This window comes from Canis aureus, chromosome 4 (assembly GCF_053574225.1).
Source record: "Canis aureus isolate CA01 chromosome 4, VMU_Caureus_v.1.0, whole genome shotgun sequence".
Taxonomy (NCBI): Eukaryota; Metazoa; Chordata; class Mammalia; order Carnivora; family Canidae; genus Canis; species Canis aureus.
In genome coordinates this window covers 67,354,866-67,499,044 of record NC_135614.1, presented here as the reverse complement: position 1 = coordinate 67,499,044, position 144,179 = coordinate 67,354,866, and the positions used below count along the sequence as shown (strand labels likewise).

The following is a 144,179-nucleotide window of genomic DNA, read 5'->3' as shown; positions in this document are numbered from 1 at the left end:
CTATTGATGACTTCTCTTTATATCTCATATTTTAAGTACTAGACATTTCTCCTTTTTATGGTTTTTAGGAAAGAAAGTAGAGAGGGTGAAACAGTGCACAGAATATGGATTTCAAAAGACAGATGTGTACCTTTTGAAAGGCAATTTATGTTTTTAAATACAAATAATCTTTCTGATCTAAATTTTTAAATTGTTTCATAGTAAAAAAAACAATTTGTGTCTTCTCTATTTATGAAATCTGAAACATTAATGTCTCACTGAGATGTAGTTTTAATGGGGTGAATTTATATGTACTCATGTTGACTGAAATTTTATACTTACTCATATTTATGAAAATGTATTTAGAAAAGGAATTAAATATACTTTGCAATTTCAAAAGGGAAGATTATTTGTAGCCCAATCAAAACCCCTTATGTAAATTATATTGAAAAGCATGCATCAACTATACATATACTGTTATTCCTAGAAGAATGCCTTGTAAAAAATATAGTTATGATTTAGAAAAATAAAAAGAGGCACGATTCACCCAATCAGAAAACTCATGGTTGTCCTTAGAGTTGGAAGATCCCCTTTTGGTTATAATCTCTGAGCATTCAACTTGAGCATTTTACACTCATGGGATATAGTGGGAGTCTTTGTGATATTGGATCTGATCACAGCCAACTCGCTGATAGTTAAACATCTTATGATGGGAATAAAATTTTATTTTTCTTCACACTCACTTTTCCCTTGTGATTGTACCTTGCATCTTTTTCTTAAAATTCTGGACATAAGAAGGGCTCCTTTATTTCACAGTTCTGTAGATCTCTCTGGCTAATTATATATGTCATTTAGCATTTCTTTTCTGAATGGCAAGAAAGCCCATGAGGAAGCAGAATCAGCCTTTTTTGTTAAATGTCTTAATAACATCAATTCCAACAACTATCCATTGCAATCTAGAAATGGATTGAATCTAGCATTGTAGTTCTAGAAGTGTACCCTTGGTAAGTATATGAACCTCTTTGAGTTTTAGTTTCCCCAGAGTAGTCACTATTAGGGCATCATAGTTACCTCATATATGCAAGTATCAACTGAGACAGAAATCTCTAATGGTAAGACCTGGCAAGTGAAAGTACTCAATAAATGCCAGATTTTCTCTTTTGATTATTTTCATACTCTCTGTCTTCCTTCTTTTATAGCCAGATGTATTTATTGTAGATATATCTATTGTATAGAGGCAAATGTAGATATACATCTACAGCTATTACCATTTTTTTGTGCTTCATATTATATATTACTATTCTCTGATTTGTGTGTACAGGTTTTCTTTATTTCTGGAAAAAAGATATTTGAAGGCAGATGCATATTTTCTTATGTTCTACCTTGTCCTGTGTTGGATGCATGGTACATGTTGAACACACCTGTTTACCAATTGGTTGACATAGGTCAAGACTTCTTAAAGACTAGTACTTTTGACATACAAATGTTCTTAGATGTGTGCTCATTACCAAAGATAATTAAGAGTTGCCTGTGGGAATCAAGTAGTAACTATTTGGGGTACATAGGATGAAAGTTGTGGGTACAGAGGAAAAAAGAAATAATTATTTGTTAAAATGTGTCCTCAGCTGTAGTAGTAAATATCCTTTAAGCACAAGTTAAAAATATTGCCATTTCCAGTAACATTGCTCCATCTGAGTAGCTAATACTATTATACTGAATTTGAGAAGCTGCCGGGGATGGTGGAATGAAATTCTCACTAGAGATTTATCTAACAGGAAATATCTAAAAAAGATTTAAAATTTTATAATTCACTGAAACAATTACATTAGTTGCACATAAATTTCTCTCGAAACATAGAACTTCAAGGAGGAAACTTCTAATCCACAAACTAAAGCATGCAATTTACAGTTGGAATATTGTATGCATGTGGAAAATATTGTATGCATCATTCCCAGTTGTATCAGGAGGATTCATTCATTATAGTAGTATTTACCACATTCTTGACAAGCTATCCATCCAGTAACTGAAGACCTATTATAAATAGCCTATAAATGTTTACCAAATAGGAAATAATATAAATATAATTTTATTTATTCACTGTAAAGTATTTTATTTTCTTCTCTCCACAGCCTAGAAATATAGCATATATGTGAATATAATTTCCATTAACAAAGACAGAAAAGGTAAATTTATAACAAAATTCAGATACTAATTATCCAAAATATAGAAGACCACTTCTATAAATTTTATGTCTGCCAACAATATTATTAAAAGTTAATGTAAACTCTAGAGTGGGATGTTAGACTTGCCTATGACAGATTGGAAAGAAGATTCTGGAACATTTCAAGGGTAAAAGAAAATAGGACTTGACAGATTAAAGAGCTCTGAGCTGTGGTCACCTTTCTCAAACTGCCCTTTATCAGATGGATTAATGCATTCTTACCATTGGAAACGACAGGCTGCTACCTATGACAGTAACCAAAGAGTTTGTTAAATGTGGCCTGGCATTAGTTGGGGAAGAACTAGAAATGTTTATTTCCCCTGTCACTATATTGAAAGAAGTAGACAGCTGTTGGCCAGTGGCTTATCTTAAACTAGCTTCATTAACACAAAGAAGCAAGTTGGAAAATAACAACATAGGACTGGAAAGTCTAAATGCCTAAAAAGCAAGACATCGTTCCAAGGAGTGTATTTAATGGGTAAATGGAAGTTACTTTGCAATTTTGCTTATTTTTAATAAGGGATATATCAGGTCAGATTCATCTCTGATTAAGAAAAATTGGAAAATGTTTGTAGATTGTTATTTTCTTAAATCATTGACTAAGCATTAAAATTTTTTTCACATTAGCTATACTAAGGTATAAAATTCATAAGATAAAATGCACCTATATCAAGTCTGCAGCTCCATGAGCTTTAAAAAATATATGCCCATATAAACACCACTCTGATAAATATATAGCACACGTCAATCATCCCCCAACTTGCCTATACATCTTCTCATTCAACCCCATCCCCTAATCCCTAGCCCTAGGTAAATAGGGAACTGCTTTGTTATGCTATAGATTAAATTTGCCTCTTCTAGATTTCATAAATCATCTAGCATGTTCTCTGTTGCGTCTTGCTCTTTTACTCATTATGTTTTTTTTTACTCATCAAAATGTTTTTGAGCTTCGTCCGTGTTGTGTGAATCTGTAGTTTGTTCCATTTGTCTTACTAAATATTAATTTCATTGTATGACTATTGCACAACTTGCTTACAGATTCACTTTTTGTTGTATGCCTGTGTTGGGTCGCTTCCAGCTATATACTATTATGAATAAGGCTGCTTGTTATATGTATACGTGGCTGTTTGAGGACATATGTTTTCATTTCTTAGGGTAAATACCTAGGAGAGGAATTGCTGGATCATATGATAAAATTTTAACAACAGAAGAAACTATCAGACTGTTTTCCAAAGTAGTTTTACTACTTTACATCCCCAACAGCCATTCGTAAGAGTTTAAATTGCTCTTACATCCTTTTCCTAACACTTGGCATTTTCAGTTTTTATAATTTTAGTCATTCTAAGAGGTGTGCCGTGGTATCACATTGTGGTTTAAATTAACGTATCCTTCATGAATAATAACATCGGGTATTTTTTCATGTATTTTACTTGTCTGTCTTCTTCGGTGTGGTGTCTATTCAAATATTTTGCCCTTTTTATTGGTTTATTATTAATAGTATTATTTAGTTAGGAATACTTTACATTGTAAAATACATGTAACATTATGAAGAATTTATTTCAGTTCATGCCTTGTTTTTTGATTTTGTAATGGAGTTTTTCAAAGACCAGACTTTTAAATTGTCATAAAATTCAATGTATTTATTTCTTAATTACTAGTGATTTTCATGTACTGTTAAAGTATTTGCCTACTCCAAGGTCACAAAGATTCTCAGCTATGCTTGCTTTCAGAAGTTCTATAGTTTTAGTTCCTACATTCAAATGTATGATGGATTTCAAGTTAATGTTTTATTTTGCTATGATATAAGATTGTGTTTCATTATTTTTTGCCCTTTTCTTTTGCCAGCTGTTTCAGTGTCATTTGTTGAAAATGCTATCTTTTAATAGAACTACCATGGCACCTTGGTCAAAAATCTATTTATTATATTTATATGTGTATTTCTGGGTTTTCTCTTCTATTCCATCAATCCATGTATCTATCCGTATGCTACTTCTACACTGTTTTGATTAGGATACCTTTATGATCTTACTTTAAATAAGACAGTGGAATGTCTCTAAAATTGTCCTTTAAAAATTATTTTGGCTATTCTAGATATTTTGCATTTCCATATAAATTTTATAACCATCTTTCAATTTCTACAGAAACAGCTTGATCATTTTTGGTGGCTCTTTGTTGAATTTAGGGAGAACTGAGCACTGAAAAATAATGAGTCTTCCAAAACATAACTGTGGTATATTATTCCTTATTCCATTTATTCCTTAATTTAACATGTTAATTACAATTGGTTATTTGTAGATACCTGCATGTTCTACATATATATATAATTACATTGTCCATAAATAAAGTCTATTTTGTTTCTTTAATTCCAATATATTTCTACATCTATTGATTTGTCAATCTTTCCATTTATCTATATTTTTATTTCTTTTTCCTACCTAATTACACTGCTTGGGACCCCTAGTTTAATGCTGAATGGGAGGTGCCTGGGTGGCCCAGTCAGTGGAGCATCTGCCTTCAGTTCAGGGTGTGGTCCCAGGATCCTGGGATTGAGCTCCACATGGAGCCCTGCATTGAGCCCCAATTCAGGGCTTCCTGCTCAGTGGGGAGTCTGCTTCCCCCTCTGCCTCTTCTCCCAACTCTGTGCTTTCTCTCTCTCAATTAAATAAGTAAAATCTTTAAAAAAAATAATGCTGAATAGGGATGGCAAAGGTAGACAGCCTTGCCTTTTTCCTAATCTTAACAGAGAAGAATTAGTTCTTTTCCTATTAATTACATATTAGCTGTAGAGTTATTTTGAGATGCCATCAATATGTTGAGAAAAATTGCTATTATTCCTCATTTGCTGGAAGGTTTTATCATGAATGGATGTTGAATCTTGTCAAATGTAGGGTTTTGTTTTGTTTTGTTTTTTTGCATATATTAAGGTAATTTCATGTGGTTATTTTGCTAATAGGGTGAATTACTTTGATTTTTGATGACAAACTATCCTTGCATTTCTGGAATAACTTCTACCTTGCTCTTTGTATATAACTTCGGGGTCATTTTGCTAATATTTTGTTAGGAGTCTTCATGATTATGTTGAAGCAGAAGCTTTGTAATTTCTTTTTCCCTGTTATGTCTTTGCTAGAATTGATATCAGGATAATGCTGGCTTCACAAAATAAATTTGGAAATATTTCAGCCTCTTATATTCTGATAGGATTTGTGTAAAATTGGGATTTTTAAAATATTTAATGTCTGAAAAAATTTCCTATGAAATCATCAGAGCCTGGAATTTTTTTGAGGGGAGACTTTTACTTGTAAATTTTATTCTTTTAATCTTAAACTATTCAAATTTTTAAAATATATTATATTCTTGTGTTAGTTTGGAAATTAGTGCCTCTCAAGGACTTTGTCCAAGTCACCTTGAATTTATTGGCATAAAGTTGTTTATTTTATTTCCTTATTTTCTTTTAAATATGTTTAAGATCTGTGATAATCAGATCTTTATTTATTGTTCTAGCTAGAGACTTAAAATTCTTGATTTTTCAAACTATCAGCTTCTAGTTTCATTGACTTTCTTTTTTGTTTGTTTATTTTTTAATTTCTTTCATTTCCGTTTTGGTATTACCTTCTTTCTAATCACTTTGGATTTAATTTTCTCTTCAACCTCTTAAGTTTGAAGTTTAAATTATTTATTCTATTATTTTTCTTTTCTAATACAAGCATTTAAATCTGTAAAATTTACTCAAAATACCACGTTAGGTATATGCCCTCAATCTTGATAACTGTTTTTCTTCTGTTACAATTCAATTAAAAATATCTTCTAATTCTTTTGTATTTCTTTTTCTGACCTATGAATTATTTGGAAGTATGCTATTTAACTTCAAAATATTTTAGTTTCTTAATTTTTAAATTGATTTATTAATAGATTCATTATAGTCAGAGATGCATTATACTCTGCATTATTTCAACTTTTAAATTAATGCTTGTTATATGTTCTACCATATAGTCTATTTGTGAATATCCCATGTGCTCTTGAAAAGAGTGTGCTTTTTAAGATTACTATGTGTAGTGTTCTACAAATTTCAATCAGGCTGATTTGTTGTTCAGTTTTCTTACCACTGTTTATGTCTCATTTTCTTGCTTCTTGAGAGAGAAGTGTTTGGATATTCAACTGAAACTTAGGTATATCTATAGCACCTTCCAATTTTTCACCTCTAGAAGTTCGTTGTGGTTTTTTAAAAATAAATATCTTCCATTAATCTCTTTATTATGTTCAAATTTTCCTTCAAATACTTAGACTTATGTAAAATAGCTCTTTGAAAGTCCTTGTGTGCTAATTCTATTATCTCTAATATTTCTGAATCTGTTTTGATTGATGGATAGTTCCACTATTTATAGGAAACATTTTCCTACTTTTACACATGTGTAGTCATACTTTATGAGATCCTAACATTATGACTGCTACGTTGTTGAGTTTCTGGATTTTATAGTTTTCCCTTAAAGAGCATTACAGTTTGTTTTGACAGGCAATTAAGTGAGTTGTAGATAAGCTTGAGCCTTTTGAAGCTTGCTTGTAAACTTTGTTGGGGCAGAGATGTCTAGAATAGCCTTTACTCTAAGTTAGTTTAGCTGCACCATTAAAGCTAGACGCTACTAGGGCAGCTATTATGTTCCCTGTATGTTTAACAAGTTTGTTTCACTTTGGCTGGTCAGAACTCAAGCATCTCCTAGCAATGTTAATTGCAAAAAGTGATCAGCCTACAGCTCCCAAGCAATATTTCTTTCTCTGGTAGTTACCTTTTGCCTGGCCTCATGGAGTTTCACCCTATACAACCCAGTTCAGTATTTGGCTGTAGACTTGAAGAAGCTCTGCAGAGTTCTGGAACTCTATCTCTGCATAGCACTGTCCTTTCTGGTCTTCTTCAGTGAGACTAGTTTGCTCTGCTTGGGTTCTTTATGGTTTCCAACAGTCCAGAAAGCACCTACAGGCAGGTCTCTGAGTAATTTATAGGGCTTATTTCATTTGCACCCCTTTTTGTAGGGATCTTAGTCCTATACGATCTGATATAAAATGCCTGGAGTTAGTTATTTCATATATTTTGTGTCATTTTCTAATTGTCGATCATGGGAGAGCAAGTCCAGTACCAGTTACTCCATTATATCCCAGAATGGAGATCTACAGGTAAACATTTAGCTTATAGAATGTTATAAAGAAAAATGGAATATACAGAGTGTGGTTTTATTTTTTAAAGTTCAAAACCAATCCAAACTAAACTATCATATAAAAGATCTATGTATAGGTAGTAAAAATTGAAAGAAAAAAGGAAATTAAGAATAATGGTTAATTCAGGGTAAAAGATGGAAATGTGGGCAGAGAAAGACACACAGTGAAGCTAAGGGCTAGAATTGTTCTGTATCTTAATATGGGTAGTGACTACATGCATGTATGGTTTATGTTTATTCTTTGAAATATACATTTAAGCTTTGTACATTATGGCATTTGTCACAATGTAAAAATATTTTACACACATATGCATACATGCTTATAATGTTGAAACCACTGGAAAAAGATCCTGTCTTTGATTTTGTCTCCTACACCTGAGTGATTACACTCAGGAGGGAATACCTGGTCTTCACAGTCCGTGCAAATTTTGATGTTGCGGTGACATGGAGTTTATTAAAAGCTTCAGAGTTTAGAAGCATTTGCTTTTTTTCAGATTCCAATGCAGTATTATCCTGGAAAAGATCTACCCTGGAACAAAGAAATGCCCTGTAAAAGAAGTAATAGAAAAATTTTGGTGAGCTAGGTGACACCCTTAATCTTCTAATTTTAGCATTTCAGAATTTCCCAGCAAAAGACCAAACCACGTGTTTTTGCTCAGCCCTGAGAAGCCTACTCATACTTGTCTATATTAACTAATGGATATCACTTTGCCTTACCTCATGTGTATCATTTTGCCTTATTTGGTATTCAGTGTGACTTGTTAGAAGGCAAATCTGAAAGCCAGAAAGGGGTTGGTTGAGAGCCCAAGTCACTGTCAAAAGCATTGGAGGGAAAAATGTACAATATCATAATTACCTAGAAAGAGTCTCTTACAATTTAGAAAATGTCCTTTATTTAGTATTCAAGGCTTTCATTGTTAATAAACATCCAAGTATAAAAAGACTCTTTTTGGCTTTCTGGGAAATGTTAATAATTTTCAGAATATTTAGTCCATTTCAGTTGGCAGGTAAAACAATTTGATACCCAGCCATGAAAAAAAAAGTTTCTTCCTGATATAATTATGATGTAAAGTTATTGAAATTATTCATGCCAATATGCAGTCCCATGTGTTCAATGGAATACTTGCTCAGTTTTGGGCTCTGGGTAAGGTGAGTCCAGATGTTTTAACTGACCCAGGGAGTAGCTGTGGATCAACAGTGTGAGTTCTAGCAAGTTAATTAGAGGGAAGCAGTAGGCATTGGGAGGCTGTTTGGATTTATTTGTTTTGAAGTTTTACATCAATCAACCCAACATAATGTGGCCTGTCCAGTGTAAGTTCATAGTTGAAAGAGAGGAATGTAAGGGAAAATGATGCATTTAAACCACAGTCTTTGCTCCATTGATTCTCTACTTCTTTTTGTATCTCATAAGAATGGAAAGAAAAAGATACAGCCCCTTCTAATGTGAGAATGGCGTGTCTTGTTTCCATTGTGCAATATTTAGTGCTTAAGGATATTACTCAGAGTTATTGGGTTGTCCAAATCTTTATTAAGAAAATAATCAACAAATGCAGGAGGTCCAGATATTTCAGAAGTGAGTGTGAACACCAAAACCCAGATATATTTCTTGTGAAATTGTTCACTGTGAAGTTGTACTGTTTTATTTCATACATCTCTGAATGAAATCCTGACTAATAAGTTCAAGGAGTCAAGTCACATACTCCTTTTCAATTCTTAACATGGATCCTATGTTTGTTACTTAACACTTGAAATATATTTGACTTTTTGTTTAATAAGACTTTTACTGAATATATTTCCTTACTATAAACTATCTTGGTGACCTCCAACAAGTTCATTTCTAGCTCTTTGGGGCCTGAATTTTATAAAGAGTGAATACTATTTGCCTAACGGCAACTCTAGGATCTCTTCTGATGCCAATTACTGAGAACTGCTTATGATAATAAGCACCATTTATTAAGGGATTAAGTCATGATTATATTCTAGGAATTGTGCTAAACAGTGTACAACTCCATGAAATTGAAAGCCATAAAAAGGGAAATGGTTGAGATTAAATTATAACCAAAAGTACAAAAAGTAAGTGCCTAAGATAAAGATTGTATGCAGACTAAAAGTAAAATACTAGAACAAAATTCACATTAGAAAATAGAAGGACCATAATAAGCATTATGAAAATTTGAATCACATTGAATCTGAATACAGAGGAAAGGAAGAAAAGGATTAAGCTGTGGAAAAAGGTAATGGTACAGAAAATAGAATTATAAATGATCCTACAGAAGAATTAGAGAATTAAAGCTCAATGTGCTCATTAGTACATATTTAAAAACTGCTCTTTAAAAAATATTTTGAAGTATGAAGACAGAAAGGACTTGCTTCTTTCAGAAAAGAGAAAGTGAATACAGACCTACAGATACAAAGACTTGGAACTTGGGACTTTTCTCATTTCAAGAATAGGCAAACCTTCAGTTCAATAAACATGCAGGAAGAAAATGCGGTTGTATACAAACAAGTGACCTTCAGGCTAAGACTCAAACTCCTTTCCAACATTAAAAGCCAGAAGCTAACAAAACAAAAATCTATGAAGTTTTGAAGCAAAATCTGTAACCAGAGTTGTATCATTGGACAAATTATCATTTTGTAATAACAACAGAAAAGCTTCCTTGGTTGGATAAAGATTCCAAAGACGTACCACCCACGGTATGGGTATGTTCAATAGAAAGTTATTTTTCCTGGAGATGATCATGCCACTTGGAGTTTAAGATTAAATAGATCAAAACCTGACAACGCTATTGAAATTCACTGGTGAATTATCTATATTGAACATTATCCTTGCCATGCCAAACAAAATAAGGGTTTGACTAAATGTTAGAAATTGTCCTACAAACTCTTAGTTAGCAATTTAGCTCTCTGACAAATGACCCTTCAACAGATCTACTCATTCAGCAAATACTTATCCATGTCTCATTACAAGGGTTTACAGTCTAGGAAGAAAAGCAGACCAGTGAACAGACAATCCCATTACAGTTACTGGTGGCTCTGATAGAGGAGATGGGTGGTGCTACAAAGACACAGAGCAGTCACTGCCAATTACCTCCGGAGATGGAGGACCGCATCATGAAAGAGGTAACCTAAGCTCAACCTTTAGGACACTGAAGAGGAGCACCTGGCTGGCTCAGTAGGTTGGAGTGTGCGACTCTGAATCTCAGTGTTATAAATCTGAGCCCCACATTGGGTGTAGAGATTACTTAAAAATAAAATCTTAAAAAAATAAATAAACAAAGGATACTGAAGAACAAGTGAACCAAAGTGATGGAGATCAAGGGAAGGTTTTACAGAAACTGATGGGGGCGGGGGTGAGGGTGGAGTTTCACGCTGCTAGAATGAGATATGAGTGGAGGAGCATTAGCAGTTAGGCAGGGTCAGTGCCCACCATCAGACAGGCCTCCTGCTTGAAATTTAATTCTCTGTGGTCACTGTCTTAAATGCTTAATAATTTTGTCTTTGACTTTATGTTTTGGAATTGAATTTTGGTGAAACAACAAAGTATGCACCGGCGGCCCACAGCCTGAGCTCACAAGTGACACTACTCCCCTCTGTATCCACTTCCTTGGACCAGTTGTCAGCTGCGGGTTCCCCTGAGTCTTACCTCCGCCCCTCTCCGCCCCTGCCCTCTGCCAGCCCAGTGATTGCTGCTGGGTTTCACAGCTGGAAGTTCTAGGCTGCTGGGGGTTTGAAGTCAGGTATCTCCAGGCATTGAATCTGATAGGCTTCTGAAAAAAGTCATCTCTTTTTTGCTGCTTTCTGCATAATGATTAGGAGTAAAGAAATAGAGGGCTATAGAGACCTGTTCTGAAAAATTAGAATCCACCCTTCCCCCCCCCTCCCCCGGTATGCTGTTTTTTCCTTTCCCCTAATAGCAACCCTAGTCACAAGTTTAGTTGGAATACTATTCCGATGGCAGCTCACTCAAAAGGGGGCCAAGGCATTTCCGATTTAAATCTAGTTCAGCAGCTGGATTCTTTTGCTGGATTGTCCTGGTCCTAGATCATAAGGGCATGACTACTTGGTTGACTTCATTTCTCATTAGGTCCCTCTGCATGAGCCTAAGTGGAAGACATAATGAATCCTTGTAAGTTCATAAAAAATGCCCTTGTTCCTTTTGCACCTGACCTTTCTGGATAAACACTCTGATGCGAGAAGAGATATTTGGGGGAAAAGGAAGTAGAATGGGACACTCTAATTTCTTGGTGGTAGACTGAGAACAATAGCCCTCACATCTACAGAAAGAATAAGTGATACCCCAGGAGGTATAGGGAGGGATGGTAAGAATGACCTGTGTCTTTCATCTCCTACCAGATGATTTTGACCATAATCTGGTCACCATTCCTCTTGACCTTACCGAGTGGTCTATCAGAGAAAGCTGGGATGGCTCTAGCTCATACATGTCCCATGCTAAGCCCCTGCCACCTCCAGACATCTTTCCTACAACTATTCCTATAGCTATTGTTCAGTCATTTTGTGGTATGGGTGAATGACCCCTGGCTGGTGGTTTGGACACACAGGACATTTTGGACCTGCTGCCCTCAGGCAGTCCCTTTAAGAATAAAAACTAGGGGGCAGCCCGGGTGGCTCAGCAGTTTAGCGCCGCCGTTAGCCCAGGGCGTGATCCTGGAGCCCTGGGATCTACTCCCACATCGGGCTCCCTGCATGGAGCCTACTTCTCCCTCTGCCTGTGTCTCTGCCTCTCTCTCTCTCTCTGTGTCTCCCATGATTAAATAAAATCTTAAAAAAAAATAAAATAAAAAAACTAGGAGCACCTGGATCAGTTGAGCATCCAACTCTTGATTTGGCTCAGGTTATGTTCTCAGGGTTGTGAGATCAAGCCACATTCTAAGTGTGGAGCCTATTTAAGATTCTCTCCCTCTGACCCTTCCCACCTCCCCCCTAACAAACAAACAAACAACTGGACTTGATTTTTCAAATTGAATTGAGAACCCAAAGCCTACCAGCCAGCCAGAGGGCTATGTTGGGGGCACTATTGTGTTGTGCCTCTAACTAATGGAGTTCTCACTCAAGGATCCCAACAATTATTAACATTTTCTTTCTGAGAGTACTATGTATGACTTGGGACAATACTTCCTGAGTGGAGGCTAGGCACTAAGTTGTTACTAGGGCAGTGACCGGAGCCTTAATCACCCCAAGAACCACAAAGAAAGTGAAGAAGTCCATGACCTTAGCCAAACTATAAGAATAAAACTTTCATCTAAAGCTCTGAGGGGCACCTGGGTGACTCAGTCAGTTAGGCATCTGATTCTTGATCTTAGCCCAGGTCTTGATCTCAATGAATTCAAGCATCGTGTTGGGCTTGTTGCCCAGCATGGAGCCTACTTCAAAAAAAAAAAAAAAAGAGAGAGAGAGAGAGAGAGAGAGAGAAAGAAAACCAAAGAAATGCTCTGAAAGCTGTGCTTTTATCCTTTTAATCTGTTTTTATGAAATTGTTTTCTTTGTTTTCTTCCTTTCTTTGTTTTCCTGGCATATTTGTGTTCTGGTTATCCTTTTCTCATCACATAAGCCATTCCATTCCTTCATAATGGATCAGATCAGGCAAAGTAAAATCGCTCAGTGAACACATATTCCCAGCCATTTAGAGCTACCTACTTGACACCTGTGACCATTTAAGTTTTGGTTAGTTAAGATGAAATAATATTTGAAATTTAGTTACCCAGTTACACTAGCTGTATTTCCAGTGCTTGATGACTACTGCATGGGACAGTGCAGATATAAAACTTTGCCATTATTACAGAAAGTTCTATTAGTGATGATTAGAGTAACAACTATCCCTGTCAACTCAAATTATTTAATAATAGATAATTATAGAATATTAAATGTAACACTAGCTTCCAAACCTAGACCATGCTACAGGATAGTAAATAACTTCCAGGAAATTAAAATGTTATAATATTCTACTGATGTGATATTTATTTTAAGGCACATTGTTATTTTTAAGCATCATATGGAAATATTTCTATAGTCCTGATTTAATTTAGGTTTGAAACTTAAATATAATAATTTATGCTGTTTTACTGGTAGAAATACCATTTACAATTTGTTTATGTAGGGATCCCTGGGTGGCGCAGCGGTTTGGCGCCTGCCTTTGGCCCAGGGCGCGATCCTGGAGACCCGGGATCGAATCCCACGTCGGGCTCCTGGTGCATGGAGCCTGCTTCTCCCTCTGCCTATGTCTCTGCCTCTCTCTCTCTCTCTCTCTCTCTGTGACTACCATAAATAAATAAAAAATATTAAAAAAAAAGTTTAAAAAAAATTTGTTTATGTCATATTTTGTTTGAAAGAAGGACATTTGACATGTATGTATATCCCTTCACATGCCCTCCTTTGCTAACATACATAATAGGCTCACAAACAGGTTTCCAGCCTTGAACAGACTGGAACAGAGTTGTCTCTATGCACTCAGAGTACTTTTCCATCCCAATAATACAGTATTATTACACGCATAAATATTCAGGTTACATCCAGTGTCCTCCGAAGGAAGACTATTTGGGCAACATTTATGATTACTTATTTTTCTGTCTCACCCACTAACTATGACTCGCTTGAGGACAAACTACAACAAAAACAAATATTTTCTGGACACTCACAGAATGCCATGTACTCTTTATTCTTTGAAGATAAAACAATGAACAAATAAACATACAAGTACATATTTTCTGGACACCCTCAGTCTAGTGGTAACTGGTTTTTTGATTTACTTGTTTATCTAACACTATTTCTGTCAGTGGAGGGTGGCTTTTACCAAATGTTTATGTAAACTGAATTGAGGGCAAGGATCAACCCTCTATATAGACAAATGGTTCGCAAATGGAGTGATTTTGCCCCCTAGGGGATTTCTGGCAATGTCTGCAGATATTATTGATTGTCACAAATGGGAGATGCTGCTAGCATCTAGTGGCTAGAGGCCGGGGATGCTGTTAAATCTCCTACAATGCACAGAACAACCTCTCACAACAGAGACTTAACCTGGTCCAAAATTTCAACTGTAGCAAGACTGAGAAACCCTGATATAGTCCAAAGATTCTTAATCTGGGTTTAGTGGACCCCTAGGGAACTCAACAAGACTTTAAGAGGTGATCTAGTAATTTTCAGAGCTTGTATTCAAAATGGTGCGTGTTTCCATGTGCATTTATATTCTAGAGAAAGAATATCCTTAGCTTTTAGTAAACTCTCCAAGAGGTTAAGAACAAGTAGGTAATATAGATCCTCTCTGTCTCCTCCACTTGGCATGGAGCCTCAATACCCTTTAGGGACAGTTGGTATTTTGCATTTTCCATGTTTGAGGAAACAGTTTCATTCCATATTCATATATTTTTGACCTAATGGTCTAATCTGTGATCCCTGGAGGGGGGAAGCCCTGGCCACTAGACAATGAAAAGAAGCTGTGTGAAGAATAGAATGCAAAGAGGACTACATGAGCAAGTGCAGCCACCTACGAGGAGTGTTTCAGAGGGAGGTGGTAGGGGTTGAGTTGTGTTTCTCCCAAATTTATATGTTGAGCTTTTAACCCCCAATACCTCAGAACATGACCTTGTTTGGAAATAGAATCTTTGCAGATGTGATTAGTTACGGTGAGGCCATTCTGGAGCACGGTGGGCCCCTAATCTCATTGGTGTCTTTACAAAAAGGAACACAGACATGCACACAGGGAGCACAGAAGCACATTTGAACACAGACATGCTCACAGGGAGCACAGAAGCAGGGGTCAGGGTGAAGATGCCACAAGAAAACCACAAAGGTGGCCAGCAAACCACCAGAAGTTTGGCAGAGGCATGGAGAAATTCAGCCTTATAGTTTTCAGAAGGAACCAAGCCTGCTGACACGTTGATCTCAGGCTTCTAGTCTCTAGAATTATGAAACAATAAGTTCCTGTTGTTTAAGCCACCTGGTTTGTGCTACTTTGTTAAGGCAGCTCTAATGAATACAGGAGGATTATTTTTCTTCATCTGCATAGGAATAGACTTTATCCCTTCTCACTTTGATACTACCCTCTTAGATTATGTAATAATAATAATAACAACAACAACAACAACAACAACAACAACAACAATAACAGAGCTCTAGGGCAACTGGGTGGCTCCATCAGTTATGTGTTGATTTCAGCACAGGTCATGGTCTCAGGGTTTTCACATTGAGCCCCATGTCAGGCCCTGTGTTGACTGTGGAGCCTGTTTGAGATTCCCTCCCTCTCCCTCTTTTGCTGTCCCTTCTCCCTCTAAAAAAATACAGCTCTAATATGTACTGAGAATTGACATGCCATTTACCACAAAGTACACTTTACTGGATTGTTTTATTTATTCCTCGCATTTTACTTAAAATTTAGGTATTGTTATTATCTCGTTTACACTTATAAGAATAGAGGGGCTTGAGGGCTAAGTAACCTTCTCCTGACCATGGAGCCAGTCAGGAGTTAGGTAGGGTGAGAGTTGGCTATCAGGCCGGGAGCCCTGTAGCTGGTACATTGGCTTTCCACTGTGCTCTCTTGTGACCTTAGGGCATTCAGGTTGTGGGAAAAGGTGAACACGGAACTGCACTAGCTTTCATTCTGGCTTCATGTCATAAACTCAGATCTCTTTCGCTAGTTTAGTTAGTGCGAAACTGGGCTTCTTACCCTCACCTGTCACATACCTTCTCACACCCGCAGCCTTCAAAATGTCTGTCCTTCTATCTCAGTGTCCTACTGATTCTTTGATCTTGTGCTTCTGCTTTCTCAGCTATGCTGGAGCTCAGAAATACAATATTTCCCAAAATTATTTTAAGGCCATGTTAGTGTGCCAGTTATTCACAGAAAAAAAGAAGAGAAAGTTGAGAATTTCCATATATTTTTTTCCAATATAATTTTAAATAAATGTTTTATTCACATTTTACCAGAAGAAGACTGCAACTGTTCAAATATACCTACTCAACTCTAAAAAAGTATTCACTATCTGAAAATGAAATTTAGGGCTTATGTACTTTAAAATGTTAGAATCACTAGGTTTTGTTTTTTTTTTTTAACTTGGAAACTTTGGTTTATCTTTTTTTAAGATTTTATTTATTTATTCATGAGAGACACACACAGAGAGAGAGAAGCAGAGATGCAGGCAGAGGGAGAAGCAGGCTCCATGCAGGGAGCCCGACGTGGGACTAGATCCTGGGACTCCAGGATCACACCCTGGGCTGAAGGCAGTGCTAAACTGCTGAGCCACCTGGGCTGCCCACTAGGTTTTTTATATTAAAAAAGAAATCTGAGGGCAGTGCCTGGGTGGTTCAGTGGTTGAGCATCTGCCTTTGGCTCGAGTCATGGGTCCAGGATCCCGGGATCGAGTCCTGCATCAGGCTCCCTGCAGGGAGCCTGCTCCTCCCTCTGCCTGTGTCTCTGCCTCTCTCTGTGTGTCTCTCATGAATAAATAAAATGAAATATTTTTTTTAAAATTTGGATAAAAAGAAAGCAAATATGAAGGTGTTTGATGGACTTTAAGTGGCACCCTAAAATACACGTCTGTGATACTAAGTTGGGACATTCACCTTGTGGTAGAAAACCAATGCAGAAATTTTCCAAACTTGTGAAAATCAGAAGTATGAAATATTGGGAATTTGTTTTTTTTGTTGTTGTTGTTTTTTAAAAAAAATATTTTATTTATTTATTCATGAGAGACACAGAGAGAGGCAGAGACATAGGCTGAAGGAGAAGCAGGCTTCCTGTTCAGAGCCCAATGTGGGACTCCATCCCTGGATCCCAGGACCATGACCTGAGCCAAAGGCAGACGCTCAACCACCGAGCCACCCAGGCGCCCCAAAATATTGGGAATTTGATTTGTAAATCTGTTCTTATTTCATTGCCCAGTATCTCAAATAATGGCCTATGTCAATTCAACTAGAGGAATTTTACTAAAATAGAGGGTTGAAAACTAGCTTGATTAATAATGCATATGTAGTTAATAATGTGTGTGTTGCACACGTGTGTGCACGTGCTTGTGTGTGGATGCACATGTGTGGACTGACTACTCAACTCTGTAAAACCAGTTGCATATACTATAGAGATCTATCCAGCTCAGATCCTTACCTTTACACTTAGAGATTAAATCCAAGAAGTATTAGTACAAATTCCCAAAAGCTAAAAAAAGAGGCACAAGGTGGTCTTCCTTATTTATTATTTATTTATTTATTTATTTATTTATTTATTTATTTATTTATTTATTTTGTTTTGTTTTTTGTTTCCTTTATTTCCATAAAGAGATTAATGCTAAATCAAGGAGCCATCATGCGAGTTAAGGCGACTCTGTTTATGCCCTCATTCTTAACGAGTTTTGCCATTCTAATCCAATCAACTTGTCAATATAATCAAACAACGAGCTACTTTTTTAAAAAGTCAACCCAGTTGATGTGATAAACTTGACATATGGAAATTTATCTTTTTGTGTGGTGACTCCTGCCTCCAGCTGTCTTTGCTCTTTCTCAGAACGTACACACACACCCCTCACTATGGCCACTTACACTTTTCAGTTCATTCCTGAATATGTCATTTTTTTTTCAAGCACCCTTAAGTCTTCTGACACTGAGTCAACCTTCCCTTATATTTTCAGAGCTCCTTAATGTTTTAAGACTCAGTTCAAGTAATCACCACCTGCATGGCTTGATGTGAGTTTCTATTTGCTGCTGACTCCAAAGAAGAGACATAGTGAAGGGACATATCACTCTATAGTCAAATAAACGAAAGACCGATTTCTGACTGAAGATAGGTAATTTTCCTGAGTTCACTTGAGCCAACCATTTGTCATAAAATCCCCCACTGCCTTCAAGTCACAGCCTCAATGAAATTGGTTTTTCCCTATGTTCTGTGCACAAGTGGGAAGCCGTACAGTTCATTGAGGTAGGATGTCTGAGTAAAAAGATATCTGCATTAGAGGGAAAAACGAGCCTGTGCTCTGACTAGAACATTTGATGAACTCCTGGATTATTGACCGTGCAATTCTTCCTAGTGCCATCAGTTGCTGTTCAGAGATATAAATTTCCTGAGAGGAATCAATAGTCTTTGGACAGCGTCACTGATGAAATTGTAGATACCCAACTCCAAACCTACATGACTGGCATGGCATCAGTGTATTAAATCACCTCTCAGGGTGACTCAATAAAAGAAGAGAAATGAGAATATCGTTTTTCCATTAGAATTCTTGAGAAGTATGTTATAGGTAGTTTCATTTGGAAAGTAAAAACAAATGGAGATAAAAATATAAACCAGAGTCAGAGCCCTGACTCAATTTAAGAACCTCCTCTATTCTATAATAGAAAGGGAAGGGCTTAACATTTTTCACCTATGGAAGAAAATTAATCTGCTTCCTGCTGATAGGCTTGATTTAATTTTGCAATATGTAATACGAAATTGTTTAATTTCCATTGTTTAATTTTGCAATATGTAATACGAAATTGATATGGACTAAGGTCCTTAGGATCTCCAAAACTGCAAGAGGCGACAGTGACAGGTTACCTCTTAGTTTTCTCTGTGGCAGCATGAGAATCCCGAGCCTTGTCGGGTGTGTGCTGGCTTACCTTTTCTTGGTCCAATGCTGCCATTGTCATCCTTGAATCTCCGCATCCCATCCTCCAGTCCTCCATCCCTTTCAGACCCTTTTCCTATGCTCCCTGAAACACCCTGTCTTTGATCAACAGGATTTCCTATATCTTTGTTCTCTTCCAAATTTTTATTTCTCCTTTTTGCTTTGGCTAAAACCAGATTAAGCTGCTTCCCCTGAGGACCTCTCAGATGGAGGCTATTTGTTCCATTTCCCCAAGATCGGGCATTATGTTATGTGACCCCTTGCTGCCCATTGCTGCTTTGAAGCCATTTCATTTCCTTTCATCCTCCTTCCAAAACCCTAGGTCTTTTAACCTTCATTTTGTCCAACTCTCCCTCTCATATAGCTGCTTTCTAGAATCACGGTCACTCTCTCCCACTGACTGAAGGCTCCCAACCCTTTTCTACCTCAAGCCCGCCATATTCCTGATGACTCTAGCATCCAAGGGAGTGATACATATCACACTATTCAATCATTTCCTTATCTGCCTTGCATGCTGCAATCTTTTGAGTCTCCTTAACCACTCACTCCCAAATCCATGCCCTGGTTTACTTAATCACTAGTAATGGCACCACATTTGAAATCCTCATTTTCAAGTATTCCCCAATCTGATCATTATCCTCTTTATTTTCAGCTTTCTGCAACAATTCTGCTGCCATAGTAGGACCTCTAATCCACTCACTTCAGCACTTTTTCAATAACTATCATTCCATCCTGTGTTCACTTTCGTCCAATTCCATGATTCGTTATTGTAGTATTCACTTGTGAACACACTTAGTTCCCTTACCTGGAGCACTCTAATCCTCTTTGGATCCAAGTTTCCTCCTTCTATATCCTTGTGAATATTATGAAATAAAATGATATAAATGATTTGGCTGGTTTTATTTGAAGTTACCATTTATAAATGCTCCTGTCAAATGAAATCCCCTGTGTTGGTGCTATGGATCTCTCAAGGATTTTGCCTTTATAATCATCTTATCTTTTTATGCAGCATCAATATTTATTTCCTTTCTACTGAATTATTTCCATCAGTATTTAAAATGTTTCAGTTTCCTCCATCCTTAAAAAAAAAATAAGCCTCGCTTTAATGGCATTTTTTCTTTTAGTTACTGGCCATTTCTCTGTTTAGCTTCACAGCAAAATCTCTTAGATAAATGGTCTACACTTATAATATCCACACCTTCACCTTCCATTCAGATTCTGACCCATTTTATTTTCACTTGTATCTCACCACCATTGAAACTCCTGTTTTCAAGTTCAACAAAACCATCTTATTACATGTAGTAAATCACTAAAGTCAACTCTTTCAAATACCCTCTTGGTCATGTTCGATACCACTGACGCCTCTTTATCTCCTTTGCAATTTGTCTACCTCCTCCTGTATCTACTTCAACCTTGACTTTTTCTGTTGGAGTTCCTCAATTTTTTTTTCCTGAGTTCTATTCTTTCTTTTTCATTTATATTTTTTCCCTAGGTGGTATCATCAAGACTCTTGACTTTAAATACAATCAAATACTGATTATTTTCCTGTTTTATGTTGATATTTCTAGGGCAGATCAGCCACTGAGCTCCATATTTGTATATACAACTGTCTATTTGATGGATGACTCAAAGTTATCATGTCCAAAATGTACTAAGCTACAAAATCTGTTTCTCATCCAATTGCCCTCATCTCAGTTAATGCCATCATCATCTACTCAAGCAACCAAGCCAGCTAGAAAACTAAAAGTCCTCCTTTTCTTTCACTATCTTTCATCAAATCCATTAGTCTTTCAGCAAGTTCTTATGTATCCAAAATATACCTACAATCCATGAATTTTTCTACTGCCACCATTCTAGTCCAAGGCACTATTATCTCTCATCTAGACAACTGGTATGCATGTCTCCATGCTTATACACATGCCCTCCCAATTTGTTTTATACATAGGAAACTTCTATTAAAATTGTAAGCCAGATCATGATGGTCTCTTGCTTAAAAGAATTATGACTTCCGTTTAGTTCGAATAAAACTAAAATTTCCAATTGTGATCATTTGGCTCCTACCTTCCTTTTTTGTATTATTTTGTACATTCTCACTCACTTTGCTGCCAAATATGCTGAAAAATGTATACATATATACAAAACTTCCTACTCTTTTTCTTAACATCCTTAGTTATGCAGATGTAGCATTGCTATAAAAGCATCTGCTCCCAGTTTCCTCAGTTGATGCTCCAATTTTATATCCTGGACTTGGTCTAGGTATTTCTGTAGGACATAATTTATCTGGGCATGATTTGACATGTAAGTTCACTTCTACCTCCATAATCATGGACTTGCTATCATTTCTACCTCCCATAAGCATAGATATCAGAGTCACATAATCTATCCTGATCTGTGAACTGCCTGGTTGCACCTCTCTCTAGCCTGCTTTTGGTGGGAATTAGATTTAATCATTACAGACAAGACTGAAATCTCATTAATTAATAATAATGGTGGGTACAAATTAGTTTAACCCAAATGATTTGCTTAAGTAAAGGTACATGGCAGAATTTCAATTAAGAATTTGTCTTTGTGGAGGATCACTGGGTGGCTCAGTGGTTGAGCTCCTGCCTTCGGCCCAGGGCATGATCCTGGAGTCCCGGGATCGAGTCCTCCCTGCATGGAGCCTGCTTCTCCCTCTACCTGTGTCTCTGCCTCTCTCTCTCTCTCTCTCTGTGTGTGTGTCTCTCATGAATAAATAAATAAAATCTTAAAAAAAAAGAATTTGTCTTTGTTACAGAGTAAGGTGTAGCAAATCTAAAAAGGATAGTCAGTCATCTTTCATGGGATGCTGAAGCTGAAGCTTGGTGGAAAGATGAAAAATTGGTTTTATCCTAATTTTGAATATGCTATCAATTTTAGTCTCAAGGACTTATAAGACCTTGAATTCATACTGGATAAAATATTTAGAAACTCACTATTGATAAATTCCATATGTTTAATCTTTGCTAGTTGTATATTAGAAACTCAGTTTGCATACTATATCTAAGTGCTTTTGGAAGTAATAAAGCCTGAAATTATCTGCAAAAGCTGGTTTTGTTTTTTTTTCCATAGAGAATTACCATATATTCTAATAGGCAGGTTCTTAAAAAGAGGTTCAGAGGATAGGAGAATGTGATCACTTAAGGAAAACAAGTATCCAACCCTATAAGCTCTAGTAAGTCTGTCCTTTCTCCTATTGACAATGAAGTCAATAAAGTAATAATTTTTGGAAATCTTTGGTATTTCACTATTTCATGGAAAGAGGTAGAGTCTAATCAGAGCTAGAATTGGCTAGTCCAACAAGAACCCCAAAGCTGCTTTTTTGGTAGCACCAAAGAAGTCTGGGAAGTTCTCTGTCAGGTATCACAAAGGTAATTGGTGGAAAACACATGGCTTCTTTGGAAGCCATTATCAGTGTCTGAAAAGCATAGGCAGCTGGGCAGACTGACTATCAGTAGCGTGTGAGGGTGTAAGAATGGATATGGGGGGAGAGTGGCACAACTAACATTATGAGAAATCAGCATTTGCCAGAGAAATTGCTAGCATGGGAGGAGGGCAGTATTGTTAACATATTTTTTACCAATGTTCTTAAAAATTTGGGAACTTTGAAATAAAGTAATTAGTCTGTTACTTTTTAACATTAGATATCCCTGCTTGTTCACTGTTTTTACAATTGGTAAAAATTGGTATCTTGTCACTTAGATTCATGTCAATGTAGAAGCAATGAATTATTGGTGGTGGATATTTTTTAGCTGTCAAGATTTTTTTTTATTTTTTTTTTTAGATTTCCAGTGACTAAATCCTTCCATTTCAAGAGCTCCTCTGACATAAGGTTTACCTAGATGTGTGATGATTTCCAAATTAGCACGTTAGGAACTCAAGTAAATTGAATTAATGGAGTTTAACTTTTGAAACCAGTTTTAGAAAATTACATTGCAATTCATTGTCATTCAGAAAAAGAAAAAAAAATCTTCGAAAGTCTATTTGAAATCAATGATTATCTGAAAGTTGTTAAAAATAAAATAAGCTACAAAGGGGTCAGTTTATGTTAAATTTAAAGTTTTAAAAATTTCCAGGGAAGTAGAATATACACAAATTAAAAGCAGATGTTATACAATTGATGCTCTGGAAAAACCCCAGGAGGCTCGATCCTCTGCAGGGTAATATTGCTTCCCCCAAAACTTCATTTGCCAACTTTTGCAGTGTGGATTTTGACAACTGTACTATTCGCAGAACAAATGTATATTTTTATAATATCCTAATGCTTTGTTTGTTTCTGCGCCTCACAACATTGAACAGGCGGCTTACCACTGCCTCACTTATAAGTTAAACAGCATATATGTTCGTTCTTCAAAAAGAAACCAAGGCAAATTTAATACTTGGGAGCTTAACATGTAAATCTGTAGCCCAATTTATTACTAAATCCATGTTGGCTAAGGTTAATTAAAAAAATAAAATCCAATATGTTTTTGGCCCTAGTTATTTCTCTTTAAAATCATTTCAGCAAAAAAAGGGTAGAAAACAGAGCCAGGTCAATAAGTCCTTTGGATCCCAAATTCTATATTAAATTTTGAATTATGGAGATAGTAACTAATCAATTCTAACTGATTTCCTGAGACTACTGAGCCTCATTTTCTACAGTGCCTACATTATTCCTTGGTGAGACAGTCATGGAGACACATTAATTCCTTCCTGCCACAGAGATATTATTTCACCTATAACAAACATTTAAAAATCCTTAATATCTGTGCTCAAAGACATTGCTATAGGAAACCTCATTAATGTGTGGCTGCAAAGTCAAGACCAGCAGTTTTCTCTTCACTTTGCTTACGTGAAATCTGCCCTTTCCGTCCTGTGCACTGTCACTGCCTGTTTAGGACTCTGCCTTCTACTACATATGGGATTATGCTGAAGTATAAGGCCAGAATACTAGCTCTGCTTTTCTCAGCCTAGCAGATGGGCAGATGACCAGCTGTAGTCAGTTTTTAGTAGCCATATTTTCCAGGTTACTTGAGGGCATGTTTCATAGACATGCAGATTGATAGTTGACATAATTTCTTCATCTACTACATACCAGTGTTTCTCAGCCTTGGCATTATTGATATTTGGACCTGATAATTCTTTGTTGTGGGAGGATATTCTCTGCATGGTAGGATGTTTACCAGCTTCCCTGATCTCTAACCTCTGAATGCCAGTAGCATGCCCCCATCCCAGTTGTGACAGTCAGAAATGTCTCCAGATATTTCCAAGTATCTCCTAGGGTGCAAAACCATCCCCATCTGAGAAACGCTGCTGTAGACAAAGGGAAAATGAAAGAAGCTTGCAGCAGAGAAGGTTGCTGAGAAGGAATAGCTGGTGGCACTGAAGAAGAGATGGGGTGGGGGTGGGGGAAGAGCCAAGGAGGATGCTTAGAAAGAGAAGAATTCATATGAGAATGATACAGTGACCAAGTGAGTTTTCTTTGACTTCATTTCAGGAAACGTTTATTAAGCTGGTGCTATGTGCTAAGCACAGTGTTTATTGCTTGTAGATATTTAGACTAGTGATGCATTTAAATTGCTTGCAGCCTGGCAGAGGAATTAGGAAAGGAAACAATTACAGTCATGTATGAACTGCAAAAGGGAACTTAACCCAGTTAATTCAGAAAGGAAAGGGGAGATGCCAACAAGAAAGGCTTCCCTGGAAGATTGACCTATGTGATGAAGGTCAAAGAAGAGTTAATCACGTTTAGAGGGGTGTTTTGTACTTGGAAACAGCAGGTGCAGAAATGTGTGTGTGTGTGTGTGTGTGTGTGTGTGTGCATGTGTTTGGGGAAGACAGACAGACAGACAGGGTGAAAATGCAAGGGACTGGTACATTTAGAGAAATGTAAGTAAATCTCCCTTGCCAGAGAAAAGATGTTTAATGGAAGAACAACAAAGAGGTGATGCTGGAGAAGAGGTCAGGATTATGAAGGGTCTTGGAAAGTAGTTCAAGTTTCATCTGCAAGGATTGTGAGTTGAAGCATGATATGATGTAATTGGTATTTTAGAAAGGGGCTTCTGGAAGCAGTGAAGAGAAGACACTAGAGTTGTGGATAGGGTGGAGGCAAAAAAAATTGGAGGCTATCGTAAGTATCCACACAGGAAGAAGAAAGATTTAAGAGGGCCAACAGTAGAGGATATTGCAACAAGCTACCCCTGCCCCCTCCTGACTCCCCAAAAAATCTCAGTTAAGCTTTAAGTGGCAAGAAAGGAGAGGAGTGCCTGTATTAGATGGATGACAGATAGAATCTAGAGAAAAGCTCTATGGTAAGGAATGAAGAATGAAACCTATTGGAATGACCCCAAGATCTCTTGCTTATGTGGTTGGGTGTATGGTAGGCTCCTTTATCAAGTGAGGGGGAAAAGAAGAAAAGGAAAAACAATCGTGCTTATCAGGAATGGTGATAAATTTCATTTTGGACATATTAAGCTTACTTGTCTACGGGATACTTAGTGGAAACATATAATAGGTAATCAGATATATGGTGTGGAGTTCAGTAAAGGGAAGCTGGTGGGAGTTGTAGGCTTGTAAATCACTTGTGAAGACGTGGCCATTGAAACCAAGGTATTAAAGAATATTACTCTGGCACAATGAGTGACAACACAGCAAAGACGGAAAAGACCTTGCAGTGAGGAAATAGAGCAGAGCCAGATGTCGAATCGAGGTCTGTGGATCCACACTCTGGGTTCTGAGCCATTGTGTAGTTTTGGCTCTAAGTTGTTTTTTTTTTTTTTTTAAGATTTTATTTATTTATTCATGAGAGACACACAGAGAGAGAGGCAGAGACATAGGCAGGGAGCCTGATGCAGGACTCGATCCCGGGACCCCAGGATTATGCAGTGAGCCGAAGGCAGACGCTCAACCACTGAGCCACCCACGTGTCCCAATTCTAATTTTCAATACCTGTCTGTAACTCATTTTTAAAAATTACATTTCAAGAACCATGTTTGTGGGGTCTTTTTACATCTCCCTAGCAAGACCGACAGTGCTCCTGGGGGCACCACTGTCCCCTAGGTATATCTTTATTGTAGAACTCGACGTGCTAAATTGCATTTTGTTTTCAAATGGATATTGTGGAGGGAAGAGACCTTTTCATAATCAGCTTGTGTTTCCTGAACATGACAGAACTACTGAGTTTACTAGCTGCTCAATAATATTTGTTGAAGGAAATGCAAATTATGAAAATGGGCCTGTAAGAGATTACAAGTTGAATCAAGGGGAGTACATTTTTGATAAGCTCATTTGTTTGCCATGACTTACAATTTTTGTTAGCCTTAAACTATTTTATACTCATGCTATTTTACAGTATGTGACCACCCACAAGCTTACTATTCACCATATTCTCATTTTTTTTCAATTTATATATTGCTAGCATTTCTCCTATTAAAACCAAACTACAAAGTTCAGTAGAAATGTAACTTTGGAAAATAGGAATAATAACAAACAGGCTGCCTAATTGGATATCTTTATCTTTACAAATGAAACTCTAGAAGATGGCAAAAGAAAGAAGATCCAATTCCTTTTATCGTTAATGTCCATAACAAAGTCATTATCTCTTAATTTAGAATTATGAGTAATAATAATTCAATCTACTTTTTTTGTTTGTGATGTATTTTATTGCAGAAGTTTGCAAAGGTAGACTAATATGCTCATGTAACAAAACCCATAAAGTCCAGGGTTGTCACTCATTTTTCAGAGTGTTATCCAAATCACTATAGATGGATCTTATTTCTTAAATTATATTAGAAATAGATGTGTGTGTGTGTGTCCCTGAGTCTGTGTGTGTCTGTGTTTATCGAATTTGTTTAGAAGTCAGTATTACAGCTGGGAACAATGTCTTAAAAATTGCCTGCTTATTCTTTTCTTCTCTGGGCATAAGTCAGGCTATATTCCTCTGGAGCACTGACCATGTAATTTGTATGGTATGAAAATGCTAATTTGAAGTGATCTTTACAATAGTAACAGTAAGCCAATGTAAATAAGTATCCTAAGTACTAGCTAATTAACTTACCAATATGTAATTTGCTTTGTGAGATTTCCTCCCATCATAGAAAAGTTGAGTTGGCCCAGATGATCAAATTTAGCACAACACTAAGGTGTCAAAGTGAAGAAAGTCCTGTAAAAAGGCAAAAGAAGGGACACACTCAAATCATGATCTGAGGAGATGAAATTCCTGAGTTTAGCAGTGGTCTTGAGTTCAAGATACATTTGTAGAATGTGGTCTTGGAGCCATTCAACCTTGACAGTTAGGACAAGGGACAAGGGAAAAGACTAAAATTAAGTGAGGTGAAATGTCTGTCTCTCCTCTGTTTTTGTAAATTGTGTCTTCAGTGAGATTTACTACATGATTATTACTACTGCTCATAATCATATTCTAAAGGGGTATACACAGTACATATACAGTATGAACTGCTGCCAATGAAATCACAACTGGATGGAGGATGGTTTCTGTGCACCAGGCATGAAGATGACGCAATGCATCTATAGTCAGTTGGGCATGTGCTCTGAACTGTTTTTCTAGTTGTGGTGATAGATTTGAATTGGTTTGTCTGCACTTTCTCACCCACTCTGCTTTGTGGCCAAGGGCACATATTTTGTGGACAGCTGGCTGAGGCTAGTGGTAAAGTCTGTGGCCATGGAACAGAGGAATTCAAACTGGCCAAACCCACAGCCTTGGCCTCATGAGTACTGTGCTCCAACCAACGAAGTTAACTGGCGGCAGCTGCAGTTCTTCATGCCGCACACATTTTGAGAGCATTCCAAAATGGGCCCACCAGATACCAACTGGGCACAAATGAATCCTTGTTTATTTGCATTGAGGCCAAAGAAAGCTGCACATAGTGGTTTGGCTTTTCTTAAACATCCATCAGAATTGCCTGTCATTTCCCATGTTTATGGCTAAATGGGGCTCAAGTCATCAGGCTCCACTTCTGACATGAGGTTTTTATCAGTGGAAAAATGGAAGCAGATGATTCCATCATCTTTTAAAGTGGTGACATGGGGTGATGCTGACATCATGTGAAATCTGTGTTGAAACCACCTTACTATCTACCAATTATTTCTTGAAAAAAATTAATGCCTTTAGAATTTTATGTAAGCTTTCCTAAAAGGGCTGATTCTCAAATATTCAGTTGCGGACCTTTCCTCTTGAAAAATGCTTTACCTTGATTTCCCACAAATTTTATCCTCATGTGCTTATCATAAAACAGGTTGGAGGCAAAAACAAAAACTAAATTGCCTTAAAACAGAGATTCTCGGCCTTGCCTACACATTGGAACCATTTGGGAACTTGAAAAATCATTGATGCCTAATCACAGTGGTCTTGGGTGTGGTCTGGTTCTGGGGAGGTTCAAAAATTCCTCAGGTGACTCTTAAGTTCAATCCTGTCGTAGACTGCTGCCTTAAACTTTAGGAGCAAGAGGAATGAGCAGCACTATTACTCGGTATTTTACATTTGGCAGAGTGCTTTCAGAATTCCCATAAATTTAACTAGGTAACACTATTTCCGTATATACATTCTATATGACATTATATCAGCCCTAGAATCTCTGTGGGATTTGCCTAACATTTGTTTTTCACCTTAGAGAAAAAGCCCAGTGTTCACTAAATAAATGCAAACTCCTATGAAATGTGTTAGGCTTTAGATTTCAGGCCTATGACTCTACCAGGATCCATTTTAAGTTAATTCTAGATATTGTTTTTATGTACGTTTGTATTTGTTTATTTTTAGATATGGTGTTTAGAATGCTATATTATCGTCAATGGCTTCCTGCTACTTATTTTCTAATGCTTTTCTTAAAGGGAGTAAGTGAACTGACTTCCAGGTAAAAAACAGATACTCAATTGTCAGCATTATCCACTGGGCAGCTTGGTGGTTATAGAAGATAGGAAGGTTTCTACATCATTTTAAAGAGATCTTCTAGGGATACCTGGGTGGTTCAGTCCATTAAGCATCTGCCTTTGGCTCAGGTCATGATCCCGGGTCGTGGGATCAAGCCCTGCGTTGGGTTTCTCTCTCTGCTTGCAGCTCTCCTCTGTCAAATAAAATCTTCAGAAAAAAACAAAGAGATCTTCTAATTTTGATAAGAAAAAAAACAGTAATTAGGATGTCATATTGACACCCTAAAGATGACATTCTTGAATAATGACAATGTTAAGCACCACATTAAAATTTATTCCTATTAATTTTATTTTTCATTCAAATTCCTAATAATCCATGAGAACTCAAAGTTCTTTCTTATTTTAATGATTAATAAATTGGGAGTCAGGAAGATTAAGTTATTTGTGTTGATTACACAGTCAGCGTATAGCCAAGGCAGATTTAATTCCATGTCTGCCACACTCCAAAACTAAATCATGAAGTCAAATCATTCAATAACGATTAGTGTATGATAGCGGCTTGTGATCTAGTGATAGAGGAGAGGATTGGGAATATATACTGATAGGACATTTTGGTTCAATTTCCTGCTTTCTCTTTAAAGGGGTAGATGAATTCCATTGCTTGGAAGGCATAGCAATATATTGTTTAGTTAATGAAAAGTGCTTGACAATGTTTTCTGTACTTTAGTTCATATATATGATATCATTTATTTAAAATTTGAAATTGAGACTGTACCAGTAAATGTTCACATAATAGCAAGGGATTAAAATATTTGACCCTGTCTCATTAGTATAAACCCCTAAACAGGAAGCACAGTAGTAGCAATAATAGCTAACATTTGCAAGGTGATTTCCAATTTACAGAGTACTTTTGCACAGTACTTTTGTAACTCACTGGGCTCCTTTTTTTTTAAAGCACAGAAACATAAGAAAAGACACTTGAAATTTAGTTGTCTCACTTTTCATTTTATAACATTGATAGATCACAAATTTAATATGTGTTACAGGTTTCTGGTTATCCCTGCAAAAGTAACCTTATGTCACAAAATGGCCACATTATTTGGCTCATTTAGCAGTTTCTGCGCAATAAAATTACATGGAGTTTGACTCCTGCATTATACATTCAAAGGTTTAAACATGTACGTGTTTATTTACTTTGGGAAACTGGCGTCCATCAGATTCTCAGGGTCCTCTTCATCATAAAAAGAAAAACTCTGAAGCGATTTACTTGGCAAGTTTAGTGGACATCGTTCAAAACATCAAATTATAAACATAATTTACTAAAAACCACTATGTTTTCTAATCTACTTTACATATCCTTATTTGATCGAAAGGCATAGAAATGATTAGAAGCTTCTAAAAATAGAAAAATATTAAATTCGATGTCCATTTGAAAACAAAATCGAGTAATAGTTTCTCCATATACTTTTCAATACAGGTAAATTGGGTCTCTTTGATTTTAACCTGGAAACTCCCAAGGCATTTTATGATTTTACTTTTTTGTCCTTAAATAGAAAACTCAGAAATTATTTTACTTACTTAAGAGTTGCACATTTGTATGCAACCTTTAAGGTGTTAAAATATTTTTAAAGCACCTATCTCAGTCGTTTGCCCCACAGCATGAGTATCCTATATGATATCACTAAGAAGGCATTGATCATTTAAAGTGATAGGAAACCCACTACCTCTTTAAGCATCCCATTCCACCTTTAGAATTGTTCAACAGGTCTTCCTTATATTGAGCCAATTTTATTTCCCAGGACTTTCCATCTTCATTTGTACTTTTTTTTTTTTTTTTTTTTTTTTTTGTCTTTTAGGGCATGTAGACCTAGTCTTTTAGCTCTCCCAATGGACAGTTTTTCAATTTTTTTTTGAACATGCCCTCTTTAATTTTCTTTACTATATTTTAAAATGAATTTTTATTATACTTCTATAGCTATTTACAAAATTTATTGATTTCATATATACTTACCACTCTAGAATGCAAGGTCCTTGGAGTAGGAGACACACCTCTTGAGCTCAAATTAAATTCCTGAATCTCAGTGCAATGCCTACCACATAGGATGTAATCAAAATATATTTGTTGGGGCACCTGGGTGGCTCAGTCAGTTAAATGTCTGCCCTGGGCTCAGGCCATGATCTTGGAGGCCTGAAACAGAGCCCCACATTAGACTCCTTACTCAGTTGGGAGCCCGCTTCTCCTTTTTTTTTTTTTTTTTTTTAAAGATTTTATTTATTTATTCATGATAGTCACACAGAGAGAGAGAGGCAGAGACATAGGCAGAGGGAGAAGCAGGCTCCATGCAGGGAGCCTCCCTCTGCCCTTCCCTGCATCTCATGCTTTCTTTCTCTCTCCCTCTTTCAAATAAATAAATTAAATCTTAAAATATAGGTGTGTGTGTGTGTGTGTGTGTGTGTGCATATATATTTGTTGAATGAAATAAATGAAGTGTGCTGGATTATATTTTTGTTTCCAAATATTTCATTGTGCCTGCCATAGGAAGGTCATACATCATGTTAACACTTGAAGCTCTCCTGTGCCAGCATTACCCATCTTGCCCACTTATAGGGGACCCATGCCCTGTCTGAGCAGATGTTCAGGAGGCCTTGCCTGGTTCTATCAGTTCTCTTGCTTTTTCCCTCGGCCACAAAACTGGTAAGTCCCAAGAGGGGCTGCCTTCATGCTTGGGTCTTAAAGAACACCAGTGGCCCACCTACCAGCAGATCCTAGGCCTAACATTATATAATAATAATAATAACAATAATAATAAATAATATACATAATAATATTTCACATAACATATATCACCATTATGTGATATGTACATATATAATATCATGTTTGTATACATATATATGCAGTAAATTAATATGAATGTTCTAACATCATGCTTTGCTTCAGTACCAAATTATTTGATTTCCAATGAAAAGAAGAAGGTAAAATCTCTCACCTTTTGGCCACAAGCATGATATTTATTGGTTTCCAGTCTTCTGTGATCCTTTCACAAGTCTAACAGTTGAGCAGACAATTATTCAGAAATCTATTTTGCAATTCTCTAAGTACCTTGAGAGCTCGACCTCTCTTAAAGGGTAGATGATTGACACCAGAACTACTAACACTGTAGTGCTCTCTTCCTGATGTTTGTTTTGTTTTTCAGTAGGTAGAATTTGTACTCAGGAGGAAATTGAAGCAATCGAAAAGACTCCTAATCTTTCCATTATTCTTCAACTCTAGACTATGTAAATATATGCAAAAACTATGGAAGTAGTTACATGCTTTTCCTCATAATCCTGTCCTAGGGATTTGCCCCAAGAATACTGCACACAAGAAAAATGGTCAATGGAGGATGATGCACTTCTCATTATACATAATAAAATATAAGAAAATTGGGACGCCTGGGTGACTCAGTGGTTGAGCATCTGCCTTTGGCTCAGGTCATGATCCCGGAGTCCAGGGATCAAGTCTCGCATCAGGCTCCTCTCGAGGAGCCTGCTTCTCCCTCTACCTATGTCTCTGCCTCTCTCGGTGTCTCTTATGAAGAAATAAATAAAATCTTTTTTAAAAATTAAAAAAATTAAAAGAATAAACAAGAAAGAAATTAATGCAAATGCCTATTAATAAGGTAATGGTTAAGTAAATTGTGGAACATTAACTGAATGCAGTTCTATTCCTATGGTTATACCATAACCACTTATTAAACTACCGTAAATGCATTTTAAAATTCTAGCAAAAATCTTGTATAACAAAATCACTGCACTATACGTACTGACTCTCTAGCCTTAAAGCTGTTGCTTGCAGCATTGCCCAGGCCACTGATTTCTGGAAAAGTGCTTAATGAGACCCTCAGGTCTCAAGGAAAGGCCTACGGTCTTATTTATGTGTTGTCCTTATATGGCAAAACAGAACTAAGTCAACTGAATGGAAATGGAAGATGCCTGTGGATTTGAACAGTGTTCAGTGCATCCCATAATATTTGACCTTTGAGAAGGGGGTTGGGGGTGGGAGGGAGACCACTGCTGTCATAGTAATTGCTTCTGTGGGTGGAGGGGGTCTCTCACCAACTCCCCCGCCCCTCTCAGCCCCTCTGCCTCTACAGGAACACCCTACTTCACATCTGTCTATAAAGTCAATAGGGCTTTTTCAGTAAATACTTTGTGCCTTCCATGTGGATGCCCTGTACAACGAATTTATACAAAACCTGAGACTGTAACCAGTGCTTTTTATCTTATTTATATGTTGTCTTGCCTGGATTGTATACTTAGCTGTTTGAATCAAGCTCTTGATGTTTAACACGCAGGCAGCCAGTCGTTAAATGAGATCCTGCTTCTCACTACAATCCTGCAACATCATCCTGGCTTTGCTACAACTCTCTGATCCATGTACGAGATCCAAAGCCATTCCTAGGTCAGATACTCCTAAGCATACTTGAGAGTGAACAAAGGAATTTTGTTTGAATCCGGGCTACAGGCCATGAAATAAACGTTCCTGAAAGAAAGTTCTCTTCCTTCTTGTTTTGCTTCGGTGCGTCCTGCACTTTAACTCATGCCTCTGGTTCTAGAATTTGGCGCTGTCTCTCACAGTGTTAAGCATCTGGGCTTTCAGGCTTTTCAGAACGCTATATACTTTAGGAAGGTCAGCACTTTGTAACAATTTTCCAAAGAAAACAGTCTTTGTTGCCATAACCTTCTTGTATAACCAAGTTCACAGAGCCTGGAAGCATTTTGTAATTGTATTGAAACAGCAAAAACTGCCCCGGGGGACCACCCAAGGGACAGGGATAAATTGGTTACCTCCATTAAATGATCTTTAAGCATCAAATTTTAGTAGAAATGTTGGGGAGTAAGCAATCACTTAAAAAAGAGGTTGCCTGAGGTCTGAGAGTACAAGTTGCCCATATTTAATAACTGCAAGGTCATTGCATGAAATCAGTAAGAGGAAGCAGAGAGAAGTGGGTATCTTATTTCCATACTGTGCTCTGATGGTTGGTGATGTCAGCAGACCTTCAAAATGGAATGATTGCCTTTAAAATATCATATCATCTTGTTAACGAGAAAGGAGATCAAAGAATTTACTCCAATATCCAGTCATGACACTATAATTTAAAAGTGCTTTGCAATGATTCCCATCCCAGGACCTCAAATTCTTTTTCTTAATTAATTTCATTCATTGAAACTGCTCTAAGGGCCAGAGATTTTTATGGCTCTCTTGCAAGGAAGTCAGGTTACATGCAGGGAATTCTCAATTATGCACGCTAATAATGGAGGAGATCAGGAGTGAAGATTATCCTGAATAGTGGATAATCCAAAAATCCTCTCTATTGCCCTTTGGAAAGTATCCCATTATTATCATGTGTTGTTGTTGCTGCTGTTGGTTTTTTTTTCTTTTTCTTTTTCTTTTCTTTTTTTTTTTTTTCAATGAGATATTAAGCAGGATATTAACAGAAGGAACCACAATGCCAAATTGACCAAATGTTACTTCAGAGGGTGGCTCAAGGAACATCCTTGTGGCAACAAAAAGGATCCCTGGTATAAGGCATGCAGTAAATTGAAGGAAAACAAACACATTCATCTCAAGTTTGTGTCGTCAGGGAGAAAAGCAATCCTTGCCATTTTTTCTTTGCCATTTTAACAATTTGGCTATTTATCTTCAGTAAAAAGTAGAGGAAAGGGAATTGAAATGAATATGAATTTGTGTTCCAAATTTGAAATGGTGAACTTTAAAAAATGTCCTCAATTTGTAAGGTATATAAAAGTAGGTATTTGGGGCCAGATAAGACCTGGTTGGGCTTATTATTATTCAGGGAATTGTTTTTGTTAATGTTTTTTAGTGGGATCAGCAACTAATCAGTTGAGAATAGAGTGTGAAAAGAGAGTTAAAATATATACTTGGCATTTGGTTTGAAAACCCCAGAGCATCCCAAGTATTCATAAACCCCCACAGGAAGCATCTTTATCTTCTTGGTCACATAGATCCTAAACATAGCTCATCTCTATGTTACGCTTCCTGAAGTGGATGCACCAGCAAACGTGCAGAGTGCCTTCCGCATTGGTTGCATTCACTGTGAGGAGGAGGAGGAGCAAGAACATTTATTCATTCATCTATTCGTCTATCCATTCACTTATTTACCTCCTGTATACAAAACACTTTGTTGACAAGTGAAGGATACCGAATGCGTGTACAATATAGGCCATCTCTGAGCATACCATTCACCTGGTAATACAGGCTAGTTAGTAGAAGAGCAACTAACTTTTGACAAGTAAAATTCAAATGATTTTAAGTTCTGTAGTCAGGGTGAGGAGTGGTTTTTTTGGGTCAGATCTTCTACACTCTGCCTGACCTATCTACTGATGCTCATTCCCTTCATCCTCATAAGGACCTATGAGGTAGGGCTATTGCAGACCCAAGTGTACACACTGGTGCTCAGAGAGCAGCTGGAACCAGACTGCAATTCACTCCAGAGCTTCGAGTTTCAGGACATTCTGTAACTATTCTCCAGGAAGCAAAAGTAGAAAGGGGAAGGAAGGAGACATGGATGCAAATGTAAAAAGAAGTTGCCCCAGATGAGGTGGAACAGAAGGTATAGTTTGTATTTGGAGGTAACTATTAAAAAAGAGAAATCCTAGGGACGCCTGGGTGGCTCAGTGGTTGAGCGTCTGCCTTTGGCTTGGGTTGATCCTGGGGTCTTGGGATCAAGTCCCGAATCAGGCTCTCCTCAAGAAGTCTGCTTCTCTCTCTGCCTATGTCTCTGCCTCTCTCTCTGTGTCTTTCGTGAATGAATAAATAAATAAAATAATAAATAAACAAACAAACAAATAAATAAATAATAAGAGAAATCTTCAAGCACAGCATTCTGAGGGAAAACAAGCAATTAATATTGTATGGACGCTAGATAGGATAGGATGAGTGAATGCCTCCTTATCCTTTTCTGGACTCATAACCTCGTAACTCAGAGTCTACCTAGGTTTCTTCGTCTAGTGGTCAGGTCATCCCCTCACATTATATACTCTATACTAAAATGTTTTAAAACTGGCACAGTAAATGGAATATCTTAAATAACTTGGCAAGTGCTTTTACTGAACATATTCTTTTTTTAAAATTTTATTTATTTATTCATGAGAAACACAGAGAAAGAGAGAGAGAAAGAGAGAGAGGCAGAGGCAGAGACACAAGCAGAGGGAGAGGCAGGCTCCATGCAGGGAACCCGACTTGGGACTCGATCCTGGGTCTCCAGGATCACACTCTGGGCTGAAGGCAGTGCTAAACTGCTGAGCCACCCGGGCTGCCCTGAACATATTCTCTAGGCCATACCTAAATTCACTAAGCCAGATAGCTCTAAATTAGGATTAGCCATGATCATTTTATGATGCCATTATGAAGCTGCCATGAAGAAGTGTTAGTCCATTGATTACAGCTTTGAAATGGCCTTTTCTAAGTCCACTGCCCATATTTTATAGTGTGGCTGATAAAGAGTTAGGGTTGTATATTCCAATGTGGTATCATAAGCCCCAGTCTGTATCTATTGAATTTAACTGTTCAATAACTGAAGACAGAAAAGCTAAGCTATTTATTGTTGTCAACATTAGATAAAGCAACAGAATATTTCATTTAAAAACTTACCAACAAGAGCTACAAAACGATTCATTTCACTGCTTTTCTAGGCTTAGTGATCATCATGTAAAATTTTCCATCAAGTTGTCTTTTCCAGTTGTAGAAATGTTAAGAATTTTCTCCATGCATTTAGCCTTTGCTAGCCACCCTCTAAATGATGCAACATAAAAGGAATTCCTTTGGGAAAAACTAGATAATCAGGTTTTTGAGGGAAGAACTTTCATATGTCATCCTTACTTACCTCCCTGTAAAGAAGTATAATTTTGTAAGCAAGGAAGAATCAAAAAAGATATGACGGTAATCTTTTTTAGCCAGGTTCTTAAAACTGACCCAAACTATGTTAGATTTTTATCTTCCATGACAAATCAGGTGTCAAGGTGAATTTGGATACCACTTCCATTGAATGAAGTCCTCAATTAGATGACAACCAAACGATATGCTCAAGTTCCTATAATTTAACAATATAGAAATAAAGGCCTTTAATCTCTTATTTTCCTCCACAATCCTCTGTCCATTTCAGCATTGGAGAAAAGAGGAATCTTATTATGAATGCTTCTGAGGACAAAGCATCAGCCTTTTTATTAGAGACTGGGAATTTAGCTTATCTATACATGCCTCAGTGTCAGGTAAATCAATGTCTGATTTTCTTTTTCTCTTTCATTCTTGTAAAACTTTGATGTTTACAATACAACACAACCATCAAACGCAAAGATTACCACTGGGGCCAAACTGGTTGGAATAGAATTTGATCTCTGTTAGGTGAGGATGCTTATTGCAGAAAGTGATATCTTTTGTCTTCTGAGACGAGTTGGTGATTACCTTACAAATGTTAAATGTGTAGCATCTACAAATACAGGCACTTTACTATGACTTCACTGCAATTAGATTATCTGAAAAGGTGAAGCTATTTTCCACTTCTATATAAGAATAACTTGACTTTTATCTTTGTACTGTTTAGAACACTGTCAACTATGTCATCTCTTAGCTATCACAACACTTTCAACTATACTATCTCTGTGGTATATAGTAGATGTATGTTTCAAAATAAAACAAAACCAAACAAAAAGAAGCAGCAGATCATGAGAATTTCCTTGAATCTTATGGAAATTTAAGTGATGTGGCAACATTAGAAACAGATTTCATAGTGTCTGGAAATTTGTCTAGAATATTGATAGTCACCCATATCCTATCACTTTCTAGAATATCAATGAAAATACCTATAAGGACTGAGAACTATAGAAATAGGTAGTGTTGGAATATGTTTAATTTACTGATTAATCATATTCTATCTTTTAATGGCTACCATTTTAACATGTTAATTTTTAGTAGTAATCACTAGTGAGATATAGATCACAGAGAAGTTCTAATTTTCATACATCTTGCTAGCAATTTTTAACATCAGGAGGCCCCGAGGACTCCTGCTTACTTATTAGACATTAGTCAGATGTGATGAAATAGAATGCATGAATGCTGGCTCTGTTCCAGAGATGCTGGAAATAAAACTCATGAATCTATATAAAATAAGAGCCATCAAATCTACTCTAAAAAAACGGGGGATGTAGGGTACAATAAAGATAGGGAGAGCAAGATGGTACCCAGGGAGCAAATAACTTATCTGGAGATAAAAAATGATCAGAAGATATTGACTCCTATGTAACAAGGGGAAAAAATCCTTTTTTTTTTGTTTTGTTTTGTTTTTGGTATGGCAATGGGGTGGCTTCCTCAAATCCCCTTTCCCTGTTCCTTGGGAGAACTTCTTGAAGTTACTCAAAACAGGGAATGAAGCATTGTTAGGATCCAGCTCTGTTTTGTACTCACAAAGGGAAGACTGTTCCAAAAAGCTGTAGCTACTGAAAGGCATGGCCAACTGAGAGGGATTAACCATCATGGAGTTGGGGGTGGGGAGGAAAAGAATAAAAATGAGGACCCAGAGGACAACAAGAGAAGAAGTCAAATGGGATCCCCGGGGAGACAAAATGTTCAAACAGCTACTTGAAAGCAATGCCTGTGCTACTGAAGATGCAGAAAAAAAGAAAACTCGAAATCTTGAAGACCCAATGATTACCAATGCAGATTTTCTCACTGTCTGTGTGATCAGATTGAAGAACTAAAACGCTAAAACTTGTTATGTCGCATTTGGTTGAGACCAAATTGTCATTTTAAAAAGTCTGGGAATCCTTGCTAAGTCATACATTACTCTTGCCTATGAACTTCACTTACAAGTTCATGTAGAGCATAGCGTTTAAGAACCCGGAATGCGGAAATGTAGAGTTTGAATCAGCTCTACCATCTGTTATCTGGGTGATAATAGGTAAATTACCTAAATTCTTTTTACCTCAGTCTTCCCTTTTGTTAATTGAGATAGTGGTACATTACTTGCAGGTTGTTCAAAGGTTCCATTACATGATGCATGCATAACTTTTAGCACAACATTCAGTGCTAGACTGAACACAGTGTATGGTAACACTAGGTAATGCAAATAAAAAAGCAAAAATGCTAATGCTACAAAATGACTGAACTTTTAGCAGCATTCCACACAAGTAACCAACATGTTCTGTTCCCCTTAGATGATTTTTTAAAATCACTTACTTAACCTCGTGCCTCTATCCCTTTTTTCTTTCTTACAAGCAGCATCCAAGTGATCTTTTAAAAATGCAAGGCAGGGCACCTGGTAGTTCTGCTGGTTAAGCATCAGGATCCTGATTTTGGCTTAGGTCATGATCTCAGGATCGTGAGATCCAGCCAGTGCTGCTTAGGATTCTCTCTCTCCCTCTCCTTCAACCCATCTCTCTGCTCATACATGCAGCACTCTGTCTCTCCCTCTTTCTGTTAAAAAAAAAAGCAAGGCATATTATGATATATATTATGATATAACCATAGGATAAGTCTCTCCCTTTTCTTTCCATTGCACTCAGAATATTACTATGAACTGTGTTTACCTGCTTCCTCTCTACCTCTCTTTCCACTTTCTCTTCTCAAAATGATAGATTTCTTCTCCCTTCTCAAACACATTAAACAAGTTCTCATTTTAGGATACCTGCTGTAGCTATTTCCTCTGCCTGGAATGTTTTTCCAGCAGGCAACTCAAGGTTGATCAGTTTTTACCATATTGATTTTAGCTTCATGTGGGATTTCTCAGTCTCTGTACTATTAATGGTAAGGTGTGGGTAATTTTTTTTGTTGTGGGTGAGGGGGTCCCATGCTTTATAGGATATTCAGGATTATCCCTGGACTCTGTTAGGTACCAGTAGCACACCTCTTATCTCCCCTCAGGTTGTAATGAGAATGTTTCCAGGCACTGCCACATGTCCTCTTGGGGGTGAAATTATCTCTCACCTCAACACACCAGTGGCTTCATGTTACTTTCTCAGAGAAGTCTTTATTTTTTGACCAAAGGTGACTTGAAAAATAATTATCTACCATAAAGCACTTTAATCACCTAATATTTTCCTTCTTATGATTTATTTAATTTTTATCTATCTTCTCCAATGCAGTATAAGTGTCTTGAAGGCAGAAACCATGATCGGCTTATCTAATAATAAGGATGTAATAAATACATTCATACATGTATACATACACTTTAGTTGAACTAATGGATTGATGAAGAAGTGTATACAGTGTCCAAACTGCAGTTTAGTTTTATAAATCCTGCCTCTAAACATGATTTTATGTTAGTAATTTAAAGAGTACATTTTTTGAGCTTTTATATTTGAGTTTATTCATCATTTAACTTTTGAAACACTACTATAGTTGAATATTAAAACAAAAATAATAGCAAGTAGTGAGCAATGATTATAGTCCTTCATTCATTCACTACTGCATTTATAATGCCAGCAGTGTTATTCACTGGCCCCATTAAGAGGTCTTAACCACCCCTAAGATAATGTTCATCATCGTCATATGCTTCCCCATTATAATGGTGCTGTCTTTCCTGATTAGGATCAAAGTCCACCAGTTAGTTCCACCTGGTCCATTTCATCAGTTTTTTCTACTTCCTTCCTCTCATGTAGGTGTTTTTCCAGCAAAGAAAGTTTATCAGGAGAAAGAAAGCCATTCTCGGGGAAGTTTACCTAAAATTCGATGATTAGGCCACCCTTCTCATATGGTCTACGATAAATTGGCATGCCTTCATTTAGCACACGCTTGGTATCCCCATGCTTGACAGTCTGACCTGGATAAGTGGTGATGACAATGGTTCGGTTGTCAAGAGTAGATATTGGCTTTTGATTTTTTTCTTTTTCTTTTTTTTTTCTTTTTCTTCAGATACTGGCTTTTGAAAGCCACACAGGGGGCAGCCAGAGTGGCTCAGCGGTTTAGTGTCTGCCTTCAGCCCAGGTCATGATCCTGGAGACCCAGGATTGAGTCCCACGTTGGCTTCCTGCATGGAGCCTGCTTCTCCCTCTGCCTGTGTCTCTGCCTCTCTGTCTCTCAAGAATAAATAAATAAAATCCTTAAAAAAAAAAAAAAGAAAGAAAAGAAAGCCACACAAGGCTTCAACCAGCTGTATATCCATACACCTCTTCTCCTCCTCCAGTAAAAACAGCATGGTCCTTCTGATCTAAAACAATGATACTATCTCCCGGTTCCAGTCCTGATTCTTGGTCTCCCTCACCATAGAATGTTATCTTCTGGCCATCTTTCATGCTTTTGTCAATATGCACTTCTAGAATCTTCTCTCGTAGTGGAAAGGGAGGAGGGTGGGGGGTTGGGGTGACTAGGTGATGGGCACTAAGGGGGGCACTTGACAGGATGAGCACTGGCTATTATGCCATATGTTGGCAAATTGAACTCCAATAAAAAATATTTTTAAAAAATGGAATCTTATTCTCTCGAAGTATCTTCCTTCCATTGCAGCCTTTACATCTATCTTTAGGACTGATCCGTCCCCCACGGCCCTGGCACTCCATGCACACAGATTGAATTTGCTGAACCATTCCAGGTCCTATCTGATGAATTCTTATTTGCATTCCAGTGCCTCGGCAATTGGGACAACATTTGACTGCTCCTTTCTTACCACCTCTGCCTTCACATTTATCACAAATCACATTCTTTTGCAGAGCTAGTTTTCTTGTTGCACCATTATATGAATCTTCTAAGATTACTGAGAGCTGATGTACAACATTTTTACCATTCCTTTCTCTCTACATCCTTCCTCCTCCCCCAAAAACATATCAAAGATGTCCATGGGGGAGCCAAAACCACCACCAGCTCCACCTTCTTTAATTGCCTGTTCTCCTCCTTTGTCATATAATTCCCTTTTCTTTGCATCAGAGAGCACTTTATAAGCTCGAGAAATCTGTTTAACCTTCTCTCCTTCATTTGGATTCTTGTCAGGGTGATACTTCAAGGCTAGTTTCCTGTGAGCCTTTTTCAATTCCTCCTGGGTGGCATTGGGTTTGATCCCCAAAACATCATAGTGAGTGGTTTCTTTCACCATTTTTTACAGCTGGTGAGAGGGCTGAGGCTGGTGTGGGGGAGCAGCGCGTTGCTGGGTGCAGCTTGGACAGCCGCTGCTCCTCCGTGTCTCACCAAGCATTCTGGAAAGTTCCCTAAAGAGTAAATTTTATACTACACTCATTTGACAAATATTGTGTACTTCCTATGCACAGACATTATCCTAATCGCTTTACAATACAGTGGTCAACAGGACAGAAGAGACTTACATTGATTCTAAAGTCATTTGACAGACGTTTTAAGGCTGCAAGATGGAGAGACACAAAGAATATTTTTGATCATGTGTACTTGCTGCAGGTATTATGTGGGAGGAATGGGCATTCTCTCGCTACTCCTTAATAGTGTATTTCTTCCAAACCCTAGACTTCCAAGACTGTTTTTTTTCCCCAGTACTTTTGCATAATTAATCCAAAAGAATAATTAGGTTTGCCTTTCCTTGTCTATTTGGAATAGCTTTATATATGCTAGTAGGTGTATGTGTATGTATACATGTGCATCTAAAAATGGAAATGATTAGAATAACTGCTGAAATATACCTAGTAATATAAATGTGTAATTTTGTTGTATATGTACTTTATATGAGTAGGATCTTCTTCCAAATAATGCTGCTAATTTGCTTTTCTTTTCATGATATTATATGTTGGACAGTTTCCACATTAGTTTATCTAAATCTACATCGCCCTTTTAAAGTATTTAATAAAAATTCCTATTATGCATATGTTACATATGTTTATTTAATCATTGCATACTGATTTAGTTTATTTACAGTTTTCATTATTACAAGACTTTATAACTTTTCATGTGTAAGTATTTCTATAGAATATGTATCTGGAAGAAGAATTATTAAATTGAAGGGTAGGCACTTGCATTTTAATGCAATTCCAAATAATTTTCTGACAAGTTATTAAGTTTTTATCTGTACTGAGTTAATTAATGTGTGTGTATGTGTGTGTATATTAGCTATTAATCCGTGTATGTTATAACTAGATCCTGAGCAAATTCTCTTTGTTACTATTTTTTAAAACTCTGAGTATGATTATTTTCCTTTAGAGGAGTTTTCTTTTCTTTTAAAATTTGGAAAACCTGTTAGTCTTTTTTTTTTTTTTTTTTTTTTTCAGATATTTGTATTCTATGTTTCGTTATTTAGGCTTTCACCAATCCAAGTTAATTTTTCCTTATAATTATTTTAAAATATTTCTATGGTTTTTAAAATGTGTAACTGGTTAATCCTCTAGAATTTGTTTCTTGTGTATAGTGTGAAGTGAGAACTTAACTTTTTTTTAATGGACAGTCTAAATTATTAGAATACCATTCATAGGAGAGTGCATAATTTTCCCACAGATTTTAAAAACTACATTCACAACATTCACAAAACAAAATTCACAAAATTATCAAGATTGGAAGGTTTATATCTCTCAGAAGTCTTGTGTTTAATTGATCTGTTTGACTCTGTGCCGATATCACCACATTTTGTTAAATCTGGCTTTATTATATCTTTTGACATTAGGTAAAATTTTCCTGCCATCCATTTTTCAGTTAAATTTTTTTTGTTGATTAATCTTGTCTTTTTTCTCTTCTAGGTGAATTTTAGAATCAGTTTATCAGAATTTGAAAAATTTGTCAATGTTGTGTTTCTTTCATTATCAAAAATAAAAATTTTATATAAATGATAATAAACTGTTAAAAACTAAAATACAGGGGATCCCTGGGTGGCGCAGCGGTTTGGCGCCTGCCTTTGGCCCAGGGCGCGATCCTGGAGACCCGGGATCGAATCCCACGTCGGGCTCCCGGTGCATGGAGCCTGCTTCTCCCTCTGCCTGTGTCTCTGCCTCTCTCTCTGTGTGTGACATAAATAAATAAATAAAAAGAAGCTGCTTCTTAAAAAAAAAAAAAAAAAAAAACTAAAATACATAGGAATGTTCAGTATTGGCTAAATTCTATTAAATGCCATAAACCAAACCACTACCTGTAGTAATTTATACCTCAGTATAAATTATAAACCACTATAAGTACTATAAACCATTAGTACAAAACTTTTTGAAATCAGTGCTGTAATAAACCAAAATATGTATATGTTTTGATTTAGTAACCCTCAGTATGTTTCTTTAGGAAAAAAAAAAAAACTTTTTCAAGGATAAATAGATATGCACATAAATACTCACAGGATTTTAAATACTATGCAAAAGATTTGGAAAGAACTCTAATGTCCAATGCAGAAAAAAGTATAGTATGAAGCATTAGTAATCTTTTCCTAAAGGGCAAGTTAATAAATCTGTTAGGTTGCAGGCCATATGGTGTGTGTAGCAAATAGTCAACTTTTCTGTTGCACTACAAAAGCAACTGTAGAATTTAGAAACAAATGGCTCTGGCAGTGTTCCAGTGAAACTTTATTTATGAAAACAGGTAATTGGCCTGCGGGCTGTAGACTAACAATTTGTCCTATAGAACCAAAACAGTGTGTATGAATATAATAGCAGTATATCTTGAGAATATCTTTTTTTAAGATTTTATTTATTTATTCATGAAAAACACCGAGAGAAGCATAGACACAGGCAGAGGTAGAAGCAGGCTCCCCACAGGGAGCCCAATGAGGGAATCCATCCTGGGACTCTGGGATCACATCCTGAGCCAAAGGCAGATGCTCAACCACTGAGCCACCCAGGCGTACCTATCTTGAAAATATCTTGTGATCGAGGATATATGAGTGGCAGAGTAAAAATGCATTCACACTGTGATTACAATTATGAGCAAATTGTAGACCTGGAGAAGATCTAGGGAGAAACTAAGAAGACTATAAAAATTTTCAGTTATAACCGGTTAGGCTTAGGAAGTTTTATTTTAATTATCTATTTGCTCCTTCTGCCAAATAATATTGTTCAATTTTTTTTAAATCAATATTTGGTTCTATACTATTTCTTCAATATTCCGACTCTTTCCCCATTTATTTCCTGTCTGGATTCTGCTTCGAGCCATTTTGTATGTGACCTGATATTCAGTCATTTAAGCTCTGGCTTTATTTTATTTCTTCTTAAAATATTTTATTTATTTATTTATTCATGAGAGACACAGAGAGAGCGAGAGAGAGGCAGAGACACAGGCAGAGGGAGAAGCAGGCTCCATGCAAGGAGCCCGATGCAGGACGCAATACCAGGACTCCAGGATCATGCCCTGGGCCAAAGGCAGGCGCCAAACCACTGAGCCACCCAGGGATCCCCTAAGCTCTGACTTTAATGGCATACTTTACACCATTATCTTTCTTTTACCTCCAATCTGCTTATACTATTATTCGATTCACAAATCTGGCCCCCCTCACTTCTAAAGACTGCTGCAAGTAGCGGGTGCTGGGGTGGTTCAGTCGATTGAGCATCTGACTCTTGGCTTCAGCTCAGGCTGTGATCTCATGGTCATGAGATTGAGCACTGTGTCTGGCTCTTCAGCAGGTGTAGAATCTGCTTAGATTCTCTCTCTCCCTCTGTCCTTCCCCCCTGCTTGCTCTCTTGCTCTTTATCTCTCAAATAAATAAATAAAATAAAACTTTTACTCTAAATCAATATTGAACTCTTCCTAGATAATGAATGAAAAATGTGTACAGTTCAAAAGGGAAAAATTTCAAATCATGATTGGAGTTCTTATTATAAATTCTTAGTATAAAGATGCCTAGCTTTGTGGTTGAGCGTCTGTCTTCAGCTCAGGGAGTGATCCTGGGTCCAGGGATTGGGTCCCACATAGGGCTCCCTGTGCGAAGCCTGCTTCTCCCTCTGTCTATGTCTCTGCCTCTCTCTCTGTGCCTCTTATGAATAAATAAATAAAATCTTTAAAAAAATAAAAAATAAATTCTTACTATAAACATGAGCATTCAGAAAACTAGAAACCTATACATAACTCTATATAGCCTGGATTAGCAAAATCTTAAAAACCTTCAAAGTAATCGGAGAAGAGATTGTTTGATTGCTCTCTGTCCTTAATAGGCCTGAGCTATCACAATGCTCAACATGCTACTGTTAAATTTTAAGTGATCTGCTGGCACCTCCCCTCCATCAAATAAGTCTAAATTAAACACTGTATTAATGGATTATAACCACCCAATAGATGGTGTAAACTAGCTGAAAATGACTAAGAGTGTGGTGGGATGGATCGTGAGCTCATTAATCAAGCTATTTGTTTGGAATACCAAAGTTTTCATAAATGTATAATGAACACTTTTGCAATATACATTTGTTATAATTCTTCATTATACTTCATCTATGTAGAGGTGATCTAACATTAAACATATGAACTTTTTAGAAATGTAAGCACATATTTATAAATAAAAGAGTTCATATCTCAGTACTTTATATCAGTCTATATTTCATTGCATTTTATATGAATATGTGACTAGCACAACTAAAAAGCCCTGGATGGCTGGCTGTTGTGCCATGAAACTCTTAGAAGGGTGTGCTAAAGATCTTCAGGAAACACTTAAAGTGGCAGCAGCAACTGAAATAGGAATAAAATTTTGAGGACCATCTGTTAGAAAAACCTAAACATCTGGATAAATGTAGGCCCAGAGGCCCCTGAGATTGGCAAAACTATTCTATCACAAACAGGTCTTAGATTTAGAGAGGATGATTTCATTTGACTAGAAATAAGAAACTAATATGGGACATATGTTAGCCATACTTCATGTCATTGTTTCACATCTCAGGTGTGGACCATTTGGGGTTACTGTCTCCAACCTCTGGAGTAGGTCTGCACATTGTGATGGTGGCAATTGGTAGACTGACTTCCTTGGGGGAAATCCTAAACTTTTTCATATAGTGAGCACTTACCTTCTTAGGGGGACATAAATCTTCTCTTTAAATTTTTTTTTATTTCTGCTTTTTTCTTACATATACTTTCTCTGCTTTTAAGATCAGAATCCAGGCTTTGATAGTCAAAGAAGCACTCACACACTTAGGTAAAGTATCTCAAATGTCATACAGCACTTAAAAATATCTTGGAGGTATTATAATAGAGAAAAATATGTATGTGCTATTTAAATCTGAGGATAAAAAATATTCCACTAATTTAAGAATCTCAAACTCGGGACATCTGGGTGGCTCAGTGGTTGAGCGTCTGCCTTCGGCTCAGGGCATGATCACGGTCTGGGGATCGAGTCCCACATCAGTCTCCCTGAAGGGAGCCTGCTTCTCCCTCTGCTTGTGTCTCTGCCTCTCTGTGTGCGTGTCTCTCATGAATAAATAAATAAAATCTTTTAAAGAAAATCTCAAACTCTACGGAACTTCAAAATGTTTTATGCAACCTAAAATTGTGTTTATTCTTTATTTTCTATTCATATTGTGTGCTTTCTTTGAAAACACAGTCATATTTCTTTTTAAAAGAAAAGTTTGCTTGCCTATTTCTAGGTGGTCACAGGAGTGTTTGCAATTGGAAAATGGATTCTGCTAGTTTATGGAAGACTTCTTAAAGAGGACTGTCTGAAGGGTAGAACTTACTGTTTTGTAACAAACACCCTTTTGTCAAAAATTCTTGTTACACTGTGATCAAGTCTCTGTTATTTCCCTGCACCATGCAAAGTAAATTCTCAGAGTTCAAGGTCAGTCGGCATTGTTTTGAGTGAGCTGGCTCACTGCTTCTGGCCTTCCCCATCTCCTGCCTGTTCCCCAAGGAAACAGGCCACTCACTCAGCAAAGCCACTTCTTCTGTGACTTCAATCTCAAAACCATAAAGGCAGCAAGTTACAAAGAAGTCAGAAAACATGACCTTGTTACAGAGAACAACTTGACCTGAACACAAAACAACACAGATGTACAGCCCCAGAGAGAAATAAGCAAGCTTGTGGAATGTTCAGTGACAGCCTTAAGCACATCCTTACCGAGTCTTTCAAAGAACGGTCACCCTAATTGGCTGACCCCAAACAGCTTGTCCTCAGGCTGCAAGTGCTACAGAAGAAGACCACAGCTCCATTGGAAGGTGCCACCCTGGTAGTTGCCAGGATTTTAAAAAGGAGACATGGACCGTCTTAAACCATCTTTGCCTACTCTCTCATTTCACACAGTCCCCTCAAAACATAGCTTTTATCACAAAAATCAGGGGAAACACATACCATACACAAGCACGACTTAATCTCCAACATATTATCTGTCTCTTCTCTTATAAAAACTGTATTGCAAAAGATAAAGAACAAGAAAAAAATACCTTTTTTTTTTTTTATTTATGATAGTCACACAGAGAGAGAGAGAGAGGCAGAGACACAGGCAGAGGGAGAAGCAGGCTCCACGCACCAGGAGCCCGACGTGGGATTCGATCCCGGGTCTCCAGGATCGCGCCCTGGGCCAAAGGCAGGCGCTAAACCGCTGCGCCACCCAGGGATCCCAAAAAAATACCTTTTATAAATGCTAACTTATGAGTAGAATATTAAAATGCATGTACAAAAATAAAATAAAATAAAATAAAATAAAATAAAATAAAATAAAATAAATGTACATAAAAACCTGAATGACCATCATAATTTGAAGAGTAGTGGTCTAAATTATTAGAATTTAAATTATGGTAGCATATTTGGAAAAACTATATTGCTCTGTTAGTTTCAAGGATGTTCCACTTAAAAGGAATTTTATTAGCTCTTTAAGGCTTTGAATGGGTGAATGATTTTCCAAAGCATGGCAAATAAATGAGTATTTTAAAGTACATAACTGTTTTCAAATTAAAAAAAAAATGCTTGGCTACAATCTCTTATTCAATAACCCTATGCTTTCTTCAAGATAATACAAAGTAAACTTAATTGTAAACTATGGATTAAGAATAAACTGCACCAATTAGATAAAAAATGATGTTTTATAATTTATTATTACAATTCACTTATAATGTGGTAATTCCTACCAACATTATAATGTGGTAATTTATAATGTGGTAATTATAATGTGGTAATTCCTACCAACATTATTGTAGCCTTTAATGACTTCTTTAGGTTTACATGTATTTTGAAAATGAGATCCAAGTCTTCCTTGGATAGTCCTGCACATCACTGAACTTTACATTTAAAACTCATTTGCCTAGGGATCCCTGGGTGGCGCAGTGGTTTAGCGCCTGCCTTTGGCCCAGGGCACGATCCTGGAGACCCGGGATCGAATCCCACGTCAGGCTCCCGGTGCATGGAGCCTGCTTCTCCCTCTGCCTGTGTCTCTGCCTCTCTCTCTCTCTCTCTGTGACTATCATAAATAAATAAAAATTAAAAAAAATAAATAAAATAAAACTCATTTGCCTATATGAAAATTTTGTCTCAAAGTAACAAAGGGCATAATTTTTCAGAACAAGTCCTAAGATATGACAGTAATTTGCATTAAAAAGACATATACAACATTGACCTAGGAATAATATTAGGTATCTCAGAAATCTGGGGGCCTCTAAAGCCTGACTACAAGATGTGCAACTAGGGCAATAACAGAGTGTGATCCTAAAGGACTACATGATGATGAATGTGGCAAACAGTCCATCACCAATAGGTCCACCATTTCTGCATCTACATATGATATTTGATATATATGATGATCATAGTTTTGCTATATTTAAACCTATTCCTACAACTGTATGATAGTGTTTGTCAGGAGAATATGTAGTGAACAGTTAGTTCAGTGTAGTCATTAGGTGCACTGTATACAAACAAAACAGAAGGTTTACGAGAAACATGTTTTAAAATTTAGTGTTTCTCAAATTGTGATGTGCATATAAATCATCTAGAGATCTTATTGAAATGCAGATTCTGGTTCAGGAATACTGGTGGTGCCTAAGAATCTACATCTTCATAAAATTCTGTGAGATTCTGGATGTTGCTGATTTGAACACCAAACCTAGAGCAGCAAGAGTTGATATTTAGGGTAGCTGATGAAGTACAAAGTCACCAAATGCAAAGCCTGGAGATCAAATAAAATTTAAAAGATAAACCTTCTAAGTGGCCTATCTTGCTATTGAATATTATAGGGTTCCTACTTTGTACGAAGCACGATACACCGTATATATGCATTGCCTCATTTCCATGCCCCTCTAGATGAGGTGCCAACATTAACTTCATTTTTTGATTAGAAAACTGAGCTTTAGAGTCACAGAATTAGTAGAAAAGCCGGCATTTAAACACAGGCTTTCCCAATACTAAGCCATAGTTCCTCTTATGTATTTATTTAATGGTGTTATTTTATATAGAAACTTAGAGATGTGATAGAGAAGACAGAGTGGGAATATACTTAGAACTTATATTGGTATAATTTTTAATTACCAATGGAGGAAATCCAAGTAATTCACAGAGTTCATTAAAGTAGAAACCACTTTTTAAATAAGGTTTAATTTATCATATACACTGTTCATCCCTTCTTGATTTAGTATAATGCATATATATATATATTTTTTAAATTTTATTTGTTTATTCGTGAGAGACACACATAGAGAGACAGAGACATACGCAGAGGGAGAAGCTGGCTCCCCCACAGACTCGATCCCAGGACCCCTGGATTAAGCCCTGAGCTGAAGGCAAATGCTCAACCACTGAGCTACTCAGGCATCCCATTATATACCTATTTTAAAATTTATATCATTGGACATTAGCAGATGGCATAAGGAGATAATATTTCAGGTTCAGATGATTTCATATGCAAAACAGTGAGTCCAAAACAATGTGTTGTGGTTGGGGAAATAGAGTCTGGTATGCTAGAACATTCAGTCTGAGAAAACAGTCTCTACACAGAGGCTAGAGAATAGTGCATGGGCCCCATCATGAAAAGCCTTTCAGTGAAGTCCGGACTTTATGACATAGGTGGAATACTGCTGAGGAAAAAAACAAACACAGATTTGTTATTTTTAAAAGTAGATTGTCAGAAAAGAGGTGGAAGGATTAAATGGGGAGCAGACTGCTGGCCAACACTCCGGTTTACAAATTTTTTCATAGTTGAGGCAAAGGAAAAATGTCAGTCTTAAGGCCATTCCCACTGAGGGAGAGAGTCAAGAAATATTTCTTTTAAAGATTTTATTTATTTATTCATGAGAGACACGGAGAGAGAGAAACAGAGACACAGGCAGAGGGAGCAGCAGTCTCCTTGCAGGGAGCCCAATGTGAGACTTGATCCCAGAAACCCAGGATCATGCCTTGAGCCAAAGGCAGACACTCAACCTCTGGGCCACCCAGGCGTCCCGACTCAAGAAATATTTAAGAGACAATATTCTAGGGACTATGTGGAAAAATGGGTTGAGAGAAGTGATAAAATCAATTTAGATTATAATTTGAAAGTTCATTCCCTGTTTCAAAGGCATTTTGCTGACAATCTTCATCCTGACGCAGGTGGGAAGTTCACTCACCCACCACAGCATGAAGGGGTAGCTGATAACTCTATATATGGTAGATGCTATTGGTAATTCCAGAATAATGAGAAACCCCTCACTTAATAGAAAGGGGACATCATCACAGGCAGGGAGAGGTGCAAATGGATTGTACTGAGCTTATTACAGCTCACTGCCCTGAGCTCTGGCGTACATCTTCACAAGCAGTGCTTCCTCAGCTAATCTGTCAGGATACTTGCCCTGTCACCTCATCCTGGCAAGAGCAGAGCTAGTAGCCTTTCTGTCTGTGCAGACACCTTTATGTAGGGAAAGCCTTTATGTAATCGTGAATCTGGGAAAGGAAAGGATGAAGGAGACTTTGGGTAGGGAGAGTCTTTCACCTACAGTAGCATTCTAATACATGTTCTAGTGAATTTTCAGGCAAGGCAACTGGGAGTCTTTTGAGCCAAAGTTGCACATTTGAGAAGTCCTGTGACTCATAGAAATGAGCTTGTGCCAGTACCATTATTGTGCTCAGTCACTGACTAGGACAACTGGGAGTTGCCCAGGGGAGTAGGGTGGCTCCTGAGGGTTGCCAGCATGGATTGTCAATGGACTCTGCTCTGCAGCAGATCTGAGTGGTATGTTCCCATGGCTGCAGTATTTGTGTGTGTGTGTGTTTAAAATGTGATAAATTTGATTTTTCATATTAGTGGAGAAAGAATAGCCTATTCAGTAAATGGTATTGAAAAAAAAATGGCTAGCCTGTATGCTTTCTGGGAGGAGCAACTTGGCCATACTTTTTACTGGAGTCTCATTATCTAAAACTATGCCTGGCATACCATAGTTGCCCAAAACAGTTTTTTAAATTATGTTGAATAGTCTATCCTTAAAAAGAGTTAGATCCCTACTGCATACCTTTTAGTAATATCAGTCTCAGATGATTTAAGTAATTCAACATAGAACTATAAAAGAATTAAAGCATAGGAAATTCTATTTATAAATTTAGCGTAGGAATAATCATCAGGAGAAAAAAGCAAAATATTACAGAAAAGTTGATACATTTGGTTATATTTAAATTTAAAGTTTATTTCTAAATTAAAAGGTAGGTAACAAACTAATATATCATAGATAAAGGATGGGTATGCAAATGTTTTAATACCTACGTATCAATAAGAAATAGAAAAAAACCCGGCAATGATCATAAATAAAATAAATGCTCAATAAACATGAATGATGTTTAATAGCTGGTGATCTGGGAAATGGAAATTGAGATAACAAGATAAATTTATGAAAATATAGTTTCATAAAGTGACACATTGGTGAAGACATGGTGAACAGATGCCTTCCTTCACTGCTAGCAGAACTGTATTTTAAACAACCACTTTTGACAATATATTTTGACCATTTGGGCATATATTTTAAAGACCTCATGGGACACCTAGGTGGCTTAGCAGTTGAGTGTCTGCCTTCAGCTTGGGGTGTGATCCCAGGAGTGGGTCCCGCATCGGGCTCTTAACAGGAAGCCTGCTTCTCCCTCTGTCTGTGTCTCTGCTTCTGTGTGTGTGTGTGTGTGTGTGTCTCTCATGAGTTAATAAATAAAATCATTATTAAAAAAGTAAAGACTTCGCATATTCTATGTACCAGTAATTTAGCTTCTCATTTTCTATCCTAAAGAAATGCTACATATATACCAAAAAACCCCAAAACTGCCTTGTACAAGGATGTTCACTGTACAGGCAATATCATTTTTAACAGTGAAAAATTGGAAAAAAACTGAAAATCTATAGAAAGAAGAATGGCGAAAAATATTATTGCATATCTAGAATGGAGGAACTTACAACTATTAAACAAATATAAACTAAGTAAGAAAGGAAAATTATAGAACAACCAGAAACTGTGATATTATGTTTTAAGAATGCAATTATGATAATCACAAGTGTTGGTAAGAACATAGAAAAATCAGAACCTTCATATATTGCTGGTGGGAATATAAAATGGGGCATCCACTTTGGTTTTTTTGTTTTGTTTTGTTTGCACTTTTCTCTTTATTATACTAACATGCCAGATATATTCCCTCTTCTGTCTTTCAGTTTTTATTTATTGAGATATAGTTGATATGCAATGCTATGTTAGTTTCAGATATACAACATTGTAATTTGAGGTGCATCCACTTTGGAAAAGATCTGATGGTCCCTCATAAAATTAAACAGAGGGGCACCTGTGGCTCAGTTGGTTAAGCATCTGCCTTTGGCTCAGGTCATGATCCCAGGGTCCTGGGATTGAGCCCCACATTGCACTCCTTGCTCCCTGCTTCTCTCTCTACCTCTGCCTGCAGCTCCCCCTGCTTGTGTTCTCTCTTTCTAATAAATAAATAAAATAATTTTTAAAAAGATTAAATATGGAGTTACCATCATGACCTGGCAATTCCACTCCTAGGTATACAGAAAATAAAAAAGAAAATATATGTCCACACAAAAATTTGTACATGACTGTTCACAACAGCATTATTCATAATAGCCAAACAGTAAGAACAACCACATGTCCATCATTGATGAATGGATAAGTAAAATGCATATTCATTAAATAGAATAGTAGTCAATAACAAAATGAAATAAAGTACTGATGCTTGGTACAACATGAATGAGCCTTGAAAACTGCTAAATGACAGACGCCAATCACAAAGGATTTTGTATTGTATGGTATAATTAATATGAAATATTCAAAATATGTAAATCTACAAAGACAGAGAGGAGACTAGTCGTTGCCTCATGCTGAGGGAAATGGTGGGGTTGAGGGTTTGCAAAATCACAGGATTGGCAAAATCATGGGATTTCTTTTTGGGATAAGGTTCTAATATTGGTTGCAGTGATAGACGCAAAATTCTGTGAATATACACAGCCATTGAATTGTACACTTTACATGAATGAATTGTATGATCAGTGAATCATATCTCATTAAGTTGTTAGAAATATTATAAAACAATACTATGCATTTTTGTGAGGGCATATGTATGCACATAAATTAACTGAAAAGCTCATACCCTAAGCTAATAATTATATTTCTAAGGAAGAAAATAGGAGGCTAGAATTGAAAATAATGTTCTCAAAATAGACTTTATTTATATCCCTAATGTGTTCAGCTTTTTTCAGGTAGCATATATTTGTGTACTATTAGTATAACTAGTAATTAGTTTTCTAATAGAGGTTTCTCTACATCAGACCTATCAAGCGACTTTCATGCAGGGAGGTTCAGATTCTCATTCAGTGTCTCACCACCAAATCTTGTGAAAAAAAACAAAGAAATAAAACAGAACCAAACAAAACTAGGTATGTCTAGAGTATATTCTTGCCAAGTGTAAAGTGGAAATCCTGAGAAGTGCACTAAAGTGCCACCAAAAATGCCGTCCGTCTACTGAGCAGTAACTTGATCTAATAATGTAAGGTCACAGCCTGCAGATAATGTGTCACACTCACTCTTATTTAGCTATAGATTCTATTGGGAGGGCTATCCTGCTTTATGAGAGAGCTAAGAGTTGCTTCCATGACACCTGGCTTACCTTGTTTTTTTTTTCCTTCACTCCCACCCCAAACCCTATAACAACTGGCAGCTAGAATCACTACTCCTATGTTGAATTAGCAAGAATTAAACAAGGATCTCAATCTGAACTCATTTTGATATGCAAAAGATATGCAACTCAATGTGAGATATTTCTGAAAAATCTAAAACTGTAAGTAACACAACTTTAATTGGAAAAATCTAGAAGAATATAAACTATTCAGCTACAGCTGCAAAGTAGAAATTTACTTCTGTAAATCCACAAGTTTCAGTTTAATGACTACATTAAGATTATATTGGGCATTTTTTTCCAGAGCTTACAGAACACCCAGAATGGCACTTCAAATATTTTCTTTCTCCTGTAAGTACAGTAGAACCTAATTCATAACATCTTGAATTTCCAAATTAAAATAACCTTTAATTAAAGAATTTCAGCCAGCCATAGAAACAAAAAGTGCTATATTTTCTAAACACAAGTGATTATAACATTTATCAAAGCTGTATCTGTATTTAAGTGGAAAAGTCTAAACAAATAATAAAGCAAGATTCTGTAGGCCAGAAAGCAATTAGTCTCAGGTGTTTCCTGTTAATAAATTAGGATAAACTTAGGGCCAGACTCGTGAAATTATTTCCATTAATTAAAAAAATCAAGGGTTTAAGGTTTATTATATTTTCCCAAAGTTGAACTGGAAAGCTATAGTCTTAACTAAACAAGAGAACATAATTGCATTTATCCTTAAAGCTGTAAGGTGCCACTTTAGTTTTTCAAATGACCAGATGGGATATTAACATAGTATAAAATACTGGAAAATCTGAAAAACAGATCAGTCAATGAGCAATTAATTATTGACCACCTATTTTGTGTACATTGAGCTAGGAGCCAGGATCGGCACAGTATTTTTTTTTCTGCACAGTATTTATTAACCACATATCCTGCCTCAGGAGATTCCCAATCTAAAATATATTTAATAATATGATTCAGTGGTGTCCCGTGGAAGAAACCCTCTACATCATATTTAAACTTCAGAGAAGACCCCATCTGTGGAGGACTACTGTCATTAGGAAGTGGGACCTGTCTGGAACTTGGGAGATGGGTGGGTGACGCAAAGCTGAAGAGGATGAGGGAAGATGCCGGGCAAATTAACCAACAAGGCACAGAGTTCAGAATGAGACTGGTGTACTCACTGAAGAAAAATAAAATCAAGTCTTTCCTGATGGAAGGGAAAGGATGTATAGAAGAGACTAAAAAGAAGCAGATAGGACAGCTTAGTTAGGCTCATGTAATAGAGGCCTTAAACCCACCTCCAGGGACCTACCCTGACATTTTGGTTTAATTTTTAATTTAAATTCAATTTGCCAGCATATAGTTTAATACCCTGTGCTCATCCCTTCAAGTGCCCCCCTTATTGCCTGTCACTCAGTCACCCCATCTCCACCTACCCTGACTTTGATTGGAAATAAGCAGCTGTCGCAGTTTTCTGAGCAGAAGAGACTTTATAAAAGTAGTGGGTCAAGACCAGGCTGGAAATGATTTTGCAATAGAGAATTCCTCTAAATAACTTTATTGTAGCAATGTACCTAGATGGAAGTAAAATTGTATTAAAAATTCCCCTAGGGACGCCTGGGTGGCTCTGCAGTTGAGCGCCTGCCTGCTTGCAGCTCTGGTGGTGATCCTGTGGTCCCAGAATCGAGTTCTGCATTTGGCTCCCTGTATAGAGCCTGCTTCTCCCTCTGCCTCTGCCTCTGCCTATCTCTCTCTGTGTCTCTCATGAATAAATAATTAAAAATAAAATCCTAAAAAAATTCCCCTAAAATGTGCATTTGCTTTGACTTACTTACAAAATTATGTATGTCAAAGAAAGGTATAAATTAAAGATAACTTCTTTCCTTCAGTCCCAGCTAAGAACTGATAGATGTGTGGTGAAGATTATGGGTTCACCTTTGAACATGTTGGGTTTGCAGTTAACAGCAAAGAATGCATTTGAATACATTGAAAGGTATATAGAAAGAGCCAGTGATTAGATGAAAAGTCCTGGAAATGGAGATTTGGAAGTCATCAGCATAGTTGAAAAATGAATACATATGAAAGAAGATGAAGATCCAAAAACTAGAGTGTGGAAGTGTCAGTGGTTAAAGAGGAGCCAGCAAAGGAAACAAGTATTAATCGGGGATGCAGGAAGAAAAGTAGCACATTATTTCACAGAAGCCAATGGAGTAAAGTAGTTCAAGAAGGTGAGATCATCAATTTCAAAAGCTATAGAATCAGCAAAGAGATTAAGAACAAAGGCCTTTGGGATTTACAGTCATACACACACACACACACACACACAAATCTTTGGTGACCTAGAAAGAATACACATGGTGAAGTTTTTTAAACTACATACTGAAGAAAACTCCACAACTCTTAATTTACACAGACATTTAAAATGCTGTTTCTATATCTTCCTGATAGAGAATAAATTGGCTTATCTGGCATTTGTATTATTCGATGCCTTGACACATCTGCAGTGCTATAAAACTGCACTTATAATAATAGTCCTAAGATACTTAAAGGTGATTTTATATCATAAAAAAGTCAACGGAATATAGCACGATACACAATTACCACTTTACCAAGTAATCTGTGCAGGTGATAGAAAGATGAGCCTAATGATATTACAAATTCCACATTGTGAATCTTCAAGTTCATCTGTAAATAGTCAGAAGTAAATATCAATAATCTGCAAGTATCAACATCAACCACACTGTTTTATATTCAGTGTATTTTGCCATATAAAAGAGGCTACTTGATGCACCAAACACAGTACCCTCAAGAGTTAATTGCTCAGAAAGACCTGGAGAGTAAGTCTGAAACCTGTGACTGTTAATTACAGAGTGACTTTCCCTGGCCTGTAATTTTTTTCTACTTTTACTTAAAAAGCTAAATTGCTGTATCTACAACAATAAGAATATCATTATAGTTAGAAATGAAATTAGTAATATGTCTGGGGAATGGCTTTCTCCAGACCATAATAATGCTTTATTCTTGTTTAAGCAAGAAAACAGAGTCCTGTGACAAAAAAAGTATTGTCTTGGGAGCAAACCTGGCTTCTCTCACACCAGCTTCCCCAAACCACCTCAGCTGAGTGCCTTAATCACATCGGTCTGATTATCCTGTCTTTCAAATAAAAATTATGCAGGCTCTGTTTACCTCCTGGGGGCTTCATGGAGGGGGGGAATAAGTAATTAATGTAGAACTCTTTGGCGCAGTAAAAGGTATTAGCTCTTAGAGATTCAATCAACCTTTTTCATGCTACATGTAATTGTTTAAAAGTATTAACAAGTAATTCATATGCAGCTTTGTGAAAACAGCTTTCACACAACTGAAGCCTTAGACCGATTAATCATTAAAAGGATAGATTTGTTTTTTTTCATAGAAAATAACATGGTCACAACATTCTAATTCACTTTAAGTGTACTGTTGCATTTAGAAAGCTTCTTTCGGGCTTGATCACCTTTATAGCATGCCTCTCTTCTGACTTCTCTTTCTTTCCATAACTGCATTAGAATGTTTATATTAGCTGTCAGAGTAGAGTAAGCCCTAAAGCCACAGGCAGCCTGGCCAGCTCAAGGGGGCCATGGCAGGGGCCCATTGAGGGCTTTTATTGTTGGCAGGAGCAACTGCTCACAATCATACTTTAAGACTCCCTGCCACCAAAGAGTTTGTTTTGTGTTTGTGTGCACTCTGAGCAGCTCCTTATTACATGAAGCATTACTCACCAATGCATATGGCCCATTAACATTTGACCGCTGTCCATAGGGCAGAGCTGCATACTCCCGAGGAGAAGGCAGGAGGCTATATAAAGACTATAGGGAGTTCTAGGGTCAATAGATCCTCTTAACTGACTTAATTAGGTTCTAATTAACCATTATGAATAAAAGGCTCATTCGGATCAACATTTACTAAAAATTTGGCTGACTCAGTCAGGCTTTTCATGTTAAGGAGCTACTGCTGTATTCCTGGACACCAATTTATTCTCTCCCACAACCTTGCATTTTAAAAAAATAACCCTGGGATATTTCAGAGAACTACTCCTTAATTATCTTCATTCTTCCTGGCTTTCCCCCCACCCCCATAGGAATCCTTCAAAATATTCATACGGTGATCACCATATATGCGCATTGTATGCATCTAAATGTATTTTTGGTACACCATATTATGCTTACACCCTAAACCAGGTCAAACAGCTTTAAAAATATGTGTAATTGACCTCTAATAACTCCTCACTCTCTTATCATCTGTGTTACAGTGTTTCCAAGCAGTTACTAGAGATAGCGATTGCTAGAATCCAGAGCATCTAAACAGAAACCTCAGAAGAGCCCACTGCTGTGTTGTTTTAATTTTCAAAGCCTGGCAACATCCGAGATATTTTATCATTGCCACATATCTCTAAATCTTCTATCAACTTATTTCAAGAAAATGCTATTTAAAATTTTCAAAACACAACTGCTTAACAATCCCCGAATCTTCTGTTAGCCTATTGTTTATAATCCAGGCCAGGGATTGCTCTCATCTCCCACAGGGCACCTTTACATCCCAGATGCACAGCCCTCTCCATAACGTGGAGACTGGTTTGTTCAAAGCCGAGAAAAGGCAGCTCCTTGGCCTGAGGCTGCTACTTTGAGTCTTTTTAAAAATAGTTTGCCAGATTAGGTGAGGCCCACCCATGATGATCTTCCTTTTGATTATGTTAACATCGCCTGATGACAGACTTAATTACATCTGTGAATCCCTTCACCTTTGCCTGCCCTGTTGCATAACCTAATCCCAGGAGGGATATCCATTGTATTCATGTGCCCTGCCCACATTCAGGTGGAGGAAATTATACTGAAAGTGACTGTGGGCAGGAATCCTAGGGCCATCTTAGCATTCTGCTGGATATAATTCTAATAAAAGCAATTTTCATAGTTAAGATATCACTGACTGTGATGTTATTGTTGTTCTTTTCCTGGAGTCTACTTGACAATCATCTCACCTCTCCAGGGCATTGCAGGGAAATAGAGCCTGAAACTTCTGCTGATGACATCTAATAGTTATGATTGTAAGAGAGAATATTCCTAAAGATTGCCTGATTGCTCTAGATGTTCTAAATGTTATTCTGGGTCGAAGCCAGACCTGCAGGGAGCTGAATCACATGTGGTACCTTGTTTGGTCCCTCAAAGATTAGAATTTACTAGTCTTGACTTTCCTATTACCTCTCCACTTACATTTCAACTTAGAATAAACATCTCTGAGACTCTCATCATCATATTTACGATATGGTTGATGCTCACTATAGTACACGGTCTCGTTTTTATGAAAGAAATTTCCCTCAGGTTTCAGTAGAAGGATTAACCATATGTATTCAGGGAGATTAGCTTTTATTTTATGGATGTTGGTGCATATAATGGCTCAAGATTCCAGTTTTATCTCATCTACCATGGAGCATAAAAATAAGATGTATAACATATGCCTAGGATATATACAAGAGATTTTAGGTAAATCTTTATCCTGAATTTAATTTAATTCTGTTATCCTCAAAATGTTTAAAAATAATTTAAATTATTTTTAAATTTAATTTTAAAACATGAATTTAAAAAAATTTTCTTTTTTAACTTGAACTTCTTCGTTTTTTTTTCAATCTTATATGTTTATATATCACCTTAAATCCTCCTCGAAATAAATCAGTCAATATCTTTTGAATGTTGTAAATTGAGCAGTTTTAAAATACACTAGTAGGAACCTAAAACACATTCTTTTATTTTTCCCACCTCTCAAAAAGGAAACTAGCTAATGAGTGTACAAAGTAGCTAGGAATGGATATAAAAAAGGATCAGAAACATGTTAAAAGGTAAAGCAGAAATGAGCATATATAGTAACTATTACAACACGCAACAGTATATATAGCACTTTATAGTATGTAAATTATATGCTCCTTCTTTCCTTTAAAACAAATATCATCAGGCCTTACCTATGGTACAAATTAAATTATATTAGTGTTAATCCATACTAATCCCCAAACCACGAGTTCTTCATCTTATTCCCATCCACTCATGCAATGCCTTAATTCCATTGACAATGTATCCTCCATCTATTTTGAGGAGTTCTCCAAAGGATGCCTCACTCTCAACCCAGACTGTCAGCCACAGTCACCATATGGCATGTGTCTTTATGTTCTTCCACTTCTGATCTGGCTCCTATTCCTCAATAGCTGCTGTGCACCACATCTCTTGAAAGGATTGGTGAAGGTGTATTCACCCTGGTGAAGGTGTCTCTAATGAAACCTGGGATATGTGTACACACTGTGATTTCTATCAGTCTTCCCAATCCACTGTGATGGTTAATTTTATGTGTCTGCTTGCCAGAGCCACAGATATATAACCATTATTGTTGACTGTGTCTTTTAAGGTATTTCCAGATGAGACTAACATTTGATGGATGGACAGTAAAGCAGATTGCCCTTCCCAATGGAACTGGGGATCAACCAAGCCCTTATGGGCCTGAATTAAACAAAAAGATGGAAGGAGAGAGAGTTTTCATTGACTTTATGAGCTGGGACATCATCTTCTCCTGCCCTCAGACTGGGACTCACACAAAGAGAAATAATGGTTCAGATATAGACCTAAACTTAAACCACTGATTCTCCTGTTTCTCAGGCCTTTGGATTCAGACTAGAACTACCCCACTGGCTTTTCTAGGTCTAGCCTCAGCCTCCATAATCATATGATCCAATTCACTGATCATTGTCTTTCCCAAAGACACATTTATTTTGGTGAATAGACACAGATCCCTTTGGGAAAGTTTTAAAAAGGGGAGTCAAAGTATATACCTATGATATTATAACAGAGTCCAGACTCAAAATTATCTATCACTCTCTGGGTTAAAAGACCACTAGATATTTGAACTGACCCTGGTCTAGAAATTGGGTGAAGAAATATAAATTTTGGTGGCTTAAGTAAGGCTTCCATTCACATAAGTTGAGGGTTTATTCAGTTCTGAGTTCATTTCAGGGATCCCATGATCAATGTATCGTCCCAAAAGACCTTATGGATCATACCATTCCCATCCTTTGCTGATATTGCTACTTTTTAGAGCCATTATGACCCGATTAACCTAGTAGTTATGTTCCATCTCTTACCTTCTGACATCCTGGAATCTAGCATCACGCTGAGGTCAGGGAGCCCATTCCTAGTGCAGTATCTTCCACAAGCACCACTTCTTCCAGAATGCCACCACTTGCCACCACCTTTGAGAGATGCTGGGACTCCACTCCCTGGGGTATTTCTAAAAGCCTTGGAGTAGTGAATGCATGCTGGCCTCTTTAGAGAGCATGGTTAGGGAGCAGTTGAGCAGTCCGGTGTGTTCAATTCTCTCCAACATTTACTAACCTGTGAGCCTTTAGATTCTTTCCTCTACATTATGCCGAAGAATTTGAGTCTAAGGTAAAAGTTAACTAAACTGGAAAAAAAGGTAAAGGAAAAGAAAAGAAGAATCACACCCAACAACTCAAACTAGCACAGTGAATCAAGGACCAGGATGGTCATTGAATCCATATTGATTAATTCAACCTGTTGTAAAATTATTCCTTTTGTTCTTATGTCTAGAATTTTTAGATTCCATTCTTACACATATTCTCCACACCTATATCCGTAAAAATTAAATAAATTATCAAAATCTTATCAGCCCCAGGCTTTGTTTGTGGGTTCCCTGCCCAAACATTCTTGATTCTGGTTCTGATTATAGGTCGGGGAGCAATGTGAGGTGACAGGAGAACCTGGGAAAGTCAGTGTCTTTCAGTAAGACCTATTTACTGGAAATAGGGGCCAATTCTACTGTCAATGTAAGGCTGCTTTCCTCCTATATGTTCCCATTCCAATTTTCATAATTCCAATTTTCCCCAGATCAAAGGCTTGGTGTATTCAATTAGCATGATAATCTGGCAACCTGTGTAATCAAATTTTAAGTTTGGTTTGGGCAATAGCAGCCCTGAGGATGCTAGACAAAAGATAAACTTTTAGTATGCTTGTATGAAAGTGCAGGCATTTGGATGTAGACCAAGATGTGAAGACCTTTGTGAATCATTTTATTTAAGCCACGCATGCTATTAGAACCGATGATCTGCTCTGCGTACCTCCATCCTTTAGGCCTTGTACTCCTTGGCCATTAAATGCTCCACTGGCACCATCCACTTTGTTCTCCTAAATTTCATCTAATCTGAAGTCACTCATTAAATGTCAGGTTGTAAGAAACATACAAACTAGGTAGTTAAGCAGAACATGAATTCCTAAAAAGATATTTAGTGACAATATTAGGATGTGTCATGGCAGGTTATATTGTAGGGGAAAAAATGCCTCTTAGTTGCCTGTGAAGAGTGAAGGGTTTATTATTTGCTCATTCTACATGTCAAATGCTGGTGGGTGAATGGCCTCCTCTGTTCATTGCATCTATTCCAAGAACTGGACTAATGGAGTCATTAGTTTGACGTATGCTTTCAAAATCACTGCAGCAATGGAAAGAGAATATGACAAATTGCTCTCTGGCTTGAAAACTCCTGCCACATCACTTCTGGTCAAATTATTTTGGCCAAAACACATCTTATGGCCACACATAGGTTGAAGGAAGTGGAACAGAGCAATCTTACTGTGTGCTCAGAAGTAAAAAGTAAAAATATTTCTGAATATCTCTATTGACTTCTTCAGAGCTTAAAGAGTCTTCAGCAGAGCAGAAGCATCAAGCTTTTATTCCAAGTGGCCTTAAAACAGAGTTTAAAGCCCCTTACAAAAGTGGCCCTCCAAAGATACCTTGATGAGTCTGTGCTCAGCAACATGACTTCATCCTCTGATAACCAGCTGTGAACACCAGGGTCTTCCATGCATCAGATACCATGTTCTCTAAACTGAAGGTATGCCACTGCAGTCATAGTCTCTCTCACCAGCACTGTTTCTGTTGGTCCCTACTAAAGGTTCCTACTTAGAATACTAGGAAGAACCTTAGATCATTCATGTATCTTTGCATAGCTGTGAATATAAGTTCTGGTATTTTCAGTTTCTGTCATTGGAAGTGGGCCTTGTCATATGAAAGGAGTGATTTCATGAGCAAAGGAAGTAAATTCAGATGTTGGGTGGAAAAAATACATATATATTCACTTTACCAATATCATAGTGTGTGTGTGTATGTGTGTGTATGTATATGTGAGTGAAGGGGGGAGGATTTAAATATACAAACCGTATGGAGAAAAGTAAATTGTTAAATTATTTGGAAGCAAGTCTGTTTCTGGAATAAGTTATTTCCAAAATCACGAACCTGACCAACTACCATTATTTTTCCAAGTTTTCCTTGGAAAATTTCTACCATCTAAATATCTCCATCCTTAAGGACTCCAAATAAACACGTGTAAGCTATTTTACATGGACAAATGGTTTGAAAACAGTTAAAAAATTGTTTCATATCTTACACCTTCTGAGAAATACCGTTAAGGAGGGCATTTATAATGAAGGACTTAAGCAAGAAGAATAAATAGGTGGTGGGAGTTTTTCCAGTTCTACAATATGGAACTTTTCTTTCTTGTCCTTGGTAAGTTAGCACTACCTACTTACAGTTATATATAGAACTGCTAATTAGATAGAGAGTTATAGATAGTTATATGTAAGTATATAAGTACATCGACATCATAATCATCCAAAGTCCATAGTTTAACTTTGGGGTCACTCTTGATATTGTATGTTCTATGGATTTGGACAAGTGTATAATGACACATACCCATTATTATAATATTTTCTCTGCCCTAAAAATCCTCTGTGCTTTATCTATTCCTCTCTCTCCTCCCTCCCACTACTGCCAACCATTGATCCTTTTTACTGTCTTCATAATTTTTCCTTTTCCAGAATGTCATATAATTGGAACTATACAGGGTGTAGCCTTTTTATTATTTTTAATTTATTTTATTATTTTTTAAAAAGGTTTTATTTATTTATTCACGAGAGACACACACAGAGAGAGAGAGAGAGGCACAGGGAGAAGCAGGCTCCATGCGGGGAGCCCGACACAGGACTCGATCCTGGGTCTCCAGGATCACGCCCTGGGCTGAAGACGGTGCTAAACTGCTGAGCCACCAGGCTGCCCTGGGTGTAGCCATTTTATATTGGCTTCTTTTACTTAATAGTATGCATTCAAGTTTTTTTTTTTTTTTTCATGTCTTCTCCTGGCTTGATAGCTCATTTCCTTTTAGCACTAAATAATATTCTATTATCTGAATACACCACAGTTCATTTATCCATTCACCTACTAGGAAACATCTTGGTTGCTTTCAAGTTTGGACAATTATACATATAAAGGGCTATAAACATCTGTATGAGGGTATTTGGGTGGACATGTTTTTAATTCTTTTGGATATCAAGGAGCACAATTTCCGGATTATATGGTAAGAGAATGTTTAGTTTTGTAAGAAACCCCAAGCTGTCTCCCAAAGTAGCTATACCATGTTGCATTCCTACCAGCAGTGAGTGAGAGTGTCTGTTGCTCCACATCCTTGCTAACATTTGGTGGTGTCAGTGTTTTGGATTTTAGCAGGAGTTATGTGCATAAAATTTGTTGAGAAGCCTATTAAAACACAGTAAATGGTTAAGTGTCAAAAAACCTACTAACAACCGTTAGAGGTAAATGTGGGACCAAAAAGTTAAGTGGCATTTCTTTGGGACATCCAGAGTTGAGATGAGAGTTAAAGGAAGGAATATGACTTTATTCATTTATTGAGAACTTTAAATTCACAAAATACATTCATAAGGGAAATCCAAGTATATCTAATGGCATTATGCTAATGAAGATCAAAAGAAGAAATTCAAGTTTATGTCAATGCTATTGTTTAGTCTGTCAATTAACCTTCCCCCAAACACCTAAATGTGACTCATTTGCATGGTCTTAGGACCTGTGGCTAATTTTTGAGCTCCAATGGGAGCTGATGTGTGTAAAAGAAGAGCCCAGGAGAATTTGGCAACATGCTCTTTGTACCAGAGTACACACTGATAGATATTTGATTGATTAGGCAAAGAGCAACCTAATAGTTAAAAGTGTATTTAAAATTCAAAATGCCTAGTTTTAAAATGCTTTCAAACACTATTTTTGGAACATGGAAAGTAATTATCAGACTGTCATTAGAGAATTTTTAACTTAATTTCAACCTAAAAATACTTAAGAAAAATTAAACATTTTGATTGATTAGCTACAGGATTCTGGAGTTTGACATTATATGAGGGGGTGTGTCCATATCGAATTTAATATTCATCCATGATCATGACTCTGTGACTCACATGCTTTGTAGATAATAATCAGCTCATTTCAAAACGCTTTCAAAGTCTTTCAATCATTGAACAGCGCTAAGTCAATCCTGTCTCCTTAGCAATCTTCAGATACGCCATTACATACCTGACTCTAAAGGTGGAATACATTTTAAGACTGTGACAGCACTACTATATAGGTTGTGATGAACATATTATGGCGTGACTTTGAAAGTATAAACTCTTAAACTGAGTCTCAGAGTTCTTTTCAGTGTGGTTCATATAGACAATCTACATCCAGCTTCATTGACAACCTTTGTTTCAAATATGCCATTGGAAGATAAACACATGGAATTGAGATGTATGAAAAATCATCTAATGGATGCTGTTACAGTAAATTTTTAATATAATGCCCCCAAGTGATATTCTATGGTTGTATGATCATGACTCAATGACATACTTAACTATAACACATTATATTTTACTGTAGTCTGATATTCAAGCACAGTATTTGAAAATCTTTCTGCAGGAGGAGTTTCTTTTACTTTTGCATCCATATTTTAATTTACAGTACTGGGTTTCTATTTCTACTACAACATAAGATAAAAAAAGTGCCAACCATGAACAGAAACAACATTTTTAAAAAGTGAGTTTTATCTGGTCTTCATGTTAATGAGAAGAAAATGAAATAGACCAATATATGACAAGTGACATGTTCCATAGGATTATTAATGAAGTTTTGCCTTGAAGCCAATTAATATGCTAGAATGTACTCATTGAACAAAAAAAAATCATAATTTTTTAAACAAGAAAGGCTAATTAAGAAATAAATCTCCATTGACCTTCTCCCTTAGCCAAGTTAGTAGGTGAAATTAGAGTAACTGAAAGAAAACAGGCATACCCACATTAAAAAAAGAAAAAAGTTCTCACTCTTTTAAATTAGGCCATTCTAATAAAGTAGATCAGATGATACAATAAGGGAACTACAGTTAGGAATAGATGGAAAGATTACTCTTGTTGAATAACTTAATAGGTATCAATATCCAAAGATATCAACTATACTTAAGAAAAATCTCAGTTTCTTTTTTCCAGAGGTGCAGTAGGATTATTTGAAATGTTGTACTTTCTTCTATGCTAAATTAAGTTTGTTTTTTTCATGTCAAGACTGACTATATACCATAACACAAGTAATCATTCCCATAGATTCTTAGAGGATGAACATCTGGCCCATATTTGCTAATGATGATCATGTTTATATGTTACTGCCAGACTGGACCTGGCATGCCAGTATAGTAATTTTGGCTATTTTGATGGTTGCTACCACTAAATAGAATATGTGATGTTTCAAATCAATTGTTAAGATATCTGAAAGCACAGAGAGTAATAACCTGATTCAATCTGTGATGCTTTGAAATAATAACAATTTATTGTGCGAGTCTATATTTAGAAACATCATACATGGTATATTCTTTATTTTTAAGATTTTATTTATTTATTCATGAGAGATAGAGGCAGAGACATAGGCAGAAGGAGAAGCAGACTCCCTGTGGGGAGCCCGATGCGGGACTGGATCCCAGGACCAGGGGATCATGACCTGAGCCAAAGGCAGAGGCTCAACCGCTAAGCCACCCAGGCATCCCTTTACATGGTATTTTCCATGAATACTTACCTCAAATATCTGAACCGTTTAACCTAATAGAATCATTGGAAGAATTTTCTTGCACTTGCTGGTAGATATTCTTTGACTATATTAAAAGGGCCAACAAATTCCTCTAAATACTCTGAAATTGATTGTTAGCATAAAAGATAGATAAACTAATTCACAAAAGGAGGTGATGATCCACCTTGTTTGCCTGACAATTTGATCCAAATGTAATATTCTCCCTTGTTATGTAAAATGGTTTCCTGGGACCCAAAATATGTCAGATAACAGAGAGCAATTTTCATTTATTGAATGGGTACTATGTGCTAGATATAATATAAAATTTGAAAATTACTTGCATAAACTATGAGAATTACTTCCCAGCTAATGAAATACTGACTTTAAAAATTGTCTGAGAGACAGGAACTAGGATTTTCAAATTGTTGTGCATTCACTGAATGAAAAAAAAATGATGAAATATCCTAATACCACACATTTTTAATCTCTAATTTCTGTAAAAAAACATTTTATGAAATAGATTTTGAAACAGGACTTGAAAAATTCTTTGGAAAAGTTTAAGCTGTTTAAAAGGAAAATCAGTATAAGGTCACTTGCAGGGGCAACAAACATTGGCAGTAGGAATCATAAAGAAAAATGTTCAAGATGGGTCAAAGACACACTTTGTCTTTGGGAATAAGTGATAAAAAGAGTACAAAGTATATATTTTGACAGCGAAACCTGAAGATATTGGGCCAAAATGCAAAGAAAGCATAACATTAAAACTTAAGGGAAAGAGGACTAACAAAATAAGAATAGATTCAGGGAACACAGACCAACAAATAATTAAAGGAAGAAAACTGTGATGAATATAAGTAAAAATTATCCCATTTAACTAACCTTTATTGAGTACTCTTGTGCATCTGGTATTGATTTGGACCAAAAGAAAATCACATACTGGACAAAGGAGCAATGGGCACAGATTGATATGTTTAAAGTCTCTAAGTTTCTTCATTGCTTTATATGTTTGTCATACTATAAGCTAGGAATTAAGCTGTTTAGTAAAACCTTTATGGTATTATTATATGGTGCACAAATTCTGTTAAACATTTTAGAGAAATTTGTTTAACTATTTGCCACAAAACACATTCCCTCTTATGGCTTCAAGTGGCCACACATTACCCAGGGTCGGTAACTCCTCTTTTTGCTTATTGAACTTGTTCCTATAAATTCACCAATCCCTCCCACCCAATTAATGGGACAAAAAGCCTAAATAAACACGAAAGGAAAGACTTTTTAAAAGCTCTACTATCCTCAATAAAAGGACTTCATATTGAATGATTGCAGCTTAGAGTTGGCTTTACTATGACTGACGGTGTAGACATCTCCCCCAACCCACTTATATGTCCCCTGTAATGACACCCACTTCGCCAAGCTTTGAGAGTTTTTATACATTGGCAGTTAAAGTCATTTGGCCTTTGGCCTTGTGCCTCCGGGGGTTAGAGTCATTGACTTAGGAGGAAAGATTAAATTAGCCATAGTTAGACCAAAGAATAACTAAACAAAATAAAAAGGCAAAAAGATGAAGGAATGGGGAAGCACATTAGATGGCATAAATGAGGAAGTCATTAAGCAAATGAAACCTTAGATTGAATAATTGGCAAAATTTCCTGAAACAAAAGAGCTCTTAAACTCTCAAGGACTGTTGTCCTGTGACCAAAGTGATTGAGTTCTGCTTGGGTCAAGTGACACTGGATGGCCAGCCCAGGGCAGGCCAAGCTGGATGAACAACACAATGAGACCAGGAAAATTCCATGAAGCCTAACACTCAGCTGTGGGTGTTTGTTGTGTCTGTGGGAACATCAAACCAGTGTTCTTCCTTTCTCACTCCGGAAAAGTGCAAAATTGTCTAGGTAACTGTACCAACACTCCATGTTCATAGTCTACTTGCTGGACAGAATTTTTTTTTAACATTTCAAACTCATCTAAGCAAAAGCAAGCATCTATAAGGAAGGATTCTTCTCATCCTTAATGCTTCATATAGTGCCTGACACTGAATGTGAATGCTAAGAGAATAGGTCTGGTAAGTTAGCCTAGAAAAAAAATGCTCAGGCACATCATTTTGAGTAACTTCCAGATATTTTCTAATTTCTGATTCTGGATATTCCTGATTTCCTTGCCTGTGTTTCTGAAAGTATGATTCAAAAGGGACTGTGGTCATTCATAAATGTTTGTTGCTCATTTTATACCAAAGTTTCACTCTATCTCACCATTCATAATGTTTTCCATGTTGTGCAAACTTTAATAAGATACAGGGATGTTTGTTTTCATCTCCAAGCCCATTGAGGTGCCACTTTTCAAGTTCTGTGTTGAACACTAAAATGCCCTTAATAAATGAGTCCAGATGGAGCGTGTATGTGAGGCGGGTAGGGTAAGTGTGTGAGATGTAAACCACAAATAGCATTATACTCAATCAGTCCATAAGATGCCACATGGCCTGGGGTGATTTTCCGTAGCCGAATCGAAATAACATTGTTCATCTGCTAATGGTCTAAATATCATAATTAGGACATGTTGCTGCCATAGAACTCTAATTACTGATAAAAAGCAACTTTCATCATGACCTTCTCCCGTTTAAGGGAAATGATCATTATACCTAACCCCAGCCTTTCAACCCCTTGATCATTCCAATAAAGCATTTCTGAAAATGCCAAACACATTGCTTGGTTTAGAATTGCTGTTTCTAACTTGCAACTAATGATTTATGTCTTTTTCAAATGTCATACATTTGGAATCATTACCAGGTGAGAAGCAAAATAGCAAAAAAGTGAATGTCTCAGCAACCATTAGACACTTACTAAAGATGCCACTAGCCACTGTACCACTGCTGACAGGACAGGGTATTTTTCCCTCCTCTCTTTCACTGCATCTCATACTGAAGCATTTCCAAGCAAACCAAAAGGAAGTTTAATCTAGTCAGGTTCAATTGCAGCAGTATGGTTCCATGTATCCTAGCATTAGACTCATTGATTCTCTCTGCATATATATGTATCTGTACGTGTCCTCATAACATTAAAACTAGGTCAGCTTTATGAAGTGATGGCGTGGGCCATTTACATAATACAATATAGAGAGTGTCTCTGTTTAAAATAATACCTCCCTGATATCTATTATCATTATTGAAAGTCCGTTATCAGAATTTCTTTAGACTGTACTGTGTCCCCAGTGAAAATTCAAATATCCTTAAAAGGAAAAACATGGTAACCTATATCAGCTAAAATCTTGATTAGCCAAGAGTTAGCTGTAAGTAGGTCACCTGGGCAGGCAGTAGTAATAGTAATTCACTCTTGGAAGAGTGAATTGCCATTCACTCACCCATTTAGAAAAATACATGCTGAAAAGGAACCTGTTCTGTTAGAGGCCATGATATAATTTTAAGTCATAAAGATGCATGAAAGTGATTTCAGTACTCAAAAAGCATAGAATTCACTGGAGGAGACAGGCAAGAAATAAGGCAATCAAAGCTAGAAAAGTGTCATGATTAGGAAAGGAGAAATATAGAAGGACGTGAGAAGAGCACCATCCTGTCTGGGTTGAGTGGGACAATGTGGAAGCTTGCTAACAGAGACTGAATATGAGCTAAATGTAAAACAGTCACCCTGGAATATGGCCTAAGTATGTTTTCACACTATATTAATGAAAAAATACTACAATTAACTTCCTTGACTCATAGAAGGTCAATAATAACAATTTCTGTGACTTCCTGGATATGACTGGTTTTATGATCAGAATTGCAACAAGACCCATGAACTAACAATCAGCAGATATGTACAATTTTTCTATTTTGGGTCCCATTTGTATAAATTGAACAATTACTTGGCCTTTTTGTGTCTTAGCTGACTCATTGTGAACTATGCAGGTGACATCTCCAGTCCTACTTGCTTTAGGGTATCTTCCCTGCCCAGACTGGGGATGGAGTTGGTACTTATCCAAGGCTCTGGGACAGAGACCGGGGTACCCTCCCTCCTACCTTTAAAAGAGTAAGTGGTATGTGAGTATTCATGATAAATTTTGCTTATTTCACCATTTTGTATATAACAACTAAATCTCCATCCTTGTATACTACTCATTATATTTGCCATCACATTTGAACAGTTTTCTCTAGAAAGTTGCTTTTCTTAGAACATTATCTAAAAGAAAACATACATTAAACACTACAGTTAATTTTCATAACAGGATGCAATTTAGTTAAAAAGATGAAATCGAGAGGTGACTGGGTGGCTCAGTCAGTTAAGCATCTGCCTTCTGGGGTCATGATCCCAGGGTTCTGAGATCAAACCACGCTTGGTAAGTTCCCTGCTCAGCTCAGTAGAGAGTCTGTTTCTCCCTCCTTTCTGCCCCTCCCCCTGCTGGGGCTCTATCTCATTCTCTCTCTCTCTCTCTCTCTCTCTCTCTCAAATAAATAAATACTAAAAACTCTTTAAAAAAATAAAAAATGAAATTAAGAATGCAATTTCCAAGCTTCTTTACTGTTTTTTTCCACTGCCCCTTCCTTTATTTTATTATTTTTCTATTTATATTCAATTAATTAACATATAATGTACTATTAGCTTCAGAGGTAGAGTTTAGTGATTCATCAGTCCTTTTTTTTTTAATTTTTTTTAAATTTTTATTTATTTATGATAGTCACAGAGAGAGAGAGAGAGAGAGGCAGAGACATAGTCAGAGGGAGAAGCAGGCTCCATGCACCGGGATCCCGATGTGGGACTCGATCCCGGGTCTACCAGGATCGCGCCCTGGGCCAAAGGCAGGCGCCAAACCGCTGGGCCACCCAGGGATCCCTGATTCATCAGTCTTATATAATACCTAGTGTTTACTACATCACATGCCCTTTTTAATGTCCATCACCCAGTTACCCCACCCTCCGCACCCCGCACCCCTCCAGCTTCCTTGTTTCTTTCCTATGATTAAGAGTCTCTTATGGTTTGTCTCCCTCTCTGATTTCATCTTGTTTTATTTTTCCCTCCAAGCTTCTTTGCATTTCCTTTCAGCAGGCTTTCATTAATTTAGGCCTTATTTTTAAAGACCAATGGAAGAAAACTAGTCCTATTAACAATGGACTATATCCATACTTTACTAAAAGTTTTTTTTTTTCTGAATTACACTTTTGCAAATAATGAGCCAAATTTCCAAAGGAAATATATTAATAAAAATAGCAGTTTTGAAAGCCCATTAAAACTATATTTCCTCTTACATATGCAGCTTTTATTAAAGAATGGGAGTAAAAAGAATTACATTATTTTTCCCTGTAAAATTGTCTTTAGTTATCTTATGAGAGTAGAGAATACACATGAATTGAGTCCAGATTAGTAAAAACATATGCTCAAAATGGCATTCTTCATATGAATTTTTAGGGTAAGTCAGTCTTCAAAATTCACAAGCTGTCTTAAGAGGTGTGAGTTTGGGCGGAGGAGATAGAACTAAGAATAGCATGACATCAAAAAGAGTTGTTAAATGATCATGGAAAAATGAAATTACTTCTCAGGAAAATGCATCAAAAAACTTGTTTCATATAAACCTCCATTTCAGATAGACTAAGAATGGTTGGCCTTCCTGAGATAATCAGCTCCCTATAAGATTTATAAATGTATCCAAGGTACACATATTAGTAGCAGGAAGCTTGTCATGATCAGAAAGAGTAAGATTTGCTTGTCTGAACACTTATATACTGCTCTGAATCTTCACTAGCCAATACCATAAGTGGAAGAGATGGACTATCATAAACACCCAATGTCTCACAACCAGTATTGAAAATACCAGTCCTCTGGTATAACTAAGGTTATGGGAAATCACAAGAGAGACTCATCTTCTAAGGGCAGATTGGTTCTGTTATATTAATAACAGATTAATAAGTATTTCTTCAACGTCTGTCCTTTTTTGGTACTGTGATGACACTTTTAAATACTAAGATTTTATTTAATTTTCTTTAGCATCACTTTTCATTATTTGAAATAAGCACACACTGTATAGAGAATTGTGAATCCCAAGTTGTGATTAGTAATCATGAAGCTCTTCAAATTTTAGAACATTATACTAGATTCTGAAGGTGTAGGCAAATGAAGATTTTTTAGTAAAGTTAAGAAGGGCATGTTAGAATTATGACAACTATAGTTTTCTCTACCAGTTGTTCTTTTTAAAAACATAATACAATAATTTATACCAATATAGGAAATCTTTGTTATTCAGTAATCATAATGAACCATGAAATGATGAACAACACTCTTTGTGAACTAGTTCCCTGTTCATTGAATTTGAAAATAGTTTTCCTACAAAGACCTCTCTTCTCATCATTGACTGTCATCCCACAATGCCTAATTTCTCTTCTGACCCCAGGGAAAAAGAGTATAAGACTCTGAATTAATGATAATAAGGCTTTAATGAATTTGCAATGGAACTACTGGGAAAGAGTCTCTCTGGGTGGGTATCTAGGTTGCTTTTTGCCAGGGTTTAGACACTGAGACAAGGATTTCACTGCAAATAACTTCCTTGGGAGGTGATCCAAAAAATCACCAGATGGGATGTGGTGTGATATGAAATAGATTCCTGATGTGGATAACAGGGCTCTGTCCAGCTCGGAATTATGGCAAACCACAGACTATGCCTCAGAGTTGTCCCACCTGAGTGAGCGTGAAGCAAGGGTGTTTAGCTCCAAATTACATCAGTTAAAATTTTGAGGGCTAAATATGGGCAAATAACCAGGATTACCTAGAAATGTAAAAATATATATATATTTTGCACAGCTCTATACAGTTACTAAAACACAGTTATAATGTATTTTATCCTTTTTTTTTTTTTTTTTTTACCATTTTAGGGGAGAGGCAGCGGGAGTGGCCAAGAGAGAACCTTAAGCAAGCTACATGTCTAGTATGAGCCCAGACGTGGGGCTTGATATCAGGACCCTGAGATCATGACCTGAGCCAAAATCAAGAGTCTGACCCTTAACCAACTGAGCCACACAGGTGCCTCTCCTGTAGTTTTTTCTAGAAAAATGTGAAATTTTGTCATAGATGAGATATAAAATCTAAACACAATTATAGTAAATAATTGAGAGAATTTTCAAATATTCACTTTTAAAAAAACACCAGTTGTAGATGGAGTCACAGGTGAAGTCAATTAAACTTTGAAAGAATGGAAAATTCCAATACTTTAAAATTTTTTTCCGAGCATAGACTGCCAAATCTTTTGACAATCAAAGCATATATAGATAGATCATTCATGAATGTTAGCGTAAAATCCTAAATAAATTACATGTAATAATTTTGCAATGCCTCTAAAGATTAGTTTTTTTAAAATGGAGTTTTCAGGAATATAAAGATGATATGCTTTTTTAAACTCTGTTAATATAATTCATCATAGTAATGAGTTGAATGACCAAAAAATAAAGCCATTTGGCAAAACTCACCATCTCTTCATGATCTTTTAAAAAAACTTAAATAAAACTTGATTAAATGAATATTAATTATCTATTGCTACATAGGAAATTACTCCAAAACTCAGAAGTTAAAAAAAGCATGTACTTATGATCTCATAGTTTCTGTGGGTCAGGAATTCAGGAGCAGTTTACCTGGGTGCCCCCAGTTCAAGGTCTCTCCCAAAGTTTTAGTCAAGGCATTGTTCACAGTCATTTCACAGCTCATCGGGAGGATTTCTACATTGCTATGTATACCAAAATATAATTTTAATGATCAAACACTTAAGCACACAAAGACATATACACAAATACTGAAAATAAATGATTTTTAAAAATTTTTGATAGCAAATGCCTTTTTATGCGAGACTCAAAACCCAAGGTTGTAAAAGTACATACATTTGTTTTATAAATATGTTAAAACTTCTTTGCAAAAAGAACACTGTAAACAAAATAAAATAATACAACAGCAAAAACAAACTTGGAAAATATTTTTACTACACAAGAGTAAAAAAGAGCTGATTTCCTTAATTGAGATGATCTTATACAAATAAATAAGAAACTCTAAAATTGTATTAGGATAATATACAAAGTAAATAGAGCTCACAAATAAAGAACTGAAAACAGCTTCTTGTGTTAAGATATCTGGCTTCATCATTTCTCAATGTTTCCATATTTCCATGGATCAAGTTAGCAATAATTTTTAAATGTGAGATTTCCATGGCAAAAATAAGAATAAACATGTAATTTCCTACACTGTTAGAAATTTAAAATGCTATAATTGCTTTTGTAGATAATTTTTAATTAAAAAAATATGCTTGAGGGGCACCTGGGTGGCTCAATCAGTTAAGCGTCTGCCTTGGGCTCAGGTCTTGACCCTGGGGTCCTGGGATTGAGCCCCAATCATGCTCAGCTGATGCTCCATGCTCAGCTGGGAGCCTGCTTCTCCCTCTCCCTCTGCCACTCCTCCAGCTTGTGCTCACTTGCTCTCGGTCATATAAATAAATAAAATACTATATCAATATCTATCTATCTATCTATCTATCTATCTATCTATCTATCTATCTATCTATTCTTGATATTTAGCACAGAAATTCCCCTTCTAGAAATCTAGCTACAAAAAATTTATACTGTTTAGCATATCTAAATAACCTATAGGGTTATTCACTTCTATTTTGTTTATAATCGTGAAAAAAACAGAACAATCTAAAAGCCTTTCAATAGAGCAGTAGTTAAATAAATTATAATATATCCATATAATAGAATACCATGCAATTATTAAAAGTGAGCAGTATGCAGGTAATGTAGAGATATCCAAAGGTACAATTAAGACTATTTTGAGGGGTACCTTTGTGGCTCAGTCAGTTAAACATCTGCTTTTGGCTACTATGGTCATGATTGCAGGGTCCTGGGATTGAGCCCTGCATCATGCTCTTTGCTCAGGGGAATCTGTTTCTCCCTCTCTGTCTCCCTCCCCTGATCATGCTCGTGTGCTTTCTCTCTCCCTCTTTCTCTCTCTCAAATAAATAAATAAAATCTTAAAAAAAAAGACAGCTTTGAAAATGGCCCAGACAGGGATTAGAATATATGCCTAATTACATAAATTTTTAAAAACATTTAATTAGAAAATCTGTATGTCGGTGTATGTTTGTGTGTTAACTTCTGGGAAATTGGACTGGATTTTAGGATGGGAGAGAGACTAATACTATACTCTATCCCCTATTGTATGGTTTGACTATTAAAATTGTAAAATCATTTTTGATCATTTAATTACTTTTACCAAATACATAATTTATTGTCAATATTTAAAATGGTACCATTGTTCTATAATTAAAATTGTATAATAACTATCCCCAAAATTAAGAAAATAATAAGATATTCAGTAATTTTTTTGGAGGAAAAGTAAAGGCCAACTTTTTCCAAAGTATGTTTTGTAGAAATACGGGCTTGGAAGTGGCATTAACACAAGGACAACAGTCATAACAGCAATATGACAAAAACGTGCTTTTCAGTCAAAATAACCGAAACAACATGAACGTTACTTCAGACAGCAATAATGTATATTCATGTACTCAAGCCTCTTACAAATCTTGCAAGAGAGAAGCTTTTCAGATACAACTGTTTTCCAAAAACAGTTATTTGGATAATCCTTCTGTACTTTACTTATCGCCTATTAGTGTCTCACAAAACATACTTGTAACATCCATTTAGACCTGTGCTGGAGACAATGCGATCATTTCATCTCTGTTTAAGATTGCTACTGAAACATTGGATTCAGACTTCCCTGGCTGCTAGCTGCAGAAATTCCAGGAGGATGACATTTTGGCCACATTCCTTGGTGCCATTGTGCTCCTCTCTTTCTCCCGGAATTTACAAAATACTGAGAGGTATGCTGCCCTCACCTGGACTGGGACACCGGCTGGAACTCTTCTGAGACCCATGTGTGAGGGAGGAGCTGTAGGACTTGATTCTCTTTGGTACCAGACAGAAGCCAAGATACTATTGGCAGAGAAGACAACTGTACTCAGAAACTGGGCAAACATCTTCTATGAATACTTCAAGTGAAAGAATCCTCTTGATTCCTTTGCAGAGGGGCTCCACCCAGACTTGCTCTTGGTGGCAGTTTTTGTTCATGGCAGCGCTGTTAGAACTGGAAGGTCGCCGTGCTACTGGCCTGAACTGTTCCTAGTCCCAGCAGTTGGGGGACAAATGCAGTTGGCATGAGGAAAGTACCTACCTGGAGGAGAGAGACTTCTCCCACATGGCCACTATCAAGGTAAGTGTTTACCAGCTCTTTCTTTGTCTTTTGGGGCAAAAAGAAAAAAAAAACCCGCTTGTGTATATTCTAATGATAATCTAATAAAACTAGAAATCAGCAATAAAGGATGAAATATTGGAAATTAAGAATCACTTATAAGTAGCCCCCGAGTCAAAGAGAAACTGAAAATAAAACTTACCTAGGAGGCATACAAAAACTACACGCATGGGGATTTTATACCTAAATGACTCAGGGAATTATGGGGAATAAATATGAAGAGTGACTACATAAGTGCTTGCATGTAAAGCAAGTGCTTTTTTTTTTGTTGTTGTTGTTGTTCTATCATATTTTCTCTTCGGTGAATCATTATGTATGTAAATTCTTATAAACCTCCTCAAGTAATGTATCAGGCTTTCAGCATGTTTTAGAAAACGATGTTCTATTGGAGGAAGACTTACTAACCTAAAATGAAAGCACTGAATGCTAGTTTGGGATGATTATAAAGTTCACCTGACAGAATTAGTTAATGAAGGTAGTAAAGAGGCTGAATGTAGATTTAGTGAGTATCCCTGAATTAAATGCTTCTTTAATTAGAATTTTGGGATTATATGAGAAATGTGGATTTAAAAAATTAGAATAAAAATAGAGAGGTTACAGTTTAGAGATCCTTAAAAAACATTTTGGAACAAATGGGAACAGATGAGAAAAACTGTCTAATGTCATGCAAATAAGATGTAAGTGAGGAAATAACCATCAACTGGGTGTTTAAAAATTGCCAGAGCAGAAACCTCAGTGGAACCAGTGCCCAAGCAGGGAGTCTGCACTGTTATCCATGATTTGCTGTAATAGAATAAAGATTTTTGAAACAAATAGATCAAGAAATTAAAATAACATAAATTCTATAGGGATAAGGTAGTGATAACATGAAGTAGGAGCAAAAGCAGCTACATAAAATATACAAGTGGAAATACTGAGAATGAAAAATAAAATTGTTTAAATAAAGAGCTCTTCTAAGGGGATGAATAGCCAAATAATGAGTTAGTGAGTGAGAATTTCAGATTGAATACCTTTTTTCAGAAGACGTCAAAAGGTAATAAAGAATTGGGAACTCTAAGAGCTAAGAAATGAAGGAAGCTTCAACATCGTTATAATGGAATTTCTGAAACAGAAGTACAAGTAGAAGGAATGGTATGTTTAAATAATAATCAAGGGTTTCTTAAGTAAGGATCTCTGTGAAATTAAAGAATGGCTCAATATTAGATAATTTTCAATGTATTTCATATTTTAATACATCAAAAGGAAAATAATATTCCCTCAATGGATTTGGAGAAAGCAATACAAATGTCTTATCATCTATTTATTACTTGAAATGTTAAAAAAAACTAGACACAGAATACTTTTTTTCAATTTCTACAAAAATAGTACTTAGAGAAGTTTAATGACATCAAGAGCAGGATTGAGACAAGAATGTTCAATATCATTGCTACTATTTAACACTGTATTAGAAGTCCTAGCCAATGCTCAAGAGAAGAAAAAATATATATAAGAATTAGAAAATAAATAAAATCTGGGATCCCTGGGTGGCGCAGCGGTTTAGCGCCTGCCTTTGGCCCAGGGCGCGATCCTGGCGACCCGGGATCGAATCCCATGTCGGGCTCCCAGTGCATGGAGCCTGCTTCTCCCTCTGCCTGTGTCTCTGCCTCTCTCTCTCTCACTGTGTGCCTATCATAAATTAAAAAAAAAAATTAAAAAAAGGCATTTATTTAAAAAAAAGAAAGTAAATAAAATCTATTATTTGTATAATTTATAAACATCCACTTAGAAAACTTCAAAAAATCATCCACACAGAAAACCTCACAGAATCAACAGCTAAATAGTCAGAACTTCCCAAATAAATAAAATACCGTTTTTAAAAAGTGACAAAACTAAATTATCTATTAAGAAGACTCAAAGAAAGATCCTTAAAGATAAAAATTTTTTAAACATCACAAATAGAATTAAAGTAAATAAAGAAACATACCCTGTTCACTGATGAGGCAACTTAAAATTGTAAAGATTCACCATCCTGTAAACTTAGTAGGTATGAGAAGCTACAATATTCAAAGTACTCTGGGAAATCATATAGAAGATGATTTTTAATACTGACATACCAAAACTGGAATGCTCAAATTAATCGTAACATTAATGTAATAAAAAATACTACTACAGAAATGGACAAATAAGTAATCAAACAGAATAGAGAAACCAGAATTCCATTCAGTTTTTTAATACATGATATGACATATTTTACACTTCAGTTATGAATTATTAATTAAATGACTAATTTTGCTAAGCTAAACATTTAGTTATGAACAAAATTGGAGGTTATTAATTCTGAGAAAAATGATGGTTCATAGAATAAATGACATTGACATAATTCTCTAAGTATTTGGGGGAAAAACATAGATTACATCATACATAAGAGTAAATTTCAGATTATAGTAATAATAGAATATGTCATTTATAACCAAGATTTCTAAAAAAAAAGGTACCTAAAACTAGAATGGCTAGACAAATAATATAAGTATAATCCATTTAAAAATATTAGCAAGTGACTAAAGAAAAAGACTGAGGAATCCATTTCAGGAAAAGAAAGAAATCAAGGACACCTGGTGTTTTCTCTTTGCTGGTTTTACTCTCCTTACTGCTCCTACTAGAGGAGGCTGGCCAACTGCTACATGAATAGCTCTCTTGTACTCTGAGAGACATTTGTGGCTTTAAATGTACACTGTGGAAAGGAGGTGTTAAAAGATACCATAAATAAACCCACAAAGAAAATGGAGGAACATAATAAAAATTAATAGAAATTAATGAAATAGCAAACAAACATAAAATAAAGAAAATTAAGAAAACCAGAAGTTTTCCCCCACCCACTTTGGAATAACTCATAAATTCTTGGTGGAATTGCTCGAGGGAAAAAAAGAGAATGCACAAATAACAACAACTAGGTTGAAAAACAATTACTATATATATTACACATAATATGCCACAGACTTTTAGAAGTTCATAAGAGAACTTTATAAAAACTTTTTTGCCAATAAATTTGAAAATGTAGATGACAAGAAAGACCTACCTTACCAATACCAACATAAGAATAGAAAACGTGAATATTCTTTTATCAAATACAGAAATTGAATCTGTAAATTAAACCCCTTGACTGTGAAAGACTACAGCTTCTGGTGGTGTCAATGAGATATTCTAACAAGTGTTTAAGAAAGAATAAAGGCAGGATGCCTCAGTGGCTCAGTGGCTGAGCAGCTGCCTTCGGCTCAGGGTGTAGTCCCCTAGTCTGATATAGAGACATTGGGCTCCCTGCAAGGGGCCTGCTTCTTCCTTTGCCTATGTCTTTGCCTCTCTCTCTCTGTCTCTTGTGAATAAATAAACAAAATCTTAAAAAAAAAAACAAAACAAAACAATAAAGGCCGTTCTCTGCAAACTCTTTTAGAGATGAAAGTAACAGATAAAACAGGTAACACGACAAATAACACACTATAGGAATACGGAATGTATCACCAGAAAAAGAAATTATAGGCTTTTCTCTCATGAAAAGAAATTCAATGATCTTTACCAAAACATTAGCAAATCAAATCCAGTATTATATTAAAAATGATAATTTATCACAGCATAGTTGGAATCACTGCAGAAATAGAACTAGTTTAATACTAGAAAATTACTATTATTCATCATATATTAATAGAATAAAGCGAAGATAACATATGATCCTCTCTGACAATCCAGAAAATGCATTTACCATAGTTCAGCATCCATGTCTTATTTAAAAAGACAAAACAAAACTTTGTAAACTAGAAACAAAGGCATTTACTTAATTATCAAAAGGTGTAATTTTATTTTATTTTTTAAAAGGTTTTATTTATTTATTCATGAAAGACACACAGAGAGAGGCAGAGACATGGGCAGAGGGAGAAGCAGGCTCCCTACAGGAAACCCAATGTGGAACTCCATCCCCAGGTAGAGGGATCAGGCCCTGAGTCAAAGGCAGACCCTCAACTGCTGAGCCATCTAGACATTGCAAAAGATGTAGTTTTAAACTGATTAAGGTTATTTATAAAACCTACAGCAAATTCCACACATGATTGGATATTGAAAATTTTCCTTTTAGATTGAGAATGCAAAACATATTGCTTTATATTCAACATCAATTGGAGAGCTGATTGAAAAAAAAAGAAAAGAAAAGAAAAAAGAAAAGAAAAGAAATGCATGTCCTGGAAGGGATGAAATAAGAACATTATTATTATCAGTCAATATATTTGCATATATAGAGAATCCCCATAAAATCCAGAGATTAATTAGAAAGATTAAAACATGAGTTTAACAGCATTACTTGGTGTAAATCAGTATTTAAAAATCAATTATATTTCTATATACCAGAAACAAATGAAAATTCTAAAACTATATTTTATGACAGCCAAAATAAATCAATTACATAGAAACTGGGAGAGATTCAAGAGACTGGAAATGAATTAATAGTTATACTGTACTTCTGGATAGTGTTATTTATCCAAATTGATTCATATTTTCACTGCAATTTTACTCAAAATCTTAGCATTTTTTTTGTGTTGTGTAGAACTGAGAAACTAACTCTAAAATATATATGATTGTGCAAAGCGCCCATAATAGTAAAGATGATAGTAAGGATCAAGAAGAAAAAAGATTTGTTCTACTACTTATTAAGACTAATAGGTAATATTTACAAATATTACAAGTTGTAAGATATTACAAATATCATACATATTAAAAGTATGATATTATCACAGGATAGACAATCAGACCAATGAAAAGAGGTTCAAAACAGAGCATCCTTAGGGGCTGCCCTGCAATGTAGTGGGAATAGTCTGGCCTTTCAGAAAATGGATAATTTGGATAATCACATAGAGGAAAAACATAGTTTCATCCTCATCTCATACCATACATGCTATTAATTCCACAGAAATTGAAGATATAAACATGAAATGCAAGACAATAACATTCCTGAGGTATAAGGAAACATCATCATCCTTGGAACAGAGAAAGAATTCTTAAACATGGTACAAAAAAAAAAAAACACTAACCGTAAAGGAAAAGCATGATATATTGGACATTATTAAAATTCAGAGTTGCTTAATTTTCATAAACGGCACTTTTGGAATAAGAAAAAGGAAACAGAGCAGGAAAACAGGGTATTTGTGACATAAAACTGATCAAGAACTCGTATCTAACCATTGAAAGAATGATTACAATTCAATAAAAGAAAGCCCAGTGGAAAAATGGACAATCGGCACTTCTAAGTGAAGATTCAATGACCAGTTAACATGAAATAATGCTTAAAATTTCAAAGAATCAGAGAAAGGTACACTATACCAACAACACTGGAATGTCTACAAGTAAAAGACAAACAATATAAGGTACTGGTATCATAGATAATGATAGTAATTCATAAAAAAAGATATTCCAAGAGATCAATGTGTGTAAAATAGTTCTCAATCTCACTGATAGGAAGGTGCACATTAAATGGTCCAAGTGGGGATCCCTGGGTGGCGCAGTGGTTTGGCGCCTGCCTTTAGCCCAGGGCATGATCCTGGAGATCCGGGATCGAATCCCACGTCAGGCTCCCGGTACATGGAGCCTGCTTCTCCCTCTGCCTGTGTCTCTGCCTCTCGCTCTCTCTCTCTCTCTCTCTCTCTGTGACTATCATAAATAAATAAAAATGTAAAAAAAAGGGATCCCTGGGTGGCGCAGTGGTTTGGCGCCTGCCTTTGGCCCAGGGCGCGATCCTGGAGACCCAGGATCAAATCCCACGTCGGGCTCCCTGCATGGAGCCTGCTTCTCCCTCTGCCTGTGTCTCTGCCTCTCTGTCTCTCTCTGTGTAACTATCATGAATAAATAAATAAAAAAAATAAAATCTTTAAATAAATAAATAAATAAATAAATGGTCCAAGTGTGAATTATAAGATCATTTTGGATATTAATTTTTAAATATTTATTAAAAGTAACAATACATTCATCCTTTGACTTTGCAAATTCACTTTTGACCTTCTGTTTCATAGAAAGAAAAGTATAAAGATACGTGCTTAATATTTTTTTCAGCATTGTTGGTAATGGGAAAATATAGGGAAGGGAAGATCCCTGAATACCTTTTACACACACACACACACACGCACACACACACACACACACACTGAGCCACACATAAATGATTGAATAAATTATACTATAGATAATGTGTAACGATTAAAGCAATTGTGGTCATCATCAACTATATTGATCTGAATGGCAAGGACACATAATTTGGTTTAAAAAGCAAGTTGCAGAGTTATTGTTTCAGTTTTTTAAAAATTCAAGGGCAATAAGAAGAAAAAAATCAAAATGGATATACATGAATATATAAGTTCATAAGCATTTATGAGCAAGGAAAACCATGTGGAAGAAAACACATCAAGCTGTTAGCACCTTTCCTAGGGCAATGAACATAGAGACTTGGGGGAAGGAAAATAATTTTTAACCTTTTCTTTATATGACTTGTGTTATTTCCCAAATTAATATGATAATGTAGTACTATAATTTTTAAAACAATGTAATGTAAAATAAATAAAATAAAAATTGTGACTAAAAAACTTGAAGCAAAACCCAATTGCTATCGTGTTCATGTTCTGGCAAAACATCTTACGACTAAAAACTTCACTGAAAACTAAAACTTCACTTAGGATTAAACTCTCAAGAAGCTGACTTTTTTTAGCCTCCCTGGTGGGTGTGATAAAAAGCAAGGTTTCCTTGGAATAGATGTGTTTGTTTTCTGTGAAACACTGGTGCCTTTATGCATGACTAATGTGGACATTTGGAATTGATAGATTTTGTTATCTAGAAAAAAAAACATGGCAGATTTTGAAGAACTCTTTTCATAGCTGTTGAATCTTTTTGATGACAGTTTTACTCTATTTGGCATGCTTGGTGCTGTGTCTCTTTCACATTTTTATAACTACTTTTTAATGAACATCTTTAAACACTTTCTTAATCTTCCTCAATTCTTGCCAGCTAAACCAGAAACATTGCACGTTTTCTAAAAGTGTGAAATCAGACACATACTTAAGGAGCTGCATTTTGAAGAGTATTTCTCTTTGTCACATCAAAACAGTGCTGGCCTGAGGAATTACATGAATGCCTTTGTCTTTCTGTTTAAATAAAAGTAACTGTTACAAATAGCACAGACGGCATTTTCTCAGTTTTAAAAAAGGTGTATTCTGCATGTTGTCTGTAACCATTTAATTTAGCAAGACAGTAAACCATAAATTAGATCCATATCATCTCTGGGTTTTAAAATATTTTTGCATTCTCAAGGCAGCTAAGATACACAAGCAAACACAGGGTGTTGTTAAACCTAGGATGTTTCTTCATTTTGCCAATTATATGCAAAAGAAATTTCTAGGAAACAATGTGAATCTGCATTTCTTGGATGATTTTTAAAATTTTTTTTAAAGATTTCATTTATTTATTTATGAGAGACACACACACACAGAGGCAGAGACATAGAGAGAGGGGAGCCTGATACAGAACTCGATCCCAGGACCCTGGGATCATAACCTGAGCCAAAGGCAGACGCTCAACCACTGAGCCACCCAAGTGCCCCTCTTGGATGACTTTTAATAACAAACTATGTTTTAGCATTTGTGTATTAAGAAATAGTAACTGGGGCGCCTGGATGGCTCAGTCAGTTAAGCATTTGCTTTCAGCTCAGGTCATGATCTCAGGGTCCTGGAATCAAGCCCCATGTAGGGCTCCCTGCTCAGTAGGGACTCTGCTTCTCCCTCTCCCTCTGCCCTTCCCCTCCACTCCTGCTTCCTCTCAAACAAATAAAGTCTTTAAAAAAAGAATTAGTAACTGTGTGATATGTTTCAATATCTTAATTCTTATCTGAAGGTGTTTCAGAAAGCAGTCTGAATGATAAGTTAAATGACTTTCAGTAACTGAAGTATCCTTTTTCTTTTTACTTGCATTATATTATTATATCAAAGTTTGAAGACAAGAAGCAACTCTTTGTTGGCTGACATATTTATTAACACAAAAGTTACTTAAAAATGTTATTTAGGGGGCACCTGGGTGGCTCAGTCAGTTAAGTGTCTGGCTTCAGCTCCGGTCATGATGTCAGGGTCCTGGGGTCAAGCCCCAAGTCAGGCTCCACACTCAACAGGAGTCTGCTTGTCCCTCTCCCTCTGATCATGCTTTCTCTCTCTCTCTCTCTCTCTCTCTCTCTCTCTCATATAAATAAATAAAATCCTTAAAGAAAATGTTATTTTCCATATGGTTCTCTCTCTTTTATTCAAAAGAGATCACATTTAGGTAACAATCCTTAGAACTATTATGTGTATGACTTTTCTTTAGAGAGTTGATTTTAATGCTCCATCATCATTGATAGATTTTAAATAAATATACATACATGTTTACTTATTTCAAATCATTAATGGATTTGGATTAAACAATCAAACTCATTTGCAAAATTGTTGCTTAGAGTTAAGGATTCACAGTGTGGTAACAGAATAAAGCCAAAACTATATAGCAATTATACAGTAACTGACATAAGTTTTGGCAATGCTATTTTGGATATGACACAAAAAGCAAGCAAAAGCAAAAATGAACAAGTGAGACTATATCAAACTGTAAAGTGTCTGTATAGCAAAGGAAACCATCACCAAAATGAAAAGGTAATGTATGGAATGAAAGAAAATATTTGCAAATAATTTATCTGATAAAGGGTTAATATCCAAACCACATAAAGAACATATACAACTCAATAGCAAAAGGATTATAAGAGTCCAACTAAAAAATGGACAGAGGAACTGAATAGTCATTTTTTTTGGAAGAAGACATTCTTGACATCACTAATCAGGGAAAAGCAAATGAAGACCACAATGAGGTATCACTTCACACCTGTTAGAATTGCTATCACCAAAGAGACCAGAGATAAGTGTTGGTGAGAATGTGGAGAAAAAGGGACCCCTTGTGCATTTTTGGGAATGTAAACTGGTACAGCCACTATGGAAAACAGTGTGGAGGTTCCTCAACAAAAATAAAAATAGAGGACGCCTCGGTGGCTCAATGGTTGAGCGTCTGCCTTTGGCTCAGGTCATGATCCCGGGATCCTGGGATCAATTCCCAATCAGGCTTCCTGCATGGAGCCTGCTTCTCCCTCTGCCTATGTCTCTTCTTCTTTCTCTCTGTGTCTCTCATTAATAAATAAAATATTTTTAAAAAATCAAATAAAAATAGAACTGCCAGACCATCCAACAATCCCACTTCTGGGCATATATCCAAAGAAAATGAAAATAAGATATTGAAAAGATATCCACACTCTCATGTTCTCTGCAGCATTATTCACAATAGCCAAGATAAGAAAATGACCTAAGTGTCCATCAACAGATGTCAATGGATAAAGAAGTTATATATATATACACACACACATATATGTCATACAATGGAAGAGGTTTTATATATATATGTATATATGTATTTTATAAAACATATATAAGTTATATTATATATATAAGTTTTATAAAACATATATGTTATATAATATATATATATATCACACAATGGAATATTATTCAGCCTTAAGAAAGAAGGAAATCCATTTTGCAACAACATGGATGGATCTTGAGGGTAGTGCAAATTGAAATAAGCCTGTCGGAGAAAGAAAATCAAATGCTGCATGGTATGTAGAAATATGTGGAATTTTTTTTAAAAAAGTAAACTGATAGAGTAGAAAAATAGTTTCCAGGAGGCTGGGGAAAATAGGCAGATGTTGACATAAGGGTACAAACTTTCAGCTATAAGATGAATAAGTTCTGAGGATCTAATGTAAAACATGATAACTATAATTGATAACATTGATTATAACATTGAAATTTGCTAAAACTTAAATGTTTTACACCCCCCCCCAAAAGAACTTACAAGGATTCAAAATTAAGAACCAAAAAGATTCATAAGCCTTCCATTAACCTCATCTCAGTGTCTTTCTCTTCTTACGTCTTTCTGTATTCTATATTTTGGTAGACTGGTTATTTTCCCCCATACGGACAAATTTTAGCTCTTTCCATTTCCAACTCTGTGTTTATTTAATGAGTTTACCTTAAATTTTTCTTTCCCCAAATTGCTTACTGGCATTTTTCTTTACAGACTTTTTCAAATGGAAAATGCAGTTCTGTGTTTTGACCTTTTATTTGGTTCATTAGTGAACGGTGGTATTACGTAAAAAAACATTGCACATGAGTTGGGGAAGGAACATGAAGGTTGGGTGTATATGCAAGAGATTCCTTGCATATAAATGCTTGCTAGGAGGGCTCACCTCTCAGGGACTGTGCCCACAGACCCCACTGGCAATTTGGCATGTACCCAGATAATTAGATTTATATATTATGTTATCAAATTAAAGTTTTGCAGTGAGCCTTTAAAGAGTGGCTTTTAAAAGCATCTGCAAAGAAACCGTGGATTAAACATAATGCCAATAATACAAAGCACATATGAGTAAAAAAAAATAAAATGGCAGAGCTCACATTAAAAAGCATTTGCTAAGATTAATTAAATTATCTGAGGAAATCAGTTAAAAAACTGAAATAATTAAAACTATTTGAATGTGGATTTATAACAGAAGTCATTAACAGTGAACTTTAGCATAAATTATAGCTTGAGATATTAGGCATTAAAACAGAGGTATGTACAAAACATTTATGAATAAAAATACATATACTGGTGATTAATGTCTTAAAATTTTTTATTGAATTGTATAAATGCAAATGTTTGGAGACCAGGTCATAATGATTTGTGATTCCTGGCTTACCCTTTGCCTTCCCTCCTAGAACACTGAGCTCTCAAACGCCAAGAACTTCCCAGTTCATGAACAATAATATCTACTACATTTGAGGAATTCATCAGGTTTTTAATAGATAATTCAATATTTTAGGTTATTCAAAAAATAAATAGACTGGGATCTCACCATCAAAGAATTTAGAGTTGTTAATAATTGTGACTAATGAGGTTTTTCCAATGCATATACTATCCCTTATAGAAAACTTTGTTTCCAGTGAAGATGTGCAGTTAACAGTACCGAGTCCACACTATGAAAATCAAACTGTAGTCCTGCTGAACTAAACTAATTTCTCAGATATGTTCCTGCATTTTAATCTTATTTCTAGTTTCATAAATTCTGCTTTTGCTCTCTTCTCTCTAATTAATTGTTGATTATCTGCTATTGTTGTCTGCCCATCTTCCACACTCTCGGCAGCCCCTCTTCAATATACATGAATTTCCCCAATACAGTATCACAATCAAGTATCAATGCAGCATTGAAATGGACTAACGTTGACAGACTATATATTCTGAAATATAGACTCTTCTGGGGGAAGAAGTGCCATTGGGGGAAAAGAAAACAGAGCAAAACAATAAAAAGTTCTCATCATCTTTGTTCATTAGTAGTATGATTCAATTAAATGTTCTGTATAGCAACGAACAAAATCGTATAGCAGTGAACAAAATCAATCTTAAAAACTAGGTATCTAGAAATGTAGAGGGAAACTGGTTCACATTAGACTGAGACTTTAGATTCAAAGATGTAATACCTTAAAGAATGCTGATCTCATATTCCAAAGAATAAGAAGATGTTTAAAGAAAAGAAAACAGACCAGGTTTCATGCCAACCAACTATGAGCTCTACTATGGCTTCACAAGGTTTGCTATTGAGCTCAATGAGTTAGATCCTGTACTGAAAGATCTCCTTCCATTGACAGATGCCTGATTCCAGCCAGATCAGAGAATTTTGGAAGAAGGAAATTTAGAAGCTACGGCCTTTTGATACTGAAAAGTATCAAATCGTTTCATAAAGGAAAAATTATATGCAACTAAACAAATTAAATGACATCTCAAAAGTATGTTGTTTGTTTATTTCATGCCTTTTTTAATCCAAAAGAGATTTTGAAATCAGATAAAGAAAGAAATGTATGCTGTTCCATAGAAATATATAAATAATGTAAATGTTTTAACTATTTGATGGAAGTTTGAAAAGTTAGAGAGCCAGGACACTCACAGATAACATATTACTGGAAGAGTCATCTTGTAGATAATGACATCACTGTTCATGACGCCGGCCTTCTGATTTTTGGAGGATATCTGAAGAATTCTCTGAGTTCTCTAAATCAGTTCTGCTGTTCTTTCAGCTGCCAACAATAGCAGTTAAATTACTATGTTTCATTTTAATAACTAAATAATTTCATTTTAGAATAAGATTGAACTGGTATATTTGAAAAGCCACATTGAGATCATTTCCAGTCGTTTCAAAAGCACAGACTTTTCTTCACTTGTAAACTGCCTCACTGCTTGTATGAGAGCACTACATGCATCAAAATTCTTGTTTCTTCCCATCTCTGACTCCAAAGAGACAACGGAAGATGAGAATTAATACAATTCAGCATGACTAGTGCGATATTCATCCTCTGAATCAGTTTAGTTTGATTCGATTAAGTTTACAATAATATGATAAACAGAAGAGCTCCAGATCTTAACTCAATAATTTTTAGTAACATTACACTTCATAGTCTTACTTCAGCTTTTTATATAGGTCTTCAGATTATCTCATGTATAATTTTGTTTTTGTTTTCCAAACATAACATATTCTCTGGCAAGCCAAACCCAACTAAGGCCCTTGCCTAAATGAATATACTTTCTATTTCTTTTCCCCATCAGGGGGAATTGTCTTTAGTGGTAAAAGGTCATAGACTATATACAAAAATATTTAAAAATATATAATAATAATATAATACTTCTACTCCAGAAAGAAAAACTCCTCTGAATCAAGGACTATACATAGACCATAGTATTACAAAATAAGCATTACTACTCTGTGTTTGGCTGTAATTCTGGGTAGTGGGGGGACAAGTCCATTTAGTGATTGTATCAGTACACAAACTGGAATTATAGTAGGTTGGGAGTCAGAGATCGATTTTACCAAAGCCAAAGGAATGAACAGATCTCAGAAGTGTGTGCAGAACCTAAGTTCAAGAAGCTTGGAAAGGGATGGTCACCAAACCAAATGGTTAAGCAGCAGATGTAGAAATTGGACTGAGGTGCCAAAAAGCCAGGAAATCAGAAGATGGGAGTAATTGGAAGCAGAACCAAAGGGGAAAGAGGTTTCTAGTGTAAATGCATATGGTTTGCAGCCCATGATCCAGCTGGTCTCAACTCTGCACAAAATATCTGTGAAGGCAGAGAAAAATCACAAAAGTTAGAACACTATAAACTAGAATTGACAATAAACCCATTACAAGTATCCATGATGAATTTTCATAAACTACAAAGAGAATTGGATAGAAAATTACAATAGGTACTCCATGCTTACTCTGACAATTAAACATAGGTAAAATTTTCCTTCTATGTTGTTTTTCCTGTTTGGGAAATAGATCGTCAATCTAGAAGTTAGGTAACTACTAAATGGTTGCCATATTCTGAGATTCCTCTTCCCTCCTCACAACCCAGTGACTATTACTGCGATGACCATCTCTCCTTGTACATCTCTTTGGAGATTATAAAAAATGAAAACAACTGGTCAGGAATATGTGTATATGTGTGTGTTTGTGTTGGAGAGAGGTAGTCTAGTGATGTTGTTCAACATCCTAGAAGGTATAATCTCAACAAATGAAGTTTTATGGAATGATATTAATGAGAAAGAACTGAGAACAGTGTGTGCTCAAGTTTGGGAAATACTTCATTTATTCAGAGTACTGCGAAATTAGGCATTGAGGTTTGAAAGACCCTGTCTCAGACCAGCAGCACCTCACTGGCACTCATTAAGTGGCTAAGAATTATATGCATCAAGCTGCTTTCTGTTTGTGGTCCTGGGAAGGGATTCAGCCAGCATCCAAGTATATAGAGGGCCAATGGCAGTCAACAGAATTGGGACATCCAAGATAAAATGATGAGAAGTGTATTTTTTCAGAACTTTCACTGGGGTTACTCAAGTCACTTCAGTGAGACACAGTCCCATATAAGCCCTTGTAACAGTTGAAACTTTCTAATGCCTACTGAGAATGAGCCATCCCATGCCAGGAATCCTTCTGTACCACTCTCACTAGGCCACTGTGGGTCATCTGAGGCAGCAGTTCCACATTTTCATTTTAAAATGTCTGATTGCCATGACTAATTTGTTCTTCTACCTTGATTTGAGATTACAGTGAGTGTAGGGGTGAGATTTTGGAAGCAGAGTAGACAGGCAGAAGCATAAACAAAAATCTGTTTGCCTTTTCCAAGAAGAATATCATTGATCTCACTGTGTGGTGTTTAAGTAGGCTGTGACAGCAATTTTAACATTGAAATTTCAAAGCTGAGTTTGTTAACAGCAGCCTCAACAGATTAAAGGTTAATTTTGTTTGGTGATTCATATGCAGGACAATACACATCTAGATGTATAGGCTTTGAGATGTTTTCTAATCATCTCAAAATACCAGACACACATTAAAATCTCCAATGTTTTACAGCCATTCTTTGGGGGGAAAAAAAAAAAGGCTTTTGGGACACTCACAAAGAATTTGCAAGAGTTTTTTCCTGGTCCCTCAAGGCTTTATGCCCAGATATCTTTTTGTTTCTTAGATCGATTGATTTGGGTCTGTGTCTCTTTTGACCACTTACATAGCCTTGGTCATCAAATCCAGCTGCCCAGTCTCTTTGCTGACCTTACCCTCCAACATCTGCCAGCCTTCTATTTAGTTAAGCTTTTAGGATGAGAATATGGACCTATCTATTAGCCTCTTTTCCTATTTTATCAGCCTGAACCTCTTACCTGCCCTGTGGCTTCTCAAGCCCTGACATGATCTTTCTCTCTCAGTTCAAATGAAACTATCAGTTGAGTTTACAAATTTAGTAGCAACGTCCTTATATAGGCAAAGCCATGAGAACAAAACAGATTGATAAAAATCATACACTTTGTACTTTTATTTCATACAGTTTGCTTGATTTTCAATGGAGAAATCTGATGTCAATGGGAACCAAGGCCAGAAAGTGAAGACAACACTAGGTCCTCTTTGGGGACAGATAAAAATGTAAACAGATGTAATTAAAAGATTGCAAAAATTCTTTTAAAAGTGCGAGAGTCATCAGAATGATTACTACCAGGTTCTCCTATTGCTTGAAATATTCAAAGCTAATTTATTTGGGAATGCTTAAGATGGTTTTCTTTTTAAATAAGAAAACTTTTTAGGCTGTATATTCTGGAAACTGTTGTGCATTTCTTCTCTGCACATTGAGAAGCTTTTCAACAGCCGTGTTGTTGCTTGTGTCTGAGTTTATTTCAACCATTACAACTTTTATCTTCCCATCTGGAGAGGCTGAGGATTGGAAGCTGCTCTGCAACCAACTTCACTGCATTTGCATTTGTGGCTTTTCTTTCCCCACCAAGGCATATGGCTCAGGTAAAGAAGAGGTTTGGAAATGTATGAATAGGTTCTGGGAGTTTTTTGACTCTTCAAAATGTCTAAAAACAAAATTTCTAGGCTGAAGTTCACACTGAGCTTCAGAGAAGTTAATGTACTGTGTTACCTGTCTTGATGCTGGCCTGGTGTTTTTGTTTGTTTAAAGTGAGTGGTCTTTCGGATCCCACTAAGGTGACACAATGCTTACAAATGTACATCCATTTTACTTTGAGTTAGTGCTTTTCCAAGACCAGACTTCACAAATCAAGGCCTGGACTTTGACAGCAGGAGTAGTTTCAAAAAGTGTTTTCCCCCACCTTTAAAGAGAAAAGGACTAATACTTTTTCTAAGGGATTCCTTTTTTCTCTTCTAAAGATAAACACTGGGAGTGTGGGGGGTGGGCAGGATCAGGGGCTTGGCACAGTCCCTTTGTCCAGAAGTAACTGTTGAGCCTAATGCCTTGAAGTCCTGCAGGTGGAATACCATCAGTGCAATTATTATTGTTGCTTTTCTATTGTTAAATCAATCCCCATTCTTGGAAGGGAAAAATTAACTGGGAATTTCTGTGAGGCACTTTGGGCTGTGCATCAAAGGCTGAGGCAAGCCATAATAACTCTGGGTCTCTCTCTTCACACACGTAAAATAATAGCAGTGATGGCTACCATTTATTGACCAATTAAAGGGTGAGAGGTCCTTCTTGATTCTATTTCTAATCCCCACAATGGCCCAGTTGAGATTCTGAAAGAATTAATTTAGTGAAATGTGTATAAAAATGCCTGCCATGCTATCTAATGTTCTTGTGAAAATCAAATGGGACAATTTATATGAAAACCATCTGAAAATTGAAGTTACCACTCCCACTGGAAAGGATTCTTGGCTACTTTTCTTGAAATCAACTTCATAGCTTTTTTTTTTTTTTCATAATTCAGTTGCTCTCAGAGGAAAAAAGAAACTATGTAAAGATTGTAAGTCTTAACAAGAAGTAAGTCAAAATAAGAACATATAGATATACGTTTCCCCCTGAGTAACAACTTGGAAAGAGTCAATGTAACACTTTTGATGGATTTATTAATAGGATATTATGGAATTAAGATACTTAGGTCTGGTGAGAAAAGTTTTACATTTGTCTCTGGACTCAATAAGTGCATCACTAATTCAAGAAAAGTAGCCAAGAATCCTTTCTGGATGTCTCCATGCCTTGGCTATAGTAAATAATGCTGTGATAAACATGGGGTGCATTTTTTTGAGTTAATGTTTTCATTTCTTTCAGTTAAATACCCAGAAGTGGAATTAGTGGATCATATAATATTCTATTTTTAATTTTTTGAGGGACCTCCATACTGTCTGCCACAGTGGCTGCACCAGTTTGCACTCCCACTAACAGTGCTCAAAGTTTCCCTTTTTTCCACATCCCCTGATATACACACTCTTTTGTATTCCCTATCAAGAACTATAAAAAATGAGACCGATTAGCCTGCCCCAGTTTCGCTGATAGTGGTAGAAGGCACAAGACTCCTCGGAGCTAAAAGATAGATTACTGTTACTCTTAACAATAGTAGTTTCCAGAGAATTATCATTTTTATGCTATTTGCTTAAGTATCGATTCTCACAGGCTGACATAAAGAGGACCATATTGCACCTGCGCACATAGTACATTATGTTACAGAAGAGGAACTCCAAGCTAATAGAAACCAAATGGTTTATTATGGGCAGGAAGTTTGCTTAGTGCTGCTCTGATAGGAGACATTAAGGTTTTTTGTTTTTTTGGGTTTTTTTGAGACATTAGTTTTATTATACTGGCCTTTTGCTTCAGGAGACACTGTTTCTGTCTTCTGTACCTACCACTCATTATAGAGCTTTCCTTGAAAAGGCAGTGCAGGGATGCCTGGGTGACTCAGTGGTTGAGCATCTGCCTTCAGCTCAGGGCGTGATCCCAGTCCAGGGATCAAGTCCCACACTGAGCTCCCTGCGAGGAGCCTGCTTCTCCCTCTGCCTCTTTCTGTGTCTCTTCTGAATAAATAAATAAAATCAAGCAAGCAAGCAAGCAAGAAAGAAAGAAAGAAAGAGCAGAAATGCAAGAGACCCATGTAGAATTTTCTCCCAGAAATTATTTCTAGTTACTAGCTGACATTTTTCTTTGTTTGTTGTGGTACAGGATATGTTCATTTTCATTGTAAAAACTTTAATGTCAGTTCAAGGATCATCTGCTTTCCTGATCCACCACAGGCTAAAAGCTTACCTCCTCAGTTCTTGGAATAATATGGCAGGTTCTGGCTCAAAGAAACCTTATCGTCTTCCCTTTCTAGGCACTTACTCTCTGCTACTGGGGACAAGGTGAAGCAATGGTGTTTCAGGTAAGAAATGTCTCTGGCTTCACTTGGGTATTGATTATCTCATCTTCTCTTACTATCCTTTATTAATATGATGTTTAGGTGATATATGAGATTTTTTTTTTCTTGCCCCAGACTCCTTTCCCTTTCCACAGGACAGCCCTGACTCCCTTCGACAAGCCAAAGGTACAGAATCATCAATCCTTTCTCTGGTATGGATGCGTAATCACTTGACCTCTCTGACCTTTTAAGCAGCCCACCACTAACCTTTATGCACCTTTGCATGGAGCATCAAGAACCATTGCAATCTCTCTTGTACTCTTAAAAAAATGCAGAGAACCAAGAATAAAGTTGCTCCATCTTCTTCCCAGATACATTTTGCCATGGCCCCTTCAAGACCAGAAGCCATAGCCAATTCCATTAGACCTCCAGGCCCCAGAAATCTCTCTACCAGAAGAGGAAACATGACCTTATTTTCAAATTTCAAAAGATGCATGTCAGGTATCTCTAATTTTTCCTCATACTTGAAGGAAAGCAGCTGAAAAAAATAGTATAACATACTCTAAGCTTTCTAGGATGTTATCCTTAGAATTTTCTCACTGGAATCTCCTCTAGCAGTGGCTTGAGTTGGGCTTCTTATCTCTGTATCTCAGAAAGTCTTAAATTGGGAAAGACAAGATGGCAGGCATCTCTTTGGGCAGGTACTCTCCAGGCTTTATGAAAGATTTCCAGTACATATTTTGGCTTTTGGATGGGAAAAGCAATGCTGTTCCTCTGTATATCACCCAAGCAGTAGTAGTAGTATTGCTTCGGATCCCTCTTTGCAAGCCCTGCAGCTTAGAAGCCAGAACCCACTTGAGACATTTTTCTGAACCTGGGAAATGGAATGCCAATAACAATTGGTCTAGCTTTAGTCTTTTACTGAAACTTCTGAATAAAAGAAAGTCACATTCAACATTTTGAATCAAAGAAAATTCACAATATACACTAAGATAATATATTTCTATTCCATTGATGTTGTGTCATTTTTTTGTTGTTAGAATCTGCTCCAAATACTTTTGCAAAGTGGGTTATTAGAAAATTCCATGCATAAAATAGACACCTGTGTATCTAGCATGCAGACATTACACTTGTCCTCCCAAGTTTTTTATTTACCTGAATTACTTATGGATTGGAGACTCCCAGGAGAATCATAATCAACAAAAGTAGAGCCAAGGTGAGAAACCAGGGAAGGGCTAGAATAGAATGTATTCCAGGTATAATTTAGACAATTTCAAATGGAGGTTTTAGTTCTCTTCATTTCTCCCAAACTCATTGATTCTCAATTTATTACCATAATAATGTGAAGCTTTTATAACAGTCCTCAAATTCAACACCACAAGTTGTTTCTTTCACTTAGACTTCTTGTTCCTTCTTTTTAGAATGAATAAGGATCACATATCATTTGTTAAGATTTCTAAGTCTTCACTCATAGAGTTTATTTCAAGAGTTTGAATTTTTAACAATTTTTTTTCACATGATTCTGGTGTAATTGATACATTGGTCCCTCTTTTTCCCTCCCATTTCAGAATAGGTGGAATCATTAAAAAGAGTGCAAATACTGTGGACACAGTGAGGGATCCTGGGAAGGGTACTGGCTTTAGAGTCAGCTAAATGTGCATTGAGACCCTGGCTCTGTTAGTAATTAAAACCTTCTTCTTTTTGAAAGAAGATAATCTTTGATGATATCTAAGAGGAATTGGTTGGTTGGTACATGCCTTTAATATGATAGGCAGAAGTATCTATCTAGTTTTCTGTAAAGGGTGAGAGAGTAAATTTTTTCAACTTTTCAGTAAATATTTCAGCTGGCAATATGATCTCTATCTCAATTGTTCAACTCTGCAAGGGCATCCATAAACAATAAGTAAGCAAATGAGAATGGCTGTGTTCCAATAAAACTTTATTTACAAAATCAGGTGTTTGGTCAGATTTGGCCTGCAGGCTATTGTTTACTGACCCCTCTATAGATCATGAAAGGAATTCAATCAAATTTATAAATGTATAAATTATGAAACATAATTTGGTGATTAATTTTACAATTATAAATAACTTCTTCTAAAAGAAAAATTTAAAAAGGGCTTGACTATGGGGACATAGTATGGAGAGATTAACCACCACTGGGCCAGATTTTGCATCTCTGCTTGTTACAAATTGCTAGATCTTTATGATGTGGTGTCACCTATTTTTAAAAGGGGATTTGTGTTAAAGTGGATTGCTTTTTCATTCTTCACTCCATCCACAGGAATTGAATTATAAATCCATATTCTTTATCATGTAATGTTCAGTGCTTTTCCGTAGTAGAAAAGGCAGACTTTCCCACCCCTTGAAAAAGGATGTTTTAATGTGATTGACTATCTCTGGTCATATATGACATAAATAGGTTTCTAGAGCTATAGCATGATTGACTCTGTAGTTTAGCATTTTTGCCAGTGCAATGAGAAGGGCATGCCTCTGGTCTCATGAGGAAGCTATCAATCATGTGGGGTAGAAGCACCCTCAGGCTTCAGAAGCATGAGGTGAGTCCAATAATGACCACTAGAACCATCCAAATAAGCCCAGCTTAGAAAATCTTCAGCCAATGTGCAGATAAGTGAGTAAAAATGATTTAGTGTTTTAAGCCAATTTTGTTCCTAGAATTTGAATTTTTAACATATTTTTCGTATGATTCTGATTTAAGTTATATATTTGGCTCTCCATTTTCCCTCTTTTTCAGTTTTGGGATGATTTTTTTAATGCAATGTTATTTTGGTCAGGGTTAACTGGTAAAGGAGTAATGCTGTCATATGTATATTACTGTCAGACAAACAGACAGACACACACGTATACACACACACTCACCAATACAGGTCTAACTGGCTTAGAACTTGCATTGATATTTCCCTCTATTTCTTCAACATTTCTTTTTTCCAGGCTAAAAGGGGAGAAAAGTGGGACACCTGGATGGCTCAGTCGTTGAGTGTCTGCCTTTGGCCCAGGTCATGATCTCAGGGTCCAGGGATGGAGTTCCACATCAGGGTCCCTGTGAGGAACCTGCTTCTCCCTCTGCCTATGTCTCTGCCTCTATCTCTGTGTCTCTCATGAATAAATAAATAAAATCTTCCAAAAAAAAAAAAAAAGAAAGTTATTAAGGAGACAGAATCTAGGATGATGATTCTCAAATTTTAATATGCACATGAATTGCTTATTAATCTCTTTAAAATGCAGATTCTTATTTAGTCAGTCTAGATTGGTGCCCCCAAATTCCGTATACCAAGAAGATTCCAGAAAATGCCAATATGCCAGTCCCTGGACCACACTATGAGAAACAAGGATCTCATTAAATTCCAGAGCATTTGAAGACTCACTAGAAAAAGTTTGAAGTAGCTTACCATCCTCTAAACTGGCCTTGAGAACTGTCCAGAGCTGTTAAACTTTCTTCTCCAAGTATCCCCAAACCCTGAAAATGTACTTTCGAGATACCATTCAGTATCCTGAATTGAATTACTTTCTGCTCCCCTCAATTCTGTGAAATACCTCTCTATTTGTGTCTTTGGTAATGCTTTTGCCTGATCCAGTGGGACATAGAATATTCTCAATAAATGTATGATGAATGACCTGTACTCTCAAGTTAGGTGTGCAAAATATGCCAGTAACTTTACCAAACCTCTGAGAATTGAAAAAAACAAATCTTCATCAGTTTGTTTCCTTTCATTTATAACACAGACTGAACAGCTTGACCACTTGCACTTTCTGGTTACTGGATTTTAAACAAATATGAAAGAAGTATATACTGTATATACTTTCAGTAAAACTGAAAGGATTATTCACCTTCCTCCTCTCTGCCCTCATCCTGCACCCATTGCTTCATATAATCTATTGGCTAAGTGTTAAAGAGCAAAAACGAAAATGATATAATTAATCTGTGATTGAATTTTATTATGGCATATGCTTATAAGAACATAATTCATCTCAAAAATTTATATACTTACTATTTTTCCTAAATGATGAAAAGAAGTATGATATGATGGAAAATTTTGGAATCTATACTGATTCTAGAAATATAGTCTTTTTCCAAACATGAAAATAATTATTATATTCTAGGTTTTCTGTACAGCATTCAAACAGCCTGTTGATGAGGTAGTAAGTCAAATGAGAGAGGAGGAACTGATCCAAGTATCAAGAATGCATTTCCAAAGTAAAATTTCCAACAGAACATGTTTAGATCATGGTTTTAATCTATGAATGACATTATTATCATTAAACTGTTATTTTCCAACTGTATATAAGCTCCTTTTGGTTTCTCGCATGCTACACTTGATTTTAAGGTCTAATCCAAAATGTAGAGTTCTTTTTGTCTTGCATAGAAACATCAGCGGCTTTCAAATTATCCCAGACAAATTACCAAAATTCAAACTTGTCTGAATAATTTTTAAGTGATTCCAAGCTACTAATATGTAGAACATGGAAAGTTTTAGCTTCAAATTATGAACTTGCAAAAAAATTTGTAAAGGACCAAATGAATATAAAGGAGGGTTTATGGAAAATATGTGGTCACTTTAATTATAGGCTTATATGCCACAAATGCTATAATAATACTTTGTAGTTTACTTTTTAAAAAAAATTTCTAGGCAAATAAGCCACTCTGCAAACATTAACCCCAATATCTCCTTAAAGTAGGACTTCTCTTTCCACCCCGGGCATCATTTACAGATTGATAAAAGCAGGCAAAAATAAGTATGTTCCTAATGGCAGGTGAGGTACTCTCCATGCTAGAGGAGTTCTGAAAATGGTAACCAATGTTTTACTTTTTCTCTCTATAACTTAATTATAATAAAATATATTGAAATGTTTTTCTTAAATGATATCCCTGGTCTACTATTATGTTTTTATTAATAGTTTTCTATATTTCATTTATTATTATGGGGGTGAAACAATTTGGGGATCTCTTCCTCTACCACTTATTATTTTCAGCAACAGATTATTTTCTGTTATTTGACAGCATACTGGACACCACCTACTCCTTCATATTTGATGTGGTCAGACCACTGTGGTAAGCTAAAGACCACCATTACTGTTTATTTAGTGTTCACATTTTGTTTAGAAGGGGTTTCATATTAGTGGCTACTCTGGGAGATATCTCAGATAATCATGGCAGAAAACAGCAGAAAGATGTCGGAATGACACAAGTCTAGATTGGAATTCTCAATCCTGCCTTCAAGTGAACAACTGTGTTCTCACTACATTCACATCTTTCTCCACACTGTCGTCTATGGACAGAAAATGTTTTTTCATGATAGGCAAAAGATTATGCATTCAGTCTTTAGAGATTTTACTTTTATTGATTTCACATGTTGTAAAAATATTTTGCCTGAAGACTTAGTTCTATTATTCTTAGATTCCACTTGTTTGTAGCTCCCATTAATTAATTTATTTAAAAAAATATTTTATGTAGACAGAGGTGCTGTGGCTATGTCCCAAGATCCTTAGGCAGTTCTCCCATTAAAGTTATCTGTTCTGTTTGTGACATGATAGCTTAGCAGGACACAGTAGGCCATTAGGAAAATAAGCAAATTCTTATCTGGAAGTCATTAACTAGAATCACTCATTCTCTTTTTTCTCTTGCCTGGAAGTTGGTTCTTTTCTCATCCTGGAAAAATATTTTGATAGAGAATTAAGTGCTGGTGAAAAGTGAATATGTGGCAGATGGACAGGAAGGGGGAAGGGGGTAAAACTACATTTGTCTATGTAATCACTAGGGGAGTGGGGGGCACTAACGAAGATGAGGTCACTGACTGGCTGCTGGCATTACCATAGTTCAGTCCGTGCTTAAGTTTTGATGTAGAAATAGATCCATAGCCCATCCATTCTACCTCATTGGAGGGCTTGTAATCCATGTCATAGTTATATGTTGATAGTGTTGAGTAACAGAGTTTTAATACACAATTTTTGATGATGATCCATGGGAATCATCTAGAACTGCAAATTAAAATGAGCCATTGCAAATCCAGTAAGTCTTCTAAACTCAAGACATTAACTGAAGATTATTCCCAGTTCCAATATCAATTTCAAGGAAATATCCTGATCCAAAGTCATTAGTAGCAGAGAGTCCTTCAGCCAGATTCCCTAGTGATGTCCATTGTGCATAAATGAGCAAAATCTGAGAGATCTGCTCAGCAGGAAGAAAAATATGCTTTTCTTTGGAAAATCACGTCAATTTTATAACATTACAAAGGCATGTGCACATGAGGAAATTAATCATCCAAACCCTTCACATTCCCACCAATTTATAATTGATTGTGATATAAGTACCCATTTTTATATTCATATGTCAAAGTTTGTAGTTCTTTTGTTTAGCTGTCTTATAGAGAACAAAACGCTAAGTAAAAGCTAGATCTGTCCTCCAATTGTAAGTCAGCATACCACTCCTGGTATTCACCAAGTTTAGAAGCTGAGTTAACATCCTAATATAAATTATTTAGTGATCCGTTGGATTGCAAAGGCATGATGTTTTAGAACCCATATTCTTTCACTGATGTCAAGGAGCCAGTTGAGAATCTGGGGCCACTTAGCCAACAGGCCCAGTCCTCTGTGATGTTTTCCTGGAACATTTATGATCTCTAACCACAGGGTTGAGTGATGAACTTCCACCAACTCCCACAGAGAATCTGTCCCAATGCTCAGATTGTGCTGAGCTCCAGTGAAGATTCACAGACGCAGAGCCAGCAACCAAGCTGGTGGATCATTACCCCCACATCTCCAATTATAAGAAGACAAGTGAAGGGGATAGCTTTTCAAGGACCTTTTACTCTCCTTCCTCACAATGTCCTGGAACATACATCATTGCTGACCTTAACTATCCTCTGAGGGAAAAGGCCAGAGAGTGAGGTTTACAGTAATTTGTGTTCAGTCTTGTGCATCAGAAAAATCAAGAATAATGTGTCCTTCAGATAAAATCAATAACATTGAAATTAAATTAAAGATACTTAATGAGATTGTGCTTGTTGCTTATAAATGTATTCTTAAGTATTACTTCTCAAGTTAATCTACAGATTCCTTTCAGAAGGAAAAATTGTTCTCACAGACAGGAGAAGAAGGGCACTATGAATCCAAATTTGAAATTTCCTGACTTAAAAAAAAAAAAAAAAAAAAAAAAGAAATTTCCTGACTTAAGAACATACCTTTCAGTGCAAAATACCAATGCAAAAAAAAAAAAAAAAAAAAGGTGTTGGCTCTGTATATGATTAAATTGTCTTTTTAATAGAGTAAAATCAAAAGAAAAGCATGGGAAAACCATAGATCTTGTAGATCTCTAAGGTGGGACTCTAGTCTGGATATCTGTATAAGTAAGTTGACAATATACATGTGAATATGGAACATATTTAGTAAATTGCTAAAAGAATTCATAAAGTTTCTAAAATTGCTAATTTAAACTTGGTAGTACCACAGAGCCTATAAGTGAATAGGGTTCAATCTGCTGTCCTCATAACTCAATAATATACATAACTCATAATAGCATATCTATATCATAATTATGACATAGTCTAGTATCCCATTTTGACAGAAATCAGTGGGAACAAATCACTAGATTATCAGTGAAGATGAAATTGTCACTGTGCCAGAGTCAAATTGCACTGGGGCAACGTATTATAAGACTCGTGCCCAGATGATGACTTTCTGTAGAGAGATTGATAACGATGGATAGTGGAGATGGGAGGAAAGTCAGTGAATCTTTAGTTTATAATACGATATTGAGAAATTCATCATCCAATTTCCTGCTGAACTGGCTACTTAAATGCACCCAGGGGATGGAAATGATGTAATGGTGAAAGTCTTTTGAAATTGTCTAAACTGTTTTCATTTAAAGGAACCAATGCAGAGGCTTTGATTTCAATGGAGTCATTTTCTAAGAGACTGAGGGAATAAAGTGTGATATATTATATAAAAGTTTTTATTTTCCTCCAGCAAGTCTTAGTTTTTGGAGAGCCCCAAGTTAAAAAGAAGATCCAGAATCTAAAGAGGTTAGCTACCCGCTCTCTCAGAACACTTTGCAGACTAAAATTTGGTGGTCAAACAAACCAGAGCCAAATGCTACTACTGCCACACTAAGGAAAGGGGGAAGGTCAGTTGGTTAGATTGCTGATAGAGCTTCAGTTAGAAATTAATCCTGTGTGAGACAGTTCTAACCCATCACAGGAAGCCAATTCTCTAATTCTTGACAGCTTTTTCATAAGCAGTAACTGGATTACAGAGAGGGCCAGGTATTCCGGTATTACTGTAAATCCATCAATGTGTTTCTTTAAATATATGTCAATTCTATGTATACAGAAAGTACGAACGTATTTGAGAACTGTTTGTTATTAATCATAATAGCTATATTTTACTGAGTGCACTCTATAGACCAGGTGCTATGCTAAGAGCCTATATACTTTACCTCAATTAACCCTTACACTGACACTGGGAGTAGATACCAAACCAAATATGAGGGCTGCCCAGAGTATCATAGCTAGTAAGTGGGAGACACAAGGCTTGAAACCAGTCCATCTGTTTCTTATTCCTACATTCTAAGCCACTTCTTTATCCTACTCCCCCATTGTTTTCTATTTACTTATGGCCATCAAGCCTAGGTATTATATTCTAAAATAATTCATTTAAAACAATAAAAAATAAAAATAAATAAATAAAAGAGTTCATTAATTCATAGGTTTATTTAAATCTAGATGACAGTTCAAACATGTGGGATTTCAAGTCCAGTTCCACCTGACTTGCTTTGGCTATGTTATTACAAGAAATCTAGCAAATATGACATTTCCCTTTCTGTACTATTGGTACAGATCACATGGTACAGTCACATGGAAAGACTCCACATGAATAAGTACTCATTAAATACACACACATAAATATATATATATATATATATATATATATATATATATATATATATAAAGAGAGAGAGAAAATTGTATCTCAAACATATATATATATCATGGCCTGTGTTAGTAAAAGAGGAAATGAAGCTGAGAGGACAAACATCTTCTGCTTTGTCAGCCATAGCCTAGACATAAGAAGCATTAAGGTTCAAGATAAGGCTAGAGGCGTAGATGGGGATCAGAAATGTGCACACACATGTGCACACACACGCTTACACACACTCAGCAGACCACTAGGAACCCAGGTGGCAGTATTTCATTAGCAGAGGGTTTACAAAGGGTTGATAAAGTAATAAAGTGAGTGATGTCATTAGGCTCCCCAAACAGGCCCAATGCATTCTTGGCTCCTCCAGCTATGTCTGTCATATTAAATTTCACTTCTGGGAGTCATATTTTAAGACTACTGCAAGTCTATAAGATCAGAGAAGAGTAGCCAGATGATGAGGATCTAAAAGTAGTATTAATATTAAAATGGCCAAAAAGTCCAAGTGAGTTTAGGAAAATGAAAGAGAAGCTTAGAGAAGTAAATGATAAGTGTTACAAAGTATTTGAAAGTCTGTTATGTAGAAGCAGGAAAAGATTTAGCCTTGTGTGGTTCCCAAAGACAAAAGTAGGACCCATGGGTAAAGGCCACAGAAAAGTAGATAGCTAGCTCAACCAGGAAGAACTTTCTGGTCATTATTTATATTCAACAATGGACAAGGCTACCGTAAATTCACAAGGAATGGAAAAAGTGAAAGGTACTGTCAGGAAAAGAAGAAAAAGAGGGAAGAGGATTTTAGAGAAAACAGACTGAGTAAACAGCACAACCATCAGAGAGTTAGAGTTATGGGATCTGCTATGGAAATCAAAACTGTTATATCCAGGAAAGTTTAAATATAGACGTGCTGGAAGCAGGGAGTTAAAATACACTTCTTTCTACTTTACCTTCAGAGTCATTTTTAAAAATTATGTAGTGGAAAAGTAAAAGATACAAATTTAATCATTTTATTTCTAAGTTATTGTTTGGGGATAAGACCAATTCTAGTTATGTAAGCATCTTGTATGATGCTCTTCTTTCATCTTCTATTAAATTTTTTCTCGAGGAAATGTTCATTAGCGAAAATAACACTATTGTTACTGCTCAAAAGGATAATATAACCTCAGAGTGATTTCTGTGGATTTGTTTTCTATTTAGGAATAGAGCATTCAACTTCATTAGCAAACCATATTGTTTTAAATTAAATTTCCAAATAAATGTACTTGGGTGTGAATTCAAGGAAAAATATTTTGTGAAACTCAGAGAAAAAAATGTAGCATCCCAAACTCAAAACACTCTAGTGGTTTTGTAAATCGAGACATTGGGGAGGTTAATTATTACCAAGATTTAAAAAATAATGGTTTCTAACCACATAGGCCCTGCAAAACCTAACTGCTCCTTGAGGCAACTTTCTTGCTCATACATTAGTTAATAGCGACATCTTGTGGTTAGTTTTTACTTCTAAAAAAGCGCATATATGCAAACATACATAAATACAAAAATGTATCCGTGTCTGTGTGTGTGTGTGTGTGTGTGTGTGTGTGCAAAGTTAAGGAATATATCCTATTGTTTTACTGCAAAAATACCCAATTTCTCCTGGCACTTCCAGATATTTTTGTCGTGTTTATCCTCTATGCAAATTTTCAGTTGTTGTTGAATTCATTTAAAATCATCACAAAAATTTGTCATGTTGATAGCATTATGCTTGATGTTATTTGATAAGAATGGCACTTTACTTCTGTGATGTTCCTCTCTGAAACCCATAACCCCAATCTAACCATGAAGAAAATATCTTACAAACCCATTTAAGAGGTAGTTGCCAAATAAACTGAGCAGTACTCTTCCAAACTGTCCCAGTCAGGAGAAACTAGGGAAGTCTGGGAAGCTATCATAGACCAAGGGATGCTAAAGAGAATGAAAACTAAATGTACTGTAATATCTTGGATTGGATCTTGGAACAGAAAAAGAACAGTATGGAAAGATTATTGGATTCCAAATAGAGTGGAGTTTGGTTAATAGAAATGCACCAATGCTGATTTCTTAGCTGTGACATATGCACCACAGTCATGTAAATGTTAAAAACTGGAGAAACTGGTTGAGGGGAATATGAAAAACAATTCTATAATATCTTTGTGACTGTTTTATAAATCTAAAACTACTCTAAAGGTTTTTTTAAAGCCTCTTCGCATTTGAAATACTCTCAAATTATGAAATATTTTTGGATTCTTTGGATGGAACATATCACCCTTTCCAAAAATAAGAAACAACAACAACAAAGATTTACAGAAAGAAAAAGTTCTTAACCGTTTCTTAATGTTCCAGACCTTATGAGGTGAATTTGCATTGCTGTAAACATGCAATTAATAAAAACTTTATTTCTTTACAGAAAGAAGGCCTAGGGCTTAACCTTAGATACCAATCATAAACAAGACGATTTCTTTCTGGAACTATGAATACAATGGAAGTAACACCTGGTATGTTTGATATTGTCTCTTGCCACTTCTTCCTTCTCTCTTCCCTTAAGAACCTTTGCAATTGCTCTCTTGTTGGCCTGGAACTCTCTTTCCTCAGATACCTTCAAGGCTCACTCTTCCATTCCCTTCAGTTCTCTGCTCAAATCTCCCTTAGTGAAGTTTTTTCTGATCAACTTAGATAAGAAAGCAACCTCCATCATCATTCTTTGTTCTCTTGTCTTCTACTTTATTATTCTCTGGAGTGTTAATCTACCATGTGAAGCATTAACTATTGTTTTTTTTTTTTTTTCTATCTCTCCGGGCTAGCACATAAGCTTTATGAGAGCAAGAGTTTTGTTTTATTCACAGCTGAATCCCCAGTGCCTAATACAGTGTGAAGTACATGATATGCACTATTTATTCTTTTTAAAAAGATTTTATTTATTTACTCATGAGAGACATACAGAGAGAGACAGAGACACAGGCAGAGGGAGAAGCAGGCTCCCCATGGGGAACTTGATGTGGGACTCAATCCCAGGACCCCAGGATCACCACCTGAGCCAAAGGCAGATGCTCAATCATTGAGCCACCCAGGTGCCTCTCAATATTTGTTCAATGAAGCTAAAATTTTCTCATCTGGAACTACTGTCTACTATTCCAGTCCTTCTAATTGGAAATACAAAGAGGAGATACTGAGGAGATACCCAATCTGTCTTTTGAATTACAGCTTCTATTAATGACAGCCTCAGCTCCCATTTCTGTCCTTCTTTTCGTTCAGGCTTCGCAATATATGCACTGCTTATTGTCCATCTGCACCCAGCTTCCAAATCTATTCTCTGCCCTTCTCTGCCATGCTCCCTGTACTGGAAGCTGAGCCCTGAAGATCGCCTGCCCTGGGGCTCCTTTGCGGACTGGCTTCTAGCTGGTTTGGATAAAGAGTATGAAGGGAGAAGTTAGGGTATTTTTTCCTGATGTCCTCCCTGTTTTGTACCTGATTTCGCAAGATGACAGGTCCCATCAAGTGGTTCCTCCTTAAAAGTACAGGTCTCTCGGGGCTCTGGTAATGTGCTTTCTTTTTTTGCCCATTCAGAACTTGAGGTGGGCATGTCCACTTCCTGTTGCTAGTCTCTGAGTATTTCACCATCCCTTGTTTGCTCACCTAACCCTACTTGCATCTCTGTAAGCAGCCTGCTAATTGAAATCTTTGTATTCCATATAGGATAAATTCTTTTTCCAGCCGTGACTCAGATTGCCACTCTAAAGCAATGGTTCTCAAATGTTAGCATGCATCAGAGTGAACAAAGGCATTTGCTAAAATATGGATTGCTAGGCACCACTCACCAGAGTTTGTTATAGTGGATCTAAGGTGAAGCTTCCAAATATACCTTTCTCATTAGTTCCCAGGAGGATACTGTTAGTTTGATAGCCATACATTAGAGCAATGTTATCACTGCTCTAGAGAATATTCTTTTATGATCCTAAGTGGCATATGTTGGGGCTGTTATAAATGAAAACTTTCCACAAACAAAAATAGGTATTGTGTGAGTGTCAGAGGATCAGGGGTTGGGGCAGGCTCAGGTACATTCAAGGAGGATTATTTGAAATTGCCAAAAATGAGAAACAATGCAAATGTCGAACAACAAGAGGATTACCCTATTGAAGTCTCTCCACAAAAGATAATATTATATAACATAAAAGCAAACTACAATGATCACATTTAAAATGGATAAATCTCAGAAACCTACAGTTGAATGGCAAAGTTCATCACAGATGAAAATACATAGCATGAGTCCATTTATAAAAAGTTCCAGGGTGCCTGGGGGGCTCAGTCAGTTAAGCATCTGTCTTTGGCCCAGGTCATAATCCCAGAGTTCTGGGATCAAACCTGGCATCGGCATTGGGCTTCCTGTTCCATGGGGAACCTGCTTCTCCCTCTCTCTATGCCTGCCCCTCCCCCTGGTTGTGCTCTCTCTCTGTGTCAAATAAATAAATAAAATCTTTTAAAAAATAAAATAAAAAGTTCCAAAACATTAAACATTGAAACTAAAGAATACATAACTAGGACCACCTTGAACAGGACTTGTTCACTGCACAAGTCCAGGGCGGACATTCAGAGTAAATATTTAAGCATATCCACTCATGATAAAACTAAGCAGGCAAACAAAAGAATTGCAAACACAAAGTTCAAGATAGTGGCTACCTCTGTGAGGAGAAGGAGGGATGAGATTGGGGTCTCAGTGGAGGGGGCAGTTCTACAAAGCTACTGGTAATGTTCTACTTCCTGAACTGAGTGATGGATACCTGGCTGTTTGTTTCATTCTTTAAATTTTAGAAAAATATTATTAATATCATCTTACATGTGTTCAAAATTAAATTACAATTTTTGAAAAGGACTCATGGACTCCACTTCCTCACCTGTACAACCCAAGAGCAAACTAGTTCTCAGTTCACCCCACAATTACGTTCTCACTAATGTTTGTAGGGGCTTCTTTGTTCTCATATCAATAGGAATAATCTGTTTCTTATTTGAGTTCTCTTCAGGTTTCAACACTATTTAGGATTCTCTAGTATGATTCCTACTAAACTACTCTTTCCAGTCCATCTCCCTACCCCTGGAGGTGTTTGTCTTCCTTTGCCTTGGTGAAGCTTCTCTAATTTGTCAACTTCTAAAATATTGGTGTTCATTAAGGTCTAAACTACTTTCTTCTCATTCTCTGTAATGTCTCAAGGCAATCTCACCGATACCCATGGTTTCAACCTACCACCTATTTATTGACTCCAACATTTGTATTTCTAGCCTAGTCCTTTGTCCTGAGTTCCATTATCCTATATCAAACAGTTGGTAAGAGGCTATCCCAAACTGGATTCTTCATCTCCCTCCACAAAAACATTCTTTCCTTCACATTTGGAAAATTATGCTACTGTCTGTATTGTTTCTCTTAGAGTTGTTCTAGAAAACTTATTTTCCCTTATTTCCCACCTATAAGTTCAATTAATTATAAATCCAAAATCTCTCTCCTAGGGGCACCTGGGTGGCTTAGTTGATTGTATGCCTTTAGCTCAGGTCATGATCCTAGAGTTCTGGGGATGGAGCCTCACGTCAAGCTCCCTGCTCAGCAGGGAACCTGCTTCTCCCTCTCCCTCTGCTTCTCACCCTGCTTGTGCTCTCTCTCTCTCACTCTTGCTCTCACTCTCGCTCTTGCTCTCCCTGTCTTTCTCTAACAAAAAATAAAATCTTAAAAAAAAATCTCTTCTATAGATCTTTTTTTACCACCACTTCAGCCAACTTTGTTGGGACTCTCATCATTTTTCTCTTGACAGTTCCTATCCCTCCATTCTGACCCCTTACATTTATTTTTTGCTGCATCAGTTACTTTTCCAAAGGAAATAATTTCTCTGCTTGTAGTTCTGTCATAGTTGGCCAGCACCTCAAAAATCATATGCAAAATTTATGTGGCATACGAGGCTCTACACAGAAGATATGGCCATTACAACATGAAGGATAAACTCAGGTCCCAAATCTTTAGCTCACGTCAAAGATTTCATGTTCTGATGACTGCTGGGCTCAGGGAGTCTAGAGGTGTAGCTATAAAAGAAGCAGCTCCTCTGTCAAGGACATCACTTTCTAATTCATGACACTTTGTGGGTGCAAGTCTAAGATTCTATTTACTCTCCCACTGATGTAGAGTGGACAGGTTGGATATGACATTGTGCCTTTTATCTTAGTCCTCTTCCTGCTGTCTTCTTGTGAAACCTCTGCAACCGTTCTGTTGTTTTGTTTTGCTTTATTTTTGTCAGCTGACATCGTAGGCCTGAATTCCACTTTGGATTAGAATTCTACTATATAATCTGATATATTTAGCAAGTAATTGGCCATCTCATGGAATAATATGTGAGGCATCTATTCAGATTCTGGTAATATCTTACTTTTTCTCTTAATGTCTTCTAAGTTAAATCTTGTTCTGATTTGTAAAAGAAAGAAAGAGTAAAGATAAATCCAGTAAAGATAAATTAGAAATTACAGGGAAGAAAAATACCAATAATTTCATCACCTGCTTTCAATATTTGGGAACATTTTAACTGCACTTCTTTTTTTTTTTTTTTAAGACTTTATTTATTTATTTGACAAAGAGTGAGAGTGTGAGAGAGCACAAGCAGGGGGAGAGGCAGCAGGCAGAGGAAGAGGAAGAAGCAGCCTCCCTGCAGGGAGCCCTACATGGGGCTAGATCCCAGGACCCCACAGGATCATTATTTGAGCCAAAGCAGCTGCTTAACCAACTGAGCTACCCAGGTGGCCCTGCCCTTTTTTCCTGGGTTTTTCTATGTGTGCATGTTTCTTTTTAGATCATGTAGTTTCTGCAGGCTTTTTAAAAATCTTGATTTTTTAAAAATTAATCTGTATTTCAAAAGCATTTTATTTTATAAATTTTACTTTAATGGTTTCATAGTATTTTTTTCATTTTAAATGTACTACAACTTATCGAAACAGTCCCGTTATTAGATATTGTGTGTGTGTTCTTTGCTATTACAAATATTTGCTATTACAATGTTTACTATTTAGAATCACAAATTTCCCATTACAAATAACCAAGATTATATTTGCCAGGCGCCAAGCAAGTTATTCTTGATGTCTTTCCCCCTTTCCCTTTTTCACTTTTACCCTGAGACCATTTTCTCCACCTTAGACTTTACTGAAGGATAAACAGTGATTGGATTCCTGTAACCCTGAAATAGAACCCATGTTTCTCAGGGCTGTTTTTCCTCTCACGCATGACTATATAAAATAGAGGAGGGAGAAGAAGAGGCAAAGTGGTGTTGCAAATGCAGGAGAGAAAGTGTAGAAGGTGCTACTAATTGGGAAGAGGATGAAAAGTGTTGCTGGCAGAGGACCAGGAAGCTGGGTGGAAGGATTCACAGACTAGCAATCCTAGAGGGAGGACTGACCCTATATGCAGTTGAACCATTCTGGGATCTTTAAATACTGTGATAAAAGAGTAAGGACTTATATCTGCTGTGGGGGTGGGTGGACGGTAATGGTGCAATGAGAGGTGAGTCTCTGGCCCCATCTGGGCACAGCTAAACTTCTTCCTGGGAGTGAGCAGCAGTTGACCTATGGTCATCCTTACAAGTTGTATATATATATATATATATATTTAATTTCTGAAATTATATTGAGCCACTCTCTTTGAATTATGAATTATTTCCTCAACGTTGCAAGTAATGGGCATCTTAGGAGGCTGAATTCTATCACCAAAGTACTCTCCGGAAGGGTGGTAACAATTTACTTTCCCACTATGAATAACACACTTTGATAACTATTTATAAGTTAAGACCGTTCTAACTACTTGAGTTATTTTAGGAAAAATTAACGTTTAGACCAACTTAGATTGATATGAGTATGAAAAAAGTCTAATGAATAATGAGAGGAGAATCATTGTTTTTCCCCTATGTCATATTGCAGACAAGTTTCCATAAAACTGAGATGATGACTTCACTTGCAAAAGACATTTGATGTATCAAATGTAGCCATATGTTCTAAATATAACAGATTACTGCCATGTGCATAAGTTAAGGAACATTGTGTTGTGTAAGTTGAAAGAACATTTGAAATATATGTTTGGATTTGAGATAGTTCATATTGCAGACGTGTTCATATTTCAATGACAAATAAATAGGAAAATATATAGCCTCGTGCTTAGGGTACAATCAGTTTGAGGAATACTAAGCAATATTAAAATCTGGCCCTGTATATTAAAAAAAAAAATCTATTCATTGGACACCTGAGTGGCTTAGTTGGTTGAGCAACCAACACTTGATTTCAGCTCTGGTCATGATCTCAGGGTTGTGAGATCCAGTCCCCAGGCCTGCTTAAGATTCTGTCTCTCCCTCTCTCTCTGCCCCTCTCCTCCTAAAAAACAGTATATTCAATTTCATTGGTGTCCTCTTAAGAAGTCCTTGTTGGGGAGGAAGGACCAGAAACAACAGGCAAATGGAAAATAGGATGAAGGGAAACTCACCGGCTTAGTTTTAAGGAATCACGGTATGCATTCCTGTGAGGGCTCACTTCTGGACTCTCTCTGAATAGACTAAGAGTATGTCAGCACTTCTGTTGATCTTGTCTTTATTTAAAATTTTCATAGTTTGTTCACCATTGACTTTTTTATATTAATTTTGATTTTTAAGGATGTTTAATTAAAATATTATTTATGTTGATTACTGAGTTTTTTGAACCCCTTGCAGTTTGCCCTGGAGGTGAGTGAGACACTGTACTACTGGCTCCATAAGCTTGCCCCACTTACTCTTTTCTCCTCATCTTTTTTTTTTTTTTTTGAGAATTTTTTTTTTTTTTTTGGAGTTCAATTTGCCAACATATGCATAACACCCAGTGCTCATACCATCAAATGCCCCCCTCAGTGCCCATCACCCAGTCACCCCCAACCCCCTCCCTTTCCACCACCCCTTGTTCGTTTCCCAGAGTTAGGAGTCTTTCATGTTCTGTCTCCCTTTCTGATATTTCCCACTCATTTTTTCTTCTTTCTCCTTTATTCCCTTTCACTATTTTTTATATTCCCCAAATGAGACCATATAATGTTTGTCCTTCTCCGATTGACTTACTTCACTCAGCATAATACCCTCCAGTTCCATCCACGTCGAAGCAAATGGTGGGTACTTGTCGTTTCTAATGGCTGAGTAATATTCCATTGTATACATAAACCACATCTTCTTTATCCATTCATCTTTCGATGGACACCAAGGCTCCTTCCACAGTTTGGCTATTGTGGACATTGCTGCTATAAACATCGGGGTGCAGGTGTCCCGGCATTTCATTGCATTTGTATCTTTGGGGTAAATCCCCAGCAGTGCAATTGCTGGGTCGTAGGGCAGGTCTATTTTTAACTCTTTGAGGAACCTCCACACAGTTTTCCAGAGTGGCTGCACCAGGTCACTTTCCCACCAACAGTGCAAGAGGGTTACCCTTTCTCCACATCCTCTCCAACATTTGTGGTTTCCTGCCTTGTTAATTTGCCCCATTCTCACTGGTGTGAGGTGGTATCTCATTGTGGTTTTTATTTGTATTTCCCAGGTTTTATTATTTATTTATTTATTTATTTATTTATTTATTTATTTATTCATTTATTCATGAGAGACACAGAGAGAAGCAGAGACATAGACAGAGGGAAAAGCAGGCTCCCTATGGGGAGCCCAAGGGGAACTCGATCCCAGGGCCCCAGGATCACAACCAGAGCCAACGGTGGACACTCAACCACTGAGCCACCCAGGCATCCCACTTTTCTCCCCTTTTAGCCTCATCTCTGCCAAGGAGGGCAGCATATTCATGTGGCCACCGAAAGAATCAGAAGCTCCTGCCGTATTCTCCAACCAGACAGACCTTTTTTCCTTGGGCTGTTTTTCATGTCTCCAAAGGTTTCCATCTTGCTTACCTCACCACCACCAAATATGTCGTAAAGACATTCTATGCCTAGATCTTCTCTTAGCTAGTTGTAGACAACATAATAGATAATCTATATGGCACATGAATGTTGAAGGGTCATTTAATTATTATTCTTAGGGTATATGTATGTGTTTAAAAAGAATACACCTAGAGATAAGATCCCTTCCTATTTGTTTACTACGGAAATATATATTCTCCTGGCGCTAGGGAAATAGCTGTGAAAAAAATCTAGATTTTGGCTCTCGTGGAATTTACATTATGGGAGATATATGTGGATATGCTAAAGAATGGTGACATTTTGTATACCTTGGCAAATATGGAGAGAATATGAGAAAACGTGCAGTTTATGCACAACATAGTAGGAGCATAACTTGTTGGTAAGATGTCTAAAAATAAAAATGCATTATTACCTGTGTCACAGAAACTCCACTTTTCAGAGTCCAGCTCACAAAAATAAAAGCATCAGTACTTAAAAATATTTATTACCAGGCAGCCCTGGTGGCCCAGCGGTTTGGTGCCGCCTTCAGCCCAGGGTGTGATCCTGGAGACCTGGGATCGAGTCCCGCGTCGGGCTCCCTACAAGGAGCCTGCTTCTCCCTCTGTGTCTCTGCCTCTCTCTCTCTCTCTCTGTCTCTCATGAATAAATAAAACCCTTAAAAAAGTATATATTATTACACTATTGCTTGTAATGTAAAAAAAAAAAAAAAAGAAAAAGAAATTAGAAAAAATGAATTAACCTGAATGTTCATCCAAGAAATGGCCTAAATAAATTATGGCAAATGCATACCATGAAGCTATGGAAAAAAGTGTTACAATTTTATCTATTGCCCTAGAGGACTGTTCATGGTATGTATGAGATTAATTCTTTTTATTTAAAACAAATCCTCCTCAAACAGAAAAAAAAAATCATCATACGTTTTCTCTCTATATAAGCATCAATATTAAAATATTTATAGCTTTATGAGCTTTGTGGGAGGCAATGATCAGGTCTGCTGCTCTGAAGCCAAAAGTAAAAAAAAAAAAAAAAAAAAAAAACAGATTGCAGATAAACATTATCTGTAGCATAGCAATAAACCAGTATTGCTCATTTTTTGCCCTCCCATAACAAGAAGTCTGGAGGCAAGCATCTGAGCTAGTGCATGACTTAAAGAAGATATTAATGTCCCACAAACACCTCTTTCTGCTTTTTATCCACTCTTAGAATGAGGCTTTTATCCTGACAGTTAATGTCTTCCTGCATCTTCAGTCCAGGAAGGAAAAAAAAAAAAAAAGAGTAGGGGGTCAAGAGTTTCCCTTTTTGAAGATTACCTTTATGTTCTGGAAAGATTACTTTCCCCAGTGACTTTCTTAATGAGGCAACAGTTGGGGAAATGGGTGATTTGATTAATCCAATGTGTTTATTCTTATAATATGACCATACATACTTGTGGGTGATCAATGCTTGTATTAGAATATAATAAAACTCAAAAATTATGATGAGAATATTTGATTCCTTGATGATACACCCAAAAAGATTTCAAAAAAGAGGGTATCTCTTTCCCCTCCACCCCATTTCTCTCTCATTTTCTCATATATACACACAGACATACATAACATTATAACATATACTATACTATTTGTATATTGTATATAATAATAATAATAATATTATATATACATATGTATGTATTTGTGTGTATATATAACTATTTCTGTCTTATTTTCAGCTGAAGCCCCAAAACATGAGGTACCAACTAATTCCATATTAGGTAAGTTGCTAGGCTACCCACGCAGGAATTGCAAAGAAGTTTATGAAACATGATTTTGTATTTTTTGACTCCCTCCCCTCAACCCAAAACACAGGACTGAGAAGATATAATGAGAGTCTCCCCCACCGACCTCATCATTGAGGGGGCAGGAGAGATGATTTTTCCTTATCTCCAGCTTAGCTAGAAAATGACCCTCTAATGGGACCCTTTGGTGATTAGTACTGGTGGTTCTGGCATTTGGGAACATAGTGGGCTGGTGTCTGATTCACAACTTGGCACCCTAGTGAGCTGGGGGAGAAGCTTCTGTGGGGAAACAGAGGAAGCCCACCCTAGCCTCCTTCTACAGCAAGCAGACAGCCTAGGCAGACTGAGATAAGGATGAAGAGAACATAGAATTTTAAATAAAGTTGACAGCATTTTTTTTCTGTTTCTTATTGCACTGAGCTGAGCATGTAATTACAGGATTAAGATATTTTTGTTCCTAAAAGCAACTGGAGGACTTGCCTAAGATCAACTAGAAAAAATAGTAGAACTTGCTTTACATTTTCCCCAAGATGCAGGAAAGAAGTAGCTTTTCGGAGCAGGTTTGAATAGGCAATCAGTAACAAGAATAAATAGCATCTCACATGTTCTTTTGAGTGTGTGTGTGTGTGTGTGTGTATACGTAGATATTCTTATATAGGAATATAATTTCTTGGAAGAATGTGCAGGAGGCTGCTAACAGTAATTGCCTCAGGAGAAGGAAAAGGAAGGACCGGGAGTGAGGAAGGAAGAGATTTTCACTGCCCACCCTTTGGATTCTGAATTGTTTACCTTGGGCATTTATTATTTTAGAAAAATTGATTTCAAGAAAGCCACTGAACCTCTGCAGTGGCTATGATTTACCTTTGTAAACATTGATTATTAATTACATAAACATGTTGAAAAGCAGCAAGTTTTGATCGATAGAACACCAATAGAAGCAGCTAACCAAGAAGATTGAGAATCTTGAATTAGTAGTCTCTTATAAATCTGAAGTGTTATCTACTCGCTAATCAAACTTATCTTAAGTGAAAATCACACGTGTTCTCATTTTAGTTATTTTGAAATTGAAATTTTCAGTTATCAATATGGCCAACATATATACTTTGTCAAGACAAGAGCTATCCTCTATCTGTGTACTGCTCAACTACCACACCATCACCACTGCCACCACCACCAATGATAAATACATACTTAGACTATTCAAGTTCTCAGGAAGGTACTTTGCAGATTATTTTTCAACTCACCCTTCTAAGAACAAATCATTATAACATGAAAGCTTGTTGTGCCCAAGATTGCGAATCCGAGAAACCGCCAAGGAGCCGACACCGATGCAAACACACGAGGGTTTATTTACAAGCTTGAGCTTGGGTCCAAGTATACCCGACACAGTGGAGCAGGGACTTGGACCCCGAGACTAAGAGGTGTAGCAGCTTTATAGGGGCCAGTGGCCAATGGGATACACAGAAAGTTGCACAGTCATGTCGGTCCACACGCAGGTGGCCAATTGAATTACACCTAACCCTATAGTATCTATCCATTTGAGCTGGCCTATTACTTTGGTCAGCATTGGTGCGCAGTTTTGGCAGGCACAAAGCAGGGTTACATTGTTATGCGCCGATTTCCGATTAGGGTGTGCCCAGCGGCTTGACTAGGGTGCGGCAGGGCTTTAAGCAATAAGCAGGTTTTGTGGGGGTCATACAGCAGGTGGCAGGTGCAGCACAAAATGGAATCAGTCCTGCTCTGCTTGTCCAGGGGTAGGGGATTTTTGTTAAATTTCCTGGATCCCACAGCTTAGTGCTATGTTATAATCATGATCTGAAATATCAGTAAGAAAAGCACCTCAGTTTATTCCTATAATCTTTGTCTGTGCCTAGGGTAAAAAATTTGCTCTGGAATTCGATAAACTTTGTGATTTTTTTCGATTGACGTACTAACCTTACTTTCTGTGGGAAATTGTCTGCAACATTATGCTATTGATATGTACTATAAAAATTGATCCCAATTCTATTTTTCATTTAGTAAATCATCCTTTGCCTGATCACATTTTTTCTTTTTTAAAAATATTTTATTTATTTATTCACGAGAAACACAGACAGAGAGAGAGAGTCAGAGACATAGGCAGAGGGAGAAGTAGGCTCCATGTAGGGAGCCTGATGCGGAACTCAATCCCGGGACTCCAGTATCAATGACACCCTGGGCAGAGGGCAGGCGCTAAACCGCTGAGCCACCCAGGGATCCCCAACCTGATCATATTTTTCTTGTTGTTAGATTTGCAGGATAATAAAGCCCTGAGTATTTCTCCCACAGTGGAGGACTCTATCCTGATTATAATAAAAGTTGAAATTTCATGGTAGCAAAATTAGAAATATAATTATTTGCTGTGGTAGTCAACTTTCTGACACTTATCCCCACAATCTATGTAATTGAGTTGATTTAGGTTTTCCTCTGGTATAATGTTAACATTATTTATAAATATTCCACCGTGATCTCCTATGTTGAGTAGCTTAGCAAAATTAAAACTCGGCTTGACCATTGCTATGCTGTCCTATTATCCCTATATTTCCGATAAGATTTTTAGGCCAAGAGAAAATATTTCAGTTTCTCTCGTGTTGCTTACTTCTTGGATAGGAAGAATCATGAACTGGTCAATATTTTGAAATATTTTCTTTCATACTTAGTATTATAGGTGACTTTCATATTATCCCAATTTCCTATTATTACTAAATTGTACATACAGCCTTAGGAAGTTGAATTACTACCTTTTAAGAATTCCTGGATCTCTTCCAGCGTATCATTCTAATGTACAAAACCATGGTCTTCATGGTCAGAGATCATGGCTTAAGGCTGGTTCTGGCCCTTGTGAGCTTGAGCAAATGTCTTACCTCTCAGGAAAATCAGTTCTGATTTAAAATATGTTGCTGAGGGAATTAAAACCATTGACATATATAAAGTATTTGGTACTCAACAAATGTTGTTTTGCATCATTTTACGTATGTCACCTCATATATCCCTGTAACAAATTTGTAAAGTGGGTACTATTAATCTGGTCTAAATAAGGAACGTGAAAGTGACAGAGCCAGATACTAGTTGTTGATCAGATATATGGTTTGCTCACTCTAGCTTATTATATGTATATATTTTCACTCACTCTATAGCTTATCTTTTCTATCCTTTAACAGGGTGTTTTTATTCACTTATTTTTTTCAAATTTCTATTTAAATTCTTAGTTAACATATAGTGCAATATTGGTTTCAGGAGTATTCAATGGTTTATCACTTACATAAAGTATCACTTACATACTTACCCAGTGCTCATATTAATATTAATAGGGTATTTGGCAAAGCAAAAGTTTTAATTTGATGATGCCCCATTTCTTAACTTTTCATTTTATAGATCATGCTTTTGGTCAACTCCAAGAACTTTTGTCTAGTCCCAGCACCTACAGGTTTTTTTCTCTTATTTTTTTCTAATTATTTTATTTTATTTTATTTTTTCTAATAATTTTACATTTAAATTTAAACCTAAGACCAGTGGCAACCTTAATAGGGAAGATCTTAATATCTATTTTCTTCTAGGAGAATGTCAATTAAATAAACACATACAGATAATTTCAGGTTTCACAAATTTTATTTCCTTCCCAAATCAACTCCCTCTCTCCAATGCCCACCCCAGTAAAAAGATAAGAGATTAAAGGAAAAATGCATCTTTTGTTCACAGGCCTTCTCTTATTTGACTCTCCAGGCTCCAAATTTTGGAGGCTTTCTCCTACCTACATTCAGTTGAGAATCTGTAACCACTCTCAGTATTGTTGCTATTGTCCCTGCTGGCCACAATCAGCTCTTTCCTGAAACATGGCAAATTATCTCCTAACTTGGTTTCCCTGCTTCCAAATTTGACCCTCCACAATCTTTATTTCCTAATCAGCCATAGTATTCTGGACTGAATTATGTCCTAAAATTCATGTTTAAACTGTACCCCTCAATGTGACTGTATATGGAGACAGAGCCTTTATGGAAGTCATTAAGGTTAAATGAAGTCCTAAGCTTAGGACACTAATCTGATAGGCCTCTCTTTATAGTAAAAGATACCAGCGAACTCAGACTTTTGCTGCCATGTGAGGATATTATAGACAGCTATCTTTTCCATTTTTTTTTTAAGATTTTATTTATTCGTCAGAGAGAGCACAAGCAAGGGGAGCAGCAGAGGGAGAAGCAGGCTCCCCACTGAGCAAGGAGCCTGATGTGGGGATTGATCCCAGGACCATGCGATCGTGACCTGAGCAGAAGGCAGATCCTTAACCAACTGAGCCACCCAGGCATTCTGAAGGCAACTGTCTTCAAGCCAGGAAGAGAGCTCTCACCAGAGCCAAACTATGCTGTCACCCTGATCTCAGATTTCCAGTCTTTAGAACTAGGAGGGAATAAATTTCTGTTGTTTAAGCACATCACTGCCTAATACAAGGAGTAATTATTTTAAAACCTAAATCATACTTGGACCTTCCTCTGAGTAGAAATATCCAATGCTTTCCCATTCCTCTCAGACTATTAAGAGCCTTAACAATCCTAGCAACTGCCTCTGGGAACCTCCAAATTCTGGCTCCTTTTCCTCCTAACCCATTTCCTTCTACTCTCCACCATCTATCTTTTCCTTCAGTGTCACTGGCCTCCTTCCTGGTTCCTGAGCCCAGCAGGCAGGTTCCCATCTCAGCATCTCTGCACCAGCTGTTCTTCCTGCTGGAATCCTCCTTCCCTAGATATTGGCCTCAGTCCCTTCCTCACTTTCTTCAGGCCTTTAGTGTCATCTTTGCCATGAGTGTGATGCTGACCACACCCTTTAAATTTCAAGCAAACCCTCTCTCTGGAGACTGCTTTGATGCTCCTTACTTCCCTTGCCCTATTTTTCCCATAGCATTTACCTACTTTTAACAAATCATATCATTTGCTTAATTTTTTATATTGCATTGTATGTTTCCTTCTGTTAGAGTGAAGCTTTCGTCTGTTTGGTTTACAGTACCCTGAGCACTTAGTTCACCGCCTAACACAACTGTTCATTGAATAAAACTGACAGAGGCGGGTAACTGGATTTCAGTCCCAATACTGCTCTTACCATGCTATATGACTTTCTTTGTGTGTTAATATAAAAGCTTTGGATCATACTAAAAAGAAAGCCTACTTACTTCCATGGTCCAGGCTTGATTCTTTCTCACCCGTATACTCTTGTGTTTATACTATATGGTCCTGCCCCAACCTTCACTACGCATGTTCTTTCCTTTCCCAGAGCCTCCCTCCATGGTTCATGATGTTGATAATCAGCAAATATTGGATAAATTGAAATTATTTTGATTCACTGACCGAAATAAGTATAAAAGCATATGAGATATATTTACTTATTTTTTTCACACAAATAAGTGTCACTTCAATTTAGATAATGCTGAGCACCTCACTTTCATCTTTCAAATACTGAATAAGGTTTAAGGATCTTAACTCTTTTATGTCCTCCTTTTGTTGTGTTAATGTCGAAAGGATATTTGAGATTCTGCTAGCAACTTCTCACAGAAGGTATTATTGTAATGAATTTCAAGTATGTATTTCTAAATGTCAGTTTAACAGACCTGCAACTTCATAGTTAAATTGCACCATCACTTCTAACGCAAAGGCATAACTTCCTTTTAGCGACAAAATGTGTGGTCTTCAATACCCTCAAGAATTACTGCAATAAATCCAAATAAGTATTTTTCCAGGTCTTGGCTATAAAAGATAGAGTCAATAAATTAGACGACCTGAAATGAGCTTACATTTTTATTTAGGGGACCTTTTTCAGCAGGTTTTTAGTGACTACCCACTATGCATAGGTATTGATTGATTGCTAAGGATTAAAAGTAAAACAGTTCCTTTCCCCAAATTGCTGACAGATTAGCAGGAACTGACTCATGTGCGATCAATAGTGAGTTTTAATACAGAGCAAAATACGAATACAATTCTTTATTTTTATTGTTATTTTCTTTTGCACCCCCCCTCGTTAAATCCAAGTGAGCGTATATTCCCCCTTTTGTGAATTAAAGGAATTAAAGTAAATTAAACAAATTATGTATCATTTAGCACAGAGAAACATGGAATTTCTTTCCCCAAAGATTAGCAGTGGTCACCTGTAAACGATGCTTCCATCATTTAAAAAAAAAAAAAAAAAAGGAGCATGTATTATCAATAAAACATGTTAAAACACTATTTTCAATAAATTCCAACCCTAAGAACCAACACACGAGGTGGGCTGCGCCTCACACAAATGAAACCGGTAAATTTAACCAAGGGCTAAAGGTCCCGGTGCAGAACGTTCCAAGCGAAATCTGACAAGAGGCCCACCCGGGCGGCCGCAACTCCACCGCGAAAGCTTCCCCCTTCCCCGCTAGGCCCGAGGGAAACCTACCTGCGCGCGCAGGTTCCGCCGTCGGCCTACAAACGCCCCGGCGCGCAGGAAACGAAGTCGAAGAAGTGATCTGATTGGTTAAGAAGTGAATGACGCAACACCCCTCAGGCCCACTGAGAATCGGCCTCCCCAAGCCCGGCTCAAAGGCCGCTTCCGATTGGTTCTTACGGCCAGAGCGCCGCGCCGAGGGCTGAGGTTAACTTCCGGGCCCGAACCCCCACCCCCGGGCAAAGATGGCGGCGGCCAGGTGCTCCAGGCTCGCGCTCCGCGGGCGGGGGTCCTCGCTGCACACTGTGGCCCAGGCCGCCGTCTCGGCTCCAGAAGTGACCGCCCCCGATGTCACGGCGGCCCCGGTGGCGCGCTACCCGCCGATTGTGGCCTCCCTGACCGCCAAGAGCAAGGCGGCACGCCAGCGGCGAGTGGAGCGGTGGCAGGCGTCGGTGCACGCGGCCGAGTCGGTGGACGAGAAGCTGCGAATTCTCACCAAGATGCAGTTCACGAAGTACGTGGTTTATCCGCAGACTTTCGCCCTGAACGCCGACCGCTGGTACCAGGGCTTCACCAAGACCGCCTTCCTGTCGGGCCTGCCGCCGCCCGCCGAGCCCGCGCCCGCGCCCGCCCTGGACCTCGAGGCCCTGCGCGCCGCGGCGTGTGACGGCCTCCTGCAGGAGCACTTCTACCTGCGGCGCAAGCGGCGCCCGCCCGTCTACGGGGACCGCGAGGCTCTGGCCTCGCCCTTCCTGGATCAGCTGGTGGCCGCCCTCGTGGGCCTGCTCAGCGCGCAGAACCCCGTCCTGGCCACCGCCGCCCTCGGTGAGCCTTGCGGCAGCCACGCCGGCCCGGGGAGGTGGGGACTGCGCCTCTTCCTTTCTCTGCAATGTTCATTTTCCCCTAGTCCTCGCGCCTTGCTGGGCGCCCCCGCCCCCCGGGTTTAATGCAGTCCCTGCGCCAAGAATCTGGAGCCTGGGTTCTGGGGCCTGTGCTGCTACCCTACTTACTAGCCGTGCAACCTTCCACGACTCCAGTCCTTCTGCTTCGTGAAGGTCCAGCCAAATGGAAGAGCAGTGTTGCTCCGCAGAAGGGACAGGCCTGGCGCTGTTGGCTTTGGCCCTTCCACCAAAAGGTTACATGACTGTATGGCAGCTCATGAACCTCTTTTAGCCTACTTTTGCTCATTTCCAAGAGGAGATTTACAGTAGTAGTACTTTATTGTAGGATTGTGAACATTGAAGGTGATGCTGATTAAAATACCTGGCGTTTACCCAGTACTTACTATGTACCAGGCCCCGTTCTAAATCTTGTATGTGCCAACCAATTTAAACCTCACAGTAACCGTTTAGAGGAGGTAGCACTGTTTTATAAATGGGGGAAGAACCAACCTGAGGTACAGAAAGGTAAAATGAACTTCGTCAGAGAACCTGTAGCTGGTAGATGGGAGTTCAGGATTCAAACCTAGCCATTTTGGGTTCCCAGGAAACAATCAGCAACTTCTATTAACTGTTACGTGCGGTCATGAAACATTAACGGACAGTTTTAAAAATACGTGTTTCCAAGGTATTGATTATTTTAGATCTACCGCCTGGTAGGTGTCTTAATAAATATTTGTTGAATTAATGTGATAACTGTAGGTGTGTGCTCAACGGAGTCTTGTAGTGTGCATGTTATTTCTGTCTCAGTTGGGAAGGAAGTGGTCTTGAGAGAAGCCTGGTGGATGTTGACTACTCTTGATTGTTGGCCTAGGAAAACTTACTTGACTTTGTCAAGACTCAGATCCCTCTACAAAAAAAAATGGAGGTGATGACAACTGTACATTCCTTTGAGAGTTATTGTGAAGATTGATTTAGTAATTGTGACTCCTATAAAAACTTTTTATTTCTGGCGAGCGATATTCCTGTTGGTCTTATTTCCTTTACAGTTTATTCTTAACTGAGACACCTCTTCCATTACAGTGTTTTGTGTATGATGGATGGCACAACTAGACAATAAATGTTTGAGCATTAAGTCACAGTCATCTTAAGGTAAATCATCATATAACCCAGACTCCATCTTCCATCAAATGTAATTTTTGATCATTTTTAATTTGAACAATTATTCTTAAGTTCTATATTGTTGGTATTCAAATAATAACCAAGTTTATCTAAATTATTAAATAAGAAAATTTTGAATTATCTTTTGACAGATCATAAGCGCCCAGTTCACTTTTACTGGTTGCGAGGTGAAGAAATTATTTCTAAGGGTCATCGGAAAGGTCGAGTTGATGCTTTACGATACCAAATAAATGATAAACCACACAACCAGATTCGAATATCCAAACAACTGCCAGAGGTAAGGAATTACTGCATGTATATCTACTGACATCTGGTGAGGAAACGTCATAGGTAACTTAAGTAATGGGCTTCGTAGGATAAATGCTTTTTCACTTTTTAACCTATTATGGTATGTATAGTTCTCAAATGTCAATCATTTTTAAGCAGGGTTAAGGCATCAGTTTTGAGGACCATACAAATCTTTTCTTACGATAAAAACATGGGGTACCTGGGTGGCTCATTCGCTTAAGCGTCTGCCATTGGCTCAGACCGTGATCCCTTGATCCTGGGATCTTGCCCTTGGTCCTGGGCTCCCTACTCAGCAAAGTAGTCTGCTTCTCCCTCTCTCTCTGCCCCTCCCCCCATTGCGTCCTCTCACAGACTCACTCTTGAAATAAATAGAATCTTTAAAAATATATATAAATAATTGATAGTAGTTTATGTTTGTAATTTATAATACACTACACTAATCATAAATCAAGGCATTTTTATCATTGTAAGCTGGTCATTTTTTATATTTATGGTTCTTCTGGAGAAAATAAGTATATTTGAGTGATGTCTGTGTGTCTGTACATACACATGCACACACACACTCTCTCTCTCTCACGTTTATTCTGTAAAGGTCCAGGCAGTGAATATCTTAGGCTTTGGGACCATAAGTCTGTGTTGCAGCTGTTCATCTTAGTTCTTAAATAGTGTAAAAGCAGTTACATACCATCTGTAAATGAATGTGCATGACTGTGTTGCAATAAAACTATTTGTATAATCAGGTGACTGGCTGGATTTGGCCCGATAGATGGTGGTGTTACCAAATCATTTTGTGAAAAATATCTTATTTTAAGATTCTTAAATCTATAAAGAATGTGAGTAAAATATGTACACTATACTATTGTTGTTGTGAATTTATTTATGACTCTTCTTTTTCTTTAAGTTTGTGCCACTGGATTATTCTATACCCATCGAAATCCCTGTTATGACTTGTAAGCCAGACAAACTTCCATTATTCAAACGACAATTTGAAAATACAGTATTTATTGGTAAGTTTTTCTTTTGAAATATTGTGCCATCATTGTGTACAGAGGCTCCTGTGCAGATGTACCATATAATTCTTGATGACGAAGAGGTTCAGGTAGTTTACAAGCAATGTAATTCATAATCTCAGGTTATTGCAATATGCACGAAAATTGGGGAAAAATACTCTTTCAGCTCACCATTTAAAATTTTGTTTCTACTGAGTTAGCAGCATTTAACTTTAAAAAATAGTTTTACATGTTAGGTTTTGTTGATATATTATGCAGAAAAAGTAATTTGTCTTTTTTCAAAAGTAAACCAGTAAAGGACCAGACTTGAGGCAGTGATTGGCTTTTTTATTAAAACCTTCTGTTTGAAAATAGATAGATAGATAGATAGATAGATAGATAGATAGATAGATAAAATCTGTTTATGCCACACACTGTGAGAACCATTAAGAATATAAAAATTAATAAGGCCTGGTGTCTGTCCTTGTGTAGCTTATATTTTTGCTGTCTTTTTGTCTATTAATTTATAGTTAACTTGAAAATTTTAAGAAACTAGCTTTATACTAGTCTTCCAGATGTATTTTATCAGCCCCTTCTGTGTCATCGTGGTCTTAGAGTGTGAATTATGGGAAATTTTGATTGAAAAGATTTTACTATTAAAGTCAAGAATATCAGCATTTCATGAAGTATTGGCTCTCATTTTCCTTACGTAGAAATATAGTATAAAAATAATTTTCCAAAAAACGTTAGGAACAAGGTGGAGACTAATGAAATGTTTTTATCATTTGGAGAATAAGACAAGGAAAATAACGTAGCTCCCAAAGATGAATAAAAGATTTGAAAAAACTAACGGAATTTCATTTTATTTATTTATTTATTTATTTATTTATTTATTTATTTATTTATTTATTTATTTATAAGATTATATTTATTCATGAGAGGACACAGAGAGAGAGGTGGAGACACAGGCAGAGGGAGAAGCAGGCTCCATGCAGTGAGCCTGATGTGAGATTCGATCCTGAGACTCCAGGATCACGCCCTGGGCTGGAAGGAGGCGGTAAATCGATGAGCCACCCAGTCGTCCCAGAACAGGGAATTTTAAATAAATTTACATACATTCTTTTGATTTATCCTGTGTCATCATAGTGGGCTTGATGATAGCTAGCAGGTTGTACTTTCACGTGAAGTTTAACTTCATTCTATAACCAATGAAGTAAATCAACTTTGCCACTTGTGTATTTTGAATACTGATCACACAACGTGTAGAGGAGAAAGATGAGTTTGAAGCAAAAACTAAGGACGTATGCTCCAGATGTTCACATGCACATTTCATCTGAAAATTTTTTTTTGCTCTTCAGGCTCAAAGACAGCAGATCCATATTGTTATGGTCACACACAGTTTCATCTATTACCTGACAAATTAAAAAGGGAAAGGCTTTTGAAAAGGAACTGTGCTGATCAGATAGAAGTTGTTTTTAGAGCTAATGCTATTGCAAGCCTCTTTGCGTGGACTGGAGCACAAGCTATGTATCAAGGTAAAACTAATTTTATGGCATTATTCTAGGAAGATACCTGTGACATTTTAAGAATTTAGTGGTTTCTCTGGGTTAAGTGTAAGTTGAATCTTAACATTTTGAAAACTTTCAATGACAAAATACAGTAGTTTTAAAATTTGTAATTAAATATTTTACATTTGCAATTGGCAAGTGGTGTTTAGTTTTTTTAATCTTTTACTTTGACCGCTTTTGTGTAAATATTTTTTCTGATGCCCTTAGGCATGTGAATGACTATAGCCAACTAAGTCAACTCTGGAGATCATAGCAGCTCTCTGATGCTGGAAAGAGAAGTGCTTTGGTGGATTTAATTTTATATTAAATCACAACTCTTCTGTATAATATCTTTGAAGGCTTTATGCAGGATGTGGATTAAGAGATTGTTTATTCATTCAGTAAATAGTGAATGCTTTTTGGAACCAAGCAGTGTTGGCCTTGAAGATGTAGTGTTGAATGAAGCAGGCAGATCCTGCTGTCACTGAACTTACAGTGAGGAGAGTAAAAGATAATAAACATGTAGTATTTTTAGTTAGTGGTAGTAGTGTGGAGGAAATATACTGTGTAAGGAATAGAATGACTTACAAGGTATAGGTATAAATGAGATAAGGGGCTGAATGTATTTAACTGGAGTAATTCATGTTACACTATATGTTGGCAAATTGAATTTAAATAAAATATTTTCAAAAACAAAAATAAATGGAGTAATTGAGGGGAGGTCTCTAAAAAGTGGTATTTGAACAAAGACCTGACTGTTGAATAGCTGCCTAAGCATAAACTTGGAGGAAAGACACTTCCAGGCAAAAGGAATACAAGTAAAAGTCTCTGAGGTAGGAACGGACTTGAAGTATTTAAAGAACAATGAAGAAAGGGAAAGAGGAGAGTGATGCAGGATGAGATAAAGGAAGCCAGAGGCCATATCAAGAGGACTTTGAGAGCCTGCTGGGAGGCATTTGGATTTTATTACAAAACCTGAAGTAATAAACTGTAATGTGTAACCAGATTAATCCTATATGAGTTCCCAGGAGGAATTTAATACAGATTTAATTATTTCTAGGCTCACCTTTTTTTCTTCATATATATGTATATAATTTCTATTAATCCTTTACTCAAAATTGTTGAATTAAATGGAGAGAATAAGAATAGGATTAAGAATGAAGCAGAAATGGAGGAATATTTCTCAAAGACGTTAGTTAGAATGTCTAACGTAAAGTGCTTTTTTCCTATAATTAATTACAGGTGCTAACCATATTATTCATTGACTGTCTTCATTAAGGCTGATAGAAAATATGTAGAAGGAAAAAAAAACTGCTTGGCCTGGCAGTGGGATTTAAAAGTGTTAAAGCCAGTCAATCTAGAAGAAGAAGCAGCCAGAAAATTTGAGTAGTAAAGGTATTTAAAAGCATCCTGCAACCAATGACACGACACCAAGGCATAAAACCAATTTCAGAATATGTGAAGGAAGAACAATTTGAGGATGTGATTGAAGTCCTTAAAAAGTCCTTTTTTTTTTCTGATGGTATTTTTTTTTTTTTTTTTTTTATAGATTTGGTGAAGTAAATGGCCATAATGGTTATTAGGTGCTAGATGATACCGTACCAGAAAAATGAGTGTATTTGAAGGTAGTTAGTACCAGATGTAGGGGAGATCTGCACTGAAAGATCTTGCTGCCTTTTTTTTTTTTTTTTTTTTTTTTAAATAAAGTGACTTGAGGTAGAAAGCTGTTGAAGACTGAAGTTTCTGAGAATGTGTTGTAAGTTTGGGGATATTAGAAGGGAGAGAATAATTTTTGATGCAGAAATAGAATATAGGATTAGATTGGAGATGAGGAAAACTTTGAGATCTTCAGGAATTTGGTAGGTAAAATATCTAGGTTATAGGGAATATTTGATACCCTCTAATGTGCAAATGTTTTGTTTTGGTAAAGTGTATTCTGTATGTAAATTTCAATATAACTTTTTTCTGTAGGATTTTGGAGTGAAGCAGATGTTACTCGGCCTTTTGTCTCTCAGGGCGTGATCACAGATGGAAAGTACTTTTCCTTTTTCTGCTACCAGTTAAATACTTTGGCACTGACTACACAAGCTGATCAAAATAACCCTCGTAAAAATATATGTTGGGGGACACAAAGTAAACCTCTCTATGAAACAATTGAGGATAATAATGTGAAAGGTTTTAATGACGATGTCCTACTTCAGATAGTTCACTTTCTACTGAACAGACCAAAAGAAGACAAATGACAGCTGCTGGAAAACTAAGAAGAAATAATTGATTCAGGACTTCAGGCATATTTCATTTTCTCTGAAGGAAAAATAAAAGGAATTTTAATGATGAGACTTGTCAAATGCATTATTTTGAGACAAATATTTCTTATGTTAACCTGTGATTAGGCCTCTCATCCTGTTCAGAGTACACACTGAAAGACTTAATTTTAGATAGAGTATGTTGATTTTCAGGTAATTTTATTCCTATATGACTAATTGATCAGATCGGTTGAGCTGTCTGCAATACCTGGTAGTTGTTGCATGTGGTTTTGAAACTAATATAAGGACAGTAATTCAAAAGTTTGAGAATATGTAGATGTGTTAGATATTTCTTTCTAATTTCTTCATTGATAAGACGATGCACTTTCAGAGTCCTACTCAAACTGCTTTAAAACTGTTCCATCAAGTCCTACTCAAACTGCTTTAAAACTGTTCCATCAACAATATTTTGCAAGTAGAGGAAACTGAGGCCCGGAGGAGTTGAGTGAGACTCTTCTACAATTTCACAGATAACTAATAATACACTGATGAATTATATGCAACTTGAAACTTAGGTTCTTAGCACTCAGAAGTAACATTAACAAGCACAGAATTTTTGTGTAATGCCAGCACCTAACACATGGCACATGGTACTTAGGAGATACTTGACCCAGGGGCACCAGATTGGCTCGCTCAGTAGAGTATGTGACACAATTTCAGGGTTTTAAGTTTGAGCCGCATGTTGGGTGTAGAAATTACTTAAAATCTTTAAAAAAAAATAAGGGGGGAAGGTGCCTGGGTGGCTCCGACAGTAAAACGTCTGCCTTCTGCTTAGATCATCATCTCGGTCCTTGGATTGAGTCCTGCGTCAGCTCCTTGTACAGTAGGGAGTCTGCTTCTCCCTCTTACTCTCCCCTGCTCATGCTCATTCTCTCTATAAAATAAATGCAATCTTTAAAAAAAGTAATATTAACATATTTTGTGTTTTGCTCTATCACCAAGATTAGGAAACTGGGTTTGCTATGTTTCAAAATCAGTTGTCAGTAAAATTGTTAATTTTGTTGAGAATTAAGATTCATTCAGAACATTTATAGTGAGAAGAATTACCTTAGTATAATCATGCTCGTTATTTTACATGACCTCCTGTTGTGAATATTTAAAACAACACCCCATTAGGTACTGCAGTCATATGACAGATAACCAACCTTATTCCCTCCCTCCCTCCCTCCCTCCCTCCCTCCCTCCCTCCCTCCCTCCCTCCCTCCCTCCCTTCCTTCCTTCCTTCCTTCCTTCCTTCCTTCCTTCCTTCCTTCTTCCTTCCCTCCTACCTTCCTTTCCCCTCTCCTCCCCTCCCCTCCTCTCCCCTTTCTCTCTTTCAAGACAGAGGCCACAGTTATATTGGCTTCCTCAACTGGAAGCCTAGGGATTATTGCCATAAATGATTGCTAAACTGAAGGAATAGCATCTGAAAGATGCCATTCAGCCAAAGACTTCCTTTGCAAGGTACTGTGTTATGTTCCATCTTTAGCACATATTGTCAGTTTACCCAGAAAGCCATGTAATTTCACACCACCATTTTTTGTTTAAGCAGTTTCAAGAGCTTGCAATATTGCTTTCTACCTTTGGTCCTGTGTGTTCAATCCATGTATTGCGTTCCCATTTGTCTCTAATGGAAAAATGCAGATGTATAGAGAGCAACTCTACTGAGCTCCAAGCACAGTGATACCTCTCTTAATCTTAGCTTTCACTTCCTAACTCTTTGCACCTTGGGCATTTTGAGTTACCATCCTTTATTTTCTGCCCCCATAAAACAAAATTATCTTATGGAGTTTAAGGATTAAATGAACTAATGCATTCAAAAGTGATTTAAAATTCTATGTAATTAAAATGTTTAGGATTCAGTTGAAATGCCATTGCTTTCCCTAAGCTGATTATATTTAATTGTGTTTAATTATCCCATCCTTTGAATACTTAACACTTCTGGTAGCACCTGTTTCATTTTCTCATTCTCTTGTAATAATTTTTCTAATTCCAAATGGAGAACACATACCACATACATACATACCTGTACAAACATGTCAGGACCTCATATAGCACTTACTGTATTCTAGACCCTGGTCTAGATGTTTTACATAGATTACCTCAGGTAATCACAAACATTCCAGAATCTAGGTACTATTCCCATTTTGCAGATGAGTTAACAGGGCACAGAAAAACCAATACCTTATTGAAGATCATACATATAACTAGAATGTTGCAGGGTTGGAATTTGAGCCCTGGTGATCTAACTCCAGAACCTACTTATAACCACTCTGGTATATATTGTTCAATAATACACTAGATAGAAGTTCATAAATTTAGATAAAAGATAGATTAATTCTGACTAATGAATCCTGGAAATGTGTCTTGGAGCAATGGCATTTGAATTGGTTCCTGATAGATGGTATTTTCCAAAAAGAAAAGGACGATAAGTAGGTGAAACTGAAGGTGGAAAGCTACAGGACATACCTGGGAAATAGGCAGTAACTTCACTTATGCAGGTTGGATGTGGCCTAAAAGCAGTTGGGAAAGCAAAAATTTACCAAGAAATAAGTCTAACTGGTCTCAGACATCTGCATTAACCCTGAACATTAGGAAGCAGTGTAGCAGTGTCATAGACTTCCAGAGGAAAAGTTAAAACAAATCTAGGACCGGCCAAGATAATAGACCATGTAGAACAATAAAAAAAAAAAAAAGTCAGAACATATGTCACTTACAAGTTTATGAAAATGTACTACAGTTGATTAGCAAATGATATTAGGAAGCAATGAATGGAGAATCAAAATGAATATAATGAGTACACAGTCATATCAGGCAAAATTAAGTATAAAGCAGGGTTAGCAATATGAATTTAAGCCGGGATCCCTGGGTGGCTCAGCAGTTTAGCGCCTGCTATGGGTCCAGGCCCAAGGTGTGATCCTGGAGATAAGAGTCCCACATCTGGCTCCCTGCATGGAGCCTACTTCTTGCTGGCTCTGCCTCTCTCCCTCTCTCTCTCTCTCTCTTTCTCTCTCTCTCTCTCTCTGTCTCTCATGAATAAATAAATAAAATCTTTAAAAAAAAATGAATTTAAGCAATTCAAGGCAAAAACTAAATTCCAGTGTTAAAAAGTCATTAATATGTTTTAAATTGTTAATCAGTATGTGAAATGTTAATGTAAATCTTAAGTTGGAATAACTAAAAATAAGGAATAATTAGGAAAATTTAGTTAATAAAATTTGGTACCTTAGAAAAAAGTTTTAAAAATGTGATAGAACTTGTATACAAAATCATTGATTAGACTATAGAAAGTCTCAGAAAATTCTTAAAAGCCAGAATTATATAGATCATGAAATCTATCCATACCACAGTAGATCTGAACGTTATTAATACAGTTTTTAATCAGAAACAATTGTTTGAAAATAAAAATGTTTTTCTAAAGAACTATAGAGTTGCTATTAATTTACCTGGACAATATACAATTAAACACTCAGAACTATATCACAATCTAAAAATGAAAGCTATCTTCCTTGCCTTTTCATTTTTAGTCAGATATATTTTTATATAAATTAGACAGTAGTACCTTTCTTACGCTTGACAAATTGATTTCTTTGACCAAGAAAGCATTTATTAATGTAAAAATAAAACCTTAGACTAAAATGTAATAAATTACATAAAGCTAGTGGGGTATAGCCAAAGCTATTCAGAACACGTTTACTCTTAGGGATATGTGCACATGTTGCAGGATGTAACCACTGACTAAATATAATCCATCTTCCCTCTGCAGTTGTCAACCAACTTTGCTTTAATACCCTAAGAAAAAATGATATTTCTATTAAAACACATGGAGTAGAATATAAAAAGCCACATTTTTTTAAAGAGATAAAACATGAAGTTCAAAGAGATTTTCACTAATCTTAGAACTCTGAAAGAGCTTCAAATCTTTGGCTCTGTAGTCTTAGATTTGAGACCCATTTGCCAGTTTACTTAATGGCACATTTATAATGCTTTGTGTTTATGTAAAATAAGAAAAGAAAAGAAAATCAGCATTTGTCAGAGTTAAAAAAGTAAGGAAAATTAGAACAAAAATATAAATGTAGGAGATGATGACATGAAAAAGAAAACAGAATTGGCAAATAGATATAATAACTAGTTCTGTATTCTACTCTTTTGTCAGTAAAAGATGGTATTCTGGGTAATTAAGAAAAAGGGGCACCTGGGTGGCTCCATGGTTGAGTGTCTGCCTTGGGCTCAGGTCGTGATCCCAGGGGTCCTCGGATAGAGTCCCACATCAGGATCCCCCTACCCACAGGGAGCCTGCTCCTCCCTCTCCCTATGTCTCTGCCTCTCTCTGTGTCTCTCATGAATAAATAAAATCTTAAAAAAAATCAGAAGGAAAAGAAAACACTTAAAATTGGAAAAAGTGATGTAATATACATAGTGGAGACTCTGGATAAGAAAATACCATCTATAAAAAATTTGGACATTTTCCCCTGAGAAATAAAAATAAAATTAAATCAAGTAAAGATAGAAAACTTAAATTGGCTGTGGAAAGAACTGAAAATGTTTCCAAGAAACTCCCTGCAAGGGTCCAGAGCAACAGTTTACCCATGGATTCTTACAAATTTCCAGGAAACAACCTAAATTTTGGAACACTACTCAATTTGTTTTATTAAATGTTCATTTTCTCAATTAAAAAATCACTAAGAAATATATGTTAAGTACACATTTCAATATAAATGATGAATTTCCAAATAAAATGCTAACATACCAAATCCAACAGTTATTAAAAGAATCCATCCTAATAAGGTAGATTTAATAATGGAAGTTCAGTAGTGGATGGAAGTTATGATGTTAGGAAATAAGCTAATAGAGAACATTGGTGGGTCAAAGGAGAAAAATAATGTTTTTGATAAAATTCTTTCTTGTATTTAAAAAAGAAAGGAACAGGGGCACCTGTGTGGCTCAGTTAGGCATCTACGCTCAGTTCAGGTCATGATTCCGGGGTCCTGGAATTGAGTCCTGCATTGGTCTCTCTGCCTAGTGGGAAGTTTGCTTCTCCCTCTGATCCTCCCCTCTCTCATGCTTGCTCTCTCCCACTCTCTCATTCAAATAAATAAATAAATAAATAAATAATAAATAAAATCTTTAAAAAAAGAAACAGGTAAGTATTAATAGAAATATACTTTAATGAGAGCCTTATATTAGTTAATACCCAACTTATGTTTTTTATTTTTTTATTTTTTTTAAGATTTTATTTGTTTATTAATAAGAGACACACAGAAAGAGGCAGAGACACAGGCAGAGGGAGAAGAAGGCTCCATGCAGGGAACCCGACATGGGACTCGATCCTGGGTCTCCAGGATCACACCCTGGGCTTAAGGTGGTGCTAAACCGCTGAGCCACCAGGGCTGCCCCCCAACTTATGTTTAATGATGAAAAGAAGTGTTATTCCCACTGAAGTCAAATAAAACTGCCAGCTTTCACCTTTATGTGTCTTGTTTGCTGACCCAGTCCAAGGGCTAGAATCATAGAAGTAGGCACTCATAGTTTATTGAAGGGCTATAAACCAATGAACTCAAGGTAGTCTTTCTAGTTTGAGATTTGGTATATCTCCTTATTTGCACCTTTTATATCTCAGCAAAATTTAGGTTTCTCTTTAAAGATCAACACACATTCACTTATGACTAGATTTTTTTGTAGTTGTGAATGAATATTTTCTTTCCAATTATATTATTTATAGCTTTTAAAATAGCTTTATGGGCTACTATTGATTGATATACATCTATTTAGTAAAAGGCAATTTAGCTCACTAAATCAAGAATGTTGAGGGACACCTGAGTGGCTCAGTTGGTTGAGCTGCTGACTCATAGTTTTGGCTCAAGCCATGACCTCAGGGTCATGGGATCCAGCCCTGAGTCTGGCTCTGTACTCGGTGGGGAGTCCATGTGAAGATTCTCTCCCTCTGTTTACCCCCTTGCTCGCGTGGGCTCTGTCTCTCTAAAATAAACGAATCTTGTTTTAAAAAAAAATCTAAAAACTAAAAAAAAAAAAATTTTTTTTTTAGTTGATTCTCAAGAGGTATATAGGTCCGATCTGATCTGAGTTCCTCTAAAACTACTTACTAGCATAGACAGTCACTAGCCTCCATGTAGCAAAATCCACTAGACAGTTCTAGGACCTTATTTTACTCTGTTGATCCGACTGATGTGGCATGGTTAACCACTTCTTCATTCTTCATGTAGTGTTATAGTGTCTCCTGTTGCCTTCAATGAAAAATACTCTTGGTTTACCTCCTTTCTCACTGACCATTCTTTCAAACTCCCCTTTGATGTCCTTCCTATAATCTTCATTCAAATGTTGGTATACCTCCAGGTTCTGTCCAGGCTCCATCTTTTCTTTATCCACAGTCTTTCCTTAAATAACTTATCAAGTCCCATGATTTAAATATATTTATAAACATATTCAAAATTACAATTTGATTTTGATTTTGTTTCATACTGCATGCATTACCATTGTAACTGAACAAGTATGACTGATTAAGATTTCTGGTGATTTTTTTCCATAATTTTTAAATTTTCTAAATTCCCAGAAAATACATATTATTTTTATAATCAGAAAAAATAATTTCATTTTAATTGAAATTAGTTATCTTTCTTAAGTGAACTGTAATATGGAACAACCATCCTATGTCTAATTCCACTCCATCATAAACAACTTCATTGTGAAATTGTATTTGAAAAAGCATTTCTTGATTTATATTGAGAAAATGTTTATATTATATATATATATATATAATATAACAAGATTCACATAAGTTTTATCACACAAGTTAAAATGCTTATTTTTTTTAACTTATTTTACGTTGTTGGCCTTTGGACAGTGAAAACTTAGATACTAGACATGAAGGCTTTAGATTTTTTCATGAGATACCTTAATAGACAAGCTAGGATGCATTTTACATTTTATATTAGATTCTAGCCCATTTTGGATAATGCTTGAATTAAATATAAGGTAAGATTAATTCAGATAAAATGTTAGGCAAAATAATTTCTAAAATTTACTCATTTACTATTACAAAAATCAGGAAAATGGTGTGTTTTTTTTTTTTTTTTTGTAAAGATTTTATTTATTTATTCATGGGAGACACAGAAAGAGAGGCAGAGATACAGGCAGAGGAAGAAGCAGGCTCCACGCAGCCCGATGTGAGACTCTATCCCGGGTCTCCAGGATCATGCCCTGGGCTGAAGGCAGGTGCTCAACCATTGAGCCACCCAGGTGCCTCAGGAAAATGGGATTGGAAAGAGGCAGGAGAACATACCTAAAGCAAAATAAATGTGGAAAAATTGCTAGAGAATATTGAGAAAAGAAAAAAAAAGTCTGCCAGTGTAAAACATTGAAATGGCCAATATTGAATTGGAATAGGTTGAATTTGTCATAAAAAGGCCTTCTTAGTTGTCCAAAGTTTATGTGGAAACTATAAAACAAACAATAGCAAATTAAAAAAATACCCAAATCACAGAAGAATAAGTAATTCCACAAAGAATGAGAATGTATAAGTAATTATATTCCAAAAATATAGACATGGTTACTGTCTTGAAATAATAAGTGCATTGTAGCCTAAATTTGGCAATAGTTACTATCTAAATAAGCTTATCTCTGAATTAAATGTACCTTATAGGAGTAGATAACTTTAAGAGTGCTCTCATAATTAGATTTATTTATTTATTTATTTATTTATTTATTTATTTATTTATTTATTTATGATAGACATAGAGAGAGAGAGAGAGAGAGAGAGGCAGAGACACAGGAGGAGAGAGAAGCAGGCACCATCCCGGGAGCCCGACGTGGGACTCAATCCCGGGACTCCAGGATCGCGCCCTGGGCCAAAGGCAGGCGCCAAACCGCTGAGCCACCCAGGGATCCCCAGCCACTCAGGGATCCCCATAATTAGCTTTTTAAATAATGTTTCTGTAAGCTGTTCTTTTTAGTACAAATTAATCTCCATTTCTCACATTTTTGTTTGTTCTTTTCCTCTGTGTAAAAAATACTGAATTCTATCTCAGATCTTGATTGCATTTTGGTTAGTTGTCATCCTACAGAATTCTGTATGTCACTTTGTAAAATTGTAAATTGCATTTGACTCCTGAAACTGGCTTTTGAAACTTGTATAATTGTACATATGTCCCAAGTTCAATGTATAGATTATGATTTTGACTTTCTGCATTTATGGTTATAGTAATTTGATTTGTTTCTAAAATTATGTAAAGGGACTGTTATTGGACTTAAATTTCAATATTCTCTAGAAGTGAATTAAATTGATGGGAATTCCAAGTTGATAAATGCAAATGGGATCTCATTAGTTTTTTGGGGGAGGGTTTTTTTTTTTTTTTTTTTTTTACCTTTTTAGTTTGGGGACAAAATAAATGAACTTTTGCCTTAGTGCTCACTTGGTGACATATGTACTTAAAAGCCAGTACTTCAGTTGGTTTAGAAAAAATTCTGAAGACAGAAGAAACGAACCATCTTTATTTTTGAATTAGATAACCATGTAAATGATTATAAACTTGATGCTTTAATATTTTATTTTATTTTTAAAAAGATTTTATTTACTTATTTGAGAGAGGGAGATAGTGAGAGAGAACACAAGCAGAGAGAGAGGGAGAAGCAGGCTCCGCACTGAACAGGGGCCAGGAGGGGCTCAATCCCAGTGCCCTGGGATCATGACCTGAGCCACCCCAGTACCCCAATGCTTTAATATTTTAATTCAAAATATAAAGACAGGGATCCCCTGGGTGGCGCAGCGGTTTGGCGCCTGCCTTTGGCCCAGGGCGCGATCCTGGAGACCCGGGGTCGAATCCCACATCAGGCTCCCGGTGCATGGAGCCTGCTTCTCCCTCTGCCTGTGTCTCTGTGCCTCTCTCTCTCTGTGACTATCATAAATAAATAAAAAAAATTAAAAAAATATATATATAAAGACAAAATAAAACAATACACCCTCAGGATGTTTTTATGATAATTGCATGTGATATAAAGATGCAAATTTAACATCTTTTAGGTGTGATACATATATGCAAAATGAGAATCATCATATTCATTATTGCTATGGCCTTATGGCTTTTCTCATATTGTAAAGATATTTCATAATGCAGCAATATGTACTCCAAACAGCTTTATAAATGAACTAGCTGTACTTTTTAATTATCATTTTAATTCCAGGTTTGAATTACTAAAAACTCTCCTAATCTTAGGAAAATGAAAGCTTGCATGGTACTTAGCCACTTGATAAGTATTTCTTGGAGTCTTCAGTCCATGTAAAACTTTGCTTTTGTTTGTAAACTAACAATATTTATGTTATAAGCACTTTATTTGCATTTCCTGAAGTCTGTCATGAAGTGTTCTCTCTCAGTCACTAATGGTACTAATAAAGACGATTGGCAGGATTTAAAGCTGAAATAGGCATCAGGGATAATTTAGTTTAGCAATTGAGCTTTGTTTATGCTATTTATCTCTGCCTCACACAGTATGGGTTTTTTGTTTTAATTGTCAATACTAAAATAGACTGGGGTTATAAAACATCCAGGTTTCAGATTCTTTTGAAAAATTGTAAGATCTGGTGGCTGCAGGTTCCCATTCGACTCCGGGTCTGCATTCAGCCTGTGTGTTAACATAGACAGGAGCTGAAAGTTATCTGCTCTGGGTCCCTTTAGAGGGGACATATGCTCTCAGATGTATCACCGTCCCCCCAACTCCTTATTTTTTCTCTTTACTTAGCTGGCATCATTGAGCATACCTCACTAATTTACGACGAGGGTTAACGAGGTGGAAGAACAAGTGAGTGACATAGAAGACAAGTTGATGGCAAAGAGGGAAACTGAGGAAAAAAGAGACAATTAAAAGATCATGAGGATAGATTAAGGGAAGTAATTGACAGCCTGAGGAAGAAAAATCTACATTTAATTGGGGTCCCCAAGGGCGCCGAAAGGGACAGAGGTCCAGAATATGTATTTGAACAAATTATAGCTGAAAACTTTCCTAATCTGGGACGGGAAACAGGCATTCAGATCCAGGAAATAGAGAGATCCCCGCCCCTAAAATCAATAAAAACCGTTCAACACCTCGACATTTATAGTGAAGCTTGCAAATTCCAAAGAGAAGATCCTTAAAGCAGCAAGAGACAAGAGATCCCTAACTTATATGGGGAGAAATATCAGATTAACAGCAGACCTCTCCACAGAGACCTGGCAGGCCAGAAAGGGCTGGCAGGATATATTCAGGGTCCTAAATGAGAAGAACATGCAGCCAAGAATACTTTATCCAGCAAGGCTCTCATTCAGAATAGAAGGAGAGATAAAGAGCTTCCAAGACAGGCAGGAACTGAAAGAATATGTGACCTCCAAACCAGCTCTGCAAGAAATTTTAAGGGGGACTCTTAAAATTCCTCTTTAAGAAGTCCAATGGAACAATCCACAAAAACAGGGACTGAATGGGGATCATGATGACACTAAACTCATATCTTTCAATAGTAACTCTGAACATGAATGGGCTTAATGACCCCATCAAAAGGCACAGGGTTTCAGACTGGATAAAAAAGCAGGACCCATCTATTTGCTGTCTACAAGAGACTCATTTTAGACATAAGGATACCTACAGCCTGAAAATAAAAGTTTGGAGAACCATTTACCATTCAAATGGTCCTCAAAAGAAAGCAGGGGTAGCCATCCTTATATCAGATAAACTAAAATTTATCCCGAAGACTGTAGTGAGAGATGAAGAGGGACACTATCTCATACTTAAAGGATCTATCCAACAAGAGGACTTAACAATCATCAATATATATGCCCCGAATGTGGGAGCTGCCAAATATATCAATCAATTAATAACCAAAGTTAAGACATACTGATAATAATACATTTATACTTGGTGACTTCAATCAAGCATTTTCTACACTGGATAGGTCTTCTAAGCACAACATCTCCAAAGAAACAAGAGCTTTAAATGATACACTGGACCAGATGGATTTCACAGATATCTACAGAACTTTACGCCCAAATGCAACTGAATACACATTCTTCTCAAGTGCACATGGAACTTTCTCCAGAATAGACCACATACTGGGTCACAAATCAGGCCTGAACTGATACCAAAAGATTGGGATCGTCCCCTGTGTATTCTCAGACCATAATTTATGTTAAATGTTTTGTCCCTAAGGCATGGAGTTTATGACCTCTGAGGTCCAGACTGCTATTAATAGTACAAATTGCACCAATTTGGGTTACTGGTGGCAAAAGTCAACCTTTAAAATTACATTTCAGACTTTAGAAATCTCAGGGGGTTTTTTGTTTTTGTTTTTAAGATTTTATTTATTTATTCACGATAGACACAGAGAGAGAGAGAGGCAGAGACACAGGCAGAAGAGAAGCAGGCTCCTCACAGGGAGCCCGAAGTGGGACTCGATCCTGGGACCCCAGGATCGCACCCTGGGCCAAAGGCAGGTGCTAAACCGCTGAGCCACCCAGGGGTCCCCAGAAATCTCAGTTTTTAAACAACAAATGTAATATTAATGATAAATTCAGAGGTATTCAATTTCATTTGAGGTAATTAAACAAAACCTGGTCTTCAAGTTGGAGGATGATATATAACATTACTCTCTGCTAAATGAATGGCAGATGAATCCGGATTTGTTTTGTTTTGAAAGTTATCACAAAATTGAGAGAAATTTTGTCCATTTTCATAGAATCAAAATTGGGAGCCAAGGAATATTCGGACACTATACTGATTGTTTAGTTTCCTTTTCTAACCTAAATTGGGTTGTCTCTAGCACTGACCTCCCCTGCTGTAGAATATTTAGGATGCTCTTAGAGTTGAGTACTTACCAGTCTAGAGAGGGTGCCCAAATGGTGCTTCAAACACAGACTGGCTAGAAAGCTGTGAGGTAACACATTAAAGAAAAGAAAAAGCACAAAACTTCAAATTCTACTTCCAGAATTGGTGCACTAGATTATTCCGATCTTTCTGCTGTAACATCTAATTGGATATAACACCCTCTTGAGGCATTAGAGAGCTAACAAGGTAGTGAGCAATTTTCAGGCTGATATCTGGAAGAAAATGGAAATCCAGAAAGATGAACCTCGTATTGAGAATACTTTTGCTTTGGGGAGGGGGATTTGTTGACCAAGAAGAGGAAGCTGAGGGGAGGATTAACATTTTAATAGCTTTCTGAGGCCAGAAGGACAAAAGTTAGAATATAGGACCCCTAAATGTGAGACTCTGAAAGAATTCTTTGGTGTGAGATCTGAAGAACCACGTCCTAGCAGTAAGGGTGAGCCAGAATTAAACCATCCACATGGAATATAGTTTACAATCGAGTCATCCAGACAGTTCAGAAAAATCTGAACTTTTGAAAGTAGTTTAATGTGACCTGTGATTTCTAATGTCCCTAGGAATCTGAAAGATACAAATCTGGAGAAAGAGAACATCTTCCTAGGCCTCAAATTATTTTTACAAATAACTTTTCAAAGTTGTATCTACATATTATATGGAGTTATAGCTCCATATAATAACTGATCACAGGAGGAGAAAGACAGCAGGAATGAAAACAGTAGATAATAGAAACAGGCCAAAAGTGGCACCAAATACTTGGATTGTGAGATAGACTTTAAAATTAATACGGCTTCTATGTTCAAGGAGATACAAGATTGAAAATTTCAGTAAAAAACTGGAAATTATTTTTAAAAATGTTACTGAAGACTTGCAAAAAAGTCAAATATTTGAGAACTAAAATTCTAAATTTCTTTAGAATAAACCATTACTATGTCTGAAAGACCAATTACAATTAATAAAATTGGATGGGAAACAATGATATAGAAAACCACGTTACCTATAACCATTGACAGACAAAGACCTCTAAACTAAGTCATTATAATTATTTTTTTAAAGAATTTATAAATTTAATGTTCATATCAGTTGCATATTAATTTGAAAATGATATCCAGCTGGATTCATGCTGAATAAGATCCAGAAACTTTCTTCATAATCTGAATAAATGCACAGGAAGCTAGGGAGGAAAAGGAAGGCATATGGTGAACAAATTTTTTAATGCCAGGTACTACATTAACATTAAAGCATTCCACATTCAGTATTCATATTCATTTAAAACTTAATAAGATTGTTCAATTATTTATCATGAACTATTCACGGGTTCATATAGGTAAATACTTATTTACAATAACCCTCTACAGAAGCATTCAATAAGATTTAGAAATGTATTTGAATGTATTAGATCATATTTTACATATTAAGGAATTTTATACCTTTAGGTAGAGAATAGATGAGCTTTTGATTTAGTTTCAAAATCAGATTTTCATTGTGTTTTCATTTTAAGTTCATTTTAATCTGTAGAACATATTTTTATTATTGCTGTGAAATGCATGATCATTACAGAAAATTTGAAAAACAGAGTAGAAAATCTCATGCTGTTAGCATTTTGATCTATTGTCTTATATCCATGCATTTTTGTTTATATTTTATGGTTTTGAGATCATACATGTTTTTAGATTCTTATTTCATAATCACTTTCCCAATTACTATGAATTTCTGTATTATATAAATAGTTTTTGGGGTACTTTGAAGGTGGTTGAGTAATAGCGGTAATATACACTAAAAGAGAAATGCACAAACATGACATTTCCATAATATTCGTTCACATTCATTTACAAGGGGAAAAAGAATCACACATTTTTTTATTATAAAAACTTCAACATGATAATTATATAAGATTAGCTAATGTGGGTGTAAATATAATGTTGGAATAGTTCACAAGCACGCAGATGATTAAATTCTGACTTTCCACATATTTGCAAGATTTCCATATCTCACCACCTGGGTGTGATTCATAATTGGAAAATAAAGGTTCTGTGTATTTGGAAAGCCTTAAAAGAAGTGAAAATATCTATACAGTTATATTGGTAGAGTGTAATTTGTTATAACCTTTGGAACCTAGAGTTTTAAATGTCAGTTGAAGAACAATGCCAAAAAAAATTCTTTCAGGCTAATTCTGTCACCTGAAAATGTAAAGAAGTTTTAAAATCAGTTTGGCAAAAACAAACAAACAAATAAATAAAATGAAATCAGTTTGGCAGTTGGATCCTAGATTGAAGTCTTGTTTCTGTCATT

General features: G+C 36.6%; 1 protein-coding gene, 2 long non-coding RNA genes and 1 pseudogene across 6 annotated transcripts; 2 read left to right on the top strand and 2 right to left on the bottom strand.

The window, feature by feature from the left end:
- Positions 1 to 40,405: 40,405 nt before the first annotated feature.
- Positions 40,406 to 42,044, bottom strand: LOC144311737 (dnaJ homolog subfamily A member 1 pseudogene; annotated as a pseudogene).
- A 33,311-nt stretch (positions 42,045 to 75,355) lies between these two features.
- On the bottom strand, positions 75,356 to 123,935 carry LOC144312895 (uncharacterized). Of its 3 annotated transcripts, XR_013378546.1 has the most exons (7): positions 122,869 to 123,935; positions 98,681 to 98,938; positions 96,959 to 97,038; positions 96,365 to 96,677; positions 95,316 to 95,483; positions 90,101 to 91,266; positions 75,356 to 75,484 (listed from the first exon to the last, which is right to left on the bottom strand). It is a non-coding gene; the product is annotated as an uncharacterized LOC144312895 (long non-coding RNA). The 3 variants fall into 3 exon arrangements; XR_013378545.1 differs by lacking the exons at positions 75,356 to 75,484; positions 95,316 to 95,483 and having other exon boundaries at positions 88,775 to 91,266; XR_013378544.1 differs by lacking the exons at positions 75,356 to 75,484; positions 98,681 to 98,938 and having other exon boundaries at positions 88,775 to 91,266.
- Positions 77,528 to 120,889, top strand: LOC144312894 (uncharacterized). Of its 2 annotated transcripts, XR_013378542.1 has the most exons (6): positions 77,528 to 78,012; positions 95,780 to 95,827; positions 95,939 to 95,989; positions 107,154 to 107,241; positions 116,380 to 116,421; positions 120,604 to 120,889. It is a non-coding gene; the product is annotated as an uncharacterized LOC144312894 (long non-coding RNA). The 2 variants fall into 2 exon arrangements; XR_013378543.1 differs by lacking the exon at positions 116,380 to 116,421 and having other exon boundaries at positions 77,529 to 78,012.
- MRPS30 (mitochondrial ribosomal protein S30) lies at positions 123,066 to 130,077 on the top strand. The gene is made up of 5 exons (XM_077896023.1): positions 123,066 to 123,681; positions 125,048 to 125,193; positions 126,106 to 126,211; positions 127,552 to 127,728; positions 129,712 to 130,077. Exons 1-5 carry the CDS (start codon positions 123,102 to 123,104, stop codon positions 129,981 to 129,983), a joined length of 1,281 nt encoding a protein of 426 aa, XP_077752149.1. The 5' UTR covers positions 123,066 to 123,101; the 3' UTR covers positions 129,984 to 130,077.
- Positions 130,078 to 144,179: the final 14,102 nt, after the last annotated feature.

What these genes read in the sequence shown, in the direction of transcription:
- MRPS30 (XM_077896023.1), top strand. Translation starts at nt 123,102, where the DNA reads ATGGCGGCGGCCAGGTGCTCCAGGCTCGCGCTCCGCGGGCGGGGGTCC. An exon ending in TGAAAATACAGTATTTATTG is followed by an intron (nt 126,212 to 127,551) that starts GTAAGTTTTTCT and finishes TTTGCTCTTCAG; the next exon opens with GCTCAAAGACAGCAGATCCA. An exon ending in AGCACAAGCTATGTATCAAG is followed by an intron (nt 127,729 to 129,711) that starts GTAAAACTAATT and finishes TTTTTTCTGTAG; the next exon opens with GATTTTGGAGTGAAGCAGAT.